The 144,179-nt window shown below is 37.5% G+C and overlaps 1 protein-coding gene across 1 annotated transcript; it reads left to right on the top strand.

Annotated features, from left to right (window-relative positions):
• The first annotated feature begins 40,596 nt into the window (after positions 1–40,596).
• Positions 40,597–109,491, top strand: LOC131067491 (serine/threonine protein phosphatase 2A 59 kDa regulatory subunit B' gamma isoform). The gene is made up of 4 exons (XM_058002837.2): positions 40,597–40,999; positions 41,124–41,426; positions 41,630–43,131; positions 108,388–109,491. Exons 3-4 carry the CDS (start codon positions 41,854–41,856, stop codon positions 108,769–108,771), a joined length of 1,662 nt encoding a protein of 553 aa, XP_057858820.1. The 5' UTR covers positions 40,597–40,999; positions 41,124–41,426; positions 41,630–41,853; the 3' UTR covers positions 108,772–109,491.
• Positions 109,492–144,179: the final 34,688 nt, after the last annotated feature.

Raw genomic sequence — 144,179 nt, 5'->3', positions numbered from 1 at the left:
GAGTTCTTTGATTGTTAGATGGCTTTGGTTGATTCTCCTGTTAGAGGATGGTTTTATCATGATGTCATGAATAGCTTGTTTACACTTTTAATGGGAGATTTTAACAATGATGATATGGCACTATAGGATTGATCTTGTTTGTTTGTTGGTGGTCTTGCATCTTCTTGGCTTGGAGTTCATGGTTTACTTGATGTTATTGACATTTCAGTTGTATGTGTGTAGACCTAGATGATATTCATTTAGGAGATGGTTATCACGATGCTATGGAGAGCTTGGTATCACGGTTCAGTGGGAGCTTGTAGCAGTGATGTGTATTCACCATTGGATGGTGGATGATCTTCTTAGTGTGCATATGTTTGGAGGATGCCTTAGATCCTATTGCTACAGAAGGATCTTTCACATTTGTGGGTACACTTGTAGGAGATGGTGATCTTCATGATATTTGAGGATGTTTACATCTTGAGGGCTCAAGGAGTCCTTGGTTGAGGTGTGGTTTATGCTTTTATTTGACATGTTATCCTTGTTTGATAGGATGGTTGATATTATGTCATGGTAGACTCTTGATGGCTAGCTTAGAGTTTTGGCATGATATGGTTATTTGATATGTTCATATGGAGCATGTTATCTCTTTAAAGGAGATGTCTAGATCGTGTTGTCATGTTATGTTCCTAATTCTACAGTTGGAGCTTTGGCATTGATCTTGGTAGTTCTCTTTGTATTGGGTATGTGATCATTTTCTTGATTACTTCATGGTGGTGCTATGTTGCATTTGGAGTTTGGCATGGATTGATTGGTTATAGGTACTCATGGATACTTGGAGACATAGGTGATGCTGATATTCTCTTGTGATTAGAGATATGTTGGGATGGTTGGTTGTTTCGGCAGAAAGTCTGAGGAGCATTCACCTAGTATGGACTTGAGAGGAGATTGTTCTTAGTACTATGAGTCGTGATGACTTGGATAGCTTGATGAGCACTCTTATTCCAACTCTTGGTCTACTCGACAGTTTACTACATGAGAGGTATTGCCCATTGTTCCTTTCAGGTGCATTATATTTATGCTTATCTTTCATAGATATCAATCTTGAGCTATGGATAGATGGTTAGTTCTGGAGGATTCAGTTTGAGAGATGTTTGGCATTGGTTATCTCCTTGCGCATTTGAGTCATTATTATGATGGTGGCAGTCATTGATATTAGTTTGGGAGATGGTTTATTGGGCATATTCCCTAGGCTTGGGAATGGATATTTAGTTTGATATTCTTGGTTATGAGAGACTTACATCCATGTTGATTACATTTTATATATGTTTGTTTGGTCCAAGGGATTGAATGGTGTTTGGGTGTTGTTATGCTTTTCATGTGGAGTTTTATGGAGGAGATCATACTTGACATAGTTAGCATTTAGAAGTGTGTGTAGAAGGACATACTACGGGATTTGATTTGCATTGTTTCTCGCTTTGTTCTGGTTATCTTCTTGGATGTTAGTATTCACATTACATTGGTTGGAGGTTGTTTGGATCTATGTGTTCACTAGTTTTGTGTTCATGTTTTGTCATGTGGGAGATGGCATAGAGGTTCCTTTATCTCTTTTTTTTGTTGGTGTGGAGAACATGGGAGAATGTTGGAGAAATGGTGTGAGAGTGGTGCTCGTAGATTATTGGTTTACATGATGTTCATATTGATGTGGATGTTATTGATACTACATGGTTACACTTCTATGATATGTGGTTAGTAGATTCATTTATGATATTAACATTACCTATGTCGTGGGAGTTCCTTGGTGTACATATGTGGCAGGTATTGCACTTGAGGCTTATGGTTGCATGTTACATGTTGCATATGTTGATGAGATATTATTCACTTAGTTTGTATGCCTTGGAGGCATGCATAGTTGATGTGTTAGAACTTGTTGTGGGTGTTATTTCAGCTATGTAAACAACTATCTTTGCATTGGATACCTTTGGATTAGTGTTTCTATTCGGATATTAGTTGGTGTAGGTCTTATCATTTGTTGCGATAGATTGTGTGGCTTTCTCTTTGGATGGCCTTTTCATGTCCAGTGACAGTGGCATGATGGAGGGTGGGAGAATTCATGTATGAGGTGGTGGTCACTTGTTTCTTGTTTTAGGTATCTTGGTGGAGAACATGGAGCACTTGGATTCCATGATGGTATATGTGCATGGAGAGATCGGTCTCTTGTTTGTGTGACAAATTACTTCTTGGCCCTTATGCAATGTACACAACAAGTGGGAGAATGTTGGGAAAATAGTTGTTGTACACCTTGAATAATAATATTTTATTATTGTATTATTTTATTATTGTGTAGGTGGACATGGAATTATATTGTAATATCATATTGTATTGTTGCACCTAGGAGCACCTAGATGGACGTGCAACATGTAGAAATTCCCTTGGAATATTCTTGTAACCACTTGATAAGTTGTATTGACGTGTTGGTATTATTATATTGTATTAATTTAATATTGGGGAATATAATTGTGATGAAGTACCCAATATTAAATGTGGGTCAAGGGTGGGTAGGAAAAATATTATATTTTATTGTCACATGGTTTTGATGTAATGCGACTTGGTGGTTTTGTAGTTGCTTGTCTCTATAAAAGCACCACAAGGGTAGTTGTTTGGGTTGGTCAGTAAGCCAAGTTAGCATTTGTGAAGGAGAAAGCATGGCATGGGATGTGTGGATTCATTCTTGGTCACATGGAGTGCTTGGTTATCGCTTGGTTTTCGAAGGCTTTCCATAGTTGTATTGTAATGGATGCATTATTGATATTACATGGTGGATGATGCTTTTGGAGGATGGGTTTTTCTCTCGTGAGGATTTTCCTAGAATATATATTATGTCACATTTTCATGGGTATGTTGTTTATTCTTTGAATGTGGCTTCTATGTGTTGATTTGATTAAAATCTATAATGGGTTATGTGGAAATTGTCATAAAGATGGCTGAAAGTTTCCTTACGAGAATAGAATCACAGAAATAGAATGAGGTAAATACATAAGCGGTAGGATACTTCCAAACAATATTGAATAAGGCTACAAAAAATCTTGGCACAGAAAGGGAGGAATTCTTGAATCACATCCCCAATCTAATTGGTGAGGATGACAACTTGGAACAGTTCAAACCCATCAGCCTAGAACAAGTGAAGGATACTACTTTCCAACTTGGTGTAGATATGGCTCCCAGGCCTGATGGTTTCTAGGCCTGATGGCTTCCCTACAAAAATTTTTAAGGCCTTCTGGGACATCATTGGTAATGATTTATACAAGATGGTGGAAGAGTCTAGAAGAAGATCGATTATTCTTGGTTCTCTCAATCATACCTTTATTGCACTTGTTCCTAAGAAGAAGGATGTGCGATGTATGGGTGACTTTAGGCCCATTGCACTATGCAACACAACATATAAAATAGTAATCAAGATTATTTTTAATCGCCTCAAAAAAGTGCTAAAGAAGATCATCTCAGATGAGCAGAGTGGATTTTCTTAGGAAGGTCAATAGTGGAAGGCATTATCATTTCTCATGAGGCCTTTCACACGGTGAAGAAAACTAGGCATCCTAGTATAGTGATCAAATTGGACATAATTAAGGCTTATGATTTGGTGGATAAACAATTCCTACTGTGCATTTTAAGGAAGTTTGGCTTTAGAGAAACCTATGGGTTGAATGGATTAACAGTTGCATATCTGCTCCAAGATTTTTTGTACTTGTCAATAGTGTGGCAAATGGATTTTTTGGGTCATCCAAGGGTATACGATGGGGAGACCTCTTATCCTTGTTCCTCCTTATAATTATGGTTGAAGCTTTGGGAAGGGCAATATCTCATCTCAGAAGAATTGGATAGTGAAGAAATTACACCTGGGGTGGATGTTGTAATCCATCAACAATTTGCGGATGACACGATTCTTTTTCGGGATGCCATAAGAAGGGAAGCTAGAAGAATCAAAACTTTGTTGGATAACTAAAATAAAGCCTTAGGGCAGTCAATCAACTGGAGGAAGTCAGAGGTGTTCTTCTTGAATGTTTTGTTAGACAGTTCAAATAACCAAAAGACAACTAAGAGCGAGGGGGGTGAATCATGTTGGTTTCCAAAACCACAGATTGGAAAACCAAAAGACTTGCCAAATCCTCAAGTAGTCCAATCAGCCTTGGCCAATGAACAGGGACAGTCAAGGACTAGATCCCTCTGCACTTTAGGTTCCATAGAACCTAGGTGGGTGAGCCTCTTCCTCTCAAGCACAAAAGAGGTTATTTATATTGGATTTAAACCTTTTAGAAAGTTTACACAATTGGCAAGTTATTGTTCTGCAACTATGCTTTATTGTGTGCTTTAACTGAATGCTTTGAAAAGAAATGATTGTAAATGTATATTGAAAATGAGATTGCTTTCAAGACTTAAATAAAATCTGCATAGATCAGTTCATATAGGATTTGGGAAGAATGTTTCTCTATCAAGGACCTTGAATACATACAGATCAAAACCTTAAAAGATCAATAACAGACCAGTGCCTCTATCCGGGAATATATATGACACTTTGTGGACAAAATATCTTATCAACTCAAGAGATGATTTCTCATCAACTATGAAGGTTCAGTATATGTTACACAAACAATAAGAACTCAATCTTTCACTTAATGCAATGACATGTGATTCACATCATAGCAAGTTTATAAACAGATTTATCAAGAGGACAAAGATAAATCATCAACACAAAAGTGTACACAATATTTAGAAAAGAGACAATGAACCTTGTATATTAATCGTCAGGAACTAATTGCATACATAAGGTGCACTTGTAAGAACTTCATTATAGATTGCATGCACAAAATGATACTTCTTCTTCCTATACACTTCTCTGATACATAACGATATTCAATCCCTATAGCATGTCGTCCTTATGACTTCCCCCCTTTTTTACATAAAAAATGACTCCCTATAAGTATGTGAATCAAAAGGCATATATGAAACGACACACCCTTTCATACACAAAAGGGAGTTACAGACAGTTTCCCTCCAAAGGACACACCCTTTGGTTTAATAAAAAAATACAAATGAGAACCCTTAAAAAATACTAAATGATGCTTTAATAATGTGCCTTCTAATCTTCGTCTCGATAAAATTCTTCAGCAAATATTCATCATCCTCTCATTATTTTCTGCACACAAAGATAAGCCAATCAAATTCCTTGGTTTGAAAATTAAAATATCTCACCTTCAATTAGGTCTTAATTGGAAGGATCAACAATCTTTATTCCCTTATACAAATACTTATTAAAATAATTCATTTAAATCAAAGTACTAACACTTGTAATTATTTATTTAAATAAAATAATTTACCCAAATGATAGTTTTTTCATAACCTAAGGTAAAAGATTTTATATGACAAGTATAATAAAATACTTCCCTTTTAAAGATGACATATGTGAATCAATATTCCATCCGCATTTTCACCCTATAGCCTAAACTATACATTTAACTTTAATGTTTTCCCTTCGTTGCGCATCCATTTGTACCACGTATCTACTTTTGATTGGCTCAGGGGTCTTTATCCTGCCACCTCAGTACGACCTGGACTCACCCCGAAATGAAGCTTTTTTAATTGCTTCCTTAGCGGGCCCCACCACTCAGTCGCCATGCCATGGCAAATATACATCGAGCACCTTCCGATCGCGGTATAGCGACCACCATTGGATCAATTCATTTGATCATCTGATCGTCCTCATCTACTCGGCCTTTAACCCTGTTTGAGCAGCTCTCTCTTTTCTTTGTCTGTCTGTGTCGCGTGTCACTTTTTGGTTCACCTGCAGATCCACCTTGACTGCCATTGGACCTGATCTATCTTACCATTTCATCTACCTCTGGACCTGGGTTCTTCTTTTGCGCTCCACCACGTGGCACATCCTGATTCGCTTGCAGATATATCGGGATGATACCTCATCTGCCACCTTGGCAGTCGCTATGTCGCGGGTGATATAGGTCGTGCATCTCTATCTCGTGACATAGCGACGGTCGTCAGATCGAGCTTTAGCCTCCATCCTCACCAGTCTGTTGTAAAACTTTGGTTTCCTCAGGATACGTGCATGCGTGGGGTCCACTGGTTTCAGCCTTCTTCACACTAAAAAGCCTTTTGTCTTTCAACAGTTATCATACGGGCCACTTTGGATTTAAACGTAAAATGAGCTTATCCCACAAACATTGTGGGATAAAGGCTTTCCCTTTGCTAGCGCAACACACTTGAAAGTTTCCAAAGCCTTTTCCACCATTTTATATGCGCAAATTTGGAGGTCTTGGCGACATCAGGTAATCTTTGGACAACTCCATTTTCTTCAATATGCTCCTGCATATAAAACACCCATAGTAAATGCTTGAATGATAAGAAAAGGGGCATCTATTATATAGCACAAAGTATTTTGTAAAAATATGTGCTAATAGTGGCTCTTTTGGGGGATGTATGTTCTCTTTGAGGACATAGCAAGATCCTAGTTATCTCTGGAAAGCAAACCATAATACATATAAAACAAAAACAAGAAAAGGAACAGGAACCTATGCTACTAAGGTACAAGAAATACTCCCTGATACTTAAAAGAAGAAATGTTTGAGATGTTGAGTATGGATTGAAAACTCTTGCATTTCACCATTAGTATTCTTCAAGATTTGTGCATTTTCTCCTCCTTTCTGTAGATTCTTGTCTGAGTTTTAATTTGGTGGCCCCAGGCCCCCAAAAATGAACATCATTTTTTCCCTCAGTCAAAAACATGATTCCCATCCTACAACAATATGCACCTTCTGATTGTATGATCATCCTCTTTACTAACCATATGAATTGATGTACTCATTTTCTCCACTTTGCTATAGTCGCATCCCATCATCATCATCAAATCACTATACTTGGATCCTTTATCACATTTGGTTTCTAGATATGTAATCCTAAAAACATTTATCCAATGTTTATTTGAAAACCCCAATATTTCACCATGCCTCACTTCCCTGAAAAAATATTTCCAGTCACTTTTACTATCATATGTGGATTGCACCCTAACGTAACTTTCATAAAAACTCTCAATGTCAGAAATATGAATACTCCTTTCATTGTATAACACATTTTCTGAGTATGTAACATTCTTTGGAGGGAAAACAAAATTTAGTCTACTTGTTCCTTCTTGAAAAATATATGGGCCTCCCAATGCAATATCCGCATTGGACTTAGCACAACCCATGTTGCAATAATTTAAACTATTTATCCCTTTGAGATTATGTCCCATATTGTTCATTTTTACCACCTCCTTACTTTGGAAAGATATTTCATTTTTCTTAACTAGTAAATTAGGGCACACGTAGGAATCTTTATCACATATGATTTTATGAAAATGAGAACCTGAACAAATATCACCTTGAAACATATTTTCTATTTCCCTATGCTTTGGAAATATTTTACCCTTCTCACAAAGAGACTTTGGATACATATCTTTTTTGACAATGTTGTGCTGAGGTATCACATCTGCCTTCTCATATATTATTTCCTTTTATCTCAGTCTCTGAATCATTACTTCAGGATATATATTCTCCCATATCCTTTTCAAATAATGGACCCGAAAAAACAGAAATTTTCGGTATACCTTCATGGGAATTTTCCTGAGAGTAATCATTCTCTTGAATAATGTCTTCATTCGCTGAAGTACCTTCCTGTACATAAAATTTTTCATGAAGATTATTATCCAACACAGTAAAAGCATTTAGGAAATCAGTTATTATCACATCCTCTTCAAATGTTTTATCCTCCTAGAGTCCATCACATGTTTTATTTTTAGGAACAATATCTTTATAAATGCTATTTGCTGAAGTTTCTTCATGTCTGTATACTGAATGTAAATCCATTTTGCCTTCACTTTCTGGATAGTCAATAATTTCACTAGAGGGACTAAAAAATGATTCACAAAAAATCATTTCCTCACATTCATGTGGAGTTTCATGATACTGAGGATTTAAAAAAACTTCAAAAGGATTTTCAAGGACACATTTCCTATTACACTCCTCACTATGTAAGTATTCCCCTGATGTATTATTTTCTTGGGAATCATCATCTTCTTCATCAAATAGACCCTGAATGTGCCCTAATCCATTAGTCTGCTTATTCTGAAAATATTTTGGATCATTCTTTTGAACATATCTTTCATATGTTTTATCTAACAAATACAAAATTTCTTCTAGATCCTTCCTCTAACATGTTTTCATATAAAATCTCAAGTAGAAGCCTTACCTGAGGATCATGATAAATCCCCAACTCATGCATTTTTCTTGAAAATGGGGGCTTGATGTTTGAAGGTATTTTTCTGTATATATTGAACATCCTCATACATAATTGTGTTGTAGATTCATCTTCCTATTTTTCTATATCAATAAATTCATCCAAAGGAGACATACAGACTTTTGCTTCTATTATGTATTGTTGGTCCTCCTCTGGCTCATAGATCATACTTCCCTCTTCACCTGCATCATAAAACACATCAAGGAACCATTTCTCCAACTCCCTCCATGATGAGATGCTATGTGTAGGGAGTGATTCATAAGCTTCTCTTGCATTGTCCTTCAAAGTCCTGACAAATAATTTCATCACATAATCTTCTGCATAAAATACATCCAAATGATCAATTGTTGATTCAACATATTCCCCATGGAATTTTGGTACAAGTTGTGAAAGCATAGGGAACAACTTGTTTGGAATACATTGAAAGCCCCTAAGATCCAATGGCCTAATGCCATCTGGAATAAAAGGCTTTCTCTGAAACATTTTCAAAAAGGAAAATTTTCATCTCCCTCTAGGTCTCTTCCCCTAGTAGAGTCGCCATTTGAAATAAAACTTCTTATTAGGTAGAGTCGCCACCTCCCAAGAGGAAATATTACCAACTTAACTAATCTTCTGGGATCTCTCCTCTAGTAGAGTCTGAAACAAACTACCAAAGATTCTGAAAACTTTGTGTGACAACTCCCTAGTGGAGTCGCCAATCTGTTGGTTCCCAAAACCACAGATTGGAAAACCAAAAGACTTGCCAAATCCTCAAGTAGTCCAATCAGCCTTGGCCAATGAACAGGGACAATCAAAGACTAGATCCCTCTGCACATTAGGCTCCACTGAACCTAGGTGGATGTGTCTCTTCCTCTCAAGCACAAAAGAGGTTATTTATAGTGGATTTAATGTTACTACTTATCAAATTGCCATTAGTTTCATATCCAAAGTCATACTATATATTCTAGTCGGTTAGTATTACCGAATCATGCAGTCGATACACACAAAGAAGTTGGTATGAACAGTCTAGTCAGTTACAGAAGAAAGCAGTCACAGAACGCAGTATTCACCGAGTTGTTTACCGAGTAATGTTTCATGGCTACCGAGCAGTAAAGTTAACTCACCGAGTGAAACGTTTTACCAAATACATTGAACCTGGTCATGCACATGAAAACGTGTTACAAGATCGAGGCACATCTAACCGTTTTACGTTGAAATTGCACTAGGAGATTGTGTATGATTACAAGGTCAATCTGACCAATGAAATATTTTGTTTAGATATTCATTTGAAGAATCTTTTTGTAAGATCGAAGCAATGAATTAGATCACCGTTGTAAGAGATCTATTTATACAACATGATTTTAGGGTTAGAAAAAAGAGATATGTGAAAAATGTGTGTGTATGCATGAAGCAAGACTGTTACAGAGACACAGAGAGGTCACCAAGAAGGTTATCAGTGAACAGTCGAAGAACAGAGTAAACAGAAGGGTTTACTGAGTTACAATATGGGTTACCGAGGTATGCTACAAGCTAGGTAATCTTATTCTGAGCACATAGAATCTGCTATAGCATTTCAGATGTAAAGTTGCAGATATTTGTAATGATTTTATTGTAATATTTTGAAGCTGTAAGAAAAAACTTTAACAAGGTAAAAGACTCTAACCAAGTCTATAAATTGTAAATCCTCTAACCAGGTGCAACATTTATATAGTGTTGTAAAATCCTTTAGTAAGGTAGATCTAACAGATCTTGATACTCCTAACAGGGTAAGCTATCATAAATAGCTAAATGTAGCTCTAACCGAGCAATCTTTATTATTGTAGTAGTGAAGTTGTGGGTGCCATCCCCACCACAGTTTTTCTCTCTAACCAAGAGTTTCTGCGTAACCAAAATATATGTGTTATGGAGTGAATCATGTATGATTGTTATCTATTTGTTTTAGCTTTATTTTATGTTACTGCACTATTCGGTTTATGCATAACAGTAAAGTTATTATTTGAGAAATGTTTTGGAGTACTGATTCACCCCTCCCCTCTCAGTACATTAGCTTTCCATATTGGGCCTAACAATTGGTATCAGAGCTTGAATCTTGGAAAAGGGTTTAACTACCTAAAGAGAAAGATCTTATCAATGGAAAGCTATAAACAATCTCAGAGGATTGTATATCTGCAAGAAGAGCTGGATCATGCTAATCAAGTGATTGCAGACATGCAAAGGCAAATGCAAAAATCTCTGAAAGTAAGAAGAAGATTATCTGATGACTTGTAGGATTCTCAAGAGTTAGTGGAACAAATTGAGACATCATCTGAGAACAGCCTATCAGAAGAAACTGAAGAAATGATTGGAATGTTGAAAGAAAAGAACAAAACATTGGCTGATCAAATAAAAGCAATGAAAAGAGAACAAGAACATTTCAGTACACAGATGACTGAAAATCTAGATGCATTAAGGATAGTTGAGGATAAAGCAAGAGATCTACAAAGAGAGAAACAACAGCTTGAAGTTCTAGTATCTGATAAGGATGATGAAATCATAAGGTTAACTAGTATTCAACAAAATATGACAGATCAACTAGGTTATGCACATCATGAAGCAATTCTGAAGAATGATGAAAATCAATCATTGAAACTTGAAGTATCAAGGTTGACTAGTGAACTTGAAACAGAGAAGAAATCCAAAGAATCATTGGAGAAAAGATATGAAGCATCAAAGATGTTGGATGAGCAACTAAATACAAGAAGACCCTACAAAGATGGAGGACTCGGTTACAAAGGAAAAGAATCAACCGAGAAAGGAATTCATACTACTAAGAGAGGAGAATCATCAAAGCAAGCTAGAAACAGGAATAACATCAAAAGGAAGAAGACTATTTGCTACTACTATGGAAATCAAGGTCATACTGCCAACATATGCCAGATCAGAAAAGGTAAGCAACCTAATATCACTAAGTCCAATGGATATTGTTACAATTGCAATAAATATGGTCACACATCTAATCAATGTAGGACAAAGTCTGTTAACAACTATCAGAAGGCAAAATTCAAAGGGTTTTGTAGAAACTGCAATAGATATGGACATAGTATCGAGAAGTCCTGGTTTAAGCAAAAGAACTACATGAAGTATCCACACCGAGCAAACACTAGAGGTTATCGAACTCTCACACATCCTTACCGACAATATGCAGTAGTGCCATGGGAGTACAATACAAGGATATGGTGCGAATGTTGTGAAAGATATGGACATATTAGTGCCAACTATTTTATAAGATTTGGAACGAACAATCGAAGATCATGGAGAAATCCTGGTATGGTATGTTTTCATTGTCACAAAGTTGGACATTTAGTTGGAGATTGCAGAGATCAACCGAGAAGAGACACTGAAGAGATAAAAGAAAAATTCAAGATGATTTGGAAAAAGAAAGAAATGATGTCAGATGAAGAAAGCACCGTACCTACCGAGTTAGGTGCACCTATTTCAAATTAGTCAAGAAAAGGTATAAAGGGACTGCACTCTCTAAAGGTTAAATCATAACAGTACCTATTCTATTATGTACTAAATTCAAAATCCACATAGTCAAGATGCATTAGTAAGTTTGAAATTCTATCAAAAGTACTTTACAGGAAACCTGTCAAGTCGATGTATACTGGAAACTTGTCAAGTTGGTTAATAAAAGAAAGTTAGTTACTTAGTTAAAATAGAAAAAGGTGTAAATCGGTAAAAGGTGAACCGAGTGCATTTAATGTCTTGACCTAACTTACACGGAGCCCGATAAGGTATTTTTGAGTACTTAAAAGTGTTTTCGCGGTCATTTTCATTCACCCAAGTTTTCGAGAAGCATAGCAGAGCGAATCAAAGTGATCAAACTTCATTCAGAACGAATTTCGAGGTATTTACATCAATCTATTCACACTGTTTAGTTGGTTTCCGATCTAGTCAAATTGCTATTGTCTACCGAGTGTGAAGCGTCAATCGTTTGTAAACCCTAAGGATAATTTATCAAATCTTACCCGAAACCTACCATGGTGCCCAAGATCCAAGATCCCGTAGTTGTCCAAAATGTGGAAAAGCCCTTGCTGAAATATTCTCTAACTCCCAAAGTTGCCTCAGAACTAGATGACAAAACTGCATCTTCACTCATCCCAGATCGAGTCTTGCTAGTTGAAGATGTGAGATTCTTCACCAAATGTCGTGTTGAGGAACTTGGACATGTTGAGATCAGAGATGCATATGATGAGCTATGCACTAATGGCAAGATCGATAGCAAATTCAAGCATATCAAAATCAAGGGATTAACTGAAGCCCTAGCCTATCCCCGTGTGTTCAAACCCCAGTGGGTTAAGTTTGTACTAAGCTGAGTACATGATGATTTCATGTGGCTACAAGAACAACCGTTTAAAATCACCAAAGAAATCATTCATCTGATCATCGGATATCCTATCTACGATCATGCACGAGCACAGAAGATGATATCACAAAAGGAGCTAATTAGTCTAACCGGAGTATAATCTGATTACCGAGGACTAAAATTGAATAATGTCATTGATGCAAAACTCAAGTTTGCAATTAGAGTTATTGGTTACTGTTTCTTCCAATCTGCGAGGGAAAACAGTGTACCATGTGCTGTAGTTGACTTGGCCTACAAAATAGTGAAGAAGGGAATGAAAGTAGACTTGTGTGAAGTACTACTGAAGAACTTGTTTGAGAACCTGAACACAATAAGGAAGCCAAAGAAGAAGAACTCGGAAAACACACTAAAGTTCAGTTCACTACTTGTATGTATGTTTTTCTACTTTGAGAAGTTCTTTCCCTCAGTCGGTAAAGTAGTATGGGAGCTACACCGACCTATCACCCATCAAATCAATGACTTCATCAAGAAGTTAGGAGATAACTTTAATGATATCATGGATGATTACTTCAGCAAATTCCAAGAGAAAATGCACAACAGGTACAGGATTCCACCACAGCTGGTAGAAAAATACAAAGACAATATATGTTTTGAGGTCGATACTAATTATTGTTATGTGAATGCTATTGAACCGAGGACTCAATCATTGCAACCAATGGGTTATGAGATTGATTATGATATAACACAGCAACAAATTGATGCCTATTTATCATTGCTAAGGCATGCAACCAAACTAAGGTATGGAACCTATGAAGAGGTGAAGGAGAAAGTAAAAATGAACATTGTAGTACCTAAGGCTACAAGAAAAGCTACAAAAATGATAAAGGTTTTATCTGAGAAATTAGGAGAAGAATCCTCCTCTACACCTATCAAAGGCAATCTTGCCATTTCCAAAGAGGAATCAGAAGCTCAAGAGGCTGCAATAACATTTAGCATAGAGTTGCCAAAGGGTAAAGTTCTGAAAAGAAAGAAACAGGACATCACAAAGGCCCTACCGACTCCACCAACAAAGAGACCCAACACCAGAGCATTAGCTGCATCACCAAGTAAGAAGCAAAAGAGTGTTACTATACCAAAGGTAACCAATACCTATAAGAAATCTACTCAGAGACTCATTTTGGCAAAAGAGTCGAGTGATACAGAGTCTGATGATGCAAATAAATTCCAGATTGTGAAAAGCAAAAAGGTAAATATTCACAGTGTTGAAATTTTTTGTGCCAATCTTAAAGAATACGGTGGATTTGCAGGATTTAGATATGTTAAGTATGAGATTAGGAATAATGATGAGAAGCGACAGTTTGAAGAAGTTGTCATCTGTACACTTCTGAAGTTTCGGCTAGCTCCATTAGAACTAGCAAAGTCACTTCCGAGTGAACTATACTTATATATTGATAACAGATGGAAATATGCAATAGACTTAGAGAGACAAATAAGAGAAAGAATTCTAGTCCATCTATTTCCTGACATGTCCGTAACAGAAATCAAGGCGCATTTGACCACATACAATTCTAAATTTCTTGTGAAACAGAGAGCCTTAAAATTGATGAATGGGCTATACATTGATGTGGAGAATAAGACAAAAGCCAAGTGGTAGGAGATCTTCAAACAAAAGGATGTCGGTGAACAATCTCAAATTGAAATTGTTGATGTCATCGAGCAAGATCCAGATGTCACCGAGGAAGGTCCAGACCCGGTTGACACTATTCAAATTGATGAAGATGTAATGGATGAAGCAGCACCGGAGCAGGAAATGATTGAAGGCACTACTTATGCAAAACTTGTCTCTAGTGAATCTGTCTTAGAACAAGTTCAGCCTTATCCATCGGTGAAGCCACCTGTCTCAACCAAAGCTCCCAAGGACACTGAGCAAGGCACCGAAGGTAACAAATCTGAAGTTGCTGGAGATACAACCAAAGATCAGAGGTCTCAAGCACAGACAAGCACTGCAAATGTTACAGCTGAGACCCCTAGCACTGAGCCACCCAAAGATACTACAACGGCTACAGGAACCGACCAAAGTGTTGCATCTACCGAACAACCTACTGAGGATCAGCAAGCCTCACAAGCACTTGTCTTAGTGCCACCGATCAAAGGAAAAGAGAAGAAGGTGAGAAAGCATGGTTTCAAATTTGACTTATCTAAACCGATCGTGTTGCCCAATGTAGACATCTCCAAATTGAAAGGGTAAGCACTCACTGAATTCGGTGAACTATGCAAAGCAAAGGCCAAACAGGAGAAGCAACTGGCCATAAAAAAAAAGAATAAAGTACTTCAGAAGGTTAGGACACTACTCACAGAAATTCTACCTTCACCAACAGTGTCACCTGATGCAGCCATCCATATTCAACTAGATGAACTCCTAAATCAGATTGAAACATCTGGAGTTGATGCATCTGAGTACTTAAGCAAGCTCAAGGATAAAGAGCTAACTGCTAAAATGATAGAGGAAGTACAGAAATCGATTGTTGTTGGCAAGGTAAAACTTGTCAAATTCATTGCTGAGTTGTCCCCTCAACTCAAGCATATTCTTTATTTATTCCAGAAACTGTGTACATTTTCCTTATTCATTAAAGATGTCAAAAAGAAAACTGATGCAATTGAGAAAGAGATCACCGATCTCTCAACTAAGTTGACCACCGAGCCTAATTCAGTTCAGAATTTTTATACAAAGCTTCAACAGCTCATGGCTCAACAGTTAGAACTGAGAAATGAAGAGCATAAAATAAGGATGGATATAATGACCCTTCAGACATTATTCCTTCCTCATCTTTCATCAGTACAGGAACAGATCAACAGAGCTACACGCCTATCAACTACACAAGAGGGAAGCACTCTTGATAGCTTAATATCACTCTTATCTGATATTCAAGCACAAAATTCATTAATGGAAAGTGTAAAGGATTCACTCTCAGTCGCCCTCACCGACGCCCGAACTAAGTATAAGTCTATTTTTGATCAGTTACCGCCTCCGGATAGAAATTAAGTTTTTGATGTTTGTCAAAAAGGGGGAGTAATATTATGATACTACATAGAGGAAAGTAATACCCAACAAAGGGGGAGTAATTCTATATTTGGAAAGTAATACAATTTTGATAACACAATTTTGAGTATTGTATACAAGGGGAGTATACCGAGCAGAATATACAGAGCATTCAGAGCACACTAGCACAGAATAGAACCAAACATGCAAAATTCAGAGTTATATACAGAATAATGATAAGGGGAGTATATCTGCATATACAAATTCATTGACTATTGTATATATCGTCAAGTATAGTCATTTTGCAAGTATATAGTTTTTGAGTTATGACTTTGAAAGTAGTTTTTGTCAAACATCTCAACTAATGTCAAAAGGGGAGATTGTTACTACTTATCAAATTTCCATTAGTTTCATATCTAGAGTCATACTATATATTCTAGTCGGTTAGTATTACCGAATCATGCAGTCGGTACACACAGAGAAGTTGGTATGAACAGTCTAGTCGATTACAGAAGAAAGCAGTCACAGAACGTAGTATTCACCGAGCTGTTTACCGAGTAATGTTTCATGGCTACCGAGCAGTAAAGTTAACTCACCGAGTTGATATTCACCAAGTGAAACATTTTACCAGATACATTGAACCTGGTCATGCACATGAAAACGTGTTACAAGATCGAGGCACATCTAACCGTTTTACATTGGAAATTGCACTAGGAGATTGTGTATGATTACAAGGTCAATCTGACCAATGAAATATTTTGTTTAGATATTCATTCGAAGAATCTTTTTGTAAGATCGAAGCAATGAATTAGATCACCGTTGTAAGAGATCTATTTATACAGCATGATTTTAGGTTTAGAAAAAAAAGAGATGTGAAAAATGTGTGTGTATACATGAAGCAAGACTGTTACAGAGACACAGAGAGGTCACCGAGAAGGTTATCAGTGAACAGTCGAAGAATAGAGTAAACAGAAGGGTTTACCGAGTTACAATATGGGTTACTGAGGTATGCTACAAGCTAGGTAATCTTATTCTGAGCACATAGAATCTGCTATAGCATTTCAGATGTAAAGTTGCAGATATTTGTAATGATTTTATTGTAATATTTTGAAGCTGTAAGAAAAACCTTTAACAGGGTAAAAGACTCTAACCAAGTCTATAAATTGTAAATCCTCTAACCAGGTGCAACATTTATATAGTGTTGTAAAATCCTTTAGTAAGGTAGATCTAACAGATCTTGATACTCCTAACAGGGTAAGCTATCAGAAATAGCTAAATGTAGCTCTAACCGAGCAATCTTTATTATTGCAGTAGTGAAGTTGTGGGTGCCATCCCCACTGCAATTTTTCTCTCTAACCAAGAGTTTCTGCGTAACCAAAATATATGTGTTATGGAGTGAATCATGTATGATTGTTATCTATTTGTTTTAGCTTTATTTTATGTTACTGCACTATTTGGTTTATGCATAACAGTAAAGTTATTATTTGAGAAATGTTTTGGAGTACTGATTCACCCCTCCCCTCTCAGTACATTAGCTTTCCATATTGGGCCTAACATTTAAACCTTTTAACAAGTTTACACAACTGGCAAATTATTGTTCTACAACTATGCTTTATTATGTGCTTTAACTGAATGCTTTGAAAAGAAATGATTGTAAATATATATCGAAAATGAAATTGCTTTCAAGACTTAAATAAAATCTACATAGATCAGTTCATATAGGATTTGGGAAGAATGTTTCTCTATCAAGGACCTTGAATGCATACAGATCAAAACCTTAAAAGATCAATAACAGACCAGTGCCTCTATCCGGGAATATATATGACACTTTGTGGACAAAATATCTTATCAACTCAAGAGATGATTTCTCATCAACTATGAAGGTTCAGTATGCGTTACACAAACAATAAGAACTCAATCTTTCACTTAATGCAACGACATGTGATTCACATCATAGCAAGTTTATAAACAGATTTATCAAGAGGACAAAGATAAATCATCAACACAAAAGTGTACACATAAGGTGCACTAATTGCATACATAAGGTGCACTTGTAAGAACTTCATTATAGATTGCATGCACAAAATGATACTTCTTCTTCCTATAAAGATAAAGAGACAATGAACCTTGTATATTAATCTTCAGGAACTAATTGCATACATAAGGTGCACTTGTAAGAACTTCATTATAGATTGCATGCACAAAATGATACTTCTTCTTCCTATACACTTCTCTGATACATAATGATATTCAATCCCTACAGCATGTCGTCCTTATGACTTCCCCCCTTTTTTACATAAAAAATGACTCCCTATAAGTATGTGAATCAAAAGGCATATATGAAACGACACACCCTTTCATACACAAAAGGGAGTTACAGACAGTTTCCCTCCAAAGGACACACCCTTTGGTTTAATAAAAAAATACAAATGAGAACCCTTAAAAAATACTAAATGATGCTTTAATAATGTGCCTTCTAATCTTCGTCTCGATAAAATTCTTCAGCAAATATTCATCATCCTCTCATTATTTTCTGCACACAAAGATAAGCCAATCAAATTCCTTGGTTTGAAAATTAAAATATCTCACCTTCAATTAGGTCTTAATTGGAAGGATCAACAATCTTTATTCCCTTATACAAATACTTATTAAAATAATTCATTTAAATCAAAGTACTAACACTTGTAATTATTTATTTAAATAAAATAATTTACCCAAATGATAGTTTTTTCATAACCTAAGGTAAAAGATTTTATATGACAAGTATAATAAAATACTTCCCTTTTAAAGATGACATATGTGAATCAATATTCCATCCACATTTTCACCCTACAGTCTGAACTATACATTTAACTTTATTTTTTTTCCCTTTGTTGTGCATCTATTCATGCCACGCATCTGCTTTTCATTGGCTCCGGGGTCTTTATCCTACCACCTCAGTATGACCTGGACTCGCTCCCGGAATGAGGCTTTTTTAATTGCTTCCTTAGCGGGCCCCACAACTCAGTCGCCATGTCGCGACGAATATACATCGAGCACCTTCCAATCATGGTATAGCGACCACCATTAGATCAATTCATTTGACCGCCTGATCGTCCTCATCTGCTCGGCCTTTAACCCTGTTTGAGCGACTCTCTCTTTTCTTTGTCTGTCTGTGTTGCGTGTCACTTTTTGGTTCGCTTGCGGATCCACCTTGACTGCCACTAGACCCGATCTATCTTGCCATTTCATCCGCCTCTGGACCTGGGTTCTTCTTCTGCACTCCACCAGATGGCGCATCCTGATTCGCTTGCAGATCCAGTCGCTATGTCGCGAGTGATATAGGTCGTGCATCTCTGTCTTGCGACATAGCGACGACTGTCAGATCCTCTACGATCATCGTCCGATCAATAAAACTTGCTCGAGCTTTAGCCTCCATCCTCGCCAGTTTGTTGTAAAACTTTGGTTTCCTCAAGATACGCATGCGCGTGGGGTCCACCAGCTTTAGCCTTCTTCACGCCAAAAAGCCTTTTGTCTTTCGATAATTATCATATGGACCGCTTTGGATTTAAACGTAAAACAAACTTATCCCACAAACAATGTGGGATAAAGGCTTTCCCTCTGCTAGCGCAACACACTTGAAAGTTTCCAAAGCCTTTTCCACCATTTTATATGCACAGGTTTGGGGGTCTTGGTGATGCTAGTTAATCTTTGGACAACTCCATTTTCTTCAGTATGCTCCTGCATATAAAACACCCACAGTAAATGCTTGAATGATAAGAAAAGGGGCATCTATTATATAGCACAAAGTATTTTGTAAAAATATGTGCTAACAAATCAGTTGTCATAGATTACCAAAACTATTAGCAATTTAAAACTTTAATACCAGAATAGTAGTTAAACCAATTAAGCATAAACAATAATCACAAAATAAAAACTATCTACATGACACCAAGATTTATACGTGGAAAACCCGGTAAAAGGAAAAAAGCACGGTGTGAAACCTACCCACAGTCAGATAATACTTCTGCAGTAATTATGTGAATTACAATTGAGGGGCCTGTACTTGCAGGAAGGCCAAAAGCTTAGATTGTACTACTCATCACAAAAGGTGCCTCACTGACTACATAGAAATCCAGACTACAATCCAGAGAAGTGTTGAACTCCAAAAGATAGCATCTCCTATGCCTGAGTACAGTTCTGGTTATGCTTAATACCGGAGGACTAAATCCTCTTACATAAACCCAATTCGATCTCCAATGATCGACCAAATCCTCTGCCTGAATGATATTACATTATTCACACATTACATTCCTTGACCATGACCTCTAACATAACCATGATGATCTACAATGAGATCTTACATCTTTATATATAAACCCTCGACCATAAACAATTAGGTTGGTCACCCGATAATAAACCAATTACATAATTACAAACCATGTCAGCCTTAGACCAAACAAATAATATCCAACACATAAGACATCCTGAAAACACGTCGAGAGGTCCAATCCACACATTACCTTAAAGTCGATCCATAACCTAGATCAACCGGGATCCAGTATAGGTCCACGCACTACAACAATGATCTCCATTCACCAAGTCTCGAACATGATCACCAACAACATCCTGAAACTCCATCAGAAGATGCACCAACACCACTTATGCAATTCATCAAAGATCTTCATCAAAAGCTCTCCCGATGAAACCCTCACCCGAACCAGAAACTAAGCTTCTAAGCAAGAAGGATAGCATCCGATCACCAGACCAAAACCAACTGATCGAATATGAGCACAAGTATCATGAACAAGCCAATTCCATCACCAAACTATACCAAATCCTACTAGATCATGCCAGAACCAAAACAACTAGAATCCACTCAACCTACCGAGACCAGAAGGGTGCCGGTAAAGCATCAAAATAGCTAGTGTTGGCATCAATGACAAAACATCAATGCAACACATAATCAATTCCACCAAATGGCCAAAAATCTCCCCCTTTGGTATTGATGGCAACACTAGATGTGAAAAACATCTAAGTACCAAGAAATGCCAAACAAGTCTCCCCCAATGGAAGACAACCAACAATCTCCCACGTGCAACTCTAAATGTCAATATCTCTCCCCTTTACTTTTCTTATTCATACCTCTCCCCCTTTGACTTTTTCTTTTTCTTTCTTTGTCTTTTTCATATCAATATCTCTCTCCCTTTGACATTAATGTCAGAAATCTGACAAAAATATCAAAGAAAAAATATAAACCATTGAATCACAAAACTGACTACTCCCCCTGAGCAGTAGCATCCCACATTAGTGCCAGAATGAATAGTATCTTTGATAATGCATGTCGGACTGATGCCAAACCGCATCAATCAAGTCTCTACCGGAGGGGCAGAAACTCCCAATTTGTCTCTAAGTTACTCAAATGATTACTTGGGCAAAGGTTTAGTGAAAATATCTGCAATCTACTCTTTAGTGTTCACATAAACCAGTCTAACTTCATTTGCTTCCACCTTTTCCTTCAAAAAGTTATACTTGATAGATATGTGCTTTGTTTTATAATCAAATACCGGATTCTTTGATATATCAATAGCAACAGAGTTATCATAGTGAATAACTACCGGTGCATCACTATCCACCTTTATATCCTTCAACATTTACTTCATCCATAAAACTTGTGTACAGTTAGTAGCAGCAACAACATACTCAGCTTCAACAGTGATGGGACCTAAAATTATGTATTACAAAATTTTGGTCATTTTGGTTTTATTTTGCACTTTGTTAAGGTTTTCAAGGTTTAGGGCCTTAGGGGTTGTGAATTTTTGTTTAAGTCTTGGTATAAAAGAAAATCTTTGGGCCTTTTTATGTTTTGTCGTTACCTTTTTCTCACATAAGGCCGAGCGTTGTATTCCATTGGCGGGGCCATTTTATTCCCTAAGTGTTAAGTTGCGTTAGACCGGTTTATGAAATGATTTTCCTAAGTCGCATAAATTTTTTCCCTATAGTTAGTCTCCTTTTAATATTTGTGCTCGCGCCCATAATTTTCCTAAGTAAAAAATTCCTAAATATTTCAGCCAGTTGCTAAAGATAGGACAGATCTGATGGTCCGCGCTTCCTCATGATCAAAAGTGCGAGGATGATAAAGACTGCGACATCACGAGATGATGCCACGTATGATTGGCAAAAAAATGTGAGCTGGCGGTTTGACTTTTCAAAATGTTTGATGTTACCAGTTCCCAGCGATTAAAACCCAAGTGACTAGAAATGAATATTTATGCATGTGCTTATATCAAATTGCGGTCTAAGAAATGATCGGGAGTTAGCGGCCTTTGTCAAGTGACCGATGTAGATAGAAGGTAAACATAGAGCAGATCTAACGGTTTCCATGGTCCCGTGATCAAAAGATGCAAGGAAATTATGGACCGCGATATCATGAGATGATGCCACATGTCCAAGGCGAGCCAGAAAAAGCCGATGGTGGGATCACTAAAGGTGGTGAAACAGGCAATGAGTTGGATGTGCCATGTCATGCCAAGGATGGACCCGTTTGCCATATTGAATAATAAATGTAAGATTAAATGGTTTGGTCCATAAGATTTGCCAACTTGGAGGATGATCGACGGTCAGGTTTTAAAATTTTCAAATACAAGTTAAGAGTCGTTGTTGCGCTCGCACGAGTAGTAATGACGGATAAGACATTTGCATTTCATTCCATACAGTAATTAAAATACTTTAAAAAGTTGTTCTTCATTCGTAAAGAATTTCATAGCAATCCAGAAGATATTCCTACCGCTGAAGAAGGTTGAAACGACTCTTTGCAACATAGAATTGCCATCTCTTTGGTGAAATCGAAACAGTAAGTTTGTCTGAGTTCCTTCATCTGTTCTTGAAATGAATTGATGTTATAAATTGTGCATAAATTGTAAGAAAATAATTTCAATTGTTCTAGGGTTAGGTAAGAGATAAACAAAGAAGAGTGAAATTTATTCAAATTACTGTTGTAATTTAAATCTTGTGTTAGCCCTAGTATTTTCTTCCTCAATTTGAAGTTATAGTGTAAAACCCTATTTTCAAAAGATGGTTTCCTCATGAAAACATTAAGGACAAATTGATTATGTGAAAAGAAATCAATATGATGATTTCTTGGATCAATTGAAGCCTTCAACAAATGATAGACAATATGGGCAGAGATTTGTTAGTGGAAAAACCCTAGGGGAAGGGTTAACTGATAAAGCATTGCACTTGGTGGATGTTAGTATACTGATGACTAGACTAGAAATGTTCAAACTATGGTATGGACAAAGAAACTTGCATTTCTCATTATCCAGTCCCTAACAGTGTGATTTGGGTAAGGTAGTAATGTCGGGTGTCTTCATGGATGTTGACCTACTCAAAGTTGTTGCAAACAAACATGACCCTGTCTTGAGGGTTATTAGGGGAAATGAAGGAGAGATTTTATTGACTACTAGAAGGGAAGAATTTTAGGAGGTTTTTGACTTGTATGAACCATCTGCGAGCTTGGTGCAGATAGATTTGAATGAGTAAAAGGTAGAGTACTATAAGATGAAGGAATTCATTAGAAATAATTTCCTTCCAATGCATTTGGCTAGAGCAGGGAGTACAATATACCATATTGGCCCTAGCTCGGAGGAGCCATTCCCAATTGGTTCTTTTGCTCTCTACTTTCAGGCTACCTTCTTCTCTTTGTGTCAGATATTAGTTTTTAATCCAATTACAGTAATGCCACCTTATTTTATGTACATGGCCATGCAAATACAACATCCAAATTATACAGTGGTTTTTGACTTTGTCCCTTACCTTGAAGAAAAGATTCATGAGGGGTTACAGGATATTAAGAATGAAGTGGCTAGTGCTAAATTCTCCTGGTATTCCTTACTCATGTATATGTTCCTATTTAGGAATGCAGATTACTTTGAGGATACCATGAACCTCAAAAGAACAATTGATAACCAGGAGATTCCAGTGTAGCTTTGGAGCACAGATATGTCTTGGGATAGACAGGAGGCCAACTTTGTAAGATTTGATAACAATTTTGCTTCTAAGTTGAGGCAAAGGTTGATAGTAAATCCGCTAAGAATTACCTGATTTTGTAAGACCCAAAGAGAGGTTACCACTTGTCAAGATTGAGCATAATTGGGGGGATTTTATCCCTTATCCTGTAAGTATTGTTATTAGAATCTATGGTTTCTTCAGACAGCCACATGTATTGCCTTTCAACATTCCTTTGAGAATGGGTTTTGTTGAGGTAATGTGGCAAATAGGATGCATTCAAGATGAGGATTTAAAAGGAAAGGGTAAAGGAACGATTTTCCCAGATTACACTATAATCTTTTATTTTGTAATTTTGAAGGGAGGATATGAACATTTTGATAAATTCTTTTCTCCATATCATTTGGGGTGAGTATAGCTAGACAGTGATCCTGAGGGGTTCTACAATATTTTCAAAGCAAGAATAAAAGGAAGTTTGTTGCCCCATGAGCATAACTTTCTTGAGGATATAATCATAAATGAATTTGATTTCATGACACAGGAATGGAAGAAAGAAAAGTGGATAATCTTCAGAAAATTATGGGTTGTAATCCAAAAGATGGATTCAAAATATGACCCATTGAAGGATTTTTCCCCATTTTGTGCCAAAGTCGATTTTGTTATGAACAATTTCAATGAATTAAAGCTGATTTTAAAGGAGACAATAGCCAAACTTGAAGAAGTTCACGAATGACAATAGTCAAGCTCGCAACCTCCTTTGTCTCAGAGAGCAGGTGGCATGGTAGGAAGGAGGCCTACTTATGAATCTTCTCAGAAAAGACCAAGAGAAGAAACAAGTGATGAAGAGGAGAGTAGCAATGACAGTGGAAGGTTAATAAGGAGAAAGGGTAAAAATTTGATGAGTGCAGAGCCTTCCCCTAAAATACAAACCAAGCCTTTTCAAGGAATCAGGATCATTGATCTTGAAGAATCAGACAAAATTCCTTCGCCATCACCTATATCCTTTTCACCTATAAGGCAGGATGAAGAACAAATGGAGGAAGATATGTTCATAGCAACAAGTCCAGAAATGCAGCTTGGTGTTCCTCCTTTGCCCCCTAATCTGGAGTTGGATCTCACTCCTTTGGATATCCAGGGTAAAGCTTTTAAAGATGCAAGAAAGGAGGCATGTGATAAGTTCCTAGAAGATGATACTTTTGTGAGGAGCCCAGCCTTTCTACACTAGTATGAAAGATGAAGATTGAGGAGTATAAAGGAAGAATTATCGAGAAAAGGGCCCAAAGGCCAGATAGATTGGATCAAGAGAACCAAGAAGAAGTAAAGAATGGGATGATGGAAGAATTTAAGGAAATCACTGTTGATGAAGGTAGGAAGATTATAAGTCAGGCTGGAGTGCTGATCTTACCAGAATGGGATATAGCAAATGCATTGGCTTTTCATACACTCAGGAAGTCAAAGGGTCAACATTTCAATTCAGAAGAAGAAGCAAGGTTGGCATTAAAAGGATCAGATTTTGTGGATGATGATGCAACCTTGGCAATATGGGTACTAGAGGAAGGACCTAGAATGCCTAACATTAGTGACTTGAACCCCAATTTGAGGGGAAGCCTTATTATAAAAAGAGCATCTGACACATCAAGTGTAGAGGCTACAAAGTTAAATGTTGATGTTACTAAATTGGCACATGAGAGTGCAAAAAGAGAAGCTTTGGAAAAGGCGGAGCTGATAAGAAAGTTTGACAAGTTTTTCAATGATTACAATGCATCTCAGAAAAGGTGTGTGGAGTTGCAAACGAGATTGCAACTCTTTGAGCAGGGACAAATAAAGGTTTCCTTTCTTGCACTTACAGGGCCATCCAAGCCATCAACATCTAGGTCATCACCTATGGCCCAAGGGGGAGAAGCAGTTCAAATTGATACAAGTGTTGGTATCCCTGGTATGTCATTAGTCCCCTATGATGATGATGATGAGCCTGAAGCTACAAGATCAATTGAACCAAATCAATCTCAACTTTTAGAAAAGATTGTTGAATTAGAAAATAAGCTGAAAGAATAAGAAGATCAATCAGTCGGGCAACAAAAGGATACAGTTAGCTCGGTGCTAACTCACTTGAATGAGAAAGTTGATAGCAGGCTAAATAGTGTCCATGCCTTATATTCTTTGCTATTTAATGCTATTCAGAAATTTGATGATGATAAAGAAGTGGCAATTCCTCTGTTTACAAAATGGTTACAAAGAGGAAATGAGCTCAGAATAATGTCCATGGCCTCTAAGTATTATATTGAGAGACCACATGCACTCCAACCAACATATTTGTTGGTAAAATCAATGCAGGAAGCCCAAATTTTTCCCAAGAATATAGAAAGAAAGGTAAGGGAATTCATGAAAAGTTTATGTGAATTGAAACAAACTCTTTTGCCAGATATTAAAGATGAAGAAGGGGCAGTCAAGACTTTACAATCTTGGAAGGAAGAGGCAGAAAGAGTCATCAGTACCCCGGTAGAGCTGATATGTGAAGGGATAAACATGGATATGTTGGAGGATAGCATGGATAAAATAATTGCCACATGATCATTTTTTGAAACTTTTGAAAGAGAGGCAAACCAAGTAGCCGTTAAATATATTCCATATAGGGCAAAAGCTGATGAAGTCATGAGTTTTGATTGGCCATCCGATGAAGACTATAGTGCATGGAGTAGTATGTATCTGAATGATGAATAAAGGTTGTAAACAACTTGCATAATTTTTTTTGTCTTTTAATGGCAGATATCTTTGAACTTGTATAACAGAAATGGTGGTAATATTTATCGTGAGTTTTAAAGAAGGAGGCCGCATACTTTGATCCTGCGTAAGCGAAATCAAGGATGAATGTTTGTGTAACAGAATGCAGTTGAGTGTAATCATTTTGAGATTATAGGTGTCTCCTCTATCCTGGAGCTTGTTTGCTCCCTTGTTTTTTGTAAAAGAGAATTCAGGGCTATGAGATGAGGTTCATATTTTTTTGGTCCCTTGAGTGTTCTAAATTTTTGTTCCCAATAGTAAAGTTTAGGTGAAACAAAAAATTGTAAAAGGTCATTTTGTAGAGCAAAATAGAAAGAGTCTTATGTCTATAATTCTATAGGTTCTTGAAGGAGTTATGTATGAATTTTATTCTTATAGAGACAACCGAATTATTCAATAGAAATATAATTTAAACCCATTTCTCTCCAATGTATTGTTCATTCCACTATTGTGGTGTATGCATTTTTTGTTCATGCTTTGGTCTAAGGGGCTAATTAAATGCTTGAATAAAATTGCAGAGTGGTAGGGATATTTGCAGTAATTTTGACAAGAAGTTATGGGTTGGGGTTGCGAATATGATGTATTGCAAGGCAATATTATCTTAGGTTTATATGTTGTTAGATAAATTCTATCAGAATGCATTTTATGTAGTATGAATTCATGTACCCAATGGAATAAGGCATTGATCATAGCTAAGTGAACACCTCGGTGTTGATTTTCTATTCAGAATTACCACTTGTTTGCTGTAACCCGTTGAATATCAGAATATTTTCATTACATGAATATTGTCATGTGTTTTAATCATCTCATGCTCCAAACTGGTTGAGGATCACTGAGAAATTTGCCATTCCCGAGCATTCTCCCTTTCTATTGAGTCTTTATATGAGATTATCTGATTTGTTTCATATGTGATTTGTGAGTGTGGCGTATAAATCACAAATTGGCATGGGGATCACCCTCCCTGGTTTTGTAGAGCCTAAAGTGCAGAAGGATCTTGTATCCTTGTTATTGTTGGTCCAAGTCTGAAGAATATTAACAGTTGGAAGTGGTTGTCCATAGATATTTTAGAAGAAAACAACTTGGTATCTGCCTTGTGTCAGTGTAAACCCATTTTTGAGCACCAACAAGCAATAGATAAAGAAGTACATGACTATTTCTTGCTGATCCATGAAACCAACTTCTTTCCAAGAAAGAAAGATCCACCAGAAGTGCTTTTCCGGTCATCAATATCTCCAACCCAATCAACATTTTTATATGCACATAAAGTAAAGTTATCATCCTTAGGGTACCACAAACTGTATTTTGATGTACCTTGCAAGTATCTAAAAATCCTTTTCAGCACAATCTCATGATTTTCTCTAGGATCACTCTGAAATCTTGAAACAATACAAACAACATTCATAATGTCAGGCTTAGTCTGAGTCAGATAAAGCAGACCTCCAATCATAGATTTGTATCTTGTAGGGTTTATCGATGTAGAAACATCTTTTCTTGACAATTTCTCACTTGTAACCATAGGAGTATTTACTGGTTTAGAATCTCCCATACCAAATTTCTTCAACAATTCCTTAGAATATTTAGTTTGATAGATGAAAATACCTTTGTCAGTCTGAGTAATCTACAAACCTAAGAAAAATTTCATCTCACCAATCATAGACATCTCAAATTCTTTCTTCATATTCTTATAAAATTCTATGCATAACTTATCTTCACCTCCAAAAATAATGTCATCAACAAATACTTCAATAATCAGTATATCATCATCAGTGATCTTATATTATAAATTATTGTCAGCACTTCCCTTAGTAAAACCAAGCTTCAAAAGATATTTATCCAACCTTGTATACCAAGCTCCAGGTGCTTGTTTCAATCCATATAAAGCTTTCCTTAACCTGCAAACCATATTTGTATCATCTGATAGTGAAAAACCATCAGGTTGCTCAATATAAACTTCCTCATCAAGATCCCCATTCAAAAATGCACATTTAACATCCATCTGATAAACCTTGTAGTTTTTATAAGTAACACAGGCAAGAAATAATCTTACAGCTTCAATCCTAGCTACAGGTGCAAAAGTCTCTCCATAATCAATTCCTTCCTTCTGAGAATATCCTTTACAAACCAATCTAGCCTTATTCCTTATAACTTGACCATCCTCATTCAATTTATTCCTAAAAACCCATTTAGTACCAATAACATTTTTATTTTTAGGTCGGGGAACCAAGGTCCATGTGTTATTTTTCTCAATTTGATCTAATTCTTCTTCCATAGCTTTCAAGCAATATTCATCTTTACATGCCTCAATTACTGATACCGGTTCAACTTGTGAAATTAAACATACCTCATTAGTTGTTAGTCTTCTTCTTGTCATCACTCCATTACTCTTATCCCCAATGATCTGATCTTCTGAATGATTCAATCTCACATACTTAGGAGTCTTCTGATTTTCTTTTCCTCTTCCCCGTTCTTCAGTTACTATAGAATTCTCTGATACTACCAGAGTAACTGGTTCAACACTCTGTACTAGTAAAGGTGCTATGGTTCAGATATAATCATTTCCATTGTCGGTTCCTTCTCATAAACTCTGATTTGACTTTTGTTCAACTCATCTACTTTGACATTAGCACTCTCCACAATTCTCTGCAATCTCTTGTTATAACATCTGTATGCTTTGTTTTCATTAGAATAACCAAAAAATATGCCTTCATCACATCTAGGATCAAATTTCCCAATGATATCATCTCTCCCGATATAACATTTACTACTAAAAATTCTGAAATACTTTTAACTGTAGGTGTATTTCCAAACCATAATTCATAAGGTTTCTTACTGGTTTCTCCTTTGATATGTACTATGTTGAATGTATAAACCGTTGTGCTCACTATTCTCTCCATTAGATATGAGGCATCCTAGCTTCCATCATCATTGTTCTAGCAGCATCCAAGATAGTTTTGTTCTTCCTTTCCGCAACTCCATTCCGCTGAGGTGTCCGAGGAGCAGAAAATTGTCTTCTTATACCATGCTTCTCACAAAAGTTATTAAACTCACCGGATGTAAATTCTCCACCATGATGTAACCTCAAACATTTAATCTTCAATCCTGTCTCAGTTTCCACTTTAGCCTTAAAGATTTTAAACTTTTCAAATGCTTCTGATTTCTCTTTTAGAAAAGTAACCCACATCATTCTAGAATAATCATCAATGATTAACATGAAATATCTATCACCTTGAAAACTTTTAACTCTAGCAGGGCTACACAAATCAATATGAATAAGATCAAGAACATCATTTGATTTATCTTGTATACTCCTAAAAGAGGTTCTGACTTGTTTACCCATTTGACATTCTTTATATACCGAATTATAGGGCTTCATAATCTTAGGTATATCCCTAACTACCTTAGTTGAACTGATCTTCACAATGCAATCAAAATTCACATGATACAACCTTTTATGCCATAGCCAAATCTCATCAATCTGTGTAATCAAACATGTCTTCTCATCAGAGTACAAATGAAATGTATTACCTTTTGTCTGTGTACCGGTTGCAATCTCTAAACCAAATCTGTTAATGATTTTGCATTTTCCATCCTTGAACTGTAATTGAAATCCATTATCTACCAATTGTCCTACACTCAAAAGATTATGCCTTAAACCTTCAACATAATAAACATTGTCAGTATTGTTCTTACCATCAAATGATATAGTTCCTTTTCCTTTGATCATACACGCTTTGTCATCTCCAAATCTAACTAGACCTCCATCAAATTCTTGCAAAGATAGAAACTTCCCTTTATTTCTAGTTATATGATGTGAACAACCATTGTCAATTGCCCATTCATCCTTGTCTTCAATTTTAGCAGCAAGTGCCTTCTCTTTAGGTACATTCACTTCCAGTGCTAGATCATCTTCCTTGATAGCCAGGAACACCCATTCCTTCCCATTGCTGAAACCACTAGCAGAGTCTTCTGTCGGTTCATCATTAGAATCAATAATGCCTTCCTCATCCGCTATGTAGCATGATTTGTCTCTGTTTTTCTTGTACTTGTACTTGTTATGATATCTAGGGTTAGGCTTAAATGATCTTCTAGCTCTTTCTTCAAATCTTGAATTCCTTTCAGGACATCTAGATGCAAGATGGCCAATCTTATTACATGCAAAACATTTAAAAGGTGCTTTTCCTTCATACTTACTTCCTATCGATCCTTTAGGTACTCTTCTAGCAAATAGTGCTTCAAGTTGCTCAAACTCATCATCTTATCTCTTCGTGTCTTCTAATTCCTTTGCATACAGAGCTTTCCAGTCTTGCTCACTAGTTGTAGGTGTAGATGCATGAAAACTAGGTTCAGACTTCACAGCTCCAAAAGGTCCAAATTCTTCAATCTCAAAAGCAAATAGTTTCCCAACCAAAGCATCTCCGTTGACATATGTATTAGCCATTATTCTCAACTCATTAATAACAGTATCCTTCATTTTGTAAGCCAGTGGTAGGGCTCTCAGGACTTTAGAAATTATTTCATCTTCGCTCAGAGTTCCACCACAACATTGAATTCCCATAACAATCTCATTTACCCTTTCCATGAATGCAGTAATCCTTTCATCTTCCATCTTCAGGTTTTCATATCTCACCTGGTAACCATCAAGTTTAGCAATCTTCACTATAGGGTCACCTTCATTAAGAGTCTCCAACTTATCCCATATAGCCTTTCCAGATGATTTGTCGATTAATCCCATTATTTGTTGATCAGAAAGTGCACACAAGAGGGCTTCTCTTGCTCTACAATCATTCTCAAGATCCTTATCCAGGTTTGCTGGAGGAGGATTGCCAGATCTCGAATTATAAGGTGTGATACCATTTTGTGTGATCTCCCAAATGTCCTTGCCAAGACATCTCAGATGAGTCTCCATCTGAATCTTCCATACCATGTAATTTGTTCCATCAAGCCTCAAAATATCCCTTTGAAAGATAGCTCCAGAAGAACTGGATGAACTTAAACTGTTAATCACCATAGGATCTTCCTCAAGCGGTTAAGCTTTCTGTAGAGAGGACCAAGGCTTTGATACCAATTGTTAGACAATTCAAATAATCGGAAGACGACTAAGAGGTGGGGAGGTGAATCAATTGTCACAGATTATCGGAACTATTAGCAATTTTAAACTTTTAATACCGAAACCCAAAACATTGATACCAGAATAATAGTTAAACCAATTAAGCATAAACAATAATCATAGAATAAAAACTATCCACATGACACCAAGATTTATACGTGGAAAACCCGGTAAAGGGAAAAACCATGGTGGGAAGCCTACCCATGGTCAGATAATACTTCTACAGTAATTATGTGAATTACAATTGAGGGGCTTGCACTTGCAGGAAGGCCAATGACCTAGAGTACACTATTCATCACAAAAGAAGCCTCACTGACTACATAGAAATCCAGACTACAATTCAGAGAAGTGTTGAAATGCAAAAGATAGCATCTCCTATGCCTGAGTACAGTTTCGATTAAGCTCAATACCGGAGGACTGAATCCTCTTACATAAACCCAATTCGATCTCTAATGATCGACCAAATCCTCTGTCTGAATGATATTACATTATTCGTACATTACATTCCTTGACCATGACCTCTAACATAACCATGATGATCTACAATGAGATCATATATCTATATATACAAACCCTCAACCATTAACAATTAGGTCGGCCACCAGATAATAATTCAATTACATAATTACAAACCATGTCGGCCTTAGACCAAACAAATAATACCCAACACATAAGACATCTTGAAAACACATCGAGAGGTCCAATCCACATGTTACATTAAAGTCAGTCCATAACCTAGATCAACCATGACCCAGTATAGGTCCACACGCTACACTAATGATCTCCATCTGCCAATTCTTGAACATGATCACCAACAACATCTTGAAACTCCACCAGAAGTTGCACCAATACCACTTATGCAATTCATCAAAGATCTTCATCAAAAGCTCTACTGGTGAAACCCTCACCAGAACCAGAAACTAAGCTTCTAAGCAAGCAGGATAGCATCCGATCACCAAACCAAAACCAACTGACCGAATATGAGCATGAGTATCATGAACAAGCCAATTCCATGACCAAACTATACTAGAGCCTACCGGATCATGTCGGATCCAAAATAACCAAAATCCACTCAACCTACCGAGACCAGAAGGGTGTCGGTAAAGCATCCAAACAACTAGTGTTGGCATCAATGACAAAACATCAATGCAACACATAATCAATTCCACCAAATGGCCAACATGTTTAACCTAGTATGTAAAGAGATATTGGTAGAATTTTGGGTCTAAAAGCCACCAACCTCCTGGGAAGATACTTAGGGGTACCATTATTTGGTGGGCATAACAAAAAATGTTACTAGGAAACATTGATCAATAGTTTTAAAAGGAAAATGGAACTGTGGAAAGGGAAATGGTTATCATCAGCTAGTAGGATACTAATGTTGAAAGCAGTTCTAGCTGTTATTCCTATTTACTCCATGTCATGCATGAAGATCCCCAAGGTTGTGAAAGATATCCCAAATCGGCTAATGAGACGCTTCTTGTGGAATGGGCCAAAAGATAATCACAAACCTTTGATGTCATAGGATAAGATACGTAAAAATTGTGTTTGAGTTAAGTAGAGATTTTGTGAAAATTGATTCACTTCCCCCCCTCTCAATTTTTTGTCTTGTTGCTAACAAGTGAACCCACCAGAAGTGAGCACTTTGGCAGTGAGCCATCCTTTGTAAAAATCATCTTAACTGATGTTTATATATTGAGAATTAGCATTCTCTGTGGTTTTTTCCTTCTTGGGTTTTTCACATAAATTTTGGTGTTTCTTGTGTCTGATCTATTTCATGCATATGCTTTCATGTTTTGCTAATTTTGTTAATTACCTCGGATCTATGAATCAAAGTTAGAAGAAATTTTATTGTCAACTGATTCACCCCCCCTCCCAGTTTCCAGGATATTCAACAGAGGGCTTTGATACTAGGCCGAGGAGAGGAATGGAATCCAAATGATGACCGCAATGTGGAGGATATTGTCAGGTCAGAGATCCTTGCCAACTACGACTAGGATTTCTCTACAGTTCAATAGGCTAGACACGACAAGTAGGTGAAACTGGAGATGGGAAGAGAAGAAGTAACCAGAGGGGGTACAAGGACTAGCATCTAGCCATGGCCAGGTGCTCTCAGAGGTTTTTCAGGATACTTGGAGTGGGGAAAATTTTGATATTTGGTTAAATATTAATACTGTGAATGTTTGATACTTTGGTATAGGTGTGTGTCATGTTTATTGTAGGTTTTATGTCTATAGATAAACTGTGTTAAGATGGTCTGGTCTACTCCATTTTGGAAGTTGGTGGATTTGTATCCATGGTTGATGGGTTTTGGTTTTTGGGACTATAGTAGGCTTTTGCTTTGCTGCACTGTAATTTTTTTTTGATATAATATAATGGGTGCCAGCCCTACCCAACAATTTACCTATAAAAAAAACTTCTAATGAATCTAGTATCCAAACAGATATGCAATAAACAACACCATGGTCCTCACAACCAGGTATAAGAATAAAGCACACATCCCAATGCAGTAGCACAATCATGATCATCATGAAGCAATCCCGAACATCACTGGTCCAACACAAACATATAATATATATCCACTCACAACATAAGGTAGCCATTCAAGGCCTCACATTAAAAACAAATGCGCCACAAAAAAGTTTAACACTACAAAATAATAACAAGCACTACAGAAAATTTTAACACCCATAAAGAAAATGACACAATCACTAGCTCATAGCCAGATCCACATCAAGGAGAAGAAATACAAAATAGAAATTGGAGGGGCATTGCATCCTTCCCCTAAGGGCTAGGCTTACTCTTGGAAGACTACAATCAAGAACAAGGCACCTTCAGTGCAAAATCTATCAATCACATTGAGCATACAAGTCAACCCTTCAACTCATCGACAAGTCTAGGTCACATCACACAACTCTCTTACCATCACCAAAGCAATCAAGAACTGGGCCTGCCATTCAGTCCACAAGAGCATAACAACTCACTAACTCTGACAAACAAGCTACCACATGCTACTAGGAACTCCATTTAGCCACATTCTCTAACAGAAACCACACAAACTCAACCATTTCTACTTCATCTCGAGGCAACAAACACAAAATCCTACCCTCAATGATATCTCCTTAGACCAAGGCACCAACCTCAAAGGGTTTCCTCCTGAAATAAGGGAATAAAAGATCACATTCCACAAGACAACAAAACACCATCACACTCATCCAAAGCCCACTTAAATCCAAAAGAAATCTCACTTATTCCACCATGATCTTGCAAAAGCTAGGATTCCTTACAACACTCACTTCTCAATCAAATCTAAGTCTGAAAGAAAGGTACTCAGAGGCACGAATGCGAAGAAATTTACCTCACATCCAAGAGTACCTACAAATCAGAGGATCAACCACCCTTAAGTACCGCAAGAAAGGCCACACAAATGCCACTAACCACAAGACATAGGATCAAACTTAAGTATGCTTGTAATCAAAAACGATTTTACTAAGTGTGCCCAAATAACCCATTTGACATATCTATGATTATACTACTATTATATAATTATTATGTAGAAAACTTAAGTATCAATTTGATGATGATAAACTTCAAATAATGTTTCTTGAAGGACTTCTTCTAATCATTAAGAATAACATACACTTGAGTAGTTTCCCTTCTTTTAGAGATGCCTACTCACTTAAAGAATTTACTTGCATCTAACACACTTAATTATGAATTATTATCATCTTGTACAACTTATTACCCTTCAAATTTTTAAAAGCCTAATACACGTTTTTAAATGATAATGAGCCTATAGAAAAAAAGAGAATGTTCATTAAGTGGTTAAGACCTATAATGTTCCTACTTATAAACAAGATGCTCCAAAGAAATTTAAAAGTTATAGGAACCTTTTGACAATATACTCAAAATTTATCACACTTTAATTTGATTAATATTCCTCTTATTTACATCCATTTAATCCTAGCCAAGTATTCCCTAAAATAATTATTAAGATTGAGCATTTGTCATTATCATGGAGTTAATGAACATTATACTCAATATTTCATGGTTTTGAATTATAATATTCCTAAAAATAATATGATTTATATTGAAGGTTCTGATTGTAGTGAAGAATGTTTGAATGAAACTCCAAATCAAAACTTAAAAATTTATACCAACCCATTCCTTATCCATGCTAACAATATAGAGACACAAGATTCAATTTATATAGACCATGATATTTTGGATGATTGTTATATTTTTTCACATACTAAATTACACATGGATGCCTTCATAAGAATGATATGTTATCAATATATACATTTCTCATGTGGTACTCCATTGATTATATTTTTTATGAGATCTCACAAACTAATCATTATGGTCTATTATATCTGATAGAAGAGACACATGATAACATCATTGATAACATCCTTATAGGTCCTACAAATAAATATAACACATGCACTGAGAGTTCTTAATTTTTAAATATATTAAGTTAATTTATTATGCCCATGCAAGACTATCCTTAAAGATAAATAATGGATTGTTGAATCATACTTTGGCTTGTGTTATCTTAGCTATCAAGGTTGAAATTAAGAAACTATAAATTTTATATCACATTATTCTCACTTTCAATAGGATTTTTGTATTGCTTAGTAGACCCTTAGTTGGAACACTTGGGTGTTGTATCTTTTTCCAAGCATTGATATCTAAAATTTGTTCACAAAGAGTTGTAAATATTACGTGAGATTCATACGAGTCTCTTGTAGAATTAATCCAATTTGGTTTAGATACTCACATTCCCATTGCCAAGGATTTTCCACATGAAATCGATTGAAGATCTTTGTGAGGTGTATCAAAGACAGACATAAAAAAAAAGAAAAAAATACGGTAAATGATCAAGCTAATCATATTTTGTCATTTATTCAACCAAATAAGGATAGAGATCTACTATTCCATAAACCAATGTTCATTCCTTGAGAAAACTATTAAATAGATTCTAAAAAGGAATGTCATGGTGCATCAAATACCAAAATTTTGTACAAAACATCCTCCAATGGTACAAAAAAGGAGCTAAAGTAAGGAACACTTAATGTTCCACATCCTAACATTGTGTTTACAAAGAGTGCAAATTCATATCATGAAGTAACATGCGTTTGAAAAATATAGGACCATGTAATAAAAAAGAAGAAATATGACATGACATTTTGAAATAAAGATGAGCTCGTAGAGGTGGATGTTGCCAAATATATTTCACGAGACATTGATCACCTTAATATCCACACATTTATATTTTTCATTTTTGTTTGATCAATTTGCATATGTTCTCAGATTTTAGCCTATTGAATATGCTCTCAGATTTTAGCCTATTGAATATGCTTTCTTTTTTGTGTTTTCTTATTTTAATTTCAACCCTTGTATTATGTTTGTTGTATTTTTCTTATTCTCATGTTTCACCTTTTACATTGTACTCCATTATTCTATTCTTCCACTTAAGGTGCATTTTCCCTACATAAATGTTAATATGTGTATAGACTAAAAATTGGTCTGGAGATAATTGATTAAATACAAAGTTATTTAATTAATTGAAGCCTTTTATTCCTCTACTATATAAATGAATTTAATAATTTATTTATATGGTCCATTATTTCTAATTCTTCCCATCTTAATTCATTTCTTTCATTTTCCTAATTAAATAGGCAAATTTAATTAATTAATTAATTTAATTATTGATCCCCATTAAATTTGATTTTTTAATTCAAATTGGACACGTGTCCTAACCTTTAACTACTTAACATAACCACCTTCTAGCCTAACCCATCCAATCTAATCATGGGTTTAACTAACCCTATCCCCTCCAACTTCCTCATTCTAACCTCCTTTAGAGTGTCCATTCTCCCTTTAGGACACATGATATCTTTGCCACATGTCTTTCATCCCCTTGACACTTGCCTACTTATTGGAGATTCCTTGACACTTGTCCCCGTAGGGCTGACAAGTGTCCTATCTTTCAACCTCCTCTCTAACTTCCTTATTTTCAACCGTTGATCTCTCCAGACCAAATCTCCACTGTTGAATCTTGTCACTTCAGCTTTGGCTTTGGAAAATCTATAAATACCTCTCTTCTCAGCCATGACAGGACCCTTAACATCTTTAGCATTTTTTTTAGCAATCTTAGCATCATTAGCAATATTCTTAAAAGCATAGTTTTAGCATCATAATATAGCATATCAAGAGTCTCATTGCATGATAATGACACTCGTTGCATTTATAGCATAGCTATCATGATAATTTAGAATTGCATATCATCACTTAGATCATAGAATTGCATCATTTCACTCTTGTTTCTCAGGTAGCCATCTTGTGATCATGCAGCTGACAGCCAACCCATAGACCCATAAGGTCCTTGAGAATAGAGAACAATAAGATGATTTGAGGAAGTGTTTTAACTTGTTTATGTGTTTTACTCTCTAATGTAATGTTTCATTGAATGCTGTGTTGAATACTTGTTAAATGGATTGATACACATATTTTTACACACATTATGTTTAGCACTCATGCTCTTTTTATGTGTCACTTTCACATTTACTCATGTTTTCTTCTATGCTTTTTCCACATCTCTTGTTCTTGATTTACAACTTTTTGGTTGTTCATATTTTCACTGTTAATATTTTACTATGATATCATGTTTTACTGTTCTATACCATTTTTATGCTAAACACTTTTGATTCCTCATATATGTTATGACCACTACACATTTTATGATTACTTATTAGATATACTTACCCAAGACTCCATGTTATTAGTATACCCTTTTTATTTTATCATGCCCATTTTATGCTTATGCTATTATGCCTTATGATCTTTGTAATACTTTTTCTTATGAGCACACATTTGAGAACATTTCCATGACTTTATCTTGAATATTCAATTGATACTCTTATGAAACTCATATTCTTTTTTTGCTCATATTATGGGTATCTTTACACATTCCTTCACACCCATTTTTATTTATTTGCATTGACACACTTGTCTTTTGATTCAATTACATACCTAACATGCTTACACAATCTTTATCTAGTCTTTAGAGTCATCCTTAATATATGCTTTTCCTATATTGGGGGTAGTATTGTGTCATGATGCCCATCTCCAATCTAAAACCTCACAAGATGATATATCTTTACATGTTATACATGCATGCATTCTTATATCTCATTCAATTATCTTGATGTCATCATTGTTTATTAATTATCCTCACTTCCAATTCCTTATATCCATTAGACGTAACCAATTAAATGGGCATATATTATTGGTAACACTTTTTATGGTCAAAATTTTAGATAACATCATCTATTCAAATGGAGCTTGATCTCATACATGCTTGTATTATGTAAAAATCTATCACATCACCACATTATATGGAGTCACGTTGTATTACATGGTTGTATCATAGAAATCTTCATCACTACCACATTGCTTAGAATTTTGACCACATTACATTCATGCATCTCATTACATACTTGTATTGTGTAAAGATCTATCACATTACTACACTATATGGAATCACATTGCATTAGATGGTTGTATCACACAAATCTTCATCACACATAACATTGCTTGGAGTTTTGATCATATTGCTACATCATGTTGAGCCTTTTCATTTGGATGTATTGCATAGACCCATATTACATTCTTGCATCATACCAGGTATTTTCATAACACTTTCCATAAATGTGGAATTTTCTATCCCTTCTCTCTTCTTTCCATTTTCTGTAGATAGTTAAAATAACTTGTAATTTGTGCTTATTGATTATTACACCACAAAGGTATATGTTGCACATATTTATGTTCTTTTGTAGGTTTTAATGGAGTGCCCATACCAAGGATAATATAAGAAGAATTATTGTATCACTTTCCGAAGATTGTACCCTTTTATGAGTATTTGAGTATTTACTTTTTATGTTGGTTGAGAATGTTTATATAGTTTAAAATTCATGCCCACGTTAGAGTCACACACACATAGAACTGTGAGCAAAATGTTATGGTGAAATTATCACACTCATACCATTCTCCATTTATTTTTGTGCCACTTTAGGTGGAATGTCTTAATATAATAACATACTGACTACTAGCACACTCTTGGATTAAGCTTGCTTCATGGTTTGATTCTTATCTCATTTATTTTAGCCCTATTTGTTCCATTTTCTATACATTCACCATCTAATCATTAATATCTCATCCTCATTCACACTCACTTCCATACATTTTTCCTACCTTCAAATGATTATTTTATCCAAACTTTCATTTATGGGCGCTTTGGTATTGACTTAGTTCAATCCCAAGGTGCACAAGAATGACCTCAAAGTTTAAATGATCAAATTCAATTTTTTTCTAACCTCCTATTAGCTATTTTAAATCAACTTAACACAAGTTTATACGACATGTTCTATTATGGTGTTTAAAGGCATCTAATATGCACTTGAATTTTATGGGGAGATCACATGCAATTTACAAGGTGGAAATCATCAGAACACACTTTGATTAAATCCATGACCCCACCTTAACAAATTTAGCTATTTAGAAGATGAAATCGAATAGTTTTTAGGTGCTTATTCCACCATATAAACCCCTTACAATACATGTCATATCAACGTGATAAATCAAATCTGTGACATTCAAAATCAAACTTATAACACTTGAGAATAAATTGTAACTTTTTTAAGATATCAAAAAATTTGAATCAATCATATAATGCCAAATAATTATCTAATAATGACACATCAATTCTACACAACTTTTGACACTATTGTTCTATAATCAATTTTAAAGCTAAGAACTTCTCTCCAATACATTTAATAGTAATTATCTATCATTATTGTTTATTTAGCCTAGATTTATGTGAGAGGGATTTTATTCCCTCACAATGTTTATACGTTTCTTAAAAGCAAGGTCAAAGGAAGCTCATTTCTTTATTGTTCAATAAGACATGAGGGCTATACTCGAGGGCTCTAACAAAATAAATTTATTTAAAACTATTTAAGAAAACTTTTGCTTGTGGTTGGAAGTGTGCCCAGCTTGCAATGAATTGAGGTGGACTGAAAATGAGATTAGTAGTTACTAGTTGTTCCCCTCTTTTGAAGACAGGGAAGGTAAGTATCTATCTTCCGCTTTTTTCATTTCAACCTGCCTTTTTCTTTCAACTCTTCTGGACTGTGGAAAGGGTTTTAGCTCCCGCCCTTTATTCTTTACACCTCCATCTCTCTGCCGACAATGGCCTCCCGTTTATGACTTTCAGTAGGTCGCGGGGTCGAATCATCCTATCCAAGACTGAAATTCATCAGAAAATGCTGTCTATAGCTTAGGCCGCTTGTGTGACGGCGAAGGTTTGGAATGTTTTCTTCAGGAAGACGTAATTAAAGGGCGTGCCGCCGTTGGATTTGGACGGTCCTTACTGGTAAGTGGTATATCTTAATTTCACGTTGTCATAGCATTGGATGCTGCTTTGAAATTCAAAGTTTGAATGCAGATGATCAGAGGTTTTAAAGTAAAACTGCTGGGACTTGTTGGCATTTTTGCAGTGCCCGCTCAAATTATTTTGACATCCCAGGGCCCAATTTTGACATCAAAGCTTATCTGAGTTCAAGTGCCATTGTAGCGTCTTCTATCGCAAGCAAAATTAAGGCCTCGGTTTGAGATAGGCTGCGCCAAATTAAAAAAACTAATAGTGCGGTACCCTGATGTACATTTCTAAGTAAAGATTATCGGATTTATTGGCACATTAAAAGTTTGTTTTGGCGGAAAATACGTTGGTATTTTGCCTCGGTTGATGCATATATCAGCAACGGTAGCTTTGTGGTTGGAGATTTTGTTCAGCACATCAGGCATGCGAGTCTTTTCTTTTCTAGAACTTTAATTTATCTTGTTTTCCTAAAGCCTTGAATTTTCGATCCCGCCAACAAAAAAAATGCTTGTTTTAAAATTTGGAAAATTAGACTGATGATCACGACATTTTTATATCGTTCCATTTTACTTTTCAAAAATGTGTTTTGAACTGAAGTGTAAATTGGCACAATTGGTTTCCCAGGGAATGCTGAATTTGAAAACACTGACAAGTTTTCAGCTTGATGTTTGAGAAAGTTTTGTACATGTTATTGGATGTGTAGTTGGATACACGCAAGGTAAAAGCCAGAGTGTTATGCCGCCATTGTGCATTTCTAGAGCATCTTCGCTCTGGGTTTGGCATTGCGGGGTTAGAAGCTGGCTCCCAATTTTCGAGCTGGAGTTAGTGGTGTGGGTAGAATTCTCGGTATGTTTAAACAAATACTGGGCAGGCTTCCTCGCAAGTCATCTAAGTCTTCTGAAAACAATGAGGTGGGAAGTACTGCCTCAGGAGGAAATGGAGGTTTTATATCAACTGGAGCCATTGGAGGGGGTGGCGCTCCAAGTGCTATTCCAAACAATGGAAGGGGACGGTCACCTACAGCCCAAGCAGGAAATGCTGATGCAGCTGTTCAGCGCAATAACAACGCATCAACATGGGCCAACTCATCAGCACCGTCTTCCTCGAATCAATCAAAGAAATTGCCTTCTACTACCTTTCCCATAGTTGGAAATCAGAATACAGTTTCTTATGAGTCATTGCCGTCTTTCAGGGACGTGCCAAGTTCGGAGAAGCAAAATTTATTCATAAAAAAGTTAAATATTTGCCGTGTTTTATTTGACTTCACAGACTCCACCAAAAATATTAAGGAAAAAGATATTAAACGGCAGACTTTGCTTGAACTTGTCGACTACTTATCATCTGGCACTGGCAAATTTACTGAGCCTATGATGCAGGAAATCACAAAGATGGTTGCTGTGAATTTGTTCAGAACACTACCCCCCTCTTCTCGGGAAAGTAAAGTGCTAGAAGTTTTTGATCAGGAAGAGGAAGAGCCTGCGATGGAGCCAGCATGGTCACACCTGCAAATAGTTTATGAATTCTTCGTGAGATTTATAGCATCATCTGAGACAGATGCAAAATTGGCAAAGAGGTATATTGATCATTCCTTTGTATTGAAGTTACTGGATCTCTTTGATTCTGAAGACCCAAGAGAGAGGGAATACTTGAAAACGATATTGCACCGCATATATGGAAAGTTCATGGTACACAGGCCTTTCATACGGAAAGCTATCAATAATATCTTTTACCGATTTGTATTTGAGACTGAAAGATATAGCGGAATAGCTGAACTTCTGGAGATTCTAGGTAGCATAATCAATGGATTTGCATTGCCATTGAAGGAGGAACACAAGCTTTTTCTTGTACGGGTGTTGATTCCATTGCATAAACCTAAGTGTGTGTCGATATACCATCAGCAGCTATCCTATTGCATCACACAATTCGTTGAGAAAGATTTCAAGCTGGCAGACACTGTCATCAGAGGGTTGTTGAAGTACTGGCCAGTTACGAATAGTCAAAAGGAGGTTATGTTCCTAGGAGAATTAGAAGAAATTTTGGAGGCTACTCAGGAAGCTGAATTTCAGCGGTGTATGGTACCCTTGTTTCGACAAATTGGCCGTTGCTTGAGTAGTTTGCACTTCCAGGTAAGAATTGCTTGTTTTTTGGAACTAATGCATTACATGTTCTTGGCATCCTGAAGCGTTAAACAAGTTGGTGATTGCTTTGCATGTTGATGGAGTCGGTGTATATGTATGTCACATTGATGTAAATCTTTTAAATTGTAAGTTATGCTAGAACAAATGGTAGGGCATACTTTCATTTGTAATATTTGATCTCCTAATCCTATTTTCAAGTATTCTCATTCAATTTTCAAACAATTTAAATTTGATATAGTGTAATGGATGGGATATTATCCTCTTAATTTATTTAGTGCTTGTAGATTGGATTTAGGGACAAGTAAGCAATTTTTATGGGCCTTTTAGAATCATTCTATCTTTTTTTTATATTATGATTTTAACTTTATACTCTTTGCAAAAGTGAATTTCTGAAAATGGTAGAATTCTTATGAGTATTGGACCCTTTATTTGTGATCTCTGTTTTTTTATTTTGTTCACTGATTTTCCCGTATTAATTCTTACACTTGCAAAGTTTGATTTGTGAGCATACATCCCTTTCTCTACAGTGGTCAGTGTATTAATCAATGTTTCCTAGCATGAGCTTCTTGCCACACGGAATGGTATTTAATATAATTTCACAAATTTTTGCCAACCGTTTTTGCTTCAAGGTGCTTCTCATGATTCCAAGCAGTACCTTAGAGTGAAGGTTGCACCTAGGAGTTTTGCAAGGAACAAAAAAGCCTTGTGAATGTAATCAACTTCAACTTTTTCTTTTGGATGGGCTAGACAAGGGTCTACCAAGTTAGTTTCCAAATTAGTGGAGAACTCATTGCAAATGCAACTGCCCTCATCTTTCTACATTCTTTCTCCTCTTAGAGAGCAAGGAGAGTACTCAACTCTCATTAATTGCAGGTTTGATTGTAAAACTATACATCTCAATGAAGGATTCATGCAAGGTGGAAATTGAGGCATTTAATGCCTCCACTTGTATCAATATCATCTTAGTTTCGTAATACAATTCTTGACTTTGAACATAGTTTGACATGCTTCAACTCGAGGTCCCTATACTTGTTAGTACGCCTATTGGAGAATACCATTTTCTATATCATTGCAAAGCCTAGCAAAAAAGAAAAAAATTAAATTCATTGAAACCCTAGCAAATAAAGAAGGAAAATGCTAAAAGAAGCTTAGAAACCCTAGATTAGAGCTCAAATGGAAGAAACAAACTTCAAACCTAAAACAAAAACCAAAACAACTAATCGCATGCCTGTCAAATTTGTTCAAATCCCTTCAAAAGCTTCAAATCTGATAATAATCACTTTGTATCAACTTAGAAGTGGGAAAACGCGTGTATGCATGAAGCAATAAAGCATGAAAGAGCAAAATAGTGACTAAATGAAGGGCAAAACTACGTTTCAATTGCGGATGTTTTTTTTCTTCATATGGTGGCCTTGTTTTATATGTGGACTCGTGAGTTTTTAGGTGAGGTACTTGCTATTCATCTTTGGTGTGTGAGTATTGGAGAGTTAGTTGAGCATTTGACAAGTTTTAAATCTATGGTTCAAATGACTTATTCATGGTAGGTCTACAAAAGCTTTTGTAAATTGAAGGTGGGGAGAGTGGAATACTTGAGATATAATCATGTTTTTGGACTTTGTTGAGAAGTTTCTTTGCTTAAGCTTTCAAATTAGCAACAGAAGATTTTGGGGACTAAGGGGCTAAGCAGATAACTGCATTGGCAATTAAATTGGTAATGCCTCCAAGTAGAAAAGAAAGAAAAGAGATTATATTAATGTCCATGGATGACCAAATGTATGTCGATGGGACTCAAGAGTATACCAGTTTACAATAGAAAGTTCTAGGAAGAGAAACCTAGAGAGATCCCACGGGGGAAAAACCATATTTGAAAACACAAAACAGCTAGGGACCACCAACACATTTGTTCTAGAAACCAATACAAATAGCCAAGTTGGAACAATAATGCAAAGCTGAGAAGTCTAAGGGGAAAAACATTGCGCAAGGGCTTCCAAGGGTGTACAAAGGTGCCATTGAAGATAAAACTAGGCAGGGATCTTACTGTGATGCCAAATGCATTAGAGGAGTAAATATTGTAAATGCTAAAAGAAAGGATGTTGGTATTGGAACTACAAAAAAACCAAACATTAAGAAAGAAAGAAAGAAAGAAGGAAAGAAGTTCAATAAGTGATCAATCGGACTAAAAAATACAACTAGAGACAATAGCAAGATGGACCCAAAAAGAGGTTTCAAAAAAGCTAAAGAACACTAGTCCTATTAGAAGGGAAAGGCTTTGTGAGACCAGCAAATAATTCAAAAAATTCAAGAGAGATGATTGAGGACTTATTGTCAAAGAAGATAGAGCGAAGGATGCCAAACTATTGGGTGATTAGTTCTAACTTTTATCACTAGAAGAAGAGCCTATACCCTTGATAACAATGAAGATGCCAATGCAAGATTCATGATGTCCCTTGTATAGTTGCCTGGGTGTTGACGTGTATTTTATACACCATCATACACAGAATAAAATACCAATAGGCATCTTATCCTCTCTTGAGAAAAAGCCTCTAACTGCTGAAGATTCGCATAAAGGATCAGTTAGGAAGACTCCAAGGTTCTGGTTAGTAGGGTCTCTACGTGTGGACAAGCTTCCAGCGGTATGATGTGATTTGCTGTTTCCTTCAAGGGGTCTTACATATTCCGGAAGCTAAAGATTTACTAAACTAAGAAACTATTCAAAAATAACAAAAGATTAGGGTTTTCAAGAAGTCTAATCTAATCTAACCCTAAGAATGATTTTGTATGGACAAGACTTGGCAAGATTCAACCAACTTCAATTTTGCCATAAGATAACAACTCAATTGAAATTAGTGCGATCTTCTAAGGTAACAAAATGATATTCAATGCATCAAAGATCAAGGACACTACCACGAAAGTACATATCCAAGATACAATAATGATTGAAGATTAAGGGATTCAAGGTATTCTCCAGTCGACCACGCAAGGCGTTCCTACAATCAGCAAGAAGCTAGTGGTTTGGATTACGAATCCTACCAAAGATCAAGTCTCACACTATGTCCTTCAAATTAACACACTGCTTTGATTGAGCATGATTCAAGTAAATTAAACAACCATGAAGATAACTAAGAAAGTTGCAACAAAACACCATAACTTCAATATTTTATTGATTTCCAAGTCATCATGTACAACAATTGCTTGAATTCCTCTCTTCAAAACTCAATCTTGCTACAAAATAAAATTGCTTCTAGCTCTAATCTCTCTAATACAACAAACTCTCTGATATCTAACTATTGACTATTTCTAAATGAAATGAAAAATGGGGGTATAAATAGCATCCCCAATTACAATGAAAGGTCCAGATCGAAAGTAGATCAATGGTCAAGATCATGACACCTAAACCCTAATTAGGGTTTGTTACAAATGGCCTCCTTTTTACTGAACAATATTAAATACATAGCCAAATATTAAATTTGGCACAAAAATCTAGGAGACATAAACCAATGACAAATAAGATGCCATGTCATCTATAACAACCTTTCATCTAGAATCTTATTCCCTTTCCAATGTTCTTTTTTGGCATATGCAATGAATCGTGTCACGATTCCTTCGATTTCTGCAATTGGAATCTCGGGAAGATTCTTCATACTCTCTTCCAAGTGGATGACCTGATCGAATGCATCTAGAAGAGCTGCGTCCCAAGTAGATTCAAGTTCCTTTGTTCTTTCAATCAGGAGCATGGTGGCAAACATTTGATCATATTGCTCATCTGTAACATTTGCGTCCTTGCAAAAGATGACCTTGATTCTATCCTCTAACTCCTGCATATCCACATCTGTCTCGACCTCAATCCTTCTGCCAAGAATGGTACGAAGTACCTCAAATACTCTGTCCTGGATCGGATTGATCACCTCCTCAATTTGGCCACATCTAACACTGATGTCCTCGAAGAAAACACTCTTCATATGGAGTAAGGTTGACCACTGAAACAAACTGTGAGATTCTCCATCCAAGATCTTCTCTTGCGCTAAAACTTTCCTTGATGTGTGTCTAATTACCTTCAAGACAGGAATGACGACATCCTTGGTATGGGCAAATGCAGCTACTGTTATCATCAAATTGTGGATTATCTCAAGAACTTGGATAGCTTGATGAATAATCTTCATCATCCTTGTTACAAATTCTATGGCCACTGTATGAGATCTATCCATCCAATTACTTGTACGTTGGACCATGTTCCTGAATCTTTCTGCTTCATTGATTGATTGAAGTGGAAGTGCTTGCACTGGTGATCTAGCTGGATCCTGACGTCCCAAAGGTTCGTTGATGTGACTGAAATATGTCCTCCATGCACCGACCTCTCTCTCAAGCTTTCTATTCTTCTCCATTTCTTCTCTAAGCTTGTCTTTCAATGCCTCAAATGAGTCGGTAGCATCATCTAAAGTCTGCTCGGCTGTAGATGGTCCTAACTCAAATGTCTGTATGTCATATTCCTCTGCTAGGATCTCACCTTCATATTTGTCTACTGCTGGTGTAGCTATCTGCAGTTTTCTGGATCCAGTCTCATCTCGAATCATCTTGGACATCTCGGTAGCCTTTCTCTTCTCTGTTACTTCGTGTGAACGTCCAACAAGACTCTCTAAATCAATTGCACTGTCCTCGTCCTCTACTACGATCACCTTGGTTAATCTTTCCTTCAACCAATCTGGGATAATCGATCTTGTTTCTTGAACTTGAATCTCTTTGTGCACTATTTCCTCTTGTCTGGGAGGAGATGTCATTTCATTGTCTTCTTTATCTTCATCTAACTCATAGTCCTGGAGAGATCCATCTGGTGAACCATGCTGGGCCTGTCCTCCTTCCTGCCTGTCATTCTGTACCATAGACTCCATGGATTCTTCCACTTGAATTGTTCTCTTCTCAGGTCTAGAAGAAGTACCGGATGATCGATCTCTGTTAGCCTCTTGTTTCTTCTTGGAAGATTCTCTCTTTCCAGGTCTCTCTTTCCTCTTCGAACCTCTTGGATGGAGATTGCCCTCACTGGCACATCGATGGTTACCTTCACCTGAATTTCTAGGATTAGGATTGCCTTCACTCACACTAGCTCCACCTTCGGTAGGCTTCTCTTCCAAAGTGAAAGACATAGCTATGCCTTGTTCTCTCAACTTCTGATGCTGTACGTCAACCCATCTGCGAGTACAAGACAAGACTGGTGCCATCAAAGTATCTAAATCCACGACCTCGGGCTCATTCCAATCCAACCTTATTGTTTTGCTTTCTCGATCATAGGATGACTGGATATGTCTGCCACTGTCCTGAGCTTGGTCGGCCACTCTATAAATCCTGCATTTCCTGATGAAATCCAAAGGCAATCTAGAATGCATTTTCCGTTTCACTTCAAGATCATCTAAGAGATTCATCATAAAATCTTCTATTTGGTACTCATGCCTAAACTTTCTGCCGACTGTCTCCTCTAAATGTCCATGTGGATCAAAGTTTTCTCTCAAAGCAAAAGATGAAAAAGAATACAAGGCTAACTCCTTCTCTGCGTCATCCATGGCTAAAGCATTAGGACATACCTCAACTGAATTGCCCAAAATGATAGGTACTGGAACTCCATTCTGATGTCTGTGTCTGAATGCCCTCGCATATGCTGCCAACTGTCTTGTTACTTCAAGTAACACAATTCTGTCTGTCGGATATCTCGGCAACATGTATGGTGGTAAAGGACATCCATGCACTCTAATATAAGTGAACTTGGGAAACTGAATGAACCAAGCACCGTACCTCTTTATGAATTCCTGTGCATCCTGAGATAACCTGTTGTGAATTCCACCTTGCAACGTCCTTGTGATGTTCATCGTGAAGGTATCATTAACTAACTTGTAGTTACTTCCTGGCGGATGATGCAAGTGGGCATAGGAATCGCAAGCTCTGACCTCGCCGGGTCCTCTTCCAATCACTCCTCTGTGAGGTAGTCCTGCGTATTCAAAACTCCTGATCAATGCATAGATGACGTATGAATTCATGTGGAAGGACTTATTAGCCTTGAGTCTCCTCAACTGTACGTCCAAGCAATGGCTAATCATCCTAGCCCAATGTATCGTACCTTTCCCTTGAACGATCACCTGGATGAAGTAAAACATCCACTTCTCAAAATAGAAGGCGTGAGGGGCTCTTGTAACTCGGTTGAGCATGGTAATCAAATCTCTGTACTCCTCCTGGAAATCAATCCTGTGCGGTGTGTTCGGGACCTTGCTCAGACGGGGACGACTCTTGAGTAACCAGTTCTTATTGATTATGCTTAGACAAGCATCTGGATCATCTTCGTACATTGACCTGGCTCCTTCTAAGCTCTTATATATCATGTCCCTGTGCTCTGGAAGATGGAAAGCTTCACTTATAGCTTCCTCTGAAAGGTACGCCAAAGTGTTTCCCTCATTGGACACGATCGTCCTGGACTGTGGATCATAATGACGAGCACACTCGATCATCAACTCATGGCACTGAATAGCTGGAGGAAAGCCGGCCGCCTTAATGATGCCACTCTCGATTATTCTCCGGGCGACAGGTGATGGCTTGCCAATGTAAGGGACCTCTCGAAACTTCTTCGTGCTGAAGTTACCCAAGTTAGTATCTCCAATGTTGCTCCACTTCGACACGATCTTGGTCTCCACTTCTTCGGTCTTCTGATCTTCTTTCATGAGAGCTGAACGACTGGTGGATGCTCCCGCCTTCGGGGTTGCCATACCTACACAACATTTCATAATGAGAAGCTAGATTTTGCAATAAATAACATAGATTAGAGAATATTTTAGGAAACTTCATGATAAGTCTTTGAGTTATCATTTCCTAAAATAAAACGATTGAGCTAGGAATTCAAAATTCAAAATTTAAGCTATGACGATCAACGATCAAAATTAAAACAATAAAGCAAAAATCGCCATACCTTAATAGAGAGCTAACTCTAGAATGCAAATGAACAAAATTCGCCTAGGCAAAATTGATATTTTAACGTGATCTTCAAATAAATGATTGATCCTTTATCAATTCGCTCAAGTGAAAACCTAGTTCGCACCTCCTTGGATGACGTTTGCGCCTTACTTTGGATATGAATTCGCACCCCCTAACTTGAAATGAAATTTGCACTTGAACTCAATTTCGCACTTCTCCTTTTGTCTTCCAAATCGCATGTGAAATGGCAAAAATGATAATGTGAAAATGAAGATTTTCACCCTCCTTTTATAGCGCTTACCTCTCACCCTCATATAGGCCGACTTGGTAAACAATAAGGCAATTTAAACGATTTTTTTTAAACAAATAACAAGGGCCGACCTTCATAAAACAATAAAATACCAAGCGCTCCCTTTGATTTTTTATTAAATTAATAATTAATTATTAAATGCCTTCATTTTTAATTAATAAATTTCGATTTTTACAAGGCAAAATAATTAATTAATACCAAGCGCAATATTTAAATGCCATTTTAATTGGATTTTCAAACTTTATCGAATTTTAGCATTTAAATAAATAAAAAAAATGTTTGTTTTGGGCGCCAAAATTTGAAAATGAAATATACATACCTCATCGCCCTGGTCCTTGACTGAGGGACAGGAGCGATCCATCAATTTGGTCTTGGTCTTTGCATTTTTTGACGTCCAAAGTCTTCATTTCCACGTTCAAATCGACATTTTAGCTGGGTCCTTCGAGTTTGATTGACTTGTTTGTGCGAAGAAATGTCTTTAAATGTGATATCGCCCTGGTCCCTTGGAGAGGGACAGGAGCGATCCTCATAATTTCTCCTTGACCTTTGTAAATTCGAGCCTCAATCATCTTTGTGAAGGACAAACAATGCTATTCTCTCATTCCACTTTCATTTCGCTTGAATTCCATAAGGTATTTAGACGTTGGAAGGATCATCGCCCTTGTCCCTTGGAGAGGGACAGGAGCGATCTTGAAGCTCTAGCTAAAACGCATCATTCTTCAACCTTGGTTCCTTGTTCATTGCCTTTTAAAGGACATCCTTGATCTTGCGTGAACTTGCCCTGACATGCATTTGAAGGAAAATGAAGGATCCTATGCAAATCGCTCTGGTCCCTTCCTGAGGGACAGGAGCGATATAGCCTCTTTGTTCAATTTGATGATCATTTAACGTTTAACCCTTTTGCATATCACCTTGTTATGATGCCTTAGACCTTGTGTGATCCGCAAAAACCTTGACCTCACGTGATTTTGAGAGATTTAGCCAATATGATTAATATCGCTCTGGTCCCTTGGAGAGGGACAGGAGCGATCCTTGTGTCCTTGGTCAAATTTGCAAACTTTTGATCTTGGTTCTTCGTTCATCACCTTCCAAATAGCATCTTTGACGTTGCCTATCCTTGCCTTGTCTTGGTTTTGAGGGAACATTGGTATTTTAATAAAAATCGCTTTGGTCCTTGTCCAAAGGACAGGAGCGATATAGGCCTTCTGTACAAATTGGTAGCATTTTAACGTTCAACACCTTGGTATATGACCTTCAAAGGACGCCTTGAACCTTTTACGACCTTGTAAAGTCTTGACTTAACGTGATTTTTGCATGAATTGGTCAATATATTCAATATCGCTCTGGTCCCTTCCTGAGGGACAGGAGCGAACTTCAAGTTTTTGGGTTCATGCTTGCATTCTCCAACTTGCAATCGTCTTCCTTGGGTAAAACGTAGTCCCTTGATCCTTCTTGGTCACTTGATGCTTGTTTAACTTTCGAAATCTATGCCTTTATGCAAATTTCGCTCTGGTCCCTTCCTGAGGGACAGGAGTGAACTAGGGTATTTTGTACAAATCTTTCAACGTTGACGACCCTTGATGCTTTGTGCTTGATGGAGATGCCTTAAGACGTCCTTGCCACCTTGCTCTCCGTCTTAGAAAGTCTTGAATTTGGAGGAACGATAGTATAATCATTATATCGCCCTGGTCCCTTGGAGAGGGACAGGAGCGATCCTGGCCTTGTGGGCTTCATTTCACTTTATCATCTTCGAAAACTATCTTCAACGGATTCGTAATATTCCATTCCATTCACCCATGCCTTGGGGTCCATTCAAATTGAGCAAGAAAATCATCTAAAGTAAAAATCGCTCTGGTCCCTCCCTGAGGGACAGGAGCGAACTTAGGTATTTAGGTCCCATGTTGATGTTTGATAATCTTCAATTTGTCTTCAATGGGTTCAATTCATCTCCTTTCTTGCCTTCAAACTTATAACTTGCTTGATTTTCGTCTGGATTTTGCCTTATGAAGAACTTCGCTCTGGTCCCTGGGAGAGGGACGGGAGCTACAAAGAACTTCGCCCTGGTCCCTGACTGAGGGACAGGAGCGATTTTGGCATTCTGGGTCATTCTCCTTCATGACGGCACTTCAAGTTATATTCATTTGATAAAACATATCTCCTTGGACCTCTTCAAATCGTCAAATCATTAAAATCCTGCAAGGACAAGGTAATATTTGATTTGTAGCTCCAGTCCTTCACTGAGGGACAGGAGCGATTTTGACTCCTGGAGGCATTTCGTGTTCGTGAAATTCTTCAATTTATATTCAACGGAAAGATCACGCCATTCTTCATCACTTGCAATTCGAAATTCATCTTGACTCTGCAGGGACAGTAAGATATTTGAAAACTAGCTCCGGTCCTTCACTAAGGGACAGGAGCGATTTTGCTCCTACAGGTCAAAATATCACGATTTTGCACATTTAATCACTTCACGAGGCAAAAACAAATCATTCCCAATGCCCGGGATCAAAAATCAAAAAAAGTCAAAATTTGGTCCAAATTACTCAATTGGACAAAAATTCACATTTCATCATCAACACTTAGACAAATTTAAGCTCAGCACTCAAAAATTCCAATTGAAAATAGACCACTCTGGCGAATTCATTTCATTCAAAATTGCATCCTACAAAAGGAAGCTCAAAAGCTCTCAAAATTGACTGGATTCTGTCCTGAAAGACGGCAATTAAAACCCTAAGGCTTGACCCTAAATCCAGACAACTGACTGACTAACAAAACCCTAAAAAAAACGAAGCGAAAGGCGAGCAAAAAAAGGAGCAAAAAGAGGGGGTCCCCATTTCAAATGGGGCGATGTGTGAAATGGTCACAACACTGGGGAAAGAGGATAGGGATTGGAGATCCTTGGGGGGCATGAAGAGCATTGTTTGTAAACATCGCTGAAGACCTTCCACCATCTAAGATGCTACTCTAGGTAGGAAAGAAATTGGTGATGCATGCTTGAATGTGAGTTTTCAATTGGGACCATTACATTGTATGAGATGGTGCCTTGGATCAGAGAATTGTGCTTTGGTCTAATCTTGTGTAGAGATAATGTATACAGAATTACAGCATCTCACTCATTTGCTATTAGCTATGTGAAAATCCATGGTATGCCAAGAGCACCTAATGCCCCCAGTACTAGGTAATCGTTGAAAGATAGAGGTGATCAGCTTGGTGGTCATGGGGGTCTCTTGTAAAGCCCTACACTTGAAGATGATAACCTCCCTCAAGGATAGAGCTAAACAACATTGATTTGGGTCATGGAAGAAAGTAGCCATAAGGGTCTATGTACGAGCATTGATATCTCCACCATATCTTGTTATGCTGCATTTGAAAACAAAGTGCTCCTCCATCTCTAAATCTGGAAAGGAGCAAAAATGGCAAATCATATCCTCATGCGGGATATGATGGTCCTTCCCAATCTGAAGGTGGGGGGAAGTACTCATCTCACAAAGGGGAATCCTCAACCCATGTGACAATGACATAGGAGATAGATAGGTTGAGATGCCATTCATGATTTGGAGGAAATGCTTGATATAGAAGGTGAGTTGGGATTGAGAGGTTGAGGAGGAGAGGTCTAAGTGTATTGGATATACTACTGATAGAGATCAACTTTGAATACTTGAATGAGAACCACCTTCAAGGGAAGAAGTGCTGGAGGAGTGTTTAGGGAATAGTTGACAGGAAGGAATTAGTTGCTATAGATTCAATGGATTGATAGAATAATATGGACTTGGCATGTTGACATCTTTGATGTTTTGTGGGACCAATAGAGGCAGTTGTTTCAAATGTGTAGAGGGCTAAGTCAAGGTATCTCATATGCCTAAAAGTAGAATCAACCAATGAGCCAATGAATGCAGAAAGTGAGCTTGACAAGACACTTGAGACATAGGTGATAGGCACTAAATTCAGCTTGAAAGCACATGAATGGATGATCTGCTTCCATTAAATCAAATGTTGTAGCATGAGCATTTGGACCATCTCAATTCAGGACTAGTCAATGAATCTCTAGTTGGGATCCTAAGCCTCCAAACCATATAGAACTATGGATCTAATAATTGCATCAAAGAGGCACATATTAGAAGTGTGTCTAAAAACATTGTCATTCTGGGACGTAGAGATGCATAACCTTTGCACAGGACTAGTCAATGAAATCTCTAGTCAATGAAATCTCTAGTTGGGATCCTAAGCCTCCAAACCATATAGAACTATGGATCTAATAATTGCATCAAATAGGCACATATTAGAAGTGTGTCTAAAAACATTGTCATTCTGGGACATAGAGATGCATAACCTTTGCACAGGTGTAACTACAATGTAGGTCTTAAATTGAATGAAGGTCTAGTGAACTGAACACACACGTATATATAGGATGCCATGAGCTCTATTGGATCCCCTTTCAAAAGAGTTGGAACTTGGAAAGAGCATCCTTAGTTGCGTTGAAGATCATAACCTTGGTTATATCAAGATTCACTGCTAGTTGTTTAAGCTCACAAAATTGAGCAAGAGCATGAAGTTGGCTTTGCAAGCCCCAAGGGGAGAGAGAGCAGGACAACATTATTGACAAAGAAAAGTACAAAAATCAAGACATGATAGAACAGACATTCATCATCCACATGAGTGCGATGTTGAGGGAAGTCCTTAAGATTGCTAATGAAAATACCAAATAGGGACAAACCATGGGTAGTTTGAAACTAGCCAACTACATACTGTCTTGTAGAGTCCCTTGATGGTGGTGCTTAAAAGAGCTTGAGATGCCACATTCACACAACTTTTAAAAAAGCAAGTTCTTAGAATAGAGTCAAAGACAATTTGAAAGTCAACAAAAGAATAGATGACTTTAGAAGACTGCTGGTGAGCCTCCTTAATAATGATTTGGAGTGTGAAGATGTGATCAATAGCTTGGATATATTTCATGAAACTTGCTTGCCCTCTTTTTGTCAAACTATATATCTCAAGTACTCATAAAACCTCATGTCTAGCATAGTGGCATAAAGCTTGGCAAAGGAACACTCAGTCATGTTAATATTATAGTTGTTTGGGTCCAGGTGGTCTCTTGATTTATGGATGGGAAGGATGATGTGCCATGACTAGGATGTGGAATTTCCAAACAAACAACCTCATTGAAATTCTTGACGAAAGGATCAACCTCATATATTTAAAGAATTTGGCTTGGAATCCATCTGAACAGCAAGTTTGTTTGTACTCAGCTTCTAAAAGGCCCTCCTAGCATGATTTGGAGAGAATAAACAATATGAGTGGGGGGAGATGAAACATAAATGCTAGGCTGATCAGGAGTGTCATAGAGGGGGGCGGTGTATTGACTAAGCTGGAAGGGTCAATGTTGGGGGTGGGGGAACTTCATGGGAGGAGGGTATGATAGAAGGATTTGGGAGAATGGTAAAGGGTGTGAAGGAATCGAAGTTGTTGTGAGGTAAGGAATTCACGTTTCTTCATCAAAGGAGATATAAGTAGGCTCTTTAGGTAGAGGGTATGGAGCAGGGATCATGAGTTACAGCAAACTGGAGCACCTGATACATGAAGTGCTCTTCAATGAACTAACGATTCATTGCACAAGAACCAGAAAGGTGGGAGAAAAGGGGTCATGGGGTGGTGAAGAATATGGGGAAGTGTCAAGGGTTGCTTTCCGAATGACACAAGAAAATAACTCATATATTGCTGCAATGGTAGGGAGAGAGTGGTAATTTGTCACAGTGTGGGTGAGATGGGCAGAGTAGTTGAGATGTGAATCACAAATCTCTGCTCTGTATTAACAGATATCTGGCCACTTGTTATATTCCCTAGCAGCAACAACCTATGCATCCACTTGTTAGAGTTCTTCTATTTGAAGTCACATGAGATCCTTGTCCAAATAAATTTTGTTGGGGAAAGCAAATAACCTTTTTTAAACCCTCCAGGCTCTCAAACAATCCTCAACAGATTGAAACTGAATGAGAAGAGTACCTTCCTGACTTACCGATACCATGTCAAGAGTATTGTCCTTGAGGTGTATGATTTTGTGCTCAAAAACATGGCTAGCCTGTAAAGGATTTGCGGGCTATGGAGGACCACAAATAAGTTCCTTGGCTTGTTTGCTCTCAACTTCTTGTTTATTTCTTTTAAAGACAAGAAGCACAATGATAGGAGGGGTTTTCTCACCCTTGACACCTTGCCGGCTGAGTTCCTTTGCTTGGCTGCCTTTAACTCCTTTTCTTGTATTAATGACGATTATGACAATAGGAGGGGTTTTCTCATCCTTTACACCTTCCACCCAAGAGCTGTTTTTATTCATCATTTTCTGAATAGATTGCTGATAAATGATATGCAATAGTGGATTTTGGAGACGAGATCTCCTGAATGTGGTGAACTCCTTCAGTTGGGGAGACTTCGGAGTACTTAAGCATGGTGTTCCCTGCCTCTTGTGATTGTAGTGGTTTTTAAATCTGACAATCTAAGGATTTCAGAGACAATCTCCTGAATGTGTCGAACTCGTTCAGGTAGGGAGACTTTGGAGTACTCCAGCATGGTGTTCCTGGCCTCTTGTGAGTGGAGTGGCTTTTTAAATCTGACAATGATAAAATTTGTATCCTGCAATTTGGTTTGGAACCCCAGCAAAAGATCACATAATTCATTGCCTCTCTTCTCAAGATCAGATACTTGTGTGATATCATCTTGTAATGCACCTTTAGTATCTTAAACGAGGGCATTTTGACATTCTGAGCAAATGGGTTTGATATTTTCATGAGGAGAGGAACTGAGTGATTTTTTTGCAACATTTAATTGACACCCATAAAGAGTTTTGCTTTGCCCACATCATCTTCACAGGTTTGCACTTGTGTTCCTGCCCTTGATTATGTGCTGTATGGCCAGCCTAGTTGCTTGCTTTGTGTGGTCGACTCTGGAAATGGCCAACTGAGCTGCTTGTTTCTTGTGCAGCTTACGCTTTAACATTGGCTGACCTTGTTTCTTGTGCTTGATGGCCTGCACATTCCTACAACTGCTTCTGCACAATTCTTGGAGTTTCTTAGCCAGGTTTTGCAACTATAATCTGCAACAGTAAAAATCACTAGAGATGAAAAGCTAAACAGCTGGAACCCTGATCTTAGTAGGCTTATGACAAAACTTGTTACTGGGCTGGCATGGAATTGATGGACTGGAATATTGTTATACAACAACAAATTGATGGAGGAGAGGAAGTACAACTGTACAGAGCAGATAGAAAATTAAGCATACTGTTCAAACTTCCCAAAGAAGATTTAGGATCTCATTGAAGAGAATGAGAGACTTAAGGCTTAGCATGAAAAAGGAACTAGTGATTTTGTATTTATTGTTAGAGTGGAAAACCTACCTTGATGGATCCTTTTGAGCTACAAACATACTTCTGGTTATGTGTATAATTTAGGTGTAACTTGCATAGGTAAATTTGTAACTTTGTAACTATCTTAAATGATGTATAAATAAAAACTATGCCTCCCACCATATCAAAGAGATTAATTTGTTTGTTGTCATTCTTCATATTCTATGTTGGATGATATTTTTTGGTGTATCTTGACACCACCAACATATTGTTATTCTCATTTTTGCTTGTGGAGTTCATTTTATGTTCTTTTTTTGATCTCTGTGAATAATCTCCTATGGTATCAGTGCATAGGGGGTTAAAAACTTGTGTTGGTCCCTTGTTGCTATGAGGATGTGACGTCCCCTACTAGGAGGCTGCCTGTTTCCCATAATTAAACCATATATCACCACACTTATCATGCCTTCAATCAGATTATTATGAAAACTAGAGAATAATTAATTATTCGTAATACAATCTATAATTATTATATTTAGGTCCCATCCTCACTTCTTTCCTAAGCCTAATGGAGGATGAGAATTACTTGTTGGGGTGCTAGGAACCCACCTCCACAAATAGGCCCAAGGGTTTCAGGAACACTTGTCTATAACACCTCTTGGAATCCCTAAGGATTTGTGTATTTTGTAATAATTGGAGACTATTAAAGTTTGTTTGAATAAAATTGAACTTTTAAGGTTCTCTCAGTGCAAGATTTTCTTTGTATAGGAAAATAAGAATTTCTACAAGAACCCTTATTCAAGTACATTAATTTTTTTGACTCATTTCTTTTTGATACTATGCAATATTTCATTTGGGATTCAGTTTTTGTTTTCTGATTAAATCGTCTCTGTAGCCCCTCAAATCAGTGCTGGACTGTTTTCCATGGTGTTTCAGGGACAGGGATGGGGGGACGGTGATATATACATTTTTCAAAATATAGTATAGAGAGAGAGAGAAAGAGAGAGGATATGTCAATAACTGATAACAACAATATCAATATGTAAATAAATCATGACAGCAGTAGTATAACAGCAATATAAACTTCATAAAGTAGTATAACAGCAGTATAAACAGCAATAAAATTAATCATGAGATTCATGACAGCAGTGTTTACTATTAAAGCATTTTGTTGTTCAAGTTCTAAAAATAAAGTTAAAGAAACTCAAAGTCTCAAACTTAAAAAAAAACAATTCTATGAGACTATGCCTCATCCGGGCTATTAATATCAAAAGAACTATCTATGTCAAACTCAAAGTCTCAAACTTCAAAATGCAACAATCTATGAGACTATGCCTCATCCAGGCTATCAATATCAAAAGAACTATCTATGTCACAGTCACTCTTTGCTTGAAGTGGATCATCCAATAGAAGCCCAACCATACTTGGTTGCACCTCCTCCTCATCAATCTGTCTAATGGCTTCAGGATCAACATCCCAGTGTGCTGTTGGAGTTTGTCAATACTTAGTAGTTTGTCGGTCTTGAAGTATCAAGGCACTATGAACTGCAACTAGTTTTTCTCCTTTTTTCAAGGTAAGCTTGCTCCTCTTAATCAAGTGGATGAAGCTGTAATGTTCCCTACTTAGTACCTAGGAAAGAATACAAATAGTTGGTGAACTAAGACAAGACAAATTACCTTATTACTTAATACCTCTAAAAATTCCCTATAAAATACCCTGCAGAAAACATTAAGATTATTATATTCATTTGGCATATTGAATTTGAATTCTTATAGTTGTTTTCATTATAAATATTTTTTGTTGCAGATTAATGTTTGGGAAATGGAGTCATGATTGGGTTGCCCAGCCAACCCATGCTAAGCCCCCCCAGGTCTTACTAACATGGTGTGGGTCTTATCCTCCTAATCATACTTTGTTTGGGAATGGAGTCATGATCGGGTTGCCCAGCCAACCCATGCTAAGCCCACCGGGTCTTACTAACATGGTGTGGGTCTTATCCTCCTGATCATACTCTGTTTGGGAATGGAGTCATGATCGGGTTGCCCAGCCAACCCATGCTAAGCTCACTGGGTCTTACTAACATAGTGTGGGTCTTATCCTTCTGATCATACTCTGTACCCTTATAAGCTCATTATAGCTGATCAGATATTAATTAATTAATACATTATTTATATTGTCATTCATTGATTATCTATTCTGATGTTCATAATATTATTCAACACCATTGTTTGTTTAACAGATTGTATTAAATATATGCCCATAGTATTGCCATCTTACTGTGTCTTCGTCAGATCCAGTTTACATTATCATTATATGTAATTTTACGATTATTATATCAGGGAAATAGAATATGAATCCATTAGATTTATATACTGTGTTATAATGTGTTTCATTTCACTAAGATCACATATATCGAATCATTGATATTAGATGTGCTGTAAATTTTCTGTAGGTTTATTAGCAGATTTCCAGACATGAAAGCAGTCTGTATTTATCTCATATTATAACTGTTTAACAACGACTGATATAGTTTATTAATCTCCATATATTATTAGACACACTAAATTATCCAGATACCGTTACTTATTATGCAAAATGCAAATCTATTATTGTTATTTACTGTTTTATAATATGATTCTTTGCTTTATGGATTTGCATGCATCCACAGATTACTACAGATTTCTGGATATTTATTACAGATTAATTTCAACTACTAAATTAATATGATTCTGTATATATATATATATATATATATATATATATTCAAACTGCATTTGGACTTTTAATGATTGTAACAGTATTTAAATTTATTATCTAACATACGAACTAGACATACACAATGCTAAGTTTCTAAGGAGACTTACCTGGATCGGCTCTCCTCTGTCTTTTCCTCATCGCCTTTCCTTGCTGACTAATCTTCCTTCCTTACCCGTACTTTTTTATGTTCCCTCTATATGTCCTTGGACTCCCATGCAAGCTTACCTTTTATGGTGAGTGAAAGGCACGAACAATGGGAGAGTTGTGACTTATTCTTGAGTCACGTCCTCCCATCTTAAATGATATATAAGGGATTCGTTTGTATTAATTAATCTTTTCATTTGGTTTAATACACACTCAGCCCAAATGAATATTTAATTATTAACACTTTCTTTAATTATTCACACATTCTTTAATTATTATATATTCTTTAACTATTAATTTAATTAATATTATATTGCTTAATTAATTCGATTAATATTATATTGCTTAACTGATTCAATTCATATTATATTGCTGATAGAAATAAATGGATGATTAATCAGTACTAAATAATTGTATTAATTATATTTTAATTTAATTTTTATTTTTTATTCTTTTGTATTTTAATCTTATTATTATTAAATTATATTTCAAAGTGGGGACATGTTGTGACCTTTTTCACAAATCGCCCCATTGCTACACTGCGGACCCTCTGATTTTCCTGCTTTCTGGGGTTTTGTTAGCGTCCTGTGACCTTTTGCTGCAGTTTCACCAAGCCTTGTCCAGTTCAGAGCATTTCAGGCCTTGACGTTTGAAAGTTAGTTTTTGCAAGTTATGCGATTCTGAAATGCGAACACCACCAGAGTGCTTAGAGAGGCCAAAGGACGAAGATCGCAATTGATTTGGACGAATTTGGACAACTTTCTATTTTTAGAAAGTTTGCTTTTTTTGCTTTTTCCTATTTTTTAGGAAGTTTTGTTTTTGGCCTTTTTAGCCCAATCCCCGGTATGGCTATTTTTAGAAAGTTTTCCCTATTTTTTAGGGATGTCTGCTTTTTGCTTATTCGGAATGGGAACCTAGGGTTTACACTTGCACCATTGACCTGCTTCGACCAGAACTCGAAAATTCCAAGTTTTGACCTAAAAAAGCTAAATCCCTAGATTTTAGGCTTTTTGCTTTTTTCGGGATGCAAACCTAGGGTTTACATTTGCACCACAGACTTGCTTCGATCGGAACTCGAAAATTCCAAGTTTTGACCTAAAAAAGCTAAATCCCTAGATTTTAGGCTTTTTGCTTTTTCGGGATGCAAACCTAGGGTTTACACTTGCACCACTGACCTGCTTCGACTGGAACTCGAAAATTCCAAGTTTCGACCTAAAAAGCTAAATCCCTAGATTTTAGGCTTTTTGCTACTTCAGATGATCTACCTAGGCATGGATTTCAAAGTTCAAGTTAATCCGATTAAATTAGACTAAACTGTGAAATTTTGAAATTTCTCTGAAAAATTATTCTAAGTCTGGCTAACAAGGGTTTTGAAGTATTTTTTCAGGTTCAAACCCCACCACGATGCAAGAGAGGCCATGAAGGAGCCTTGCCTGAAGTCCGCCATGTTTGGAGAGGTCACATGGGAGCACACTCTGAAGTCCGCCAAGGGTAAAAGGGCCATGAAGGTCCTCACTCTAAAGTCCGCCAAGGTCTAAGAGGTCAATGTGGAGAGCCTTCCAAAGTCCGCCCAAGCAAGAGGAGGGAAGGCTAAAGTCAGCCCAAGTGATGGAGGAGCTATCCTTAAAGTCCCGCCACACCTCAGGGGGGCCATGAAGGAGCTCTCACCAAAGTCTGCCATGAGTTTGAAGGAGGCCATGTTGGAGCAAAGGCTAAAGTCCGCCTCAATGCCTTAGCCAAATAACATCAATGATGGAGGCCATGTGGGAGCACTCTCCAAAGTCCGCCCAAGGTTGGGAGGCTAAGGAGGAGGAGTGATCAAAGTCCGCCCAATGAGGAGAAGCACTAGAAGTCCGCCCAAGATGGAGAAGACACCAAAGTCCGCCATAGTCATGTGGAAACCTTGCTAGAAGTCTGCCCAAGATGCTAAGTCAAGCAAGAGGAGCCCTGCCTAAAGTTCGCCACACCCTAGAGAGGTCATGTGGGAGCTAACAACAAAGTCCGCCCAAGCTTGCCAAGTGTTGGGAGCAACCTCCAAAGTCCGCCATAGGCTAGGAGGGTCCTGAGGAGAGGTCACCAAAGTCCGCCCAAGGTGGGAGAGAGGTCACCAAAGTCTGCCATACCTTGGAGAGGTATCCAAAGTCCGCCAAAATTTGAAGAAGATGGAGATAAAATTCGAAAAGTCAACCTACACATGGAAGGTCAAACAAAGTCAACATGATGTCACAAAATCCACAGAGATTTCAAAATTAAATCCAAAATGAAGAAATTATTGAATATCTTCAAAATAAATCCAAAGTGGAAAGTTTTTTTTTTGAGGAAAAGAATATTTAAGGAATATTGAAAAATTATTGAGATATTAATTCAAAATGGAAAGTTTTTTTGAAAGGGAATATTGGAGGATCGATGAATATCTTCAAACTTAAATCAAAATGGAAAGTTTTTTTTAGAATTAGAAGTATGAGTTGGATGATTTTAGGGGTTTTGTTTAACCTTGTCTACAAATACTTTATTATCAACTTCATTATTACACCAAGAAGTTCAAAATTACTAAGGAGAGCTTAGTAAAGTATGTCAGTTTGAAGATCATCTGTAGAAAATTCTAGATATTGCTGGAAGTGGTATAATATTTTTTGGTAGAAGGTTTACAGATTTCTGGAGAAAGGCAACTTTTTTGAATATTTTGGAGAAAAGTCTAGCCTTACTCCTATCCAAGTCAGAGGTGAAATTAAAATTGTGAATTTTCTGAATATTTTCCAGAATTTAATAAATGATTTTTTTTCAAAAAATTTTGGAGGAAGAAAATAATTTTTTTTGGCTAAGTATGATTTTTTTTGAAAGTTTTGACACTTGGTGGTAACCACAACCAACCTTAAGACTGAGGGTTTTAAGGTGAAAATTCGATTTTTATGGCTAAGTATGAGAATAAAAAGGGGGAAAATTTTCCAACACTTAGCCATTTCGTAGCCCCGTTATTTTCAAAACTTTGCAAATCCTTTTCTAACTTTAAAATTTCCATTGTTTGTTTGCAGGCCTTATACATTATAAAATTCCAGGTAGACAAAGATGCTCCTCCAGAATCGAGGATGACTTCAAAGTGGAAGAACATCGACGACACCAACCTCGGACACATCAATCTGAGGGAGTTTAAGAAGCGAATGTTTGGTCTGGACAACCTTGTGCCTACCACCATTGCGCGAAAAATGATGAAGAGTGGTATTGTGCATGCTGCCGGCTTCCTCCCCACCATGCAGTGCAATGAACTAGTAGTTGAATGTGCCAAACACTACAACCCCATCAATAAGGATATTGTTGCACCTGATGGAAGAGTGTTGGCGAATGTTAGCGATGAGGCCATCAAAGAGGCCTTTAGGATCCCTGAGTACCACAACGCAGTATATATGACAAAGGACGAAGCTGACAGTTTGTAACACGACCACCTGGAGGAATATGATGCCATAGTTAACCATTCCTGGCTAGACAAGCCGAGGAAGGGTGCCTCCAAACTCCAGAGGAAGAGCCTAGTGCGAGCATACTTCAAGGAGGACATTGGGGACATGATTGTCCTGCTCAATAGAATAATAGGAAATCCTCAAGGAGCTCCATTCAAACCCTGGATGTATTATTTCATTAATGAAATAATCAATGGAGTAAAAATGATAGACTGGGCCCGTATGATCAGCGACAACCTAGACAGCCAACTAAGGAATCTAGAGGCGAATAGGACTTTCTTCATGAGTTCTTACTTGTTCTATTCTTTAGCCAGGACCTACAGGTACAGAGGTCTCACTTGTAGAGGAGAAGTTGGGAACAAGGAGAACCAATTTCCAGTATATGATTGCTATCCCCAGCTCCACATGGAGGAGAAGTTCCATTTCAAAAAGGTGAATGATACCTTCCTGATGCACATTACCCGGACCCTTCAAGGTGGCTTGCACCAGAGGCTCTCTCAAGAGTCTATGGACTTCATCGGTCAGTTCGAGTGTTGGTACATCCAACATCCAAAGTTCACTTACCTCCGAATTTAGGGATTCTCTGGGCCTCCATACAAGCTTCCAGCTTACCCTATCAACCGAGTGGTGTTGCTCGAGGTTGTGAGACAATTGGAGGAGTATATAGTGATTCAAAGGGATAAGTAGAAGAAGGCAGGGACGTCCTCACTTACAATTGGTAATGGGCTGGAAACATGTCCATCATCACAGGCTACAGCCACCGTTGAGAAAGAACTGGCCTGGTATCCCTTCTACCAATACAAGGCAAGAAAAGATTTCGATCCATTCCATAGGATAAAGAAGATCGAAGGGACAACGTTTGAGCATAGATTGGATCTAGAAGACTACTGGGCAAATGCAGTCGATAGTTTCGAGATCCAGAAGAGGTTCTGGTCAAGAATTCCTTTGAGTATGGTGAGAGCAACGAAAGTATTCAAAGTTGCCGATCAGGTAGAAGAAAGCCTAGAACTTCAGTAGCCAGGTTTTGAGAAGATGAAGAATGAACCCTTAGTCTTGATAGATTGGACAAAGGGAGAAAAATTAGATCTAGCAGACCTCATGAGGTCGGTGGTTGAGTACTCAAGGTGGTGGGCGTCTGAAAAGACAAAACAGTTGAAGGCCAAAGGTGTGGCTTTAACTTATGAATTAATGGGAGTAGATGATACTCTGTCCGTCAATCCTTGTACCTCCGCCGGTGATGCTCGGAATCCAGAAAGTGTTGGGTCTCGAAAGAGGAAGGAGTTGGGTGGAAGCTCCACAAAGGTCACAGGGAAAAGGGCTGTAGGTGAGAGAAGAGAATCCAACGAAAGTCACTCCATCCTAAGTGCTGCTTCCATTGCGCCTGATCAGAGTACAATTGGGGAGCAAGAGATGAACGTCTGTGTGATTGATGATGAAGTAAGAGTGCTTTCCCAGCCAGTTGAGGAAGTGGTGGAGAAGGTCTTCCGAACTCCAGACAGGGGGCAAATTGAGGCCCCTACAATCTTCTTGGATGGCATACCAACGAACCTAGGAGAGGCAGATGATGAATTTGATCGGAACACTGTAGAACAATCAACCATTCCGGATTAGCTGAGAGCAAGGATAAAGGCCAAGGTTCGCAAGGAGGCCCACTCAACCGAGGAGGTCACCGCAACATTCCTAGAGAAGGTGAATGAACCCGCTATAGCTAAACTGCCCAAACCAGCCAGGAAGTTTTCCCTGATTCAGAGAGACAGTGCCGGATTCAGGACAGTCCAGATAATAGTGCCCAAAGAAGGGAAGACTAGGGACAATGTCACTGTAGATGATTACAAGGTTACCACCATAGAGATGGGTAAGCCTACCCAGGACCAAGAGATCTGATATTTTGATGACTCCTGCAATGTTCTAAAGATGAGGCTGGCTCATGAAAAGGAAAAGAGGAAGAAAGTGGAAGAAGAGAACCAACAGTGGAAGAAGTATGTTCTCCATCTTACCAGCCCGCTCAACCATGAAGTCCCGGCTACTCCACCACGGCCTCTTCAACAGGGATCAATGAAGGACTATGATGATATGAAGGGATCGTACACTCAAGAGGAGTGGATTTCAGACGCTTTGGTACGTGCTGACACCCTGGTAGAAAACTTAGTATCGGCACATGAGGCAACTTCTTTGTTGATTGATCGTATCCAGGATCTAGCATCCAATTGGAAAGAAGTGGATGAAATTCTGAATGAAATACTCCCTCACCTGAAGGTTATCCGAGGCATGTCAAAGAGGAGCTTAGTGGATGCAGGCATCATACAGATAGGAGACAGGTACGACTTCGGCACGTGGTACTATGCTCTGGTCACTCGGATTGAGGATCTGAAGAAATCCGAGACCAAGTGTTTTGAGATAGAGGCAAGTGTTAGAGAGATCCTGGGCAAGGTATTCCGTGTGGCGTCAAAGATCTGGAAGAAGGAAAGCCTCAGGGAGAAGCATTTACAAGCAGAGAACCTGAGAGCCAGGATTCAGGCAAGCTTCTTCCGAGATTCAGGGATGATTAACAAAGGCGATCTTTCGAAGATTGCAAACTTCCTCTCCATCGATGACAACTTCCTCACCCAAGCAGTGGAGTGGGAAGGCATCCTTGCCACATGCGCCGACGATGTGGACCTCATCGACTTCCAGATTGGCGGTTTGCCAAGTGTCACCATGGAGGAGGTCAAGCTCATTGTGTCCAGATACGTTGAATCTCTGAAAGAGGAAAGTGGCCACTCACCTCAGTAAAATTAGCAACTACACCATTTGTCACTCTTTCATTTGCTTGAATTGATAGTATTTCGGGAAACCCTAATTAGGGTTTAGGACTTTCAATCTTGGCCCTTGATCACTGTTTGATCTCGGCCATTCATTTATTTTTGAGAAACTATATAAGGTTGCCTCCTCTCATTTGAAAAGGGTGAGGTTTTTGATGTATTGTTGCTTAAGGTCATTTCCAGATAATATCTTGCATGTGCGCTGCTTTGTAATCTCTATTATATGAATGATTTGCATGGTTTCAATTGCCTCAACACTTAGTTAAAATTAATCTAGATTTGCTTTCATTGTTGTTAATTTGAATGAAGGATTTGATAAGTATCAATTGATGGTGTGTCTCCGCTCATACTTTTGGTAAATGGATGATTTCCATTCTATCGTGCAAAGTTAGTCTGAGCCTATACCTTGTGCATCCCAACATCTCGATCATAAGCACAACCCATTGAAGATTGCATTGGCCTTGTGTAGTTGTCCCTAGTGTGGCGAAGCAAGGCTTGGTTTCTCGAGAGCACCCAATTGACACCGTCTCCAAAATTTGTAGGATTAGATTAGCCTTCCTAAACCCTATCTCTTTTTCCCTTTCTTTTGAAAGTCTAAATCCCAGAAAATTTCGCCCCCCCAAAAAAAAGAAGAGCCTAAATTGCTAAATCCATCTAAGTCCAGCAGTTCAAAAATACTTGTCAAATGTAAGTCCCCCTTGAAAATTTCAGCATACACTACCCAAGAAGCTACTCCACTAAAGTTGCTTGTTCGCACATATAGACCTTGGAATCAGTAGTGATTTTTCAGGAGAGGATAGAATACCTTCGGGTATCCTATCCTAATGTTTGGTAGATGATAAAACAGACACCAATAGGACATTACAGAAGCCATAGGTTGACCAATTTCTCTATATAGTAGAGGAACTAGCAATCTATGAGAGTAAACAAAGAGCAATTTGCTTCAAATCTGGTGTGTCCTTCCCATGAAATTTCCATCATCCAGTGGGGTTTTTTGGTGCAATAGTGGTCCTCACCATCCTAGCCTATGTTTGTTGAATCAGAATGTAGGAACCTGAAGATCGGAAAACTGAAGCCATTGCTCTCAAAGTATGGTTCCCTCTTCGGTGCTATACATTTTATGAAGGATTGCCTTAAGCCCCTCCATTTTCTCATCATCCTCAAAAGGAAGCATTCAGCTAGATCTAGTTGCATACCATTTCGGATTAAGAGCATAGGAAGCCATACAAAGAGGGGTGTTCATTGTGTTCCACCTCTTTGTGACAATAGGCCTAATATGCATCTCATAGAATTGCAATCTAGGATCCTCATCATGAATTGCTTGCTTCATTTGATCAAACATGCTATCAATATTCTCATAAATCTCTCCAAGTCTAGGAGAGTTTGTATCCACATACTTGATTACTCCACAACAGGTGATATGATAGAGCAAATATATCTGCAAGCAATTTAAATTTTTTTAAAATTAAATATTATGAAATTAAAACTATTAATAATGAGAATTAATATTTTAAAATAAACTATTAAAAAGTAAAACAAAGTACAAACTTAAATTTATTTTCTTTCTTAATAGTGGAACACCAAGTTTTATTAAGCACCCTTTAAGCATCTTCCCTTCATTTGTCTTTGATTGAGCTCACTTTTTTCGCTCTGAACAAACAACCATGGATTGTTGAGCATCCTGCACCTCCAACATCCTCTCTAGCAAAATAAAATAGCTAGCATATCTAATCTCAACTGGTTTGGGGAATTCTGTCTTTGAATAAAATCAAAATAGTGCAGATGAAGTGTGATGGCTGCATACAAACATTTGTATGTCTCTAGCTTTGGCCACTACTACTTTCACCAAATCTATTTTGCCAATGTCTTTCAAAGCTTGTACAGAACATGGAGTCCAAAATAAATGTTTGTAAGCACTCTTAATCATCAATCCAGCTAACTTACAAACACGAGTTGAATTTGTCACAACTTGCACAACATTAAAAGAGTCAACCTCCTCTATGGCTTCCTTCAAAATGACAAACTGGTAATCAACATCTTTACGTTTCCCAAAACAATCAATAGCTTTAAGAAAGTATGAACCAGCAGGGCATGTAACAATGATATTAATGAGTGTCTGATGTCAAATATCAGTCCACCCATCCATGACAATGGAACACCTAGTTCTAATCCATGTTTGTCTCATCTCCTTCATCAACATGTTCACCTTTGAATATTGTTTGTCAAGGAGGGAGGTATGCAATCTATGTTCTTTGTGGGAGGATAAGAGGGTCTAACCGCCATTGCATCTCACAACATAGCTTTGAAATATAGTGACCTTGCCAAATGAAATGGAATTTCATGGGTACAAAAACATTTGGCCATTGAATCATTGGCATGTTGATGTTTTTGCATATTCATTAACCCTATCATTGTATTTTTTACACCCACAGCAGAAATGGCCTTCCTCTTCCCTCTATCACAACTCTCTTTAACTGATAAATTGGAATAGTCATGCAAATCAATAGATGACTGTTTCTTGTTGTGGGTAGTACCAATGATTCTGTCCTCATTTGCTCCAACCATATTTGCCATTTCAACATGCTGTTTCATTGTTATACTTTCACAAACTCTAGCCCCATATCCATTCTCATCCAATAGATGGGCTCTAACCCTAGTATAGCTCTCAGGGTAACTGTTGTCAGGTATTCACACATGTTGATATAATAGCTATGGTTGGATCCTTCAGGCCGACATAGCAATTACAAATGTGTGTACGGCCTTCGGCCTTACACATTTGTCTACTACGATTTTCGTATTTAATAAATACGATTTGATTCCATCTAATAAATGTGATGGATTCACAATAATGACATAGTGTTATCGGTTAATGAGAATCGGTCATCACTTAACCCGCCACCTTTGGGAAAGGCACGAGTGAAGAAGCACAGCCGACTTGGTCAAGGAGTTGTGTTGTTTGGATGATCCACGGATGGATACAAAAGAACGTTTCCCTCTCTCTAAGCGGACGATGAATATATGTATGGGCAGATCAAATCATATACATAGCAGATCGAAATTATCAGTGAATTTGGAAGTATACACATGCAGCGAATTCGGAGGTATACACACACAGCAAGTTCGAACTGAACACATATACACAGGCAGAGTGAAGATACACACAGCAAGAAGTTTGGATCCAGCATACATATAAGCAGATTGATTTTCTTCATAGCAGTCAAATTCATTATTGGTGCAAGAAGGAATATATGGTTGATTTATATAGTTCAGATTTCATATATTGAATTCATCTCTACTGTTCGATTATTATATCACTTTATATGGTGAATTGTTGTATGCATAGAGCTCAAGGAGCGAAGCAATTCACATTGGCCCTTGTACTTGATTATTGTAAAAGTATCTTGCTGTTAATATTTGATATATATATATATATATATAGAGAAATTATTTCGTGCTCGGGGGTGACGATAGCACATATCGTCTATGGTTGGGAGGGCAACAATGATCTGAATCATTGCCCGTGGTTAATCGAGCACTCCCTATGATTACTGTGCATGGTCATCTTCTTGTGATCCTAGCATTGTAATGGAAAATCAACAACACATTGCCCCATTGCAAATGGGGACCCCCACTTTTTTCTGCTTTCTAGGGTAGTAGTTTGAGTTTTTCGCTATTAACCTTTACATTGGAGGTGTATAGTGTTATGAGATGAGTGAGTGGTTATGAACTTGATTGGTCAAGGCCTGCAATGGCAAAATGGTGAAGAGGAGAGGTCAAGTTGAGCATGAAAGTGGGATGAAAGAGCCCTTTATATCAAGCCTAGTCAACATTGCAGTGTTTCCTTCATCATCTAGATGATTTGAGCATATTTCAATGAGAGGTGAGATCCGGTAGTAAAATTTGACTAAGTATGCTAAAATTTCCATTGCTCTGTCCTGTTAGTTTTTAGTAATCAGATAAGCATTAAGAAACAGAAAATCGGAATGCAAGATAGACAAACACAAAATCAACACATGACACACAAATACCCTGGGAAAACCTCCCTCTTGGAGGTGAAAAACCCAGCAACACTTCTCAAATCTTTATTAGCAATAATCTGTAGGTATCTTTACACTCAGAACGGCAATGTATATGCACAGATGAAACCAAGCTAGGGCACAGCAGTGTGATGTACTTATCTGCTGATCAAGAAGGATATATAATAAACACAGTTCGTTGATACTGGAGTGCCTGCTGCCCGAGTGGATTCGCTATCTCTTGAACTGGTTTGCTGTCCTTGAAATATGTTCACTGTGCCTCTAATGGTGTTCGCTGTGCTGCTAATGATGTTCGCTGTGCTTCTTCTGATATTTGCTGTCTTCTGATTATGGTTCACTGATCACAAAGATACTTGGCTGTAGGATACCGAGATAGGAATGTAGTTTTTGAATGCTTGAAAAATGAATGATAGGATGGATTACATCGCCTTGCTTATATAGGAGATACAAGTAACTTATTTGCCTTAGTTGGCTAGAATGCATTTGGTGCCAAGATACAATAACTTCAATTTTCATTTACAAGTTACATAAATAGGTCTTGACCTATTATGTAAGTTACAAGTTACATTTGCCCCCTTATGGCACGTTACACATAGCTTATAGGGCATTAAATTTTAATTGTCACTTAAATTTAAATTAAGTAATCCGATCTGGCTATTAATTTCAACACTTCCTAGGAGCGAATTTTACTTCCATTGCTCCTCTTTAGGAGCGAAATCCCTCTCTAGCACCTTCAAATCACCTAAAATTGCCTCTAGCTATCATGAGATGTCTTGGTTTGAGTAAAGGATTCGATCTTTGATCAAAGGCCTTGAATTAGGTTAAGTATGGCGATAACTTCCTTTGCTCCCTAGTTGGAGCGAAATGGACTTCCTTCGCTCCTTCTCAAGAGCGAAATCCTCTTCCATTGCCTCTATTTTGGAGCGATTTGAACCTCTTAGGCATATTTGAGGATGTTGGGCTAGTCTAGTGCATCCACATTCACTTTGATCATGCAAGTTCATCAAGTGCATCATGATTTTGACTAAGTAATGGAGGGAAGAAGGTAGATTTGAGTCACTTCCTTTGCTCCTCTCTAGGAGCGAAGAACACTTCCTTTGCTCTCCTTTGAGAGCGAATTTCCCTTCCATTGCCTTGGGGTGAGAGCGAAATCCTATCCAAAGCAACATTGTGGTCTTTTGATGAATGAAAGCTAAACTTAAGGTATGAGTTGATAAGACCAAGCTAAAGGATGCATTTTGAAGTCACTTCCATTGCTCAAGATTGAGGGCGAAAATGACTTCCTTTGCCCCTTGATTGGAGCAAAATCCACTTCCTTTGCCCTTGACCGAGAGCGAATTTGCTTCTAGACCTCACATTGAGCATGGTTTGATGCATTTGAGTTGAGAAAGTGAATGTAAGTGAGTGAAAGTGAGTTGAGTGTCAACTTGGAGATGACTTCCTTTGCTCCTTGTTAGGAGCGAAATTCACTTCCATTGCTCCTGAGTGGGAGCGAATTTCACTTCCCTTGCTCTCTTCTAGGAGCAAAATTCTCTCTAGAGCTTTCCTTAAGGTTAATTTGACACGTCTACACACTTGAAAAGCAAAATCTCAAGGTCTAAGTTGATGCAAAGGCAAGGAATTGATTAAACTTGGCTAAGAGATAAGTTTGAAGCTTACTTCCTTTGCTCCCTGATAGGAGCGAAAATCTCTTCCATTGCTCCTTGTTGGGAGCGAATTTGTGTTCCTTTGTCTAAGCTTGAGAGCGAAATTGATCTCAAAGCCTTTCTTAAGGTTGATTTGTTGCATTTGAAGTGATGAAAGGCAAAATTTGATTAAGTGTGAGAGAATTTCCTTTGCTTCCTGACAAGAGCAAAATTTACTTCCTTTGCTCCTTAGTGGGAGCGAAATTCCCTTCCATTGCTCTTCATTAGGAGCGAAATTCCTCCTAAGGACTTCTTTGGTGTCAATTTGACATGTTTTCACATATGGGTGGCTAAAAGACTAAAGGTTTGAGTTAGTGGAATGAAGGTAAGTGAATGACATTGAGCTAAAAATCCAAATTGTAATGACTTCCTTTGCTCCTTGATTGGAGCGAAATATCCTTCCATTGCTCCTCATTGGGAGCAAAATTCACTTCTATTGCTCCAATCTTTAGAGCGAAATCATCTTCAAGACATTTGGTGGAAGAAATTAGACAAAGCTTGCATATGGAGAGATGCCTCGAGTGAATGGAGAGCAAAAATTTGACTGTATCCAAAAATTTCCTTTGCTGATGAACAAGAGCAAAGTTGTTTTCAAGACAATTCTTGAGGTAATTTTGAGCTATTTTCACCCATGAATGACTAGAACCTAGAATTTGAGTTGATGGAATGGAGAGAGAGGTTGAAATTTTGGCTAAGTATCTAAAAATTTCCATTGCTCCTTGTTAGGAGCGAATTCTACTTCCATTGCCCTTCTTTGAGAGCAAAAATCATCCCAAGGCAATTTTAATGACAATTTTGAGCATTTCATATAAGAGAGATGATGATTTGAGGTATAAGAGGGCAAGATTGGTGAAATTTAGCTGAAAGGAGTGAGTTTCTTACCATTTCCATTGCTTATAATTTAAAGTGAAGACCACTTCCTCCTCCACTTTGGAGGAGCGAATTTCCCTTTTGCTCATTGAAAGTGATGCATATGCCAAAATCTACTTAGTGTTGGAAAATTTCCATTGCTCTCATTTTGGAGCTAAAACTACTTCCTTTGCTCCCCGAGAGGAGCGAATCACCTACCATTGAGGGTAATTTGCAACAAGAGACTAAAAAACTTAAGGAATGATTGAGGTACAAGAGATCAATTGATGAAGAGGTGATGTAATCGCTCCAACTTCCATTGCCTATCCTTAGGAGTGACCTTCTCTCTAAATGCTCTTATCAAACCCGCAAATCACATAAAAATAGAGATTATGTCAAATTAGAAGGTATATATCATGTGTGTTTGATACCCATTTGTTTGTTTTGTAGCAGGTGAAGAAAGAAATCAAAGGGACTAGGTTGGAGGAAGATCGAAACCAGTATCTCAAGGAGAAAATTTCAACACCAAGGTCAAGATACAAGGAAGATGCAAACTTCATCAGCAAGCACAAGGATATACAGGAAGGTGACTACACAAGAAGGATTCACTTACACAAGGACATGATCCACAACACTAATAGCATGAAGAGAATCACAAAGGAGGAGTTCCAAAGGAGTGAAGAAGCAGTTATGACCAGGCAGTATCAAGATCTAAAACTAAGAGAAAGTCAATGTCTACACCTTGCACCTCCATAATTGAGACATTCAAGAAGATAGTTTCAGAACAATTAATCAAAGTTAGAAGATCATCATCATCACTGCTGAAGCTGGATAATGTTGAGTATCAAGAAATGTTATTCAACATTCCTTCATGATGATCTACCAAGTCTACAAGTGCAAGTTGAAGTGGTGTCCTAGTCATCATCCTAGTCACCACTCACCAATCAGAAGAGTTCCACATCAACACGTCCGGATTCAATGAACCAAGCTCATCATATGGAGGCACAAACTTCGAGACACCTACCTGCATTTTCTATTGGTTCACATTCAGTGTTGAACCTGAATGTAATTTTTTCATTGGCTAAGAAAAGTTTGTTGTAATGAACCCTAATTAGGGTTTCATTTTAAAATCTTGGCCATTGATGGAGATTCAATCCTGGCCGTTCATTGTAATGAGCTCTCTATATAAAGCTCAAGCTCTTCATTTGTAAAGGTTAATAGTTGGTAGGTAGTTCAAGAATAGTTTAATAGCAGATAGTAATTAGAGTAAAAGTTAGATTAGGAGAAGGTAAAGATTGTTGCCAAAACCTTGTTGTAAAGGACAATTGATTTCATTGAAGTTATGGTGAATTTGATTTGTTACTTCAACAACTTGCATGGTCTTTACTTCTCAATTCATTTTCATGTTATTTAGATGAATGGAAGATCTTTGTGCATGATCAATGGTGAAACTCCTAATCCATACCACTAGCCTCTTGCTGATTGTAAGTGCGGCTTGCATGGTCAATTGGAATCCTTGAATGAGCTTAACTTCAATTGCTATTTGTACCTTGATATGCATCACCTTGATGGTATCCTTGTTATTGATAGCGATTTGAACATCATTTTTTACACCTTCCTTAGAAGATCACACTAAGCTAAGCTTTGTGGAGTTGTTGCTTTGCATGTCAAAGCAAGGCTTAGTGGAATTTCACCAAAGGTTGTCCATTGTTTCTTGCATTCCTAGGAGTAGCGTAGCCTTCTCAAGCCCTATATCTTTTGCCTTTTTTTTTATTCTCCACGCAAGTAGCTAGGATCTATGTTCCAACGATTCAAGCATTCATGTACAAAGTAAGTCCCCTTTATGATTCCAGCATAATCACATCAAACCACTGTGCTTATCCACACGTCGTGATCCAACATTGAAGAAAGTTGGAGTTGTCTCAAGTGATCCTTATGCGAATCTTTAGCATTTGAGTAACTTTGTTCAAGAGAGGATAAGATACTTTTGGGTATTTTATTCTGCGTTACTGTGCATAAAAAACACATCAACAGTAACCAGTTTTGCAAATATGACATAATCAATGCCTGCTGCCCCTAGTTCTCACGGTAACCAGTTTTGCAAATATTGTTGATTGTAACTAGGTAGAATGCGGATTCCAATTGCCTTAAGGCAACATTGGAATCCGCCAAGGGCTGGGCCCCTCTCTCCCCTCTCACACGCCACACTAAAGGGAAACGTGTTCCCTCTAATAGGGCCGACCCTATAACTAAAAGACACACACCACTCAAAAGGGAAATGTGTTCCCTCTAATAGGGCCGACCCTATAAAGTAATAAAATAAATAAAAAGGATCAGCACCAAGCCGACCTCAAATAGGTCCTCTTGCCTCATATAAATAAACAACTACTTGACCTCATTAATAGTAATACACAATGACATCACATGCGATAATCATTTTGCAAGTGCGAAAATCAGAAAGAAAGAATTCTAAATGTGAAGTGAAGAAAGTGTGCATTGAGGCGATTGTTAATACAAGGGTGAACTTCAATAGAAGATGCGAATTGCAAGACATATGTGAAGCCAAAGACAATTTCCAGATCTGTTCATCTGAAGGTCATCTTGCTGTTATATGCAAAACAGATTCAAGAGGTGTATTGCTGTGTGAAAGGCTTAGACAAATTGGTGTGCCACATCAAAGCTACCAGCTAAGTAATGTACTGTTACAATTGGATATAATTCATAGTCAGATCTGAGGATCTGTTGGTTGGGTTTTTCCTCCTAGGAGGTTTTCCCAGGGTATTTGTGTGTCGTGTTCATTTTGCTCAATTTATGTTTATGTCTAAGTCTGAAAGTAATTAAACTAAACAGCAAATATATTGATTTAGTAATTAACTTCAGTTTTCTGAGTATAGTTTAAATCTGAAAGTCTCAAATCAACAAATATGTCATAGTCAATGCCTGCCGCCCCTTGCCTTTTTACCCTTATTGACGGTTAAATTGGTGGCAAATTGAAGCAATGGTTTTTTGGGGTTGAAAGGTCTTTTGCAAATTTTTGAAGAGAGGGTGAAGGGCATGCAAAATGGTCTTTGTGGAGTTCCGTTAGAAGTTGTGTTAAGATTTTCAAAACGGGAAGAAATGTCAATTCTGTTTACTTCAATTTCTTCAATGCTCTCATTCACATTGTCATCACTGGAACTGTTGCCAGTGGTCATTTTGTGGTATAACAAACTGAAACCAAAACTTTTTTTTTTGAAGTTTAAAATTAAAACTAGTTGCAATTTTCAAACCTTCTCTAACAAGCTACAAAAACTTTTTAAAAAGAAAAATAACATAGTTACATACTTTGACACTGCTGTATGATTTTTGAATTTTCAAATTTCTTCATTATTTTCAGGCACCCAAGCTTCAAGTTTTCAACTGAAGTGTTATTGAGGCTTAAATTTCTGAGTTCTCTACTTTTAAATTTTTAATCAATGCTGAAATTCTGGATTAGATTGCGTGTTAGTTTTTGCATCAACGTTTCGGATCACACTCCATGATCCATCATCAGGATAGTATAGCAGCTAGAGAGAGCTGAATTTTTCTACTTTTGTTTGTAGGGGAGGCATCCTCACCCCTAAAATCTCCTTCCTACTAGTAAAAATTTAGAAATAAAAGTCTGTAAAATTAGAAAAGCAATGGAGGCAGTGCTACAGCTCTGACTTTGTTTTATTTTGCTTTGAAAATATGTTTTTTTGGGTGTATGTGGGGCATGGGAGTGTTTGTGGGACCCACACCCCCTTAACAACCCCCCAAAAAAAATAAAAAACTCTTTTTGTTGTTGTTGTTAAAAGTGATATGGAACTTCTTTTTCCCCAGTGGACATCTGGCCTCCCCTTCTCGTTCTTGTCTATGATTTTGGGATGCATTCAAGGATGATTCCTCTGAATTGCAGATCAGTGAGGATGGTAAGGGGACGTCCCCTAATGTCTCACCATACCAATAACACACCAGGGGATAGGGGTGAGGGTTGAGGGGTGGGGACGTGTCCCTGTGTAACACAGGTGCTGGAAGGATGCAGCCCCCTACATCTAGGTGACAGGTCTTGTGGAGCAACCAGTGGTAGATGGAGGGCTGCTTGGTGGGCTTGTCTATGCATGACAACTAAGTTGCTGGTTCATCCCTAGGCAACCTTGAGTGCTGGTCTGGTTTGAACCGGGTTCAGGGTCTTGGTCCGGTCCTCTATGGGTTCGGCCAAGATCCTGCCCACAACCTGTGGGTTTAGCCTGGACAGACCCAGGTGAACCCGAGCCGAATTTCACCTCCAAATGTGTCCAGCCAGCAAATATGGTGTTTTAAATTTTTTTTTGACTTCTTACTGTAAGGTATCGATCTGTAGCAGTGGTAAAAAGATTGTCAAAACCATGGCATCAAGGAATAATCACCAGGTTGCTATGCTAGAAAGAAAATGGAAGGTCTATTAAAAATCATAAACCTTTACATATTCAATTTTTAATCTCTAATGTTAGCAAATTGATAACAATGCATGAATCATATTTATCACTGTTAAGGACAATGGATTGTGTCTGTAAGAGTATCAAATGACTGCCTTCGGCACTCTATGAAGTGTGTAGGTGTGTAGATAATAGTTAGCAAGGGTTAGAGCCATGTTAAATCCTTAGGGCCAGTTCATTATACTTTGAGAATTCTTATCCAAATTCTTTACACACTTCGAGGTCCTTTAAACTCAAAAAGCGTCAGTCTTAATATGCGTAAATACCTTGTAATACAGCACCAAACAAAGACAATGGCAGGGAAGCCATCATGAGAGTGATAGTAAACTTCAAATGATAGTGGTATCAAAAGAGAGATCATAGTGTTCTATGAAGAGCCATGGATATGATAGTCATCAATTTGTTATCTATGAAATGTCATTTATAATCTATTGAGACTACAGTCTATAGAGCTCATAATCACAAATGACTGTCATGTCAAGTGAACACAAGTCAAATGACCTACAGGAAGATAGTCATCGAATATGGATGGTGATGATGATATATTTGATGAGCCATATGATATTTGATCAATGATCAAGGATGGTTGATTGTTGACACTCGACATTATTATTTTTTAACTTAAAAAATTTATCCCAAAACAAAGCCAATCCCCAATTTTTTTTTTGACCAAACCCACAAACCAAACTTGAACCCGAACCGGTAACTTAGCATGACAATGATTTCTAGTGGAATGGGTATATTATTTGTTCGTGATCACAGTTACTTGTGCTTGCATGCTTATCTCACTTTGATCAACTACCTTGCATGACAGTACTTGGTCTGTAAGGTCATGTGGTTGACCCCATTCCTGTATTTTGTGATGATATAAAGTTGACATGAATGTGAGATGATACTAGCAGGCTACTACAGCAGCAATTTCAGTATTCTATTAACAGTCTGTTGTAATTGTTGTTTGACTGGTTTGTATGGTTAGGGGAAAATTGGAAAAAATTAAAAATATCGAGGAATTTGGGTTAGTGGCTTTGGGCATATTTTTAATATTTATACCAAAGCCATACATTGTCAGCAATTACAATCCAATCAGTGCACAATCAAAAAGTCATTCTAGTTAGTGCATGGTTAGCAGGGACAGTTCAGTCATTGCAGCATTAGTGGGATTCATCTTATCAGTAATAGTAGTCAATTTTATTTGTCTATTTTTGAATCTAAATGTTTTTGACATGGTCAAATTTGACAGTCACTGGGCTATCTTATAATCATTTTTACACTCAATCTTCCTGAGGTCATAACCTGCCTTGTGTATACATACTCTATTTGAGCTTGTTTTCAAACAATTAGAAAGCTCTTGTTGAGCTCTTTGTAATGGCATACTATTCATCAACATTTGCTTTCTTTTTTGTTGTTTACTTTTCCCGACATGGAGGTGGTTCCAGGTGTTCCTACACTGTTTAGACAGTTAGTAGTCATGGTTTTCATTTATTGAGGTTGCTTTGAGATCCAACGAATTGTGGCAAATTGTTTGTGGATTTATAAAGGTTCTTGTTACTGAAGGGATTGTGTTGACCCACTTTAACTATACTTTAATCTCAGCGAATCAAGAAATCCAATGAAGATGTATTAGATCTTGAAGAATTTATAAGACAAATGCATCAAAGATTTGCTTATTGATCTGGAAGAAGTTTTAGTAGAGAAATGTTATCTTCATTTGATCATTCATCATTTGGGACAATTAAGGATTACGCAGCTTGTGTGAAGGATCTTTAATGCTAGTTTGGTAAGTTTACCGAAGAACATTAGGACAATGGCGTCATTTAGATTGTTCTTTGTTCATCTGATGTTTTCCTATCCACTATTTTTTTTACTAGGTCTTTATGAACCTTGATTGCAAGTCTACTGATTTTTGATATCACGTGGTACATATTGGTTGTAGAATAAGAGAAGCTCATTATATTAGGTGTGTTTGGTTCTTAGCAATATGCTCATGTTAGTATAGGGATGATGAAGTAGAACCACAGATTGCAAACTTGGTGAGATGCTGAGTATTTGTGTGCTTTTTGTCTCCCCCCAAGTAATTGCAGGTTTAACTTGCCAGAATTCGACACTGAGTTTTTTGAAAAACTTGTAGAGTATTTGGCAAGTACTTGCTGAAAAGTTGGGAAGTGCAACTAATTGCCTTGCTGTGCAAGCAATACGGACAAAAATGTGGGTTAAACACTTGGCTTTATAAGCATTGGTTTTTCCCCTTTAAAAATTATGAAAATGGAATGCATTTTTCCAAGATTTTTCTGAGTCAATTTTTTGGCTTGCCAAGTACTCCGAGTCTCAGTCTACAAACTGTGTGGAATTACAGTGAGCAGGAGTTGAAGGAACTCAAACTGGGCCAAAGAAAGCACAGTGGAAAAGGGTTGAATATTGTCTTGATAGCGCATCCTTCTCGTACCTTTCAACTTCAGACATCTAGATATGAGTCTATTTTGGGTTTTGGTTGTACTATTCACAATTGGCAAGGATGGTAGTTTGTTCCGTGAGCTTAGCAAGGCAAGTGATTAGGTATGCATGGTAGACGATTTAACTTTCCTTACTGTTGGTAGTAGTGATCTCATGCTAGATGTTTTTCATGATTGAGAATGTCTACGATCTATGATTTGAGCATGAATGCTCTACCAACATATTAGACAATTCAATGGGGAAATAAAGTTGAGTTTTGTTGGGAAGACTATAAATGACAAATTTAGAGTGATTGCTAGTGGTAAACTTGATGAGAAGGCCGAGGCTTATAAATTTACAGGGTGCAGTAATCAGTGTCAAGTCTTGAATTCAAATGTGGATGCTTGAAGGAGCATTTGTTCTTCTTTTCAGACAAGTGACTGGTCAGAGGCATGTTGATTTAGCATGAATTGTCCTTCATTTGTGATAGTTGAGGGCTTTTAGAACATGATGTTGTTTTAGGAGAGGATGCATTCATTTTTTTTTTGGTCGGTAATAGATAATTTTATTAATAATTTTGAAATCTTTGTATACATCCAGTATGTCCAGTCAAAAAAAATATACAGTTTCATCCCTAGCTACCCTTTGCATTGCTTTATCATTCAAAATGCTGAAACATTTTCAGCTTTCTATACCATACTATCTGCTGAAAACCCTATCTTGCCTGCCCGAATCACCATTTCATCATTACAGAGGTTTATAGAGGCAAAAAAAACAAAAACCCCCCATCTACCATAAAACCAAAACCATCCCCCAAGCCCACATACATTCCTATACCTGTAATTACAGAAAAATACAATTTCAAAAAGGGCAAAAACAGAGAGATATTACTCAATCTTTGCCCGCTTCAACTGCTTCTGCTTGCATTTTCTTGGTCGCTGTGTTTGGCTCCTTCTTCCCAGATCGCTTCCTTTGCCCTTTGGCACCCATGTCGATGGCCGCCACAGCTTTTTTTGCTTCAACCTCTTTCTGGTGGAGATACGCCTTCAGAGATTCCCACCCAATTAAGGCCTCAGCTCGTCTGTCCTTGCGGTTGCTCCCAATCTGCCAGTGGATGAAAGGAATTAACTCATAAACCTCCTCTGCATTCAAATGATCAATGCCCTCCCTGATGTCAAAGCCTGCTCCAGGAATGGCCCATTCCAACACAAACTCCAGCCCAAAGGTCCAATCCTCCTCCACTGCAATGTGCCCTACTAGATATAGGCCTTTATAACAACAATCACCTAATTTCAATACACTTATGACTTAAATTAATTTGCTTGATTAGGAGACAATTTCCATTCTTAACTTGCTAACAGTATTTGAAACAGATATTTATCACAGTACTCAATGTAATTATCCTTGAATCTAATATCCTACTACAATCAAGAATTCATAAATTTATAAATCAGAAATAGGGCTTCAGACTTACCTTGTATTAGAGGAGTGGAGACTTATAAAGATAACCTGCACCCACAAGAAAGGCAAACACCTACAATCATATCCAATCTTAATCAGTCATAATCTTTTCTAAGGTAATAACAGAAAGAGTGGGTATACAAGACATGAAAGGGTTGCTCAGGTCTGTTGTCTACCAAGTCCAAGGAATGGTTGCTTCTAACCTCCTTGCTAGACTTGGTGGCCCATGTTGCTGTCCCTTCCAAGCCCATTACCTATACACCAAGACATGAAAGGGTTGCTTGGGTCCGTTGTCTACCAAGCCCAAGGAATGGTTGCTTCTAACTTCCTTGCTAGACTTGGTGGCCCATGTTGGTGTCCTTCCAGCTCATTAACCATACAAACATCTTGTGAGTTTGGTATGGAGAGTGCAATCTGGTTCCTTGACTTCAAGGGCCTTTATGACCACTTGAGAGCCCCTCCTTACCACTAGATCACACCTCAAACCTCTTCACAGGATGCAGCAAACAGATTGGAATATTTCTTCAAGTGCATTCATCTTATATGGAATACATCTAAATAAGCAATGCTACTGTATTCATAAATATATTCAGTCTGGAATCGATTGCATCAAATATTTACTTATAGATATGCATCATACAACTTATCATATATGGCTGCTCCGTACCTCAATCCGTGCTTCTGTAGTCTTAACTAATATGGTGAGTATTGATGCTTGGTTGCTGATATCAATGGTGCCTTCGATCTGCTGAAGATGGTATTTCTGATTCTTTCTTACCCGATTTCCAGACTCTTCTCTGTGGTCTATATTAATATTACTATTAAATTCTGCATAAGAACATTATCAGGCTTCATAAATTAAGCACTGTCTGTAACTTAGTAACAGTTCTGATTGTTGGTATGTTTGCCGTTGCGCCAAAAGCTCGAGCTATCAACGCCCACTACAAACGCCAGACTTACCCAGATCCACGGGAGGCGGTTAAGCCATGTCATGAACCCTAAAGGAGGTGCTGACCACCAAGTCAACAATCTCCCCCTCAGCATCAACTGAGGGTTCCGCACTGACGAAATGAAGGAGACCTCCCGGGATTCGAACCTGTGACCCAAGGCTCTGATACCAAGTTGGTATCTTTGCCATTGCGCCAAAAGCTCAAGCTATCAACGCCCGCTACAAACGCTAGAATTACCCAAATCCACGAGAGGCGGTTAAGCCATGTCGTGAACCCCGAAGGAGGTGCTGACCACCAAGTCAACACTGATCTGATCTGATCAATGGTGATCTCACTGGAGGCTTTTGATTCCATTTTTGAAATCACTTAATGTGAGGGAGAGGTCACACATCTTCATCATGTATGCTTATTTCTGCCCTTTGAAAGGGACACAACCTTTCACAATCAGATCTGCACTTATTTAAATCAGATCTGCACTTCTCATTCCCAAATTCTCCCCTCCTTCAAATGAGTTCTCTTCTCCCTTTTATACCTCATATTTGGGGAAGTCACAACTCATCATTTCATGCCTTTTGAACATTCATTAACTTAATCAAATTTTAATCATATTTAATTATATTATTTTATATTTTATCTTAATTTAATTTTTGTTTTTTGTTTTTTGTATTTTAATTTTAGTATTATTATTTATTATTAAATCATATATCAAAGTGGGGACATTACATCCACAATTGTTTGCATGACCCATTTAATTGTTTTTGCCTCTTCTCCCAGGTTTAACCCCCATGCTACCACCATGGAAATGTTGATGTGTTTTTTATGACTACGTCGAACACAGATCAAAGTTGCCTAACGGTCACTTCACTCTCTCTTGATCAAAGCGCGATTGCATGCTAAGATTGCAAGAAGTTCAAACAATCGACTCCAAGGTTCCTTTATGCTACGGACGTGACTCAATTGGCTGATGTGATTGCTGGTAATCCAAGGGGCCTTACGTTTGCATCATTCTTTCACTTCTTTGCTGTGGCTGGAACTCCATCATCAAATATAGCAATTTGGCGATGCTGTTGCTTCAAACAGACTAAAATGAACTGAAAGTAAAAGGGAAAGGGTTCAGAAGGATCTAAATCTACTCCTAAGGGCAGTGATAACAATGAATAGTGCTCTGGTGGACAAATTCCAAATAAACCAAGCTCTGCTTCGCCAAGATCAACTACAACTCAGCAAGAACCGGTGCAATCTTCTGGGGATGCTAGAGAATTTTCAAATCGAGAAAGTACATTTGAATACCCAAAACGGTGCAATGCAAACAACTATCCACAATCGAACTTAGCACAAATTTAGGGGTCTCAGACTAACTTTACACTGCAACTTACAATCAGCAAGATGCAAAAAGTATGAACCATGGAAATTCATTAGACACCATTACATTCTCCATTGAAATCAAAGCACTTTACTATTTCTAATCTAAGTGGGGAAGGTGAAACCATGCAAGCTTTGAAAAAATAACTTAAGTGGACACCATCAAAGAACAATGTTTCACTGTTATTATCTCAAAACTTATCGCAACAATTTCATACAAATATCCCTCCTCCTTACATATGAGGGGGGGTCACCCCTTTATATAGGCCTCAGGCCATGATTACACGCAAACCCTAATTAGGGTTTTCCCTAAAAGATTCTCCACTCAAGATGCAACAAGGTGGGAATCTCCAATTAATAACCCATCATGCCCATATACAATTAATTCAAAAGTACCCAAAATAGCATCCATTGCGCATTAAATGCACCACCTCTTTCAAATTCGCCCAACATGCGTTGAATATTCATCCATGCAAAAAATGCCCCATCATGTCATAAATGCACCATCACCTCCACATGTGATAGCTGCATGCAAGAGGAATCTGCCATAAATTCAACATGCAACGACCGGGTCGCCATTTGGTCAAATATTCCGGCAATGAATGTGCCACCATACTCCCATGCATTCAATAGATCCTCACTATGCAAGTGGACCCGTCGTCGTATATCCGCTCCTGCACATCTCGAATTGTTGGAGAGAGAAAATTTGATTCAGGAAGAATTTTCTTGAAGTCTCTTCAACTTTCCTTGCTTGAAGAAGGTTTTTCATCAATTCTGCACATTTCCTATTTTTTAGGAAAAATTTCAAATTAGGGTTCCACGGTCCAGGAGAGAAAATTCTCCTACGAATCCAAATCTATAAAATTTTTGAAATTTGGATGTGATTTGATGCCCGAGAATGGATTTTTAAAAACTTTTCCTGGGGGAAATTTCTTGTTCAGTTCATCCCTGATTCCTCCCTTGCCAAGAAATTGTTTTTTCACCTTTAATTCATCCCGGTGTGGAATTCATGTTGTGAAGGAATTCTCCTTTGAAAAGAAATTTGTTCCTTAACCCTGAGGAAGGAAATTCAATTTTTATGATTTCCAAGAACTATGTCGTGAAGGAAGGAATTTCCATCACTTAGTCAATTTTTTTTTTCAGAATTTCTTCTTCTTGGGCGCAATTCTTTTTCGAGGAAGGAATTTTTTTGGTGCTCTTTGAATTCATCACATTCGTAGGGAGCTTTTTGACCAATTTGCTACATTTCCTATTTTTTAGGAATTTTCCTAAAATTTAGGACCCGAGTCCAAGAGATAGAGAATTATCTCACGAGTCCAAATCTGCAAAACTTTCCGGATTCTGATAAGATTTGGTGTCTAAAAATGGAAATTTTAAAAAATTTCTCGAGGGGATTTTTTTTGCTTTTCATTCCTCCTTGACACTTTGACTTTCATACCTTAGACAAATTTTCAATTTTCAAGCTTAAGCATGGAATTCACCATGTCTTGGAATTTGATCATTTTCCATGCCTCCAAGCACCCCTCAATTTGGCGCTTTCCATTAGTCTAGGGCGCTATTTCCATGTGCAGAGGAATTCACACTTTGTTTGGAATCTTCCATCACTTCCTTGTTTTGGCGCCTTCACCATGCCTTGGGCGGAATTTCATTGTGGAGGAGGAATTTCATCAAATGTTGAATCCTCCATGACCCCTCCATTTTGGCACCCTGCTGAGTGTTTGGGCAGAATTTCACCGCGGAGGAGGAATTTCATCAAATGCTGAATCCTCCATGACCCTTCCATTTTGGCGCCTTGTTGAGTGTTTGGGCGGAATTTCATTGTGGAGGAGGAATTTCATCAAATGTTGAATCCTTGATGACCCCTCCATTTTGGCGCCCTATTGAGTGTTTGGGCGGATTTTGGCCATGAAGGAGGAATTTGATGTTTTCTACCAATTCATGACATGTATATATATGAAATATAACATTTAAGTATGTGGCATTTTCAATATGTCTTTTTCCTTTCTTATACTTTAAGTTATATTTCATATATATTGTCAGGATGTTTGAGAGTGGTTTTAGGTCCCTAGGAATCATAACGCAAATTCTGGATTTTGGAAGATCTTTCAAATTTTCAGACTTAGTCAAATTTCAGGCCATTTTCGGATTAGGATGACATTGGTGGATTGATGTGAATTTCCAGACTTGGATGATTTTGCATGCTTTCCTCTTTTGGAATAGGAGTTCCAAACTTAAACCATTTTTTGATCCAACTTGTTTGGCTTTTGACTCTTTCGAATTTAGAAATGATCTTCAGGAGCGTTCAGTCTTCAACGTCTTCAGGGATGTTCAGTTTTCAGTGTTTTCCTCTGAAGAACCTGCCAAAAATAGATTTTCCCAAATAGTAAGTGTTTCAAGATGTCAAGGTTTGGGCAAAATAGGTCAGGAAAGCACTTTCAAAAAATAGAAACTTACTAAAAATAGTAAGTTTGATTTTTGGCAAAATTAGACCAATCCGGGGAGGTAGTGAAACTTACTAAAAATAGTAAGTGCTTAGAATTCGCTCAAATTTTATTGGTAAGTTCCTTGAAGGGTCCTGATTCTAGTTCTGTATTCAGGTTTTCCAAAACCCTAACAGAAACCTCTAAAATCTAGGACTAAGGGCAAAAACTCTAAAATTGACAAAACGAGTCCTAGACTTAACCAAATTTGCTCAAATGAAAAGCAGACTTGACTAATATGACCCCCAAACACTCGCAAACTTAGAGAGAGACTGACGAGACAACTGCGATAAGACCCAAGAACAAAGCCAAAAGACCGGAAAGGCCTAAAAAGTAGGGGGTCTCCATTTGCAATGGGGCGATGTGTGAAAACGTCACAACATGAAACAATATCTATGTTGGTCCGGTATTGATGCCTGGTCTGTAGAAAAATATCCCCCATCAACAATTTTATTACTTGCACAAATTTCCGCATCACAAATTTGAATATACTTTTCAGCCTCTTTGCAGAGACCACCCCCAAGAAAGCCGTTTGATGCCGGGATGTAACCAACATAAAATTTGCCTCCATCACCCTTTCTCTACAGAGCTTTCGTCACATCTATCTGCATCCAAAAACCGCCCTCTGCCACCTTTTAAAACCACCAAAACACCCTTGTCCCATCAACCACCTTCCAATAAACTCTCATAAATGTTCCAATTGTGTGACATCGTGCCAATGATGTCAGGGATCAAAAGAAAGATTAACGAAATCTTCAGTACACATCGCCCCAACATCATTAAAAGTTAAAGCCCATTTTGATAACACGCCTGCCACCGCATTATTTGTTCGTTGTGCATGAGTGATTTGGTAGCTTTCAAAATTTGCCAATTCTTGCATGATCGCATGAATGTATTTTTGCAAGTGCCATGCTTGCATTTTTTCCTGCTTTAATCGCATTAACAATAATTAAGGAATCACCCTCTAAGTGAATATTCGGGAGGTCCAATCGTCTTCCAAATTTGATGGCACACAGGGCAGCCATTGCTTCAGCAATATTGTTTGTCCCATCATCTAGCTGCTTAATATTCCCTTGCCAATCCTGCACCACAAATTCCTCACCCGAAGGGCCCGGATTGCCTTTCAACGTCGCACCAAAATTGATTTGGAAACATCCCTCTACCGGTTTTAGCCAAGTTACCTCTTTCGGAGTAAACATTCTAGATTCGACCGATCATGCCCATTAACAGGCCGGAGAGGATGCATTAATTGAGTGGAATGTCCCCTAAGGATATATTCAACCTCGCCACTTTAACTTATCATAATGACACTTAACAAGCTATGATGCAAGATGAACTCAAGAGGGGCGATCATGAAGGGGAATAATATCTAGGTTGTCACCATCATTAACATTATTACTTTCAATGTAGGAAAATCTAATTGAAGCACTCCCTGGTTAGCAAGTTAGTCTGCTATTACATTTTGTTCTCAATAGCAATGAGATATAGATACATTTTCAAAATTCTCCAACCAACTTAAAATTTCTTCAAAGATAGCTCTTAGTTTCCAGTTAGGATATTTCTTTTTGTTCACCTTCACTACAAGTTTGGAGTCTCCTAAAATCTCTAATTTCATGTATCCCACAACATATACTGCTTGAATGCTCGTGGAAGGGTACTTCTGCCATGTCCCCTCCTTGATCGTTATATATATATATATATAATTACCAATTGTGTGATTTGATGTAAAGATAATAATAGTTTCCAAAGGTTGTGATTTGAAGATCATCCAAAGGGATGTGAATCTTTATTGGAACTACGATGATATAAAACAGAATGGAGATTTGTGAAGGAAGGGGGAGCCCTAGACTAACTAGGAAAAAGTGTATGGGATTTAATCATTTTATAGGCTAAAACACATAAATATAAAGACATTATTCAGTCAGAGCGTACAGGAGACATCGCATGGGTATAAGGTTGTCATTCAGGAATGGTAGTCAGACCAAGGCTATTGTCTCTTATATATGTGTGTGCGTGTATAATCATAGAGATATAATTCTGGAACAACAATTGTGTATTGAGTCTATTCGTTCGTAACAAACCATTAGTTCATAAACGAATGTATATGTTTCGGCAATTAGTCCTATTTACTCTGTGATAGTTACATTAATGGAAGGTATATCAGATTGGATATTGTTGATAGACATCCATTCCCGAAACAGTGACCACATTTTTTGTGTCTTTATTATATCCTATCCGGATCGTCCAATTTGACCATTTGGCCGAGTGTCAAGTGTTTGCCACATATGGGTAAACGATTAAATGTAAAAAGTAAATGCACAGAACATAATGGAAATATATTAAATAACCAGTCTCTGTATTAATTCAACAGTCCATGTACATCAAGTGCTTATAACATTTAACCCAGATACGACTATCATGATGCCACTACGAAGGAACGATATGCAATATATAATACCCGAAGGGCTGCGACCAACCGTCACGTCCAATTGCCCTTCGAGACGACTAACTAACTGACTGCCGTAACTCATTATTACCGACGACAACATAAACATAATATGACAACATAACATAATGATTATTCCCGGCAACATCATCCCCCCCAAGAAAAGAAGTCGTCTCCGGACGACTTAATACAAAATAGAGATGACATTAAACAAAACCAAGGTAGAGAATTGCAGGAACTACGAATGCTAGTCGAGCGTGGAACTCATACACCTGCTGCGTCCTCGCCTGAAAACCCTTTTCTGCTACCATCTGATGCTCAAGTGCGGATTTCACCATTAGTGCTTCCTTTGACATCATAGTCCTCCTGTGCCTAAACCAAACTTGTCTGCAAAACACGCTTTTCAGTCTCATTCTCCACCAACTGCTACTCAAATGATACTGTCTCCCTAGCCAATTTGTCCTCGATAGCCACCCGCACTGCCCTCTCGACATCCAACTCCTGGGTACGTTGAGCTAAGTCTCACGCTACTCCTGCCTCCAACCTGGTGTTCAGCTCCTCCTCAGCCCTCTGTGCATCCACCAAGGCAACCTCTTGTCCAACCGAGACATACTCGGAGTTCCTCAAAGCGTACCATTCATGCCGGGAAGGGGCCACAACCTTTGGGCACAAAGGCTAGGAGACGCCTCAAATCCTCCATCACACTCCCCAAAAGTTGATAACTGAACTGAATAACTCCTCGGTGCCGTATGACTTCGTGTGCCTACAATGCCTTCCCTTAGACTGTGTTTGTTCGCAACCTCCAAATCCGTCTCCCTCTACGGCTTATGGCTTCCCGCCAATGCTGAGCTTCAGGCTTCTTTCTCACAGTACGGGACAACCCAACACTTACCGTGACTTCTCTGATGCCCTTCGCCCAACTCAAAAAGTATATTGTAGCTCAAAAATAAACTGGGGGTCTGGGGCAGCGCCCCAGCGGGGTCGAGGGGCAGCGCCCCAGGTGCCAACACCAATTTACAACCCTCAGAACCATACGAAAGTCCATGGCGCACATCATTTCTGTGATATTTTAAGATGCCAAAACCCTTCTTCTCCACTCTAATATTTTCAGCGTCTTGGCTCCAGACGTCATCGAATGATTTTTCAATCTGGTTGTTGTTTTTTTATTTATTTTTTTCCATTGTAATGTCCCTGATGGCACCCCGGCCATACAACCTCCCCATGCGATCAACAATAGCATTGACACCTCCAATCGTACGGCCACCTTCTCGTGCGGTCAACACCCTCCTTACCGTACGGTCACCCCTCCATCGTACGAAACACACCGTATAGACAACATGACCAACCGTCCACACCGTACGGTCCTCCTTTCGCACGCCCAACGCAGTTCAACCATACGGGGGTCCACTGTATGGTGGTATTCCACCGCAGGTGCCCTCCGTCATCAGTGGTCCACCGTACGGTGGTTCCACCGCACGGGTTCCCACCGCACGGTAGTCTCAACGTGGTGGTTCCACTGTACGGTGGTCCCACCGCCACTTTCAAAGATTTTTTTTTTTTTCAAAAATTTTTCAATTTTTTTTTTCTCAAATCCCTAGTCTAGTCTTTGGCTCAAGTCCTGTGTCTCTGGGATTGCCCTTTCTCGGTTTGCCTCGCTCGAGAGTCTCCCGCTTTGGTCCCGTGCCAGTCGAGTCACCTGCCAGGCCTCTCAGGTTCCCTTCCATCCTCTCGGGCCCCCCTCCGGACTCTCAGGTGTCCTTTCGGCCTCTCGGGTCCCCTGTGCGCTTCTCGTGGTAGGGTTTCAATTTGGACCCGTTGATGGCAAGTCTATTTTCAATGGCCATCCAAAGACCTGGAACCATAAATTCTACAGGAACCACGGTCGCCTTCTCGTACATAAGAAGAAGAAGAAGAATAAATATTTTGAAGGCTGCGGCCTTCCACACAAGGTTCCAATCGTTGCCGACACGAATGATCTTGAGATTATCTACGTCATCGAGGTTTGGGGCATCTCCCTTCCAATATTCTTTGTATTCTGGCAGGTACACCTCCTTTGTTGCTTGCTCCGGTTCCTCTACTTCGAGCCTGTAGCTCTGGAACCTTTCGTAATCCTCCATTTGCAAGTGGAAGAGCCCATTCAATGACCCCGTCTCATCCTCGGAGCACTCTCCTAGTTTGAGAATCCCTTCATCGTTGGGCTCCCTGCAGCCCAGTCCTTCGTTCCTCAGGTCGCCTTCTCCTTCACCCTTCGATTCCGAAGATGATGCCAATTCCTCACTAACCAACTGTGTCCCGAGGTCTATGATAAACTTCCTTCCTCCATTCTTCATAGACAGAGTGTTCTTCCAGTTGTGGGTGGCCTTGGCTACCACCAGCCACCCTCTCCCTAAGATCACATCATACCCTTTTTTCTTTAGTGGGATTACCACGAAGTCCAGTATGAAGGGTTGTGTCCCAATGGTAACTTGCTGGTCCATTAGTGTCCCGATGGGTTTGATTCCATGCTAATCTGCTCCCAATAGATTGAATGTAGATGGCCACATCGTCGGCTTCCCCAGCTTCCGCCAGGTTTCTTCTAGAAGAACATTCACTCCCGATCCACCATCGACGATGGTATCGGTTAGAATGGTGCCAAAGATACCCATCTCCACAATGGCCGGGTTCCTTCCAGTGTTACCTGCCAGCAGCATGGGGTCTATTGTAGACCCCCAGAAACATCTGTGCGGTGGTTGGTATTGGTGCATGGTTGGGAGAGATTATTCAGCAACACCGTTCGTAATTGAGGCATCGTTTGGAGGAGGTCGTGTACCTTCACAGGCACCTCCAGTTTTAAAATTTGATTGTATAGCCTCCTTCGCCTCCGGTCGGCTGGAAGTACCTGCCGTACCCTTCGCCTTCGCCCTTTCTCGTATCTCTTTCTCAATTTATTCCCGTGCTTCCCGTACCCTTCACTTCTCCGTCTCCGGGTCTGGGCACATTGCGTGTCTGGCTTGGGCACGGGTTACGGCCAACACTTCCTCTTCTTTGGTTTCCTTGATATTGAGCAAGTTGACCCCGGACTTCGGGCAGGTGGCGTCTTCGTGGTCTCTTGGTCCGCACCATTTGCACAAATATTGTGTGGCCTCTCCCTTCGGGCAGTCTCGGGCGAAGTGCCCCCACTGGTTGCACGCTCTGCATTGTACCATCGGTCAGCCTCAGGAGTTGTATTGGATTCGGCTCCTTGTATTGTTATTGTTGTTTCGTCCTCCCCACCGGTTATCTCGGTAGCCTCCCGATGTTGCATTGTTGTTCGCCTGGGAGCTGCCGGTACCGCTCGATGTAGTTGGTTGTTCTTGCGTAAGCAATACTTGTTGGTTTCGTGTTTTTATGTTGTAGGGGCATTCCCTGGTGGGATGCCCCATCAACTGGCATATATCACAATAGGCCTTCTTTTGGCAGGAGCCTTTTGTGTGGCCGTCCGTCTTACATTCCGTGCACCAAAGCTCCCCTTTGTCGGTCTTGCTCGGACTTCCCTTCATAACCTTCAGCTCTTTCATCATCCTCAGCATGTCCTTCTGCAGGGCTTGCACCTTTTTGCTGGACTCGCCATCGTTGCTGCTTCCCTCGGAAGAGTCATCATCCTCGGACAAGCTATCCTTCTTCTTTTTTTTCTTGGATGTCTTGGTCTTGCTCTCGAAATCCATCGCTCTATTATATGCATCTTCGTACGAGGTTGGTGGAACAATTTTCATCTTCTTCAGGATGGAGTGTTTCAGTCCCTCCACGAACCATCTCTTTTTCAACCCATCCGTTGGTTGACTCTCCATTTTCCCCAACAGTTCCTTGAGCCGCCGACTATAGGCTTAGACAGTCTCGTTCTTGTTCTACTTTGTGCCATAGATTTCGGCTACTATTTCATTGTCGTCTCTGAGGAGACGAAACTCTATCCCGAACTCCTTCAGGCTGGGCCATGTGCCGACTTTGGCCTTATCCGTATTGGAGTACCAGTCGATGGCCACTCCCCTTAAGGTTGCTGGAAATTGTGTTACCCACTCGTCCTGGTCGGTAACACTGTTCGCTGACCATATGGTTTCGCAAGTGTGACAATGGCGGATGGGATCTTCCTTCCCATCGCCGTTGAACTTCGACAGCTTCTGCTTACTTGCCATCCCACCGCTGGGTCTCGCTCCTTTGGTGCCTTGTGTGCTTGTACGTGGTGATCCTCCGCCTTCGCATCCTGCACCTGACCCTCCACTTGTGGGTCCTCCGGAGAAGGTTGTTGACCCCGAACCGAACAAATTGCCTACCGTACGGTACCCTTGTGCTCCCTTGGCACCGTTGGCCGTACCGTCACCTTCGGTCGTCTCCCTCCGGTTGTCCTATGAAATGGACAAGTTCTTTAGTAGGTCTTTGGTAGCGTCGATCAGGTTTAGACTTCGCCTTGTTTGTTCCACCAACTCTTCACGACTTCTTACCCTACGGTGATATTTTGGCGAACTGTAGAGTTCTCCTTCGGCACCCTCCGTGACTCCTAGGTTCCCTTTGGGCAATCCTACGACAGTGTAGAGAGTGTAATTCTCTCCATCTATCTCTGCCTCCGCAACCTCCGTGACACCTCCTGGGTTCCCTTCGAGCAACCCCTCGGCCGGTCGTCCCTCGACAAGCTGACTTAGCCTACGCCTTCGTTCTATTTGCTGTCTAAGATTCAACGCTCTTTGTGCCACTTCCCATTCGTCACTTTGTATCTTTTTATTTTTGTCCTTATTTAGTATATTTGGCATAAATCACTTCCGTACATAGCAAGCACACACCATGTACACAAAAAAAAAACTTTTTTTATTATTTTCCCTTTTGGCCACAATTTATCTCAACATTGTGTCGGGATTATTACAGGGTTCAATTTTCCCTTTGCCTCTTGCCATCACGCGTTGCGGCCCACGACGATTGTTCCGTTTGCACGGCGTCGACCTCTGGGTTAATCTCACCGACGGGTAGGCCCATCGTGTCCGTACGCCATCCGCTCCTTCCTTTCCCGAGTGTGTCTAGGCAACGGCGCCAAATGTTTGCCACATACGGGTAAATGATTAAATGCAGAAAGTAAATCCACAGAACATAATGGAAATATATTAAATAACCAGTCTCTGTATTAATTCAACAGTCCATGTACATCAAGTGCTTATAACATTAAACCCAGATACGACTATCATGATGCCATTACGAAGGAACAGTATGCAATATATAATACCCGAAGGGGTGCGACCAACTGTCGCATCCAACTGCCCTTCGGGACGACTAACTAACTGACTGCCGTAACTCATTATTACCGACAACAACATAAACATAATATGACAACATAACATAATGATTATTCCCGGCAAAATCAAGAATCGGCTGCATATACTTCAAGATCAATATTAGAGAGAGCACCACGAATCAGATCGGATCTGAACTGTTATTAAGTTACCGGCAGTAACATCCTTGTTCTTGGTGGTATGCATAGGAATGTGCCTAATATGAATGCTTAATATAAGAAACTCGATAATGTTCTTATGCAGAACTTAGTAATAATAATAATATAATTATAGAGAATGATATATATATATAGTAATTTGAATGAACAAGTAAATCTGAGGTTATAAATCAGATTGAATTATCCATTCAATGTCAGGAAGAAGATTATGTTATCACTGATTGGATATATGTTAAGATAGTTTTGTCCCCTAATCACTTTAGTTTAAGTCCATAAGTATGTTGAGATGGATTAATTATGGTTAAAACAGGCCTAAACTTAGTAGGGGACATTACAACTTCCTGTTCCACACCAATGTTTGTTCTTAAACCAAGATGTTTGGATCCTCCCAACACTATTATACTATATGATTTATGAATAACATAACCTGCTCCTGCTACACTAGGCTTACCTTTTGACACTCCATTAAAGTTTATTTTAACTCATTTAGAAGGGCAAATTCTACTTTGCATTTCTATTGTTATTATTATTATTCGCTATTATCCTATTAATGGAATCAATTAAAACATGATATTAAATAAATTAGAAGCCAAAAAAGGTCTATGACTATATAAAAATTTGAGATTGCTGAAAATGTCTGGAAAAAAAACTTTGGATTGCTGAACTTGTGTATGCCATATTACTGAATCTGGCGGGTTCTTTGTTATGACATTGTTATGATATCACGAGATTTCTGAGTAGGTCCCAACAGCAGTTGTTAATATTGCTGTTATTGAAGATATTAAATACAAGAAGATAGGATAATACTGTACTTTGAGGAAGGCTGGTCCTTTAATTTTGTTTATTAATTTTCACGAAAGCAAGTTTGGATTTGTGCTAATATCATGTTTGTAATGATAGAATTACAGAGTGAATACCTGAAATGAGAAAAAAAATCCAGGCATTGAAATTTCCACATCTGTTTGCTGAGATGTTGATGCCTGATGCTTTTGAATGTTTCTTTTGAGTAGCCTTCAGCTTGACGCTGTTACAATAGACTACTAAAATACTAAGAATATTGCCAACAAGGAGATTTGCTAATGAGTGGCAAAGTCATACGATGCTGAGCAGTATAACAGATCTAGTGACAATGAACATAACTATAGCTATAAAGTATTTACCATTTGCAGCTGGAGGCTCTTTGGGAATTACAATAATGCAACCAAACCATGCAATAGTTTGACTGCTCTGACATCATTTTCTGAGTTTATTTACATGAGCACAATGAGAAAGAAGACTTTCCTCATTTGCATTTTTAGTGGACTGAGCTGGTGTAGTTGCAATATTCTTCGGTTGTAAAAGAGGTTTCCTCCGGGCAGAAGCTCCCTTAGTTGTTAATGTAGAACTTTGAGGCAGTTTGAGCACAAGTGGTTTGTCTTTCAAGAAAGGGAACCAACTCAGCTTGCTCTTAACAAGCTTGCTATCCTTATTCTATTCTCAGAAATCAGCAGTGTTGATACATTGGTTGTTCGTGATTCTGAGTGATCACTTTCATATTAGCAGTTGTTCATGATTCTGAGTGATCAGTCTATATTGTCAACACATTTTTGTATAGGATCAATCCATTCTTACCAGTTACGAGCTTGATAAGACCAGTTTCAGAATATGCATTTTGGATTACTTTCTCAGCATTGTTCTGGTTATGGTTCTTGATTGCATTAGCAATTTCATGGATAGCAGCATGTAAATTAGGATATGTTTTGTATGTTCAGCATGATTAGTTAGAAAATATTTGTTTTCTTGAGACCCTTTAGAAGGTGCCTGGGGATTATCTCTTTTGGGGGGGGTTTGCCATGTTACAGTGGAGTAGATAAAGTGAAAATTTTCTGTCTTTGTTCACTTTCGTTGTATCTGACCTTCATGCTTTCTCTAATTATGTAGGAACCCTCAAATCTGGTGCACTTATAAAGAATTAAAACCTAAGTTGCCAGTTTGGGTTTGGGTTTGAGGAACTGGTTCGCCAGTTTGGCAAAATTAAAAAAATGGGTTTTGGGTTCATTTGGTTTTGTTAGTACAAAAACAATGTAAATATTTTTTATAAATATATAAATTTATATATATATATATATATTATTGAGTTTATAAAAAAACCTAAAAAATAATAAACCCGTATAATAATTGATAATAGCAGTGGAGCTGTGTATAACATAGTCGCCACTGCTGAGAAAGATATCATTTTTCAGCCATTGGTCTATTTAAATATATCGCAATTAGAAAAATACTTTGACCAAGAGCTGCGGCAATTAGAAATATACCACTGCAGAGCTGTTTTTATTCTTTGCTGACTGCTGAGTCGGAGTCAAGCAAACCGAGAGTCGCACTGGACCTAGATCTGGACCCAGCACAAACCTGAAACCGCATCTGGCCTTCTGGTGCCAAATCTGGTAGCTTAAATTAAAACTGCAGAGAGATCAATTATTACTTAATGGCTTTGGTTTGCATGTGACTGACAAATCTTGTGGAATCCTTCACATATTAAGGAAATTGGTCAAACTGGTCGGTGAGAGTAAAGTGAAGCTACTAAAATCATTTTATATTTGAGTGACACACTTAAAATCTTTAACATACTGCCAAATTCTGTTTTGTGCCATTGTTTGATTTTGTTTTCTGAATCACTCAAAAGTCAAGCAAATTTATATTGTATAGCCTAGAATTAATGGGGCCTCAGTTGACCATTTAGTGTCATTTTTAATAAAATCAGGTTGACTGAACAATAGTTTTGCAAATCTGAAATGTGGGTTTGTTTTTGGTAGGAATTTGAGAGATTTCTAGGAAAATTGGTCAATGATCTAGAAGAGTGGTGCCACTTAACTTTTTTCTTCTATCTTTCTATTTGGTTTGAGCCATTGATTTTAATATGAAAACTGTTTCAAAGTTTTCTGCTGTTGGGCATTTTCCTTTTCTACAAATACTGCATGTGAAAAATCTTCACGTAATTTACATCTCCATCAAGGTGTATTTGAACTCCAGCTTACTGAAGATTGCTGGCGTTCCGAGTTTTAAGCTCCCTCATCTTTTCCCTATGGGTCCAGAATAGCACTATTTTCTCCATTTCAATGAGATGTGGAGTAGAGGCATTGAAGACTCAGGTTTGGGTTCATTTATAATAATTATTCTATTGCTTCCAAAGGTGGAATCTATGGGTTTGATGATGTGACAGATATTTTGAAATAAATAGTAAAAAGACACACCAATCAAAAAGTTAAGAAGTTTTAAGATCATACCTTGCGTTTCCCAATGTATTACAGTTCTAGTTTCTTTGCACAAAATGACGTGTCTGCTGCTTGAAATTCCTCCAAATTTGGTGGGCTTGAGCACACTAGATCTGATAATTTCTTTGTGAAGAATCTAGAGTTTCTGGATGCTTTCCCTCTCCTGCCACACATGTATCTGCATATTGGACATGGGATATGATACTATGCACCTGGATATAGTAGGGGTACTGCATCAATACATATCCATATATGAGCCCATTTTTGCCATGCCATCTGTTTCCCAATCCAGTTTAGGGTTCTGTAAAAACATACAAAGATTTATAAAGCATAGAACATAAAAAACAATTTTTTCATATTAAAAATTAATATTATAAACTAAAGGCACTCATAACATTAAAAATAAATATTATGAACTTAAAGTCCAAAAATCAACATAAATATAATTAAATATTTTTATTTCAGTATATAGCTTTTGGAAAAAGCTTTCAGTCATCTAAAAAAAGATTTTGCATCTGCTATACAGCTTTTTACTTTTTTCCAGGAGCTTTTTAAGTTTTTACTGAATATTACGGATTTTGAAACTCTTAATTTCATTAAATATTTTATGCTTAACATTGTGAATTGAATTCAGATTTATATCGAATTTTGAATATATGTGTATCTTTATAATTGTCTTATCCAGCTGTATCTCTATCAGGGGGTTCTTGAAAATTCATTGTATCAGAATCTGCTATTGTATTCATATCCCTTTCCATACAACTATGGAAGAATCATATCAAGATGTTTTATATTATAACCATATCCTAGAAAAAAAGACATTTATTGGCACCCCTAAGCCTCTTATATTTCAAGATAGGATCCATGTTAAGGGGAACACAGGGATAGTGATTCCTCAGATTTCTGAAAATGGGGCTCTCAAATTGGCATCATCTGATTTGCTATTTAATTTATGCTTTTATCCTAAGTTGCTGAATCGTGGGATTTTTGGGGCGATTCTGGGTATGAAACATACCAGAATTGGATTCTGAAACAAATCTCCTGTAGGTGTGTCTGGGGTTCGTCTTTTTAGATGCCGAAACATTTCTGAAATGTTTAGTGATTCTAGTTTGATCTTTTAGATATTCTTAAGACCTACAGTGCTGATTAGTGAACTCAGAACTTATATTTCATAAGATTCTAGTTTGATCTTTTTGAAATTGAAAGTTGAATTTAAATTAGTATGTTATGTTTCAAAGTTTGAAATTTGTAATGGTTTTGTTTAGCATATGTATTGGTATATGACATTCTAAACTTAATTCTATTTTTTTAGCTATATATACATATGCATGTATTTTTTTTTAATTTTTTTTTATAGATAAGTGCTATCAACAGGGGATAGCTCCCTTACATTGCAAGTACAAAAACATCTGGAATACAACCAATTGTTTCAACCACCTCAGTCAGTGAGGTAGTTGAATATCACAGCCAAACATCTACCTATCTCCATAATCTTGACAGCACTTACAGCAGAAAGCCAATTCTCCTCCGAATTCAGAAGCTTACTAAATGGTTCAAATTTGTTGTTGTTCACAGCAATACGGAAAACCTCCCACGCATTGTCGATGAAATTCCATTTTCTCTGTAGCCTTGCTTTGTCCACAGTGGAAGACAATGGGCTCGAGTTCGTGTCATCATTGTTGACATAGTTGTTGCTGTCAAAATAGATGCCCAAAATACTCACGAATTTCCCTTCTTCCAGATCTAGAATGGCATTAGCAGCAGCTTCGCCATCCACTTCCCGGATAAAATCTTAGATTCTCTCAATGCAGCTTTCCTTGGAGTCTATAATATCGACCAGTGGACACAGTACTGCCTCAGAAACAAACCCATCGCACCAGTGGCGGTTTTCACCCAGACAGCATTTCACCAAGTCCCTGATATTCTCCCCCACCCACTGATCATTAGTGGTAAAGAGATGCCGGCATTGTGCCATCAACGTTTCCTCTCTGCACAAACAGCCCAGCCCGAAGTGATACCCCATTTCTCAATGCCACTAGACTCAACAATAGCCGGTATCGATTTATAGCTGAAGCAGTGGTCCAATCCCTGTCAAAGACAGATATAATAAGATCCACCTGACAGAGAGGATCTCTTGGGCCAAAATCTTTCTAATCATGGGGGCTGATCATGTAAGTGTCCCATCTCCAAATTCCACGTTGAATCCAAATCTTGGGAGAATTCCAATTGAACACATAAACAGTCATTCCCATGTCATCTTATAATGTGCCATAGTACTTGGAGTCGTCATCCATTAACTGAGATTCTTCATTTGAGGTTTTTGTACACCTCTGTCTGGTGCCAAAGAGAATCCGAGAGTTATCTGTCAGACCTATCACCACCTGTACCCCCCTCGGGATCTCCTAGATCCCATCGATCAATCCTATCTGGATTCGGTCTATCCAATGCTAGATTAATTCTTTTGTCCTGAATATGGGAAATCGTCCTTCAATATTTGGGAGAGATCTCCCCAATTATCTTCATTCATGATTTTTACTTCACCCCTTGTCAAGGACACTCCCGGATTTGCCATGTGATCGGCCACTTTGTTTGCTTCTCAATAAACATGCACTATTCTATAGTTTGGAATCTGTTTGATATGCTCCAATGTCCTGCCCAATTTCCTTTTTAGTTTCCAATTTGGAATCGATTCATTCTTGACTGCATTAATTATTATCTGTGAATCTCCCTCGATATCCATATCCAATGATTCAATTCCCTGCTCTGCACAGTGCTTTAATCCTCTCTCTCGAGCCGTAGCTTCAATATCATTGTTGGTGGTTATACCTAGATAACCAAAAATACAGAAAATCAACGTACCGCAGCAATCCCTAGCTATGCATCCGTATCCGGCTTCTCCAGGGTTGCCCTTAGCAGCCCCGTCAAAATTGAGTTTGATCCTACCTTCCTCGGGGGCAGACCATCTGACATTTTTTCATTTTACAATCTTAGGTACGAAGCTTACATTGGGGGAAATTAAAGTCCCCCAATTATTCTGAATTTTCTTGTCCCAATCAATCAAACATTCAATCTTTCTGCAGTAAGCCTTTGTATTGGATATTTCACTAATTCTCATCTTGATTTTTTCGATAACCTTTCTATACTTAGTTCCCTTTCTTCAAAAATTCTCCTATTACGCTCTTTCCAGATTTGCCATAGGAGTATTGATGGTGAAATTACCCACAAAGCCCCCCATAATGACTTTTGATTCAATATTGGCCATCTCTTGATACAATTGATTAGACTGTCATCTGTAGTTTAGAACCATTCCAGACTTTGGCATAGCCAGTTCCAACACCTTCTTGCAAAGGGGCATTCAAATAGTAAATGATTTGTAGTTTCCTCATTCTGTTTACATAAGACATATATGCTTGGGCCATCAATCCCATAGAGCTTCAGTCATTGCCAGTTAGAATTCTTTCGGGAAGAACAGTCCACAAGAATGTGCCAGCCCTAGGAGCCACCATTTTATCCCAACATAGTCTTGTAGGCCATTCACTTTTTTCTTGCTCTATTATTTGAATTTGGTAACCCTATCTGGCATTATATTTTCTTGATCGAGCAGCGCACCATATTACTTCATCTTCTTCTTTCTTGAGTGTGATCCTTCTACTAACTTTCTCTGATCTTCTATCGCCATGTTATTGATCTATATCGGAATCCATTCAAATATGCCACTCCCAGGATATGATTCTTTCAAATAGTCTGCAACAAATTCTCCATACACCAATTCCGCCTCCTTCATCCACTCCTGCTTTTCAAAGTTCTTGCTAATGTTCTCGAAACCATCCCATGGATCATGCCAGAATTTTGCTTTTTGCCCATTCCCAATCTTCCAGGTAAGGTGGTCCGTGATTACATGCCTGCACTCCTTCATAAACTTCCATACAGCCGATCCACTGCTGGTACTGTTAATTGTGAGTATTCTTGTAGGGTCATTATTGTCCATGCATTTCTTTTGCATAATACTGTACCATAATTTCTCGGGATTCCTGTACATCTTCCATATTAGTTTCACTCCCAGAGCAATATTTTGCATTTCCATTTTCCTTAGCCCAGCCCCTCTCTTTTGTTTTACACACAATCTCTCAGTTTAGAAGTGGGATTTTCTTACCTTCCCATAGAAATCTTTTGAAGAAACTTTCTAGCGCTTGAATTGCTTTGGATGACAGTTTGAAACAAGACATTGCATAGATAGGCATGGCGGCCAAGACGGACTTTATCAACTGGATTCTTCCTGGAAGAGCAAGCCATTTATGCTTCCATGCTTCAGTTTTCTGCCTGCATTTCGATATTAGCTCTTCCCATAGTTCGGTTCTTGAGGAGCCAGAGAACATTGGCATCCTCAGATATTTGGCTGGTAGTGTCCTGATTGGCCACCCCAACAGCTTTGAGATCTTATTTTAAATGGTCTTCTTTTTATTAAAAAAGAAAATCTGTCTTCTTATCGTTAATCTGCTGTTCAGCTGTCATAGCATATAAATCCAGAGCATCCTTTATAATCTTTGCTTCCCTTTAAGTAGCTTCACCAAATAAGGTTGTATTGTCCGCAAATTGCGAATGTGTTACTGGCCTTAATTCTTCATGAATTACAAGAACCTTCCATACCAAAGCTTCTCTGAGTTTACAGATGTATCGACTTGGTGATTCTGCCATGATGACAAATAGGAATGGCGATATTGGGTCGCCTTGTCTTAATCCGTTCTTGCTTTCAAAGAAACCGAACAGTGCTCTGTTCACAGCCACATAAAAATGAGCAGTGCTTATACAAAGTTTGATAATCTGAATCCATTTTTGATCGAACCCAAATTTCTTCAACACACCAATCAAGAAATCCCAACATACTTTATCATACACTTTGGAGATGTCCAACTTGATTATCATTGCCTTCTTTCTCTCTGTTACTATAGAATGAAGTGTTTCTGCAGTTTGGATAATGCTATCTGCGATTTTCTGTCTTGGAGTGAAGCCATTCTGTTCTATTGATATGAGCCTCGGTAAAACTTTTTTCAGTCTATTAGCAAAGGCCTTTATAATTATTTTATATAGGGTATTACATAATGCAATTGTTCGGAAGTCGTCTAAAGACCTGGGATCAACCTTCTTTGGGATAATGACTAAGACAGTTTTGTTTAATTCTTTGACAAATTTTCCTTTGCATCTCACTTCCTCGACCACCTTCCATTCATCAGCTTTCAGAAAATCCCAGCAATTCTGGTAGAATCTAGCGGGGAATCCGTCCTGGACCACCTTCCATATATCAGCTTTCAGAAAATCCCAGCAATTCTGGTAGAATCTAGCGGGGAATCCGTTCGGCCCTGGGCTTTGTCAGGGTGCAAACCAATAACAGCAGCCTGAATTTCCTCTTCTGTAAATGGTTCGATTAACATTTGATTGTCCTCTTCAGAAACTAATTTTGGGGTAGCCTCATGTATTTTATCTCTATATTGTGCTACATCCACTCCTCTGGAATTCAGAATTTTCTTGAAATATTTTGCAGCCCCCTGGCCAACGCTCTCTCTATCTCTGTATATTACTCCATCGCCAGAAGTGATCTCTTTAATCTGATTCTGAGCCTTCGTAGCCTTTACCGAAGCATGGAAGAATTTCGTGTTTTTATCTCCTTCCTTGATCCATAGCTCCCTCACTTTATCTTTCTAGTAGATTTCTTCTCTAATTAGTATCTCAGACAAACTGGTTTTCAACTCCTCTTCCCGAATGTAATCTTCTCTTCATTCCCTCATCAATAATTTTCTTATTTAATGTTTCAAGTTTGGCCTCGATTTTTTCTTTCTCATCAAAAATATTTTTGAAAACCTCCTTATACCAAATTCTAAGCTTGTTCTTAATACAAGTGATTCTTTTAGACAAACAGTTGATGGGCGTACCTTTGATATGTTTACATTCATTCCACCATGCTTCCAATGTCTCTTCTAGTGTTTTCTCCCTCCACCACATATTCTGGAATTTGAAGTATCCACCTCCCCAATATATATATATATATGTTTTATTTTGTACGATCGTACTGAAAATGTACCCAACCCCCAAAAAATTCTGCCGTACCGGCATTTCGTACCCACATACCCATTCCCATTCCCATACCCGATTTGGCAACTTAGCTTTTATCTCATCTTATTCAGTGTAATCCCTTGTTAATTTTCTTCTCTCCCTTTTTAGCTTGTATGACTTTGGTTTCTCAGATTTGAACATTTACAGGGATGAGATCCTTTTTTTGGGTACCTTGTGGGTTGTCTTTTTCTCTTAATACTGTCTGTTGGGCAAGCAGAACTTAGAAGGAAACTGTAACAAATATTGAGCTAGCTTATCATGTTTGTTCTTGAATCTTGGTTGATGGGATCCTCCTGTGGTAGAACCATGAATCCACTGATCCTGCCTGGATTTCTTCCATCGACTGGTAGGATATCTTCCATAACCCCCATATCAGGTTTAGCGAGAGCAGCAAAGGTATTTTCAAATGATAATTGTGGTATTTGTTTAACTGATCCTTTCCCTTTTCTGGTCTATTCCATTTGAAAATTTTCCTTAGGAGTTTTACTTCTCATCGATTCCATATTTGTGTTGCTGTTTTGAAACTACAGGAGCAATTTATTGTGAGGTTCCCGGTCAGTGGAATTTCCCTTCATCCTAGCTTGTGGTTGGGTGGCTTGTTGCTTGTGCTGGACAGAACCTGGCTAAATATCTATTTTCATGGCAGATTCTGCATGTGATAAAAGATGTTTCTGTAGTCTAAGAGTTCCTCTCATCAATATTGATCTATCTGGCAATGGCTTGTTTAAATGCCTCAATGCAAATTCTGGAATAGTTCAACACTATAGGATTTGGAGTGAGCTCCAAGACCATGATATATTCTCCTATTGGTGTTCCTATCTTCATCAGCAAGATTCATGCCAATCTTTTACTTTGAGAGTACTAGAAGCCCTGCCCGTACTGTCACTCTACTACTTTGTTCAGCCTAAGATTGAAAGCAGGTGACCAATGTTCCGTAAACAAGCATGAGTTCTTCATGAACTTGGGCTATGCTCGGAAGGCATTATCTCACTCTTTTGCAGAAGAGGAAACAACCAAAAATATCCTTTTGCCATCATAAAAAATTTCCACTGAGTCTGACAGGGCACAATCTGTGCAATTTTCTCGCTCTCAGATCCTAGGAGCCATGTGTCTTGGGTAGGCATCCATGAATCCAAAAATCAAACTTCAAGCCTTGTCCTTTAAAAAAAGTTATCATAAATGTTCCATCTCATCAATGGAGAAAGACTTGGAAGGCACATCCAGTTGGAGATGACATGTATTTTTGTTATCAGTAGGAAAGTTGATAAATTTAGGAATCTGTTTTGTTAGGCAGAGATGCTCATTGATTTGTGATATTTTTTGAAATTTCCTGATTGTTATTGTTTATGAATAGATAACCAGACATTGAATTTGCATTTTTTACTTGAGTAATCAGTACTGTTCTTATGCAATGCATTGGCCCTCCACCTACATTCATGGTATTTAAGGGTTTGGCAGTATTTTGAAACATTTGGGTGGCATAAATATGGAATACAAATTTCCTTTCAAATACTTTCCATGCATTAATGAAGTGGGCCACAAGCATTTTCTTGAAGGTCTTAAAATGAAGAGATTTAGCATGTTTAATTACATGCAGAACCACGAGGCTGGAAATTTAAACAATGTTTTCAAAGTGGGCGGTGTAGGTTAGTTTTAGTTCAGTGATATACAGTATCCTTTTAGCATAATCATAATGTATAATCAGTGCAAATATTCAGAATAGTTGTGGTCTTTAAAGAATTTTGTTCCAATAGACTATAAGTTTGGAGTGTTCTACAGTTGATTATTATTGTATAAAGTTTATAATATATAGATATTTTGTGTTTTCAATTATGAGCAAACTCTTCACTTGAGCAACATTTGAAATGAGATCCATTGCAAGCTTGTATAACATTTCCAAAGCATAAACTTACATAAATAGGTGGAATGGAATGTTTTATTAAATTTAGTAATGTATAAATGATTATTGTTTTGTAATCTGGTGTAACACTTCATGTTACTAAAAAATGAGACATACCCATTAAGACATGGACAAGTGGCAGTTTATAGTTTAGTAAATTATTTTTAGGTAACAAACAGATGTAAAATAGAATGTGCCAATTACAACTGTCCATATGACATTACAATAGCCTTATCATAGTTTACAGTACTTGTCTACTATATAAGGGATAAATCTTGGCATGCAGCAGATGATATTTCCTATGGATGTGCTTCGATCACAGGAGTGAATGAACGCATTGGGAGAATGTTATTCTGGTTTAATTCCTTTGACTTTATGCCATTCTCTAGCATGGATTTGGACCTCTATATTACATGAAATGAGGAAAAACATGGTACCAGTCCATTTCTTAGAATAGCATAAAATATATGCCACTGTGATGGAAATTGTTATAACCATGAAACAGATTGAAAGTATCTGGTAATCCTGTGCATGGCCCGTTTAGCATAGACATTGAGAAAAAAGCCATATTCTGGTATGAAGACCTTCCAAGCAGATCAGTTTGGGACAAAGGAAGCTAATGAGAAAGTCTCCTGTTCATGAGGAGAGGACAGTTGCACACCCTTCCCTTTCCACCTTTAATGGGAAATCAATTTGTTTGTATATATATAAAGGGAAAACATAATATTACTTTTGTAGACTTTGTGATTAGGTTCCCTAGAAACATTCAGTTTGGTTGATAGAAATTTGTTTATGAGAACAATAACTGTAATTAGAAGACTTTCTTTTTTGGTGAAATGCTTACACGATTGACATAAGAACATAGAAGGAATTTTTTTTATAATCATAGTGCTAATAAAGGCCAAAATAGTTCACAGGATATATAATAAATCTAAAGAAAGGTACCAGGCTAGAAAAAAACCATAGATGGAAGTTTCACTCTCGATCTCCAACTATTCAAGGATTTACTTTTCTACCTCAATTTAACATAGAGGTAGTCGAAAGTTCCTTCTAAGCATCTGTAGTTGTACTTGCAATACTCGCAATTTCTTTAAATCACATATACAAGAGTGGTGCACATATAGTTGACATAGAAAACTACAATGGTTGACACAAGTAGTGAACCAAAAATTAAACTGATGAAAAGACAACTAAAACAAGAAAATATAGACCAGCTCCATCTTAAGGATATTAGTTGCATAAAAGACCTCTTAAGAGTTAAGGACATCGACTGCAAAGAAAAAGAACAATAAAGCTTTGTTTTTGACAATTCAAAAGCCAAACTGACCAAAATGCCAGCTCCGGTTCATTTTCAAGCATCATGGTTATCCAAGCATAGATTTACCAGGCAAAATGGCACTGGGACTGGCTGGTAATCATGTATCATAGATATCAAAACACATCTGATTATAATGTGAATGAGTTGATGTGCATTCATAATGGAGTGCATCTAACAAAATTATTATCAGCTTGAAGTATACAAGCATATATTTCATCAGGCTTCCATAGACAAAATGAAACAAAAACAAAACAGAGAGCTAGAGGGCCCATACAGAACTAGCTTGTCATATGACCAGGTCTTCTCTGGGCACAATCTTCTTGTGGCCGTGACTTCTGCCATTTTGTCCAATCCTCATTTGCTATTCACACAAGATCTTTTACTTGGTGTCCACTGGTTGGATTTGTCATGGCATGTGGATAGAACACTGGAAGGGAACTGCATGGGGTTGTGAAGCATGTCATTTGTGCCTTATAGAAGTCTCCTCCTAAGCTTGTCATTACTCTTCCTCGCAGGGAGCCATCTAGTACCCATGGTAGCTGCTTTCTCCCTCAGAATCTGTTCCAACACTTGTGCAGGACCTCCTACATGGGTGGGCTGAGCCAATTTGATAACAGTTGTTATAATCCTAGGCTCAGAGCTATTTCTGCAGCCTGCAGGAATCTGCCTCCATTGCCACAGATTGTTTGATGTCTCACTGACCACCCCTTTCCCTCATTAGCAGGGGAAATTTGGTGATGTCAGTATTAGCAGAAAAATTCTTTCTTAACATCCTAAAAAGAATCTGCATGGTTACATGAGGTATTACCGATAATTATATCCATACATTGAGTCTTTCCCCCCCAATCATAATATTGAGAAGTATGCCTAATGCTTCTGACCACATGGAATGCAATTCAATGACAAGGCTGTAGAATTTACATCTCGGCACCCAACAAAAAAGATAAAAGACCTTTTCTTGAAGATATTTCAAGTGACCAATTTCTCATTTTGTGGCTCATGCTTTTGTTACTCAAATTTGTTTGCATTGATGTTTGTGTCCTTTATTTATATGTGGCATTAGCCTTTCATTTGAAACTTGAAGCCTTCCTTCAGTTATCCAATGCTGTTGAGATTAGAGGATTAGTGGTCAACATGTTCGGATTGCCTGATTTGTTTGGATTACATATTTGGGATTGTGTTTTTAGTTTTTATTTAGATAGTTATCTATTAAACATACCTACTTAGAATTAAATTTCTTTCTAAGTTGTAAAGAAATTTTGACTATTTTTTAATAGTTTGCTGCTGATTTTATTTGATAGGTGGCTGAACGGGCTTTATTTCTTTGGAACAATGATCATATTATAAGCTTGATTGCAAAAAATTGTCATTCAATATTGCCAATTATTTTTCCTGCTTTGGAGAGAAATACGAGGAACCACTGGAATCAAGCTGTCAACAGTCTGACATTAAATGTGAGAAAGATCTTTGTAGAGATGGACCAAGATCTCTTTCAAGATTGCCAAGAGAAGTTTCATGAAGACGAAGCAAAGGAGAAAGATGTACAAGAGAAACGCAAACTGACATGGAAGCGTTTAGAAGATGTTGCTGTCTCAAATGCTGTAAGCAATGAGCTTGTGCTTGTTGATCAGGTGGCAACAGGTAATGCCATTCCCAATCAGAAAGCTATGGTGGGGAGTTGGTGATCAAAAGACAACCTTGTCAAGTGCCCACTGTTTAGGCTTTTCTTTTCAAAGTCGTTTTCTATAGCGCTGGCTTGTTAGTTTGACATGAAATTGCCGTTAGTGTGGGTTTACTGATGAGTTGACTGCTGCAGTCTTAATGAGATTTACAAACTGGTGCTGTACAGAATTGACTTTGAAACTCAAAGAATCAGGCAGTTTTTTGACAAGTTATTTCATTTCACTATCTGTTCCTGAGCTCTGATATAAGGAAGATTGAAAGATATTTAACTGTCCCTTCATGAGCTGAGATAGAAGTAAGTTGGGAAAGAAATAGTGAGTCTAATGTCTTCAAGGCAGGTCCAGCTCAAGTTTGTACTCATGTTGATGCCCAGCTACTTTCTTATATTGGTTTCTATAAATCCTGGACATCATCAATTCTTCTTATAACGTGGTTGGTTGTGTTCAGAACATATTGAATGTGACATCAGAATGCTTTGCTCCACAAGATAGTGAGGCACTGCTGTTGTAATAGGTTTTTTTTTCTGTAAAAACCATTTAGAACTAGTGGTTTTAGAACTAGTTGTAGCACAGTTTGTAATTTTTTATTATAGGAGCTGATCAATGGCTGTGCTTCTAGCATTGTTGTGGCCTAGAAGAATTTGTGCTGGTATCCTAGGAGATATTGTACTTGTAAAAGCAAAAAATATAATGTGTAAAAAATCAGATCAAGTTTCCCCTTTTGGATGTTATCATTGCATTTATTTTTTAAACAAAGAAGTTTATAGAATGTTTTCGTGACGGGTTTTGTTTTGGCCACATATTGTAGACGGCTCATCATGTCTCACTTGTTCAATTTCCAACTTTCTAGATTTGCGGGATCTTGATCGCATTGTTAGTTTCAGGTAACCTTTTCTTTCAATGTTCTCACTTCCTTTTAGTGTGGATATATTTTTTTTACTACGACATGTTTAGATGTATTATGAAAAATATTTGATTTTATTGTGAAGGTTTTTAGTGGCATTGGGCAATCTAAAGATTGATGGTTGAATGTTGGTGATGGTTTGAAAATTCTAGTTTCTATATTTGTGGAATATTGTATCAAATAATGTTCAGTCAATCTTGCTGTGTAAACATAAAACGTTCTTTGATGGAGACAAAGTTTCTTTGTAATTTCAACAGTTACAACGTAGTTGTGAATATCAAATGCATTGATAGTAGTAACTGATGTGATCATGGCAAACAACATTGTGACATTCTTTGAAGTTGTGTCTGGCCAAAGGATTTGCAGCCATCATGGAAATAATATGATAAAAATTGACTCTTTACTGTTTTATGCTGGCATGGCATTTTAATGGCATCCGTGATGTCTCATGGGGGCAAAAGGCTATACATGGAAGATTGGTGCCATCATGGAAATAATATGATAAAAATTGACTCTTTACTGTTTTATGCCGACATAGCATTTTAATGGCATCTGTGATGTCTCATGGGGGCAAAAGGCAATACATGTAAGATTGCATTCCAAATGCTCTTAATAAGGATTTGTGCCAAATTTGTAGGAGGTTCATGTTAAACAAACGAAGGGGTTGAAGTAGCAGTACTGATCATACTAGACATTAAATAGATTGGTGGCAACCACTCAATGAATACGAAGACAACCATTAACTTGACAAGAGATCCATAAACATGAACGTGAATGTAGCATTTGCACTTAGAAAAGAACTGTATTAAATTTATAGGAGGGCAAGGGGTTTGTACCAGATACAAATTCATGGGTGCACAGGGAAACCATCCTGGAAAAATAGTGCCAATACCAAAGGTAGATAAAACAAGATGCATTGATGCTAGAAGTGGCAACAAAGAATATGCGCGAAACTAAGAATCTGTGTGAATGTGAAATGATGCATTAAAGTTAAATCATATACTATAATATGACGATTCCTCGTTCTTCAGTAAGACTATATTGTAATCAAGAAGTAGGTGAATTAAGAAAGTATACACTGAAAAAAAAAGTATTCTATAAGTGCCACTGACAATAAATTCGTTGTTCAGCACAACTAAATAATGGCATTAAGATTAACAATTGACATTCCAAACAAACAACTACACCGACTTAAAACACTTGTGAATTATTGCAAGTGCAACCTTAACAATGTAGAACTTTATACAACAATTATTAGTGTGGTGGCAAACAAAGTAAAAGATGGATGCTGAGTGATGGGTCTTTAATTTGTCCATCTTTTATCTATTACAATGTAGACTTTAGTTGAGTTTTATGCCATTAGTGTTACTAACCCAGTTATAGTATGACCTATTATAGTATTAAGACTTCATTCGAGCACTTTTAATATGTTTAGTTAATAGCTCTAATATAATGCATGCATGCTTATGAATGTGCATGTTATGGATGAAAATGGTTAATTTCTATGACTTGCAATGTTGTATGTGTTAACTTGCTGAGCAACACTTTCTCTCGGGTTGGAAGCAACTGTTCCTATAGCCAAGCACTGTGTTAGCTCTTGCAGCCATGGGCAGAATCGACGTTGATTTTCTCAAAAGCAATTTTAGGCAGACCCAATTATCCAAGGGCAACACTCACACATGGATGTCCTTCATCGTGATCTAAACCACATGTGAATGTGCCATTTAGTAGTCTGTTGATCTGATTCAAGTGGATATCTACATCTTAATTGGTTGTTAGGAATTGCAGTCCTAATGGGACTCTTCAATTTATGGTTCCTTTATTTTGTCAATAAATCTCTCCCTATATCTGGGGATCGAGAAGTAGTTAGTTAGAGAATCTGTCATAGGTGTAATTATATAAATAAGCTTGCATTCAACTTGAAATGCTTAACAATTTTGTGACTATACCAACAGTTATGTTTTGACGCAAGTATGTAAATCATGATTAATAAAATAAAATGCATTTTTGAACTAGTTATGTAATCTTGTGATTTTATAGTGAGTACTTACCCAAAGGGGCCCATTTGAGGTAAAGCTACTCTTAGTATAGTTTAGTTGGTTTTGTTTTAGGAGTTCAATATTGAAGTAGCTCATTTGATTTTAGTAGAGTAAAGAATTTCATTGTTTACTGTTTTCTGTAGTAGCTAGACTGAACTAGAATAGATAGAGCAGGTATTAGTTAACAATTGCTTTGCTTTACAGTAGTTAATTGCTTGCTTTGTTTTCATTGCCTTAGATTGAATTTTAGTAGCATAATGTTTAGTTTACATTGCACTTGTTCTTTCTTCGATATTTCCATTTTAGTAATAGTTATCTTCAACCATTGTTTTCCGGCTCTCTTTTACTATAGTTTTTGCAATTAACATTGGATAGCAACTCTAGATGGGTTTGTAATGCACATACGGTGTTCTGCCGTTTCAAATTATACGACCTCTAGTTGACAAGTAAATGCAATCTTGTAAGCCATAAAGGATTGCTTAGTGTTGTCTAAATTTTTGAATTTTCAAAAAATAGACTAACACCTACAAATTTTACTCAAAATTTGTAGTTTTCTTCTCTAAGACACGTTTTACGAGATTTAAAACTTGTATTTGTTAATGTCAAATCATTTGTGGGTGTGTTTGTCATCTTTGTCCAAGTTTTTGCCATCCTTTGTTTTCATTTTCTTGGCTTTTTGTTCAAAATCAGGTTTTGAGTCCCTCTCTGCAAGTAGGGACTTTTTTTTAATTTTAATTTTTTTGCTCAATAATCGCTTTTAATTGGAGTATGAGTTAGTGGGGCCACATAGGGTCCTCCATCCCCGAGTACATTATCTTGAATGATGAGGTATTAACACCTCCATATCTTGAATCAACTCACCTTATCACTCCATTCATCGTTTATCACTCCATTGACACCTTATCTCTCCATACACCTTATCTCTACATATCACTCCTTATGTCCACCCCTCCTTATCTCTCCATGTGCCACCTTCCAAACAGACTCCTCTCTCTGCTATTAATCTCCTTATCACTCCATTTGATTTGCACCGCACTACACCCATCAATGGGCCTGCACCATCATGAATCTCTCAAGGCAATTGGGCTCACAGCTGTGTTCGAAAACTGCCACAGCCACCACCGATGTTGGTATGAACACCACCACCAGTCAATGCCTCAAGCCTTTCGCTATTCACCGTACAACGCACACCTGCCTACAACACTGTCCAATCAACGTCACAAGGATATGAACATCCCCATCGATGGTCCGCCACACCGCCAAGTCAAACCTGCAGGAACAACAAACTCCTTTCGTCAAGGAGTTGGTCTGAATATTCGAACCCATGATCTCTGTATAAACACAGAGTTGCAACTGCCATTGCACCGCAGGGTCATCCTCACAAGTAGGGACTTTTTATTCAAATTGCAAGTCAATTAACTTGTAATTATAAAGTATTTTTGCACTTGCAATCGGGTTCCTAAAATCCGATTACAAGTAAAGTTCATTTTACAAGGAAATAAAGTTACTTGCAAATTTCCTTTCCAAACTTGATTTCAAGCTAGTGACTCATTTTTCTTTGACAAATCACTCGTGTTTCGATTTTTAGAAATCGAAAATCATTTTCTTTGGGTTTATAAGCATTTTGCAACTTATATCGAGTGTTTCAAAACCCGATTCGTTTTTCCTTTCATCGTTTTGGATTATCACTCATTTAAAACCCACATAAGAAGAGGAGCCTCATTTAAAACAATTTTTGGGTTGAAAAAGGATTGTCTCCTTCAAAACACCTATATGAGCCTTTGTGTGGAGTTTCAAAACTTCATTTAGCCTCTTCTGTTTGGAGCCGCGTCTGTAGTTTGTGTTGGCAAGTATATTCAACGTTTCAAGGGTTCTTTTTCAGGTGAGTTCGATTTCTTGTTTTGTTTTGTTTCTTTTTTCTTAGCATCTTAGCGTTTTTGTCTTTTGTTCTTTCTTTGTTTTTGGTTTGTTACAAATCCGTCTTTGTTATTAAAGACATGTTTTTCTTTTGAGAGTTGTAGAGGCAATAATGTTGGGTTTTGAAGAACCTGATTGCGTTTTTTGTTTTCCCCTTTGTCATGTGGTTCACTTGCAATCGGGTTTCTAAATCCTGATTGCAAGTCTTTCTATTGCCTTTGTATTACAAGTTGCAGTCAAGATTTAGAAACCCGATTGCAAGCATGTAACCTGTCTTCTATTTGAGTTTCCTTAACTTGCAATCGGGTCTTAGAGGCCCGATTGCAAGCTAATATCTTCATTTCCTTTGTTCTTCCCGAACTCGTGTTCCACAAATTTCGCATTCCAAGTTAGCCATGTTTCACTTGCAATTGCATTTTGCCTCCCAAGATCCAAAATTTGCCTTTGGTCTCCATATGTGTCATTTTCATATCATGTCATACAAGCTAGTCCATTCATTTTTCCCCTTCCCCATGATAATATATCATGATAGGTCAAGATTTGGGCATTGTTTTACAAACTCTTTCATCTAAAGAAGGTATCATGGCTTCTCCAATAGCCCATGATGACGTTTTAACTCTTTGGGGTTTTCATCACAACATTACAAATTCCTGCTCAATGACAGAGGAATCGACCTCCACTTCAAACAAGAGGATGAAGTACAAATATGATAAGTACCAAAATGAGATTTCCCCTTCTCAAGTGGGTTCTTTAGTTGATGAAATCAAAGATACAGAGATTGGACATGTTAATATGTCCAAATTCCTTGAGAGAATAGATAGTCAACATATCATGGCATGCAATTGCTTCTTAACAGTCATATTCACTTGATTTCCACTTTCCCAGTGGCTGCCCTGGAACCAGAGTTTGTCCTTGCCTCCGCTGCTCATTTTGATAAGGAATCCAGGATGATCAAGGATGATGATGACAATGTTAGATTGGATTGATAAACCATTGACAAAATCTTTAAGGTTCATGCTGCTCCAGTGTATGCAAACATAACCATGAAGAGTGCTCTTGATCACCATAATCAGAAAAGGGGAGATTACATAAGGTACATTAATTCTAAGTGGCTTAAGACACCTAGAACTTGCTTGTTTCGATGGTCCAAGTTGTACCGTTCTGATTTCAATGAAGAAATCAGTGACATGATCACACTCCTGAGCAGGATGATGGGGTTGAAGCAATCTAATGTGTTTGAGGTCTGGATGTATAAGTACATTGTGGTTATGAGGAATACTCCGTCACATATTTTGTGGGGTGAAGTGATCAGTGATAATCCATGTGAGCAACTCTCACAAGCCAACAACTCTCATATTTTACATGAATTCCTACTTGGTATACACAACAATGACACTAAGATAGTTCCCAGGGCTTTCTACCAAGGGTGACAGGTTGCCAATACTAGTGTGGGAATACTATGATCAACTCACCTTGAGACCTAGCAGGGTTCATTAAGAAGGGTGCATGATGCTTTCTTTGGCCATTTCATGTGTTTGTTTGATAAGACACTTAAAAACAAAAGAGTGTTTGAGGCAACTTGGAAAAAAGTGAATGAATATAGATGCCTGTTCCTCCAGTTCCCGACCTTCACTTACATGAGAGTTGGCTGTTTTGAATTTCATCCATATACGCTTCCAAGATATCCCACTGACAGGATCATCTTGATGGAATTAGGGAGACAATTGATGGTAGTTCATGCATACCAACTAGCTCAACATAAGTCAGGTGTCAATATATCTTCACACAATCCACTACAGATTGGTAGATACTCCTTAACAACTTCAGCCAGAGCCAAGGCAATGGAGACAAAACTTTAGGAAATTAAGCTAAAGAAGTTCAAGGCTAGGAAGGATTTTGACTACCGAGGTATGAAAGATAAAATCGAAAGGGCCTTCACTCATGTTCATCGCATCGAGGATATCTGGGTCGATCTTCATGCGGAGGAAGATATTAGGAAGATGGTCTATAGCAGGCTTACCTTGGAACAAATCATAGATTTAAATCTGATTAAGATTCCAGAATGCATGGTAGATGACAAAAAAATACTTGATCCAGAGTATACAAAGAAAAGGTTTGCGAAGGCTACTCTTCCATCTATACGATGGTCGTAGAAAGAATGCACCTCAATCTTTGATAGATTTCAATCTATCCTTGCTAATACCAATACTTGGTTGAAGAGCAACGATATTAAAATCATAAAGATCAACATGACCTGCTGGGTGTAAATCTGAAATAAGAGCCAAGACAAAGAGAGTGCTTCTTCTTTTGATACTAGAATCAAGCTTAGAGTCAGTAGAGCTTTGGTCATTCCTCTAGAAGAGGTATTGTTGAAAGGGAAAGAGAAGCATCAAGTACAAATCCAAGTTATTGATCTTGAGGATGAACAATAAGAGGAGAATGCTCTAGAATCTCCCACTACTTCAAACACAAATTCTCCTCACACAACCCTTCCCCGAATGTCTTTGGATGTTCCTATGTCTCCAATAGACAAATGTTGAATATTTTTCTATGGTTCATGTTTTTCTTGTTGTGCCAAGTGTATCCACTTGCACTATTGTTTCACCATCAATTGCAAAATTATCTTTGGATACCTCACATGACTACTTGGAGAATGTTTTTGATGTAAATCCTTCATATGCCATCTTATCAAGTATGTCACTTTTTGAAATTGACACCTCTATTATGAACTTTGATAGGTTCATGTCTGAAGCCTGTCATGATATGACATCTAAGCAAACACTACTTGTTCAAATCGATAACTCTCCTAGAATAACAACTGTAGTATAGATTAAGCTTGTTTCTACCCAAACTATAGTTGCTATTATTGAGGCAAGCTCATTAGATTTACCACCATGGTTGAGCTCAATCACTTTTAAGAGTAAGAAGTAAGAAATTTCTCCTGATGTGTTTGACTTTCAATAGCTTAGAAAATCTAAGCCAAAGGCTACCAAGAAAGTCAAAATAGTTTCACAAGTGATTGTGGATAGCAACAAGATGAAGTATGCAGAGGTGACATAACCTCTTACTGATAAGCAACAAGGGGAAATGCAACTATCTGACTATAGGTTCACAAGAGTGGAGCTAGGAAAATAGACGCATGCTGGAGTGATACATGATGCTCAAGATTTTGTAGCCTCATTGGTTCAGAGTTATGACGAGCTCTTAGCAAAGAAGGATAAACTCAAGGAGGAGAATGCACAACTTGTAATGCCTGCCAAAATACCCTTGAGAAATTAACCATCTAATCATGCAAATAGATTTTTTAACATCATCTTAAAACAACATATATAATTAACTACTCGTATGCATTTAACATCCATTAACATGTTATACATATATTCATCGCGAGCATAATCACAAAGCACTATACACAAGCGGAATTAAATATAGCTCTACAATTAATCTTTCCCTAGGGTATCTCAACTCCATTACTCAATATAACATCACACTCTCCACTATAACACAAATGCATTTAGTCATATCTCACTACCTTCCAATTCTACAACGCATAAAGATTATTCATTTACTTATACCATCAAGAATATAGCCTAACATTATCTAATTACCATGAACACAATCTAACATAGTTCGAATGCCATTAATACCCCTTAGATTCATTTTAAGTTCACCAATCCAAATGTTCCTAATCCCATTTACTTAATCTCAATATAATCATAACATCATTACTACTAACATCTATCACATCCCTACTCCATTTCTTAATAGAAATAAGTACATGACAATTTCAAGAGATAAATGCAATAAGGAACATCTCTTTGTACTAGAACACACACCCAATTCCCATTTAAAGCTATCCATTAACAATTATATAATCATAATTTCCAATATCTTATTTCCATCAATGACCATTATCCAAGATTCAACAATAATTATAATGTTACATCACAATGGTTTTTTTTTTTTTTTTTTTGGCAAGGTGGCAATGCCATTGATATATTTTGTTAATAATATATATTTAAAAACTGGTTCAAACTGAGCTCCCAGAGAAAAGAACCAACAAGAAAAACTCTGGTCATTGCTCATCAACATGACTATAGAAGAGAAGTAGTGAACAATCCTCTAGTCGGAGCTAGTTACAAAATAGAGATCAACAAAGGAGCATGTAGGCTCATTTACACATAGGAGCATGCAAGCTCATTTTATAGAATAGGAGCATGCAAGCTTATTTACAAAATAAGTTCCTGGGATATCTTGAAGGCCCTGCAATAAAGAACTCTTGCAACCAAAATTGACATGCCCCTGCACCAAAAAACAACTGCAACCAATATATATATATATACTACAGAACACAGAGAATTTACAAGAAACACAAGGTTCCAAAACATGACTGACACCAACGACATGAGATCTGCGGTCCGCCATTATAGACAAATGCCAAAGGAGAAGAGGTGAATGTGGAAATGCTAGAGAGAAATGAAGCCCAAAATTTTTATGCCGTAAATGAAAAGAAAGGAGATATATCATAAAAAAACTGACAAACCAAAAGAAGTGGCGTACAAAGATAATCATGAAAACAACGCTATGCCAAACTTTAATTGGCATATGAAGGACAGATTCCCAATGTGAAAATAAATATCCCAGATTTTGCACCAGAAGAGAGTACCAAACACATGAACAACATCAATAACAACCAACTCATCATTAATGAATGCCAAGTGATGATCAAGTAAAGCAAAGTACCTCAAATCAAAACCAAATGGAATTATGAAAAGAAATACCTCACCAAAAGAAGAGAATATCAATGCGTATAAACGAGCAATCATATAATAAGAAAGATTAAATCCTCAACTCTCTACAGGCTATAATTAATAGGATTGGGAAGCTCATCAAATCACCCCCCAATCGAAAGGAATCAATAATAGTTTTGTCACAACCCATATTAGCGAGGCAATCAGCCAATGCATTACCTTCACGATAAACATGCGAGATGATGAGGTGCTCAAAAGTATCAAGAAGAGTCCATATTTGTTCAAGAATATACCGGAAATGCCAATTATCAGCTTTTCTTGCCTTGCAAGCATTAATGACAATAGGTGAATCACCTTCAATATGAAGGTATTTGAAATTCAAATCCTTAGCCATAACAAGACCTTCTAAAAGAGCACAAGCCTCGACCATATTATTTGTGCCAGGAGAAATTGGCATAGCTTTTAATGCTAATAAAGAATCCAAATGATCACAAAAAACTATCCCTATTCCTGAATCACCAGGATTTCCACGAGAGGATCCATCAAAATTCAATTTACAAAAAGGGGAATTAGGAGGGTGCCATTTTATGGAATTTCTGTCTACAGGGGTTTTCCGAATCCTTGGAAAGGCGGGTGATATAGGAATAATGATACTTTTCCAAGAAGAGATCATAAAATTGAACCAAGAAGAGAACTCTGAATTCATATTAAAATATTTCTGGACATGAGCATTAACTTGCTCAATAATATTTCTTTCCAAAATCCCAACAACCGATAAATCTGATGAGTCACATCTAAAAATGTGCTTGTTTCTTTCCCACCAAATGGCCCATATGACTGAAGAGGGAATTATAAACCACAAACAAGCAAATAGAGAAGATGAATACAAAACTGGCCAAGACTGAAACATGTCCCATAAAGATAAAGGTAAAGGGAATGAAAGAGATAACTTTTGGAGGACAAAATGCCAACAACTACTTGCAAAGTCACAATGAAGAAAAAAATGATCGACACCTTCAAGAGCTTTACCACATAAGACACAAGAAAAGGAGGCTGCAATATTAAATTTGATTAAACGATCACTAGTCAAAATTCTATTTTGCAGTGCGAGCTAGGAAAAAAACACCAGCTTTAGGTAATACTGAATTATTCCAATAGAACAAAAAGGCACGATGAGGAGCATTTTGATTGGCCATTTGTTGAACAACAAAATATCCTTCTTTAACAGAGTTGTTTCCCGATTTAGAAGGACACCAAATAAGTTGATCTTTGATGTTAGAAAGGAAAGCCACTCGGTCTTGCAAAACAGATTTAAAATTTTGAATTTCCTGCAAGGACAATGACAGAGTAGAGGGATCCTTCCATGAGACCTTGTGAGAAAATAGATCAACACTATCTACATAATCAACCAATCTAACTCTCCATGATTGAGAAAGAACAACTAAAACAGAAGCAAGAGATTCATGCTACGAAAGAGGGGGAAAGCCATTCCAGGAGTCTTTCCAAAAAAGAATATCCTCCCCCGAATGGACCTGCCAGGAGTGAAAATTAGAGACCACTTCCCTACATGAGATCATAAAGTTTCAAATAGCAGACCCCTGTGGAGGATTATAAATTGTGAAGATCCTAGCAGGATTCTGGGAATCCAAATACTTAGCTTGCATAATTTGGCACCACAAAGATTGGGGCTTAGTATACATAGACCAAACTAGTTTGCCCCCAAAAGCCCTATTTCTTTTAGATAAGTTTTGAATCCGAGCACCACCAACTTGCTTGGAAAGAGACATCTTGGTCAAAGAAATCAGTGAAATCTTTTTATCTTCTGTCATGTTATTTTTCCAAAGAAAAGATCGAATAATCTTTTCAATTTGGGAGATGACTGATCTGGGAGCTTGAAGAATTGAGATATAGTAATTGGGAATGACAGATAGGACTGTTTTAATGAGAAGTATCCTACTTGAAAGAGACAACCACCTAGCCTTCCAAGCAGAAATACAAGATTTAAGTCTCTCAATAACCGAATTCCAAAAAGAAGACTTAGCAGATCCCATAAAGAAAGGAATCCCCAAATAGGTAGAAGGAAGAGAGTCTACTGGGAAACCTAAGATATTCACAAGTCTATCAGCCACCAACTGAGGAGTATTAAAAAATAAGATCTTGGATTTATGAGGGCTAATTTGTTGGCTAGATCCAGCAGTATAAGTATCCAGAATAAATTTAATATGAGTAGCCTCTTAAATAGAAGAAGACCAAATAAAAGTGTATTATCGGCAAAAAGGTTATGAGTGATTGACATATCAGAGTTAGGAATTAATACCCCTTGCCAAAAGCCCATATCCCTTTGCTTAATAACCAATCAACTAAAAGCTTCTGCCATAATGATAAATAAGAAAGGAGATAAAGGATCTCCTTGTCTAACACCCTGGGTTGAAAAAAAGTATCCAGAGGGAGTTCCATTAACGATGATAGAAAATGAAGCAGTAGAAATACAACTCTTGATCCATTTACACCACCTTTCAGAGAAACCAAATTTTCTCAAAACTTTGAGCAAAAAAGCCCAACAAACTTTATCATAAGCCTTCATTATATCAAGTTTGACCACAAAAGCTGGGATATTGGACGAATTTATGGAATGTAAAGTTTCATGAGCAACAATTGCTCCCTCATGAGTTTCCCGACCCGAAACAAAACCTCCTTGTTGAGGAGAGATGAAATGAGGAAGGAGAATTTTAAGTCTTAAATAAATAGCCTTGGTGAAGATTTTGTAAATAAAGTTGCACAAAGAAATGGGTCTAATTCAGCAAAAGTTTGGGGATTCTTAGATTTCGGGATAAGGGCAATATAAGTGATGTTAAATTTTTTAAGGATATACCCACCCCTCCTAGACTCTTCCAAAGCCATTAATAAGTCAAAACCAATAAAATCCCAACATTTCTGAAAGAACAAGATAGTAAACCCATCAGGACCCAGAGCTTTGTTAGGGGCCATGGAAAAAAACAACAGAATGAAGCTCATCTAAAGAAAAAGGCCTCATAAGAAAGTCATTATCCTCATGAGAAACAAGGGAGGGGATAAAATCTAAAAGCAAACCCACATGATGATCCATAGAGGAAGAAGAAAAATGAGATAACAATTCCTTAAAAAAAGACACCCCTTCCTCTCCTCTCTAATCTGCTGATCTGAATTAAGGACATAACCAAACTTAGAATCCTTAATACTAAAAATTGTAGAAGCAACTCTTTTAAGCTTGGCTGCAGCTTGGAAGAAGGCAGTATTCCTGTCACCTTCTTTAAACCAAACCTCATGAGACTTTTGCTGCCAATAGATTTCAATCCGGGAGCAAAGAATCTCCCAGTAAGCTTGCAATTTCTTTTGGGCATCATTAGTGGAGAAATTAGTGCCATGTCTAATAATCTCCTCATTAACAACCTTCAAATCATTGGCAACTACCTCTTTTTCATGAAAAATATTCTTAAAGACCAATTTATTCCAAGCCATAATTTGAGATTTCACAAATTTCAGTTTGGAATAAAATTGAAACATCTTAGTACCTTTGCAAAACAGAGCACTTATCCACCATTGCTTTAATAAAGAAAGAAAATGAGGATGAGTGAACCACATTTTCGCAAACTTAAAAGAAGTTCTAACATAGGGAACATGATCCAATTTATCAAAATTGAGCAAAATTGGGAAATGGTCAGAATCTGAGGAGGTAAGAATCTCAGAAGAAAAGGAAAAGTTGCTCAAACGTAGGTTTAGGGAAATAAGAAATCTGTCAAGGCGAGAGGCAATCTAGCATTTAGATCTCCTATTAGTCCAAGTGAAAGAACCATTAGAAGGGAAAATATCGAATAACGCACTGTTTTGTAGAAATGAAGAAAAGTCATCAATAACCTTCTGAGTTGTAGGATCACCCCCTCTTTTTTCATTCGAGGAAAGGAGAGCATTAAAATCACCCCCAAGCACAATAAAAAAATCATCATATCGTAAAAACAATTCAGATAAGGAATCCCATAAGTCGGTTTTATCTGAAGGAGAAGTCGGACCATAAATATTAAACAGAACAAAAGAGACTTCAAACCAGTCAATCTTTAACAACTGCCAATGAGAAGCAAAAGATAACATCTCAACTTTGACTGATTTAGGATTCCATAAAGTTATAAGACCACCAAAAGCACCCAAAGAAGGAACATGAACAACTTTCCAAAGGGACCATTTGGAAATTATGTTATCAAAAGAATCCTGAGAAAGTTTAGACTCTTGCAATAAGATGATATCCACTTTTGAAGAATCAAGAAATTTCTTGATCCTTCCCCTTTTGTCATGGGCATTTAAGCCTCTGACATTCCAAGATAAAATCCTCATTTATCACAAGGAGAGCAACATGCCCTTCTTGTTTTGACTTGGGAAGAAAATTTCTCTACAATAGTGGATTGAATACCAGCCGCAATCTCCTTCTTGATTTTAGGCAATTTTGGTTTTTGACCCCTCTTCTTAGGAGTTTTAACAATAGGGGGGGAAATAGAAGGAGATTGCTCCAAGGCTAGCTTCTGAGAGAAATCAAATCCATACACATTAGAAACAGTTGAAGAAGGACTATCAATAAGATTCACAAACTTTTGAGAGAAATCAAATCCGTACACATTACATCACAATGGTTGCATCTTTTTTCCATTACATATAAATACAAGATCTCACTATATAAATATACATGGTTTCTTTCTCTGCAAATGCAATTATCTCATAAGTCCTACTAATACAAATGCCAAATGAATCATATTACATCAATTTGCTACAAGAATCCATCCATAAGTTGAAGCGATAGAATTCCACATCCATGCACGAGCAACCAACGAAGAACATCCCAATGGAAGAAGGCATCAAACCACCTGACCATGTGGAACCAAAGGAACCACTTGATGCATGAGCACCAGTACATGTGTCCACATCATTTTGATTCATGGTTGTATAGAATGTGTGTGTGTGTGTGTGTGTGTGTGTGTGTGTTTGAATGCCTATTGATTAGGCCTAGGCAATGTAATAAGCCCTAAGGCTCCAAAGTGTGTCAACTTGGTCAAAGACCTTGTATGGGCATTCCATAGGTATTTTTGTTGTTTAGGGGTCTACAATGTGTAGTATGTTCATTCTTGACCTTTGGTGTGAAGGCAAGATCAATTTGTAAAAAGTTGTAAAAAGTTGCAATAATTGTCAAACAACTTTTTTTAAAACATTTTCAAATGTGGTTACTGCAACGGTTGGTTGGTTGCTTGTATGCGTTGAGGTAGTTGGAGGAGTTCCTTGGCATGATATAAGCCTGGAGGAACGATGCCTTCCAGTTAGAGAAGTTGGAGAAGTAATTTTGAATGAAATCTTTGTCTTCAAACAAAACGGTTATCGAGTTTTTTCTGCATTTTCCTTGAATTCCAGTCCTTGCATGATTCCTAATGATTGGTGGACATGAATTGAGCATTTGACAAGTTGTAATAGAGTTTTGGAGTTGATTTGAGGCCTCGAACCATTCAGGCTTGAAAGAAAGAGAATTTTCAATCCCACTGGTCTGGTAAAACCCTTAAACCAAGGGTTTGAATGCTAATAGGGGTACAAATCAACATCTCTCCATGGGATCGATCTGAAACCTGGGAGTATGTTGATTTGGCATGTATATTAACTATTCCTGGTGGTTGTGAAGACAAGAGGTATCATTTGACTATCCTAAGATGAGGCCCTAGGCTTGACATCGGTCATGTGGCAAGCCTGAGCAGTAGAAAAATGAGATAGAAAACCTGAACAACAGATTGGTGGATGGTCAAACTAGGCATGTGAAAGACCCTTGGGTAGGTGCATACCCCTGGCAAGTGTCATTCTTGCATTCCTTATTGACTGGTGAAGCTTTTGAGAGCTTAAACCCCAATATCGGCTAGAAGAGGGAAAATAGGGGTAGTAGGGTTTGACCATCTGTACTCAAAACCCAGATGTAGAAGTTTGGAATCTTATAGAAGGCCCAAAAGGGTATCCAAATATCTAATTTATTTAGGGGGTTGTTCAGGTAGATTGTGAGACAAATCAGGAAAAGTTCGATTGGAGGGCTAAATGCTTGTAGACCTATTTCTTAGGTTTAGTAGGGGAAACAACACAAGAAGCTAATAAACACCCATCTGAGGGGTCAAAACCTATGCAAATTCCATATAACACATGTGAGAACATTCACATAGGCCAAATTATACCTTGTGAGTAAAGATCCTGTTGCTAGGGGTGTGGGGTTGTTAGGTGACTTTGGTTGAAGGGTTGGAACCTAAGGGGTAGGAGACTCCTTGTCAATTGTGAGTTGTCTTGAGTGGAGAGATCCTTGGGAAGGATCTAGGGCAAACTCTAATAACCTTGGGAAGGTTAAGTACATTGGTCCATTGGGTGACACTTAGTGAAGACCCTTATTGAGCAAAAAATCAAAGAAAGTGATTGACCATCCCATATCCCTCTGCATCACCACTCCCCATGCTAGGAGATGACACAAGGTCCCTCACACTCTAGACCTAGGCTGACAACTAACGACTAATGTATACAACCAAAACTCCACAAATGAAAAGAAACCTAATGAACTAAGCTCTCAATCACATTACAAGGCTAACTCAGAGGCACAAGACATATCTAGAGTCACCACAACAACAAGGCATAAGGAACTAGGATCTACATGTAGGGAAAAGTGTCATCACATGCTATCACTATCGTCACATGCTATCACTATCGAAGGATATCCTAGAACTCAATCTCGGAGTCTGTGATACACATGCGGAACTGTCTCAACCTTTGAGGAAAAGAAGGGAGTTTGGTTTATTTGGTTACCAGATCTGCTCATACCTTACTCGGGTTTGCACTAGCACTCCAAGCCATGAGATGGGGTACCACATATACATTTCTTATCTTATTAAGATGAGTTACTACTACCCAACCCACTTATGATTATTTTATTATGTTATCACTTGATTATTACAATAAACCTCCAATGAGTTATCCCAACGGTCTAGACCTTGACTCCTCACATAAGGAATCCTAGTTATCCATTCCTCATGACCTTAACAGACTCGTGGAAGCCCACTCTCCCTAATCTTGCTCCTAGGCCTTATGGTATACACAATATATAATCACAATAACAACCAGGAGACTCAATGACAACACCAAGAAAGTATCCACATAACATATGCAATAAGCACAATAATCAATAAGCCAACTCATTGGAGCTAACATAAACTATCCTCTACAACAAGGCTCTAACATCTTGCCGGAGCCATAAACAATAAATAAACAACCAAAAATGAGCAACACGAACTCTGAGAAAACCAAGAATATCAACAAATGCCTCTGCTAAAGGAACAAATCTAAGAAAATTGATACAAAAAGTTGAAATCATAAAAATTACTACTGACAGGGCAGTTTAGCGCATCTATAGGAAAGAATAATGCATAGACCAATTTTATTAGCGCATCCACCAATTTTTCTTGCACATTTACCAGATTAGCGCATCTGCACAGAAGACTTAGAAAATGAAACTAACGAGTTACGATAAAGTCTTGGAAAGCTCTAAGTATATGAAATGACTCGAATACCGGCCCAATTAAGGCACAATACAAAGTATAGACTCGGGAAAATACACAAATACAAAGGATATATAAATCCCTACACAACATGTGCTTCTAGAACCAGACACAGTGCAACTTCCGACAAAGCAACATAAATCAAAGCTCAGAGGAGATGTGAATCCACAACCTTCCATAATAATAAATCACAATCACAACAATTCCTTCAGACATCAACAAGACAAGATATCAAGACTTCCAAACATTCATGGGCATTCACGACGTTAACCAAAAAATAAATATAGCCACATCTAGTAACAAGATGCAAAAACCATCTTTGACAAACACAATAATAATAATTCATAAAATACTATAATTTCCCCAAATATAATGATTATAATAAACTATGCAACAAATGGAGCAATATAATCATTCTTCCCATTCCCGCAGGCAAGCTTTCATAGAGAATCTTTTCGGAAACAAAATGCGAAGAAGGGCAAAATCTCCAACCTGAAGGAATAGAAGTTATGGTAAAGCAATTTGAATAAGAGCAATCCAAAATCCCCTATCTCCAACCAAATCAAAATCCAACAATGCAACAATCTCCAAAATTGCAAAAAAACTACAGGAAGCCAACCTTGACAAATACACAGAAAAATCAATATATAAAAAATTATTCAAAAACTATAGAAACATGTTGGCCAATCATGAAACTCCATAAAAATATATTTCATACCAACCCTCTTGCTTACCAAGGTAATAATATAAAATATTATTTAATTAACTTACCCCCAATATATACAAATAATAGTAAGATAGGATAGGTAGAGGATTATAATATTTAACTATCCCAATAGGTAAAAATAAAATAATAATATAAACAAAAAATAATAAATTAAATCATGGGCAAAATTAAATATAAAAGCCACGGATAACATTAAGAAACCCCCCCGGGTAAAGGTGTAAAATCCTGGCGAATCTTTCAATATTTTGAGGGAATTTTTTTTTTTGGACCATTTTTTTTAATAGGGGAAAAATATTAAATTCCATTGGTGAATTTTTCTCAGTGCGTACAAATTGTATGAAAATTAAGGTGAATTTTTCACTCTTTCTGGGAATTTTTTAAAAATTTTTATTGGCAAATCTTTTTCTTTGTTATCCTTTCGCATAGAAAACTCAAAACACTGTGTGTGTCAAAGGAAGAAAAATACAGAGGATAACACATATTTAATATTCAATGAGAAGCTATCAGTGTAATCTATGTTGAGGTCTGTGAGTCATGTACATGTGTCATGACTATTGGAATGAAATCTTTCTTGTGAAATGAGAGAAAAGTACATCCCACACAGTTTAATACAGTATGTGGAATAATCCAAAGTATAGACCCGACAATCATTTGCCGCCGCTTCACAAATCGAGAAATAGGGTCATTATTCATATGCCGCATTTCAGAATGTAGAAGATAGACATTTTCTAGAGATAAGTTTTAAGGAAGTGTTGTTGCCTTGCTTGCAAAGGTTTTAAAATAAAGTGCATAGAAGGTGCAACTAAATTCTATAAGTTTTTAGGAAGTGTTGTTGCCTTGCTTGCAAAGGTTTTAAAATGAAGTGCATAGAAGGTGCAACTAAATTCTGGCATAAGGAGATCTGGCTGAAGGTTTGCAGATGCCATGAAGTTAAGCAAACTGATGACTTGCCTTGTAGCAAGAGGATTATTAAAATAGCCAAAGATAACTAGAGGGTTATTAAAAGGCTCGAGTGCAACTGCAAGCTTCGACTACAGTTGCCAATAATTCTAATCTCGCTGGCAACCGCCATGTCCCCCTTATAATGGGTAGAATGCAGAGAGAAAGTTGGGTGAAGACACATGAGATGCAGTTTTGGAGTCAAGCATCCTTGCTTGATCAAAGCTCTCAAAGTTCTCCCCTACCAGGAAATGCAATGAGAGTCTTGTATCCTGGTATTCTTTGCATCAATAACCACAAATGTGCAATAGTGGCATGGATCATAAGGTAGTTCACATTCATGGAAGCTTTATGTGTCTCTAAACCAAAACTTTCATGAATACTGGCCTTGAGGTTTTATGGCATTGCATTGTTGCAATACATGTTACACATTCTTATAAAAGGTCGGTAGTTTGTTGCATTCCTTATGATTATAAAAAGAATATCAAGGCCGTAAAGAAGGATTCTATAATTTTCTCATCTCCGGGGAGAGTAGAACTAGAAATGCAGCTTTGTCTTTTCTAGTGTGTAGGATGGTTTCATGGTGAAAGAATGTACACTTTCTTTCAGTCGTTTTTCAATTAGTCCATGAATAGACTACTATATTTATTATTGTTGCTAACATTGTCTTCATTTGTAGTTTTTTTGCACATCTTTCACTTTTTTTTTTGGAAAATAACCCATATAGAAAGTGTATTGCATATCCATTGGAATTAGAAACGTACTTTTTAGCATGTATGAAATCTTCATCTCAGATTCTAAGCGATCTTTTCACATAGAAAACACTCCTCCTGTTAGAGGACTTTATGCTTGTCATTTTGATGAAGAGTTGCATGGGTACGAAGGTTAGCTTGTTCTTGAAGAAAATATTGAATTGACGGTTAAATGATTATAGTAGACTGATGAGGTTTGATCCTTTCATTAGTTGGCATGAAGAGTTGCATGCTAGCATGGAGAGTTTTGATTCTTTGGAAAGGCAAAAAGGTGAAAAAGAAATATTTAGAACCTCTAAATTCAGAGCTTCGAGGTTTTTCATAAATTGGTAGCAGTTGAGTTGATCAAGGAGCATTATAAATATTTCCCTCTACACTTGTTCAAGAACAATATTAGAAATGGAATGCCCATATGTATTCATAAGATATAGGTTTAATGACATCGGGTGGAGAATATTTCAGGAAGACTGTGTTTATAGTAGCACAATAGATTGCTTTGTAGCTAAAGGGACTTTCAAATTGGAGGAGGTAGCTAAAGGATTTTCAAAGGCCATTTGCAGCTGTAGATGGCTTTTCCCTGGCTGCCTACATTTTCTCCCTCGTCTCCTGAAGCCTAAGAGCGAGAGGGAGCATGGAGGAGAACAACGAGGACAGGGAAGAGTCATCTCTAGCAAAGAGCTTGTTTAGTTAAAATTGATAACTAAAGCTGGACCCCTGTTCTGATCACAATACCCATCTCTGGAGCTCATCCACTAGTTTTTATAGCTAGAATCTTGCATCTGTAAATCTACTCCTCTAGTTTTTATAGTTAGAATCTTGCATCCATAAAGTTATCAGCAGTGCGATGGTGTCGCGACTCAAGCAGTTGAATTTCAACAGTATTTTATTCTTCACCACGGTCCATGATAGTTTCATGATAGTTTTAGTCATATGGTTTGATAAGTTATGTTGTTCTATTTTAGGTTTCATATTGGGAATATATCATTTCCATGCGTATAAAACAAACATATGTCAAATGAGAACATGGCAGTTGTATACAACCTGAAGCTTGTTGCATTCCTTACTCTTATAAAAGGAATTCCAAGGCTGTAATTTAAGAGAATATTTTGGAGGGAATCTTGGTCTCTTTGGAAAAAGGTATAGTAGTAATGTCTAAGTTAGAATGTGGAGTTTTCCACAGTGAAGAATGTATATACTCCTTCAACAATATTAATTAGTTTATGATCTGTCATGAGAATTACTACAGATAGTTTGTAGAATGTACTTCTTGATCTCACATGAATAATAATATCAATGGTTTTGTTATTTGTCTTTGCAAATCTCTTGTAAAAGTGAAATTTTGTTTGTGGGTTTATGTACCTGTATAAAAAATTAGAAAAAAAAGAAGATATATATACTATTAATATATATTGCACAAGACAATTTACGGTAAGTGTGCATTTAATGAGACATTTATGTTGAAGCTGATCGAATGCCTTTAAATTGGGCATTGGAGTATTACCATATTTTCACATTACATGTTTGAGTTAGAAACTCTGAGGTGGGAGTGATGGACACGCCAATTATGCTTAGGGCAACAAAAACACAAACAATGTTTGTAGGTGAAGTCACATATAAACGGTAAGGGGAGGTCTTGGTGAATGGACACCCGTACATAATGCATGCGGTCAAGACAGTGCTAGGGTTGGAGTTTCTGATGGCGTATCACAGGCATAGGGTTAGTTCAGACATTTCGACCTTTTTTCTTGCCATGCTGTTATATGTTAGGGTTTCCAAGGAGTGGGCAAAAAAACTCACCTAGATGGTGTTCGAGCATGCATATTTGCGCGACATTGATGCGGTCATTGACAATGTGGATGAGAACCTCCTCATTCCCCTCCCACATAAATATTACATTGGAAGGGTTTTTAAATTTCTGATTGTGCAAACACAAGATGCACAGTTGTTGCATGCATGAAGGAGTGATATACTATGCAGTATCAATTTCCTCATGTATGTAGCCAAAATCAAGGAACCTGAGGAGGACGATTGACATTGAGACTACTTGGCCACTAAAGGGTTGGTAGATGAAGATGAAATTGATGAAGAGGATGCGGATGAGATTGTAGGGGCGTTGGAGCTGGGGAGTGGAGAGGAATGGATTGAGGATGACAGACGCGGTGTGGAGGAAATTGCAGCTGGCGAAGCTCATGCTAACTGTGGACAAGATTGCCTGTTCATCTTACAAGCCAAGAAAGTAAGGGAGGAACATGAAGCTGTAGAGGCGTCAAGGTGGACTGGGAAGGTCTCCTAGCCCTGAAGTATCATGTAGATGCTTCATTCTATTTTGATGCTTGAATTTTGTATTGTGGGTTATGGGTTGTTATGAGTGATCATTGGAAATGCTACCGTGAATGTATTTTCAGCTACAAGCCAAATACTGTTGTATCTTTTTTTTAAAATTTTAATATAATGGGTGATGGCCCTACCTAGCTATTCACTTATAAAAAAAAATTGTTCAAATGATTTATTTTGGTGAATATTTCATTATTTTTGGGGAACCAAAATATATTATAATGGGTGTTGGCCTTGCACAACTATTTATTATTAGGGTTTATCAAATTGTCACTTTTCTGGACCTACCAGTAGGTAATATGATAGTTTTTTGATTTAAAGCTTCAAAAAAGATTACAAAAAAATTGGAGTCATCAAATAACCTCCATCCGATCGATCTATCTATACCCGCCACCACCGAAGCCAACTCTGAAACAAAACCCAATACCCACCTCCCATCCTCTTCTTGCGAGCTCTCTGCATCTCGCCTTCAGCTCATCCTCTTGCTAGTGAACAAAGGATAGTGGGTCTGTAGGCTCCACCAGCCCTTCAAAAATGATGAAACCCACTCCTGGAACAACCCACTCCCAAATTGAATCCATCCCTCCTAGGTATTATGCAACAATTAAAGTTTGCAAGGCCCTCTTCACCTTCTTTGCATCCTCTTCAAATTCTAATCCCCATGCTCTACCATCAATGTGTTGTCTGAGCTTTGTTCTACAATCAATCTGCATGATTCGACATCAATTCCACCTCTATAAGTGAGAATGAGACACTTTTTGTTTTTAAATTTATTCATTACTTGGATTTAAATACTAGATTAATTTATTTACTTGTAATATTAAACTACATTAAATTTTATCTTTAATTTTCTTTCGGCTATCCATACAATGAGGTGCAAGTGCTAGTTAACTATAAGTCTGTAATTAATTAATCAATCAACTTAATGACCGTTGGATGATCATAGATCAATGACATAAACTTTTTTTTGGCCTGAAGTTTTGAAGGACAAAGGTTTCGTCAAAAAGTCCCTGGAATAGAGATAGGTCTGAGCATTGTCTAATTAACTATTATAAATTGTATACTTAATTAATGAGGAGGATACAGTGGGCTAACCCTTTCCGACATGTCCTTTGACCTCCAACATGCATAATCTTATTGGTCCACTTAAGAAGAGCCTGACGTCAGCAGGGCCCATGTGCCATGTGTGTATTGGGTCTGCATAGTTAAGGTGAAAGAGCATCTTGATCTAAATGCGTAGTCGCGCGAAGATCTAAACCATTGATATGAAAGGAAGTGCATGATGGGGTAGAATATGAAAGTCGTTAATTTTAATTTTTATTATATTTATATTGTGAGTGTGATTCTCACCATGGTTTTTCCCACATTGGTTTTCTAGGTAAAAATTATGGTTTTCATGTGTTTGGTGTTTTTTTTGTTTCATCTTGCATTGATGTTTAATTTTTTAATGATAATTGATAAGTACTTGTGAATAAAGAAGTTTAGGATTTGGTTTAGACTAATTCACCCCCCTCTCAATCTTGTGGTGTTTTCAACATAAAGGTTAGGTCATAACCCATAGCATCATATTCATAAGAATATGGATTAAAATTATTACATATAGGCATCATAAATACATCCATAATTGTCTATATATATATATATATATATATTTGTAAACCCCAAAGATCCAATTGCTAACCCTAGATCTAGAAACTAATTCAACAATGAGAACTAAAATATTAAATATTAAATTAATCAATCAACTTAATGATTGTTGGATGATCACAGATCAATGACATAAGCTCTATTTCGGGCTGAAGTTCTGAAGGACAAAGTTTTCTTCAAAAAGTCATTGAAATAGAGACAGGTCTGAGCATTGTCTAATAATTAATTAACTATTATAAAATGTATACTTAATTAACTCTATCTATACTTAATTAATTTTAATCGACAACATAAGCTCTATTCGGGGCCGAAGTTGTGAAGGACACACGTTTCTTCAAAAAGTCCTCGAAATAGACTTAGAGACACGTGTGAGTACTATCAGGAATGAAATGTTTTAATAAAAGAAAGAAAGAAAAATAAAGGAGTTTTAACCATGATTTTTCCCTTTTAGAAAGCTATTGAAATTAAGGGAGATAGGTGTCGTGGAGGGTGGAGATTCATTTCCACTTCCAAGGCATGGGATTGGTTAGCATCAACCATCCATAGTTGTTTTTCCTGGAGGATATGCTTTGGTTAAGACTTGAGATATCATGTGAAAATGGGAAGATCATCCAGAAAATAATATTGGTGGAAGTCGGGCAAAGATGATCAAGCATGCGTAGGAGTTGGACAAGGGATTTAGTTAGATAAAGAATATTAGTACCACTGTGGCCTTTGCTGATTTTGACAGTTGTATCATGAAGTTGATTATGGGCAATTTGGAAGGGATGAATCAAGATTTGGGGGGTGCAAGAAAGTCGTTTCAAATTCAAATTTTTGGGCAAGTTCCTAAGAGAAATACACAATGAACTCAACAATGCAAATAGATAGAGATGAATTCAGAATAATATTATAACACTTCAAAAATATGATCACTTACCTTTAGGTCACTAGTAGTCGTCAATGCAGTCAACAACAATGGTTGTTCTTGGTCTGAAACTTCGCTAGTGCCGAATCGAGAGCTCAAAACCGACCAAATTGTGTAGAGATAAATTTGATCTTTGACTATATTAATACCTATCCTTATTTGATGATTTTGGCAGAAATTTTATACGGTATACAAATATTTGGCGGATCACACTTAACTATAACACGTCTTATGTAATTTTCGAGGCGATTATGGGTCATCCAATTAATTGGCAATTATAATAGAGTTGGCAAAAATTGGGGTGAATTGAGACACGCTTCTGCAAAATTCCAGGCGAATTGGGTCCTCCTCGCCAATAAATCTTTATATGGCTATTGGCGAATTATGGCCATCTATTAAGACAACCTTGGAAAGTGTCGGCGAAAATATTGAATTTAGCGCGTGGAAAATGTAGATTCTATTAGCGAAATCTTGATAGAGATATAATTAATTACATAAAACAATGGGCGATTGAGCCGTGCATTTGATGGATATTTCTAAAGTTCGGGCGATATGGCCACCCTCGATCAATACGTGAAGTATTCACCATTTTTTAGGTCGCCAACGTGAAGTATTCGCCACTAAAGTAAACTCTGATAAAAGCCCAATAATAAAATAGCCAAGGGTAATATAAATAAATACTCCAAATTAATATTAAAGCCTCAACTATATAAATGGATTATAATTCCAAAAACTCAATTAATGAAATAATTAAATGATAAATAATAAATATCTAATAAACACTTAAATCGATAAATAAATATTAATCAAGACAATATAATAAATATTAATAAATTACCCAATAATTTTTTTTTGGTCGGTAATAAGTTTTTTATTAATATGTCATATAAAAAAAGTACATAGTTTTGATAATCTCCATCCCAAACATCTACAAAAAACCACCCTCCAAATCTAACACCAAATCAAACCCCTGTATCACCTAGTAGCTATTGCAAAATAAAATCATATGACTCGAAACAGTTTTGTGGGCACATTTTCAGCCCAAAAGATATTAAAAAACAGTACATACAAAATTTCTCTCGCTGATTTTGAAACAACTGAAAAAACATAGGCTAATGCAAGGTACACCACTAACTATCATTCTCAATTTCGTCATTGAACCTGGAAAGGATTCACATCGCCTCCTCTATGCGTGCCCTCGGTTTGAATTCTCGGCCTATCTCCACTCTCATCACTTCATGTGCCGCTCTGAGGGCTTCTTCAACCCGCATTGAATCTGCAAAAGTTTTAAAGGCCTCCCAACCTCTCCATGCCGAAGCTCCACACCTTTCTTTCATATCATCCTTTGGACAATGGACAAATGGAATGGGGTTCACATGTCTTTCCATTCCTTCTGAGATGTCAATATCAACACTCGGGACAACCCATTCAAAAATTGAATCCAAGTCGTGCAAGTATTCATTTGCAATTAATTCATTCAACACATGTTTAACCTTTGCCATAGTATCTTCGAATTCAAGACCCCAAGCAACAATTAATGAGTAAATTTCCATATTAGTCCCGTATCTATGACTAATATGCATAATATCTTCTCCTAGCATGAGTTTCACCGCCTTTGTCAATCTTTCATCTTTGTGAAGGAAAAGGCCTTGTATTCCCCTGTTCAAAGCCTTACCCACAAATGACACTAATTTCTTCACTGTTTTGAAGGTGAAGCTTGCTTCCATATTCTTCTCGCTATAGTGTCGTCACCTCTGAAATCGTATTCTCCACTCTATGCAAAACTCTTACAGTGAAAGCGAGAAGACAAAATGAGAAAACAGAGCGATCACAATTCGTTATAACTTTTAATGCATCATACTTTAATTTATTTTATTTAAACTATATGAATCAATTATTAATTACTTAAATAACCAAGTACTCACAACATCACAAGGCAACCCTACATTGGGTCAACATCACCACACAAGATTCTAACCACTGACCCAAGCCAAGATGCATAAAGTGACAAAGATGACAATTTAAGCCTAGAGTGTGTAGAAGGAACTCATGCTATCTCCAATAAACTTGCCATTAGGATAAAGACACACTCAGACCTGTGAGGCCATGTGGAGTCAAGGTCTATTACTTGCAAACTTGTTACCACCAATACACGTACAACAACATATACCATAACATGTATCATGAAATAGACAGACAAGTGAAGGGGAATCACATTGTCATATCCTGTTCATGAATGAGGGGTATGACATCGTCCCTATCACAAACGAAGTAGAAGACAGTCACGACAACCAAGCACTACCAATAATTATAATCATCATCTCCAATATAATCATGAAATAGGGATAGTACATAGTATGATACAATCAAATCATCTTAAAGTAGACTAAGCTATATCAGTATGATCCATTGATGTACAAAAATGCAAGATGAATTAGGGAGGGGCACTACACAACTCATTTCAATGACCCAAAAGATCACTAAACTTTTGAAAAAGGTAGATCCCTTGACTTCTTCCACTTCCAAAGTATCCATTAAACAAGTTGAAAGAGTTGCACAAAAGGCAAAGGCAATTGATTCTTGGGTAGATCAATTGGCAGTTCAAAGTACTCAAGTGGTGAAGAAAGCTCTAGAGGTGCTGGTTAATGTGAGAATAACAAAGATGAAGCTAAACTAGACTTCTTAAGCTTTTAAGAAAAGTCTGGAATCTATGGAAAAGGATTTGAAAATTTAGCATGAATTGGATAAGGTGAAGTTAGAGATCTTGTGCAAAAATACTGTGATACCAACTAGAGAAATATGCATTGAGATTGAAGAGCTCATGATCAACAAGTCATTGTTTGTGAAGGAACTGATAATTGATTAAAGATGTGGAAGCCGCTTCTAGAAATGACTACTGAAGCAGAGCAAGATATTATTTCTATTTTTGAGAAATTGTCTTGCAAGGTGGTAAGTCAAGATGAAGAACTACTTCCTGAAGATGTGATACTCTCTGAGTTGGTGTCAAGGTTTCATCAGGAACTTGAATCTGAACAATTTACAGTGGCTTCAATCAATAAATTTGTAAGTTACCAAGTCTTTTTTGATAAAATGCAAACTGTTCTTGAGGAACATAGAGTAGCAACAATAAGATGTTGCGATGTCATCATCAAAACTGTTGTTGTTGCAAGAAATACAACGAGTTGAAATCCTGATGAATTGTAGGAGTCAATTCACAAATTCCAAGTTTTCATTGACAAAACTAAGAAGTGTCTCCAGACACTTAAATCATGTTTTTATTTTTGTTGTAGGATTTAATTTACCTTTGACAAATTACATTTAATATCAAAAATTGTAATTGCAAGTAGTCACATTACTTGTATTCTTGTAACTTGTAATTACATGTAAACAAATTACAAGTCAAAAGAAAGTAGGACTGTAATTTGGAATAAGTCATAGTTAGTTGTGGAATAAGTCTTAGTTAGTTGGACTTCTTCCACTTTTTGCTCTTAGCCCCTCTCCCATATATTGGAGGGTGCTCAATGTAATAGGGATCTTTTTGGCAAGCAAGAAAAATTCTATAAAAATTTACAGGATAAAGACTTCTGTTTTATACTTGTAAGTTTGACTCTCAAGCAATATAAGAACACTTGAGTTTTCAAACTTTGTGTTGATACCTTGATCATATATTCATTGTGTCCTCATGTTACAGTGATACACTTTTTTCCCACGTATACTTGAGATTCTAGTAAGGTTGTTGGAAAGAGCTTTAATATGAATTCTTGCAGACTTTGTGCTGCAAATATTGAGGGTTAAATTAGCATAGTTAAGTGTTTCTAATAGGAAGAAGCTACAAGACTTTGTGCTTGTAATTGTTCTTGTTTATGGTAGTTTAGAAGTGCATTATATTAACAGACTTTGAGTTGCCGTATCTTGTAAGTTGTTACCATAATAATCATTTTAGAAGGTTGATAGGACAAAATAAGAGTTGAAGACTTTGGGATTTTGTTTCTATTTTCTCGTCTCGGGGAAGAGACATAAAACTTTGTGCTTTTATGAAAACTTCGCTTCCTATTGTATAAGCACTTTTATAATTGTTGAAATTTCCTTAAATTTTTTAAATTTGTTACTTTAGTTGTAGTTTCTTTTCTGAAAAAATAGAAAAGTATATCGTCCTTTCTGAAAAAAGAGAACATGATGTTGTCCCACTCAAGTTATATTAGTATTTATAGGTGTAGACACCCAAAATTGTCCAGTCTAATTAAATAAATATTTTATTTATTTAATTATCTAAGCTTAATTCTTCTATTAATTAAATAAATCTTTATTTATTTAATTAATTCATTTATCCTCTTCTAGCCTTATTTCTCATTTAAATAAATACATTTATTTATTTAAATTATCCTTTTCCTAAATTAAATAAATATTTTATTTATTTAATTATTCCACTTCTTCTATTAATTAAATAAATCTTTATTTATTTAATTAATTCATTAGCCTTTTCTACCCATGACACATGTCATTTATCTCTTAATTCATACACTACCTACCCCTTTCGTTATTTTATTATTTCTTTTACCTACCCTCTAATCATAGCCGATCTCCTTTTACACCTCTCAATCTTATCCCTCCATTTCATATAGTGTCTTCTATATAAGGAGATGCTTCCTTCATTATCAACCCTAATCAATTATTCTAATCAATCATCTTAAGCACTTGACTACACTACGCTTTTGAGCATATGTGATCCTACTTGCAACCACATTCCGTTCTTTGTTGAGCTCTTGTGCACATAAAATCTGAGAGCAAATATATCAAGCAAGATCAATGGAGATAGGAAGAATGGAGATCCAAACCCTATTGGACATGTGATGGTATAATCTTTGTGATTTCATTTGATTTGCATTGTCTTAGGTAATCTTCATATGTTATGGTGGATCTTTGTTGTTGTTAGGCTAGAGTTTTGTGGTTAAATTCATTTAGCCTTTCAATATCGTTATTATTGTTATCCATTTTCACCATATACATTTTGGCACGCCCGGTGGGACTCTTGTCCCTTTTGCATTTAACATCCTTGTTGCAGATTTTGTGTTTTGAAGTTGCAGATCTGACATTTTCGGCAGCATTTTGATATTTTCGCATCTGCGTACTTTCGGATCGCGTTTTTGGCTTTTTACCGCGTCTGTGAACTTTCAGATCGCATCTAGGTTCCTGAATTGCATCTGCGACATTTGGAATCGTGTTTGCATTATCGGCAATATTTTATTTTTGTAGATTTCGGAAATCATGTTTGCATTTCTCAGTCGCGTTTGCGGTGTTTTTAGCCGCGTCTGTGTCCAAAAGTTGCATCTGCGTCGCACAGAACCGCGTTTGCGTTAGTTAGCCGCGTCTGTGTCGAGGGTAATTGCGTCTGTGTTCACCGATTTCAAATTTTGAGTTATTGATTTAGTTTTGGGTTTTTGCATTTAGGGTTTCAGATCTGGTTTATTTTGAGCTAACATTTTCAGATCTAGCTAACGAAATTGGTGCAGCTTGTCTTGAAAGTAAAATCGTTTGGTTGAAGGCCCCTATTTTCACAAAGTCTTTTGGATTTAAAATTTACCTAACTTGTGTGCTTGCAGGAAGGGGTGATTATTTGAAACTATCCAAACTATTAATAAATCTTTGTTGCAGGTCCTTGGCAAGGGTTTTTGGATTTTTATTGTGTACCTTGTTTTCATAGACTAGCAAACACTTCAATTGGTGCACTAAAATTGAATTATTGTCTTTTGTGTCTTGAGCAATAGGCTATTTTTGTTTAATCTTTAGAGGGCCTGTCTTCCCGTGTGGTCATTAGGACTACTAGTGAGAAGAGAACGACCCAAGTGGTAGCGAGGAAAACCCACCTCTTTCGAACCACTATAAATAACTGTATTCATGGTGAAAACTATGAATAACGTGTGCTGATTAGTTCATACTGACACTATGTCTCCCCATAAACCCGTTTGATCAAATTTATTTGATCATTTGTAGGGCGTAACCCCTACTGGCTGGGAGCTTTCTGTATTTACAGAGCTGAAAGTGCCGCATGTATGGCCACACGAGCGGATGCCCTTACTAGCAGCTTTTTGTTTTAGAAGCCCAAATCCTTCTAGTTGTTGGGGCAGGAGGTCGGACCTTTGGTAGCGACCCACACACATACGGTTCTTAGTAGAGATACAAAGTTCGCCACGGGGAGTTTTCGTGGGGACTGATGCTTGGCTGACCCGAGAAGTGAGTGCTGAGGGTCGAGCCAGTGAGGTCAAGCATCTAAGTATCCGCTCTGAATAGCGTAGCCTCGAGGGTAAAACCCCATGTGGGATCAACAACTATTGTCTTGGCCAACCATAAGAATTGTGCTTGATTTATTTTAAACATTCAAAACATTCGAGACCAAACAACAAAACATTGTGTCTTTTGTGTCTTCAAGTGTATGCAAAACTTTTTTACATCAAACAACACGCTTTTATTGGAGTCATTTTGGAGTCTAGACACTTGCAAATATTGGGTCTTCATCGACACTGTGTCCTCTTGTCACGAAAAACAGTCAAACAATTAGATTTGGTTACAACAAAACAACTTCACAGATTGGAAAAGATTGCACAAATTTTGCAGAAACGCATCTGTGTCTGACATAATAGCGTCTGTGTTGTATAACCGCGTCTGTGAAGGGCAGAAATGCGTCTGTGTTTACAGAATCAACATTACACTTTGGAAAAAATTTCAGAAGCGCGTATGTGTTGAATAGAGCCACGTCTGTGTCAGGAAACCGCGTCTGTGAGTATACACGTGCGTCTGTGTTCAGAATTGAAAAACTGTTACAGTCCAGCAAACAAACACAGTCAGTTTCGGAATTCTTGAGCTTCCTAGGTCATTTCTCTAGGGTTCATCTAGCATTCAACCTGTCTTTGGGTCTCACAAAGTCCATCATTGCTTCACATCTCACTTTACATTCACAATTGTCTAAACTTGAATCAAAAGGTCACTTGCTTGTCCTCACTATACTTTGTCAACAGACTACATACAACAACACTTTGCTAAGTGGTCCCTCATCAAGGTTTCTTACCTTTGGGTCTCATTTGGTCTTACTTAGAGTCAAGGTCAACTTACCTCATCAAGAGAAACTATCCTCTCTTTGGAAGTCACACCTACTCTACTACATACATACTTGGTCTTACATTTTGGATATTGCAAGTACACCTCAGATTCATTTACATTCCATCCAACTCTTGGTCTTCCATACTTTTTCCATTTTCATCTAGTCTCACACATCTTGGTCAATACCTAGTTCATGGTTGAAACCCGCCTTCAAAAATCTAGGAGAGAAACTAAAGAGGCTCAAGAGTCCGCAAACATGAGTGTCTATGAGTATGACAATGATGTCTTTTTCAATACAGTTCATAACACATTCCCTGACATGGATGTTGTAATGCCCATACCCTAGCTAGATTTGTAAAACCCGTTTGACCATGATTGATTTCCTATGTGGGATTCTTGAAAGGTAGGTTAACCATGGTGAAATGTGTAGTTTAGATAATATAAATAACTGTGCATACTTATTATTGTGCTTTTGCATCTATTTTCGTGTAAATGTAATTGTTCCTAACCCTTGAGATAAATCTTGAGCTAACGCCTTCATTGAATATGTATATGTATATGCATGCTTGTATGAATTCATGGGTGCAGGAGATTGCAGGTACAACACCGCTTAGGGCAGGGTTCATCTCCTTTGGGATTTGCAAGGTTGAGTATGCCTCTTTCATCTTTAGAATTTGGATTTGGTGGTCATATAACTCTCGTCTTGCCTTAACCATGGTTAAGTGAGCATCATGTGTGGATTCGTGGGGCTTGTTTTTCATTGGGATGCATGTCGAGAGATTTGGAGGACTTCCTCGTTTTGCGTGCCTTGCACGAGGTAAGTGGAGTTTGTTGTCCTAGGTATTAAAATTCAAATTTATAAGTAGACGTGCACATTAGTAATTTAGAAATTTAAATGGGTAGCTTCCTTTATATGATTAATCATTAATTTAAGAGATTGCTTTAAATTATTATTGTGGCAAGCTTAAGGTATTTAACTGGGGTTAGCGTGCTCATTTACACATTTGTAACATTTACGCATATGTAGTTGGGAAATTAGAATAAATAAAACTCTTGCATTAGATTAGTCATTTATTTAAAAATGTCGCTTTATTATGTTATAGCGAGTTAATTTAATAGCTAATTTTAAAATAACGAAATTATTGAGTTATGCGTTTTAGAAAGGAAAATTTTAAAGTCATTTGGGAGATAGAAATAAATTACTCATTTTCGCATTTTGGAAGAAAAAGGGGTAAATTTTTATTATTTAAACGAAATTATTTTCTCTTTACTTGTAAAGTCGATATAGTATAAAAGTTTGATTTTTAGAAAATTAAATTAATCAAATGCCTTACCCGGGTCAATAGTTTCGAAATAAGAAGTAGGCCTAAAATTTATATTGAGAAATTAAAATTTAAAACGCAATAAGAAATAGAAGTATTTTAATTTTAATAAGGAAAGCGAATAAGATGTATTAAATAATATAAATGAATGATTTCCATTTTCATTTTCATTCATTTTATTTTAAAAATAAATGCCTAATTTCGAAATTGAAAATTAGGGCAAAATTAGGGTTTCTCCTTTTAACCTAGTTCTGTAAACATTTTGGGGCTTCTTGGCTTTTGGGTCATTTTTTTGGAGAACATGGTTTTTGGAAGAGAGATTGGGGATCTTGGAAAAAGGATGGGGATTTAGATTAGCAGATTTGGGGGCTCATCATCAAAAATCTTTCCAGGAAAGCTTGTTGAGGTAGGAATCTCTTTTATCAATTTTGTTCAAGTTGTTTTTAACAAAAAAAAAGAGATAGAAAGAAGCTTGCATTTTGTTCTTTCAGTTTTAGTTTTCAGATTTTCCATTGTTTGCCATGAGAAGTTTCTTGTAGAAATTTTTTTTTTGTTAAAAATTTGTTTAGATGGATCTTTGTGTGAGAAGAGATCTTCCTGGTGCCAAAGATTTGCATAATGAGAGGGTTAATCCACAATTTCTTCTATTATTTTGAAACCCTTGTCATTCAAAAAAAAAAGAGAGAGGAAGTGGCTATGACTGTGATTGTTTTTTTTAAAAAAAAGGGGGTTTGCTGGAGAATATTGCAAAATTGTGTTTTCAAACTGTGTGTTTGATGAGTCATTCATCCTTTTGAAATTCTTGCATATATATTGTTTTTTAAATATATATATATATATATATATATATATATATATATATATATATATATATATATATATATATATATATATATATATATATATATATATTTATTTAGTAAAATTTTGAACTGCATCCTGGCAGTTCTGGGACTGGGTTTGGTTTTGTATTTTTACCAGAGAATTCTTTTTAATATAAAATAAATTATAATGAAAAAAAAAAATATAAAAAAAAATATAATATTTTATACCCCCCCCAATCGCTGGGAGGAAGTATGGCTACCACGGTAGCTACTGCTACCAGTTGGTAGCAGCGCTACCACTGGTAGAACTGCTACCAAATGGTAGCAGCGCTACCAAGGGTAGCGGACTGCTACCATTTGGTAGCAGCGCTACCAATGGTAGTGTGGCTACCATGGGGGCCCACGTGGGTAACCCCATTTCAACCTTTTTTTAATTTAATTTTTATTTATTGCTTCAAAATAAAATAAAAAAAACAAAAGGTAAAAAAAAACAATAAAATAAATTATTGTATGGTAGCAAATGAAGAAAATTAATAAAATAATGAATTTTTAAATGGGGTTGTTAATTACTTAAAATTACTCTGTTGCTTCTTTGTTTATTTAATGTAATTAAGTTGAGTATTAAATAATATTTGGAAATTAGAATTTTGATATTTAGAAAACCCATATAGTAATACAAGTTTTGGCTGCACTCTGATCTATGCAAATGGCATTAATAATTGTTAACTATAAGTTATGGTTAAATGTGGGGGTTATTTCTAAATTGGTTAGTTATTGATTGGGGTTCCTGTATACTCGTTTATATTTACGCAAAGATTCATAGATCATTGGGGGGTGTCTCCTTTTCATTTCAAAGGTCCCTTTTAAAGTATATTTTCCTTGATTTGGGTACTAGTGTATAGTTCTAGACCAATATGTCAGTGATGTTTATTTAAGGATTAAGTAAAATACCCAGACGAGAGATGCTTACATTTATGTGAACTTAGTTGGAAAACTTGTAGAGATGTATTTACTAACTGAAGTGGTCATTTGTAGTATGGTTGTGATCGCCTAAGAGGCAGGATTGTAAAAGACATGTAAATTTGTAATCTTAACTATATTAAATGCCAGAGGGGTCTTGCAGTTGAGCAGACCCGGAGATGTAGCCCTTTAGGGGTGAACTCCGAGATCATACCGGTGTTTTGCGTTGTTTCAGTTTTCTTTGTTTCATGCTTTAAGTTATCATGTATGGTTGTTATTCTTGTATAAGTGTATGGTGGAAATTTAACGAGTTTAAATCAAATGCACAAAATCAGACATCGTGAGGAATGTAGTAAATCAGATTCATAAGACATTGTAAATTATGATAATGGCAAAGTATTTAAAATATGTTAACTAAGTTGAATAGCGGAAAGAATCTTGCTAGATTACATTATTGGATTAACTTGCTATCAAGTATATAAATGGGACGAATGAGAAATGGGAAACAAAGTTGAATTAATGTTATAAATTCTAAGTGAAATTTAAAGGATGAACCTCATATAGATACTTACCTTTTTGCCTTAGTAAATGGGAAACGTCATGATAATTATGTTTCATTATATTGGATATAGTTGTTTGGTCAATTACGTTTTAATCTCAACAAATTAACCTTACCGAAATTAACTTGATAATTGGTGAAGCTC

The sequence above is a fragment of the Cryptomeria japonica genome, chromosome 3, assembly GCF_030272615.1.
Source record: "Cryptomeria japonica chromosome 3, Sugi_1.0, whole genome shotgun sequence".
NCBI lineage: Eukaryota > Viridiplantae > Streptophyta > Pinopsida > Cupressales > Cupressaceae > Cryptomeria > Cryptomeria japonica.
This window is presented reverse-complemented; position numbering and strand designations above follow the sequence as displayed.

Coding starts and splice junctions, on each gene's coding strand:
- LOC131067491 (XM_058002837.2), top strand. CDS start 41,854: ATGTTTAAACAAATACTGGGCAGGCTTCCTCGCAAGTCATCTAAGTCT. Junction 43,132..108,387: donor TGAGTAGTTTGCACTTCCAG/GTAAGAATTGCT, acceptor TTTATTTGATAG/GTGGCTGAACGGGCTTTATT.